General features: G+C 37.8%; 1 long non-coding RNA gene across 3 annotated transcripts; it reads left to right on the forward strand.

Moving 5' to 3' along the window:
- Window positions 1–797: 797 nt before the first annotated feature.
- Window positions 798–88,267, forward strand: LOC112583962. Of its 3 annotated transcripts, XR_006550113.2 has the most exons (7): window positions 798–1,178; window positions 2,383–2,474; window positions 60,616–60,818; window positions 61,105–61,155; window positions 64,920–65,085; window positions 73,028–73,247; window positions 86,648–88,267. It is a non-coding gene; the product is annotated as an uncharacterized LOC112583962 (long non-coding RNA). The 3 variants fall into 3 exon arrangements; XR_006550112.2 differs by lacking the exon at window positions 60,616–60,818 and having other exon boundaries at window positions 805–1,178; XR_006550111.2 differs by lacking the exons at window positions 798–1,178; window positions 60,616–60,818 and having other exon boundaries at window positions 2,329–2,474.
- The last annotated feature ends 55,912 nt before the right edge of the window (window positions 88,268–144,179 follow it).

Below are 144,179 nucleotides of genomic sequence, written 5' to 3' on the forward strand. Positions count from 1 at the left end.
GTCGCTCAGTCGTGTCCGACTCTTAGCGACCCCATGGACTGCAGCCCACCAGGCTCCTCTGTCCATGGGATTTTCTAGGCAAGAGTACTGGAGTGGGGTGCCATTGCCTTCTCTGTTTAACTTCATAAGCAATAAAAATATGACATTTGATGTTGAATTTTAAGAGGAGTCATATGTAATGCCTAATTTCCAGTTTTTAGGAATTCTTTCCTCTAGATTATAAGTACCTTCATTTTTTTTTATAATTTCTCCGTATCTATTACCCCAAAGAAATTTGCAAGCTTTTTGCTATGGTAAACAAAGAATCCTGAAATCATTCCTCATCCAGTGACCTGGCTATCCTATACAGAACTAAGCAAATCCAGGTATCTGGAATTTGAATATCCCCATACATGTGTGCTAGGTTGCTTTAGTCACCTGACTCTTTGTGACCTCACAGACTGTAGCCCGCCAGGCTCTTGTGTCCGTGGGATTCTCCAGGCAGGAATACTGGAGTGGGTTGCCATGCCCTTCTCCAGGGGATCTTCCCAACCCAGGGATCAAAGCCGCATCTCTTCAGTCTCCTGTATTGGTAGGCAGGTTCTTTACCACTAGCACCACCTGGGAAAGCCAAAGGTGAAGTGAATTAAAAGAATGAGATTCAATGTAGTTCTTAGTCATCAAACCTCTTTCATCAAGCAAAAGAGAGGCCATGCTTTTTTAAATGGGAGTGAACTATTTATTCCTTTTCATTTGACCCACACATCAAACATATACTTACAGAATAAAAATATAACAAAGGAGAATAAAGACAAAAATAACTCATAAAATACCTTCCCCTCACTGCCCTACCAAATATAGTAGCTATGAGCCACTTGTAGCTGCTTAAAGTTAAATGTGCATTAGCTAAGATTAAATGAACTTAAAATCTCAGTTTTTCTGTCATAATAGCACATTTTAAAAATGCTCAGTTGTCACATGTGGCTACCTTACTGGACAATGCAGTGAGAATATCATCATTGCAGAAAGTTGTATGGATGGTGCTGCTCTACTATATAAAGCCTTTTTTTGGTTTCAGGTCTAGATGGAATTAACCCCCCAACACAAGGCTGCACTGGACCTTGGACAAATCTCTTACCATTTATTGAACCTAACTGTGCACATATCTGTCTTCCTCACTAGATTCCAAGCTTCTGAAGGTAAGAAAATGTCTGATTTGTTATAATAAGCCACAGAATCATTCCTTGAAAGATGTTTAATAAATATTTGTTGATATAGAGAGATGCTTTCAGGAAGATTAGAGTGCTAAATTTCTTTTAAGAGGGAATAAATAAAGACAAAATGAATGAGTTTTTTGCCTCTTCACCACCTTCTTAATCTTCTAATTTTACCAATCCAGAGTATTGACTGATTGAATGAAACACATCTACAGTGGGAAAATAAACTCTTTCAGTTCAGTTCAGTTCATTCGCTCAGTCGTGTCCGACTCTTTGCGACCCCATGAATCACAGCATGCCAGGCCTCCCTGTCCATCACCAACTCCTGGAGTTCACTCAGACTCACGTCCATCGAGTCAGTGATGCCATCCAGCCATCTCATCCTCTGTCGTCCCCTTCTCCTCCTGCCCCCAATCCCTCCCAGCATCAGAGTCTTTTCCAATGAGTCAACTCTTCACATGAGGTGGCCAAAGTACTGGAGTTTCAGCTTTAGCATCATTCCTTCCAAAGAAATCCCAGGGCTGATCTCCTTCAGAATGGACTGGTTGGATCTCCTTGAAGTCCAAGGGACTCTCAAGAGTCTTCTCCAACACCACAGTTCAAAAGCATCAATTCTTCAGCACTCAGCCTTCTTCACAGTCCAACTCTCACATCCATACATGACCACAGGAAAAACCATAGCCTTGACTAGACAGACCTTTGTTGGCAAAGTAATGTCTCTGCTTTTTAATATGCTATCTAGGTTGGTTATAACTATAAACTCTTTAGAAATACATAATTAGACTCTTAAGAACATTCCTTTATTCCCGCTTAATCCCTCATTCTGATTCAGAGCAGGAAAAGGACATTTCCTCTGTCTTCATATGTCTAATTTCTATATTATGATAGAAGCACCAATCTTTGTGTCCCATGCAAAATAAGAGTAGAACAGGCATTAGGTGAATGATTACATACCAATTATTCTTTATGATCTATATAATCCAATACCATCTGGCTTGCTGGAAAAATTTCAACCACAGTAGTGAAAGTTGAGTGCCAGAGTCAAATAAACTCTTACACATCCCGCAGTGCAGTCAGGCCATTTCCAGGCCTCTCCACAGAACCTCTGAAACGCCAAGTGATTTGAAAAAGAAGGTAGGCCTGGCCTTGACTCACTGACGCACTAGCAGATCATTTTCACCTGCAGGTTTAAATTCTGTCCTCACGATGACCTACAACGCTAAAAAGGCAGGAGGACCAACTTCAGCTCAAGGAGAGCAAAGAAACTGATAAAATGAGGTGAGTTAAATACAAACACCTATGGAATTCCTTATGATAACTGTCTACTACTCTTAATTAAAACAATTCTGAAATTTTTTCAAAGAAATACTTTAATGGCAAAACAGAAATTATTCTCCAGAGAATCTGAGGGCATAACCCAAGCTGCCTGGCCTATCTCATATTTTCTCTTTTAAAAATCATGCAAACTTTCCCTTGGCTTCATATTATATATGTGCTGTTTGATTTTCAAAGTAATGATTTACATTACTTACCACAGGGGAAAATTACTTACCTGTCTCAGTTAATATAACAAGAACACTGTATACAGTCTTTTCAATTTTAGGAAATTGTGCTGAATTAAAGGGAGCTGACACTCCATATCAGATTTAACATGCAGACAATTTATCTGTTCTGTTTTGGCATCATTATGTATTTTGAGAACTCAGACACATGCAAATATGTGGATATAAACAGCAGCATTTAAAACACTACTTTGTAAGCTATATCAGGAAAATTACCTAAAGAAAGGAGCTCAAGATGCTGCTACAGAGATGTGGTATATTAAAATATTTTTATGTTACCAATATTGGTGGTTGGATTAACTGCTTTTGAGGTCAAATTACTAGTGTCATGTGATAAGATGAAGGGATCTCTGATCCAGTGTTGTCTATTTTTTACTTTTTTTTTGTAACAATATTTGAACCACAAGGGAATAAAAATATTTAAGTATACACCAAAACATGGCTTGTCTACAAAATAGCACAAATTAGGTTTATGTCTTCTCTAACTGAAAGAAGTAAATGAAAGAGTGCCTATGATTTTGAGGGGAAAACAATCTGAACCAAGGATAAAAGTTATTGATAATGGTGCTCTTTATATCTCCACAAATGCTATAAATTTAACCCTTGCTAATTAATTGAATTCCATTAATAGTGCCTAAGAACAGATCTCTCCTTCCAGTGCAAGTTTCATTTTCAGTTTGTAGAACAGTGTCTGGCATACGATAGGTCTCAATAAATGTTTTATATGTATGAATAGAAGTTCTAATACGTAAAGTAAAAGTAAAGTGAAGTCACTCAGTGGTGTCTGACTTTGCGACCCCATGGACTGTAGCTTACCAGGCTCCTCCATCCATGGCATTTTCCAGGCAAGAGTACTGGAGTGGGTTGCCATTTCCTTCTCCAGAGGATCTTCCCAACCCAGGGATCAAACCTGGGTGCCCCGCATTGTAGGCAGACGCTTTACCATCTGAGCCACCAGGGAAGTCCAATAATAATATATAGATAAAATATTTACTGCTTTTAGTCTCAAATAATATCTGCTAAACAAGCCAACTTTGGGAACAGTGTTATACTGACTCTACCCTGGTTTTTACCTTCAGTTGATGCATTTTGTTTGTCCTTGACAGATAAGAACAATTCAACCCTGTTTTCAAGACGTTGATTTGTATTTTACCCTAGACAAGAACATTTACACTGATCTAGAACAAGCTTTCTGTATCGTTACCCATTTCACCTGTTCCCAATATAATTGCCCTATTAACTGTACTTTAAAAGAAAGAGCAGATGTTTTCAATGTGTGGTGGGAATGATTTGAGTACCATTCTCATCATTGGGTCTGCCAAGGATAGAGGCCATCAATGCTTACATTCCACATCTAATTTTTTCTAAAGTGATAATATGTCCTCCTAAAACCCATGTGCTGAGTGACAGTCTGTTTATCTATCTTTGTCAATCATCAAGCTCTTTGGAAAGTATAAATATAAGATTTAGAACAAATAAATGGTAATCTTGAGCTTTTTTTTTTTTTTTTGAAAAATGAAGGATCTTTCTCCCCACCCTTAACTGCTTCTTTTTTAGTTAGGGCACAGTCTGGGGATTTACCAATACCCCACATTTCATTCCATACGGCATATCTGAAAATGACTTTTAAGGAAATTTTTTTTAAAAGTCCAGCCCCAGAGGGATGGTATGGGGAGGGAGGAGGGAGGAGGGTTCAGGATGGGGAACACATGTATACCTGTGGCGGATTCATTTTGATATTTGGCAAAACCAATACAATATTGTAAAGTTTAAAAATAAAATAAAATTTAAAAAAAATGAAATAAAAGTCCAGCCCCCACAAATAGCTTACATTTCTAGGGAACTCTTTCTAGAAGATCTCAGTTTAGTGTATAATAGTAAAAATATAAAACTTTAAAAATTAAAATAAGAATTGACACTAAAAATCATACAAGCTCACTGAAAAAGTTTCTCTTATGGAAAACTCTTAAGCAGAAAGTACTTGAGTACTTGCACATTTAACTTAGCTTTTACATTGAAACAGGTTATTGAACTAATTTCTGGAAACTTTTTTTTTTGCATATAAATGGAATTAAAAAGACACACACACTAGCTCATAAGTAGACAAACTCATTAAAACAAGAAGAAAAAAAGAACTGTGCTGGCTGCCATGGGGACTAGGAATAATTATAATTCCGAATTATATTCCTTATCTGGCCAGCACTAACTGAGCTAGCTAGTGATCATGTGTTTGCTAAGGTACTCTGCTGCATTTGTATCAAAATAAGTGACATGAAATATCTGATAACAAATAAGCAAAATTTCCAGTTACTGCCCATAATTTATTTTTTTCTACTTTTGAGAAAACCACAAGCCTTCCTGAGAACATTGTATATCATAATTTTGTTAAAATTAGATACATGTTCATAGATTTTCCAAATTTTTTTTACCAGTGTTGGAGGAAAATGACCCTCAGGAAATTATAACCATATAACCTGGTGATTTAACTTGCTCCATTGCTCACCAAGTAGGGTAGTTAACCTCAGCTTGAGACATAAAATTAATGTAGGAGATTTTCCTCCTAGACCTGAAAGAACGTAAGAGAAAATACAGTATTTTCCACTGGTAAATTATGTGATTTGTATCTTAATCTTCCTTTCATCTGTTCTTCTTAAACCCAGGAGTTATGTCTTAATGACTTTTTCAGAGTATTTTTTAGTGAAGTACAAATTAAGATCTTAATTAAAGCTATTTTAACCCTCTAGCTCAAAGATAATTAAAACAAAATATATCTAAAATCAAACTTATTCTGCACTCTTAAAGAGTGCAAAGAGTTGACTCATTTAAAAAGATCCTGATGCTGGGAAAAATTGAAAGCAAAAGGAGAAGGGGGTAGCAGAAGATGAGATGGTTAGATAGCATCACCGACTCAATGGACATGAATTTTAGCTAATTCCAGGAGATAGTGAAGGATAGGGGACCCTGGTGTGCTCTAATCCATGGGGTCAAAAGAGTCGGACATGACTTAGCACCTGAACAACAGCAATATCTAAAATTGAACTTTTCCTGTTAAAGAGTAGATGAGGATATTTCTCTTGTTATATAGACTACTTGGTTGAAAACAGCATTTGGTAAATACCTAGACTGAAATTTCAAAACTACAGTTTCCTTCTATTTCATACTGATAGAGTCCTTTGATTTAAATATTCAGTAATTGACCTCTAATACTAAAATGGACTGGAATGGGTGAATTTAACTCAGATGACCGTTATATCTACTACTGTGGCCAAGAATCCCTTAGAAGAAATGGAGTAGACATTATAGTCAACAAAAGAGTCTGAAATCAATACTTGGATGCAATCTCAAAAATGACAGAATGATCTCTGTTAATTTCCAAGGCAAACCATTCAATGTCACAGTAATCCAATTCTATGTCCCGACCAGTAACACTGAAGAAGCTGAAGTTGAACAGTTCTATGAAGACCTACAAGACCTTCTAGAACTAACACCCAAAAAAGATGTCCTTTTCATCACAGGGGACTGGAATGCAAAAGTAGGAAGTCAAGAAATACCAGGAGTAACAGGCAAATTTGGCCTTGGAATACAAAATGAAGTAGGGCAAAAGCTAATAGAGTTCTGCCAAGAGAACGCACTGGTCATAGCAAACACCCTCTTCCAACAACACAAGAGAAGACTCTACACATGGACATCACCAGATGGTCAATGCTGAAATCAGATTGATTGTGTTCTTTGCAGCCAAAGATGGAGAAGCTTTATACAGTCAGCAAAAACAAGACCAGGAGCTGACTTGTGGTTCAGATCTGGAACTCCTGATTGCCAAATTCAGACTGAAATTGAAGCAAGTGGGGAAAAACCACTAGACCACTCAGGTATGACCTAAATCAAATCCCTTATGATTATACAGTGGAAGTGAGAAATAGATTTAAGGGATTAGATCTGATAGACAAAGTGCCTGAAGAACTATGGATGGAGGCTCATGACATTGTACAGGAGGCAGGGATGAAGACCATCCCCAAGAAAAAGAAATGCAAAAAGGCAAAATGGTTGTCTGGGGAGGCCTTACAAATAACTATGAAAAGAAGATAAGTGAAAGGCAAAGGGGAAAAGGAAAGATATACCCATTTGAATGAAGTGTTCCAAAGAATAGCAAGGAGAGATAAGAAAACCATCCTCAGTGATCAATGCAAAGAAGTAGAGGAAAACAATAGAATGGGAAAGACTGGCGATCTCTTCAAGACAATTAGAGATACCAAGGGAATATTTCATGCAAAGATGGGCACAATAAAGGACAGAAATGGTGTGGACCTAACAGAAGCAGAAGATATTAAGAAGAGGTGGCAAGAATACACAGAGTTCAGTTCAGTTCAGTCGCTCAGTTGTATCTGACTCTCTGCGACTCCATGAATCGCAGCATGCCAGGCCTCCCTGTCCATCACCAACTCCCAGAGTTCACTCAAACTCATGTCCTTTGGGTCGGTGATGCCATGCAGCCATCTCATACTCTGTTGTCCCTTTCTCCTCCTGCCCCCAATCTCTCCCAGCATCAGAGTCTTTTCCAATGAGTCAACTCTTCGCATGAGGTGGCCAAAGTATTGGAGTTTCAGCTTTAGCATCAGTCCTTCCAATGAACACCCAGGACTGATCTTCTTTAGAATGGACTGGTTGGACCTCCTTGCAGTCCAAGAAGAACTGTACAAAAAATATCTTCATGACCCAGATAATCAGGATGGTGTGATCACTCACCTAGAGCCAGACATCCTGGAATGTGAAGTCAAGTGCGCCTTAGGAAGCATCACTACGAACAAAGCTAGTGGAGATGACGGAATTCCAGTTGAGCTATTTCAAACCCTAAAAGATGGTGCTGTGAAAGGGCTACACTCAATATGCCAGCAAATTTGGAAAACTCAGCAGTGGCCACAGGACTGGAAAAGGTCAGTTTTCATTCCAATCCCAAAGAAAGGCAATGCCAAAGAAAGCTCATACTACCACAGAATTGTACTCATCTCACAGGCTGCTGCTGCTGCTGCTGCTAAATCACTTCAGTTGTTTCCTACTCTGTGCAACCCCATAGAAAGCAGCCCACCAAGCTCCCCTGTCCATGGGATTCTCCAGGCAAGAACATTGGAGTGGGTTGCTATTGCCTTCTCCGATCTCCCAGGCTAGTAATTCTTAAAATTCTCCAAGCCAGGCTTCAACAGTACATGAACCATGAACTTCCAGAAGTTCAACCTGAATTTAGAAAAGGCAGAGGAACCAGAGATCAAACTGCCAACATCCATTTTTTCATGGAGAAAACAAGAGAGTTCCAGAAATACATCTATTTCTGCTTTATTGACTATGCCAAAGCCTTTGTGTGGATCACAACAAACTGTGGAAAATTCTTCAAGAATTGGGAATACCAGACCACCTGAACTGCCTCTTAAGAATTCTTTAAGCAGGTCAGGAAACAATAGTTAGAACTGGACATGGATGGATGTAAGAATTGGACTGTAAAGAAAGCTGAGCACTGAAGTATTGATGCTTTTAAACTCTGATGTTGGAGAAGACTCTTGAGAGTCCCTTGGACTGCAAGGAGATCCAACCAGTCCATCCTAAAGGAAACCAGTCCTGATTATTCATTGGAAGGACTGATGCAGAAGCTGAAACTCCAATATTTTGGCCACCTGATGCAAAGAACTGACTCATTGAAAAAGACCTTGATGCTGGGAAAGATTGAAGGTGGGAGAGGAAGAGAACAACAGAGGATGGGATGATTGGATGTCATGACCCACTCAATGGACATGAGTCTGAGTAAGCTCCAGGAGATGGTGAAGGGCAGGGAGGCCTGGCAAGCTGCAATCCATGGGGTTGCAAAGAGTCAGACATGACTGATTGACTGAACTGGATTGAACTGAATATTTACCAGCAGTAACTCAAGGAGTGTACTAGATAGAAAAGCAAGCCAAATATAATGTCTTTTCTAAGCCCTCCTGGAATTTACAAGTCTATTAAGTCCTAGAAAAAGCCTTGTTTCCTAGTATGTAGTTTATGGATTCAAGTTGGTTTTTGTATGTCAAGACTTACGTAACATGAATGTCAAAGTAATTGACATTGAGCACACATTTCCTCAGATTTAATATTGCTCACACCTTCATTTTTTCACATTTCTGTTTCATGTGCTCAGTTAATCAGTCGTGTCTACCTCTCTGTTACCCCTGGACTGTAGCCTGCCAGGCTCCTCTATCTATGGGGATGCTTCAGACAAGAATACTAGAGTGGGTTGCCATGCCCTCCTCCAGGGGATCTTTCCAACCCTGGGATTGAACCCAGTTCTCCCGCATTGCAGGTAGATTCTTTACCATCTGATTCACCAGGGAAGCCCTTCTGTTTCATGTTCCTGCTCAAATAGCACCTTCTTAGAATTTGTCTTGTTACATATTAGCCACCCCTGCATTATATCTTTTTAGGTAATCATTAGTACTTGTTTAGTTTTATAGGGCTGCTAATAACAAAGCACCTACAAAATAGGTGGCTTACCACACAGAAATGTGTTGTCTCTTACTTTCAGAGACTAGCAGTGTGAACTGAAGGTATCTTCAGCCTGGTTTCTTTCTGAGAGCTCTGAGGGAAACTGTTCTAATGTCTCTCTCCGTCTGCTTATAGCTGGCAATCCTCATCATTCTTTGTCTTATAGATGTATCACTCCAGTGTCTGCCACAATCTTCATGTAGTGTTTCTCTGTGTGTCACTGTGTCCACGTTATACTCTTCTTATGAGGACACCAGTCATAATGGATTAGGGTCCATCCTTATGGGTTTTATCTTAGCTTGATATCTGCTAAGGCTCCATTTCCATACAAGGTCACATTCACAAGTACCAGGGGTTAGGGTTTCAGCACGTCTTTTCGGGGCACGACATTCAACAATAAGTTTCCAATTCTTCCCATTTCTGTTATTTGGAACATTGTACTTCCTGGACACCCTAGTTCAGTTCCTGGGTCGGGAAGATCCCCTGGAGAAGGGATAGGCTACCCACTCCAGTATTCTTGGGCTTCCCTTGTGGCTCAGCTGGTAAAGAATCTGCCTGCAATGTGGGAGACCTGGGTTTGATCCCTGGGTTGGGAAGATCCCTGGGTTGGAAAGGCTACCCACTCCAGTATTCTGGCCTGGAGAATTCCATGGACTATATAGTCCATGGGGTTGCAAAGAGTCAGACACAATGGAGCGACTTTCACTTTCACTCCCTAGAAACTTGTTTTGGTGGTATATGACCTCTGGCCAATATATTATGAAATTAATACATTTACATCTAGGACAGAAGATTTAATTGGTTTTATAAGACATTTCTGAGAACTCTTTCTGCTTAAACATTTTCTACACCAGTGTTTGAAGTGAACATTTTATACACTGATATTTGAGGTGGTGGCCATGAAGTCATTCTGAATTCTAACTGTAAAGAGCAGAGTTCTCCTGATTACATATGAGAGACTGGCAGAATGAGTAAGAAATAATTCTTTGGGTTGTGAACTACTATGATTTTACAGGTACTTTACTACTATTGTTATTCTGATTGATACGCTTGCTTGATTTTTCTCCTTAGGTTCAATATAGAGGTTTATATTAAGCACTTCTTTTATTATCTTCATTGTCTGATTCCCCCACCAGAATATAATCTCAATGTGACAGAGAATTTGTCTCTTATTCTCTATTTTATCCTAATGTTTAAAGAGAGATCACAGTAATAGGTAATCAACTAAAATTTGTTATATGAATGAATGTGTAGATAAATAATGAGTAGGTATATAGCACTGAATTATATTCTTCCTTTTTCTTGTTTTAAACATTGTACTCTTGGGGTTTTATTTCAACTTTTAGCTATATTATATTAAGAACTGATTTTTAGTTTTATAAAAGTCACAGAGTCTCATTCTGCATAAAGCATGAATTTAAATGACCATCAGTCTTAGAACTGAGTCCCACTTTTTACTGCTGAAAAATTATATAACTTTGGGAAAGGTCTGATTTACTATAAACCGTGTTCCTCGTTAGTAGATGAGACTTACTGAATGCCAATTATTTAAAAATTGAATAAAATAATCTATTTCATAAACTTTAGTTTTTTCTTCCTACACTTCATTGTGCTTCTCTTTCCTTTCAAAATGCCTAGAATAATGAACATCATATAAAACAATTAAAAATATATTTGCTTCTTGGTTGCAATTATCAGTAATAAAAAATAATGTTTCAAAATGTTTAATTTCCTTCGAGTTAGAAGTTAAATTAAACCCATTATTATAATTTCAAAAATTTTAATTCTCCTTTATACAGTTTCTTCATTAGAAACTATCAGTAAAAATGAGTTATTTTAGAAATTACATTCTAATTGACAAGTTTGTCTCACAGACACATGTCACACAGATACACATCACTCACACACTCCTTTTATCCCTTGTACTTAAGATTTCAGGAATGGTTTTCTAAGTAGTTTGTGGCATTTTCAGTTACTTTATAAAGAAACAGCACACCAAGGGCAAATGAGTGATTTCCTGAACAATATTTTTTTTTCCTTCTCTTTGCATGTTAATAAATATTTTACCATAAAAAGATACGAGGGAGTAAAAAAAATTAGATTTTTAAATTTTTCAATAAGATCAAAATCTGTGTGTGTTTAAAGCATGGAGAGAAAGATGACCAGGAGTTCAATTCTGAGTCTTCAACCAGCAACCTACTACTAATTCAGATTCCAAAGTGAAATATGTAACAGGAAGATTCCAGAATAACTGTTGTACACCTGAAACTAATGTACTATTTTAACTCAACTACGTGCATGCTCAGTTGCTTCAGTTATGTTTAACTCTTTACGACCCTATAGGCTATAGACAACCAGGCTCCTCTGTCCATGAGATTCTCCAGGTAAGAATACTGGAGTTTTTTTCTATATAAAACTAGCACAAATGCTGTTTCTAACATTTTACTTATTACTGTAGTCTCGAAACCTTTATGTGGACCCTAGATCATAGTGAGTTAGGCAGATTTTATATGGTACCAAGGGTTTGTTTGTTTGTTTGTTTTTTCAATTGAAATGCAGTTGGTGGCTCAGTGGGTAAAGAATTCACTTGCAGTGCAGGAGATGTGGGTTTGATCCCTGCAACAGGAAGATGCCTAGAGGAAAGCATGGCAACCCATTCCCAGTATTCTTGCATGGAGGATCTCATGGACTGAGGAGACTGGTGGGCTATAGTCTATAGGGTCACAAAGAGTCAGACATAACTGAAGCTGAGTAAAAATAGTATGTTTGTTAGTTGAGTAAAAATAGTATGTTAGTTTCTGGTGTAAAACAGTTATTCTGTTGTTATTGACTGCATATTATACAAAATTACTATAAAATATTCTATATTCCCTGTGCTATATATTATATTCCTTTGAATTATTTATTTTATAACTGGTAGTTTGTACCTCTTAATCTTTATTTTATACCTCCCCAACTCTCCTGTCTGGCAACCACTAGTTTGTTCTTTGTATCTGTGACTCTGCTTGTTTTTTACTTTTAACCCCTTTTTTCTAACACTTAGACTAGAAGTTTAGTAAATTGCCTTCTTGAAAAATTCTCCCTAGACTTGAGTTCTTAGGTATTAGATGGTGAGAAATAACACACACAAATATACACACACAATAATTCCAGGAAAATACTGCCAAAAGAAAGAGACCCAGTCACTCTAAAATCTAAAGTAAAACTAGTCTAAATATATATTTTCAAAATGAACAGTGTATTAATTTTCCATTGCTATCATATCTTATTACCACAACCTTACTGGTATATAACAACACAAATTTATTATTTTACAGTTCTGTAGGTCAGAAGTCAACATAGGCTCTGCTCTGACTTTCTCAAGGCTGAAACCAACAAGTCATATTGCCTCTGGGCTATTACCAGGAGACTCTGGGAAGAGTCTGCTTCTAAGCACATTCAGTTACTGGCAGATTCAGTTCTTTGTAGTAACAAGGCTGTGGCCCCTGTCTCCTTGCTGGTTTTTAGCCAGAAGCATCTCTCCTCTGTTTAAAATCAGCTGCTTTTCTCATTTCATATTGCATCCTCCATCTTCATGCTAGCAATCACACACTTGATCCTATTCATGATTGTAGTCCCTCTGACTTGTCCTAACACCACATCTCTTTTGACTCTATCCTGAAAGTGTTCTCTCCTTTTCCATATTGTTTCAAATGCTGAACAATCATAGAATGGTCAATGTTGAGTTCTTCAGCAACTTCTTATAGTTGTAAGAGACCAGCTTCGACAAGCGGAGAAGGCAATGGCACCCCACTCCAGTACTCTTGCCTGGAAAATCCCATGGACAGAGGAGCCTGGTAGGCTGCAGTCCATGGGCTCGTGAAGAGTCGGACGCGACTGAGCGACTTTACTTTCACTTTTCACTTTCATGCATTGGAGAAGGAAATGGCAACCCACTCCAGTGTTCTTGCCTGGAGAATCCCAGGGATGAGGGAGCCTGGTGGGCTTCCGTCTATGGGTTCGCACAGAGTCAGACACGACTGAAGCGACTTAGCAGCAGCAGCAGCAGCAGCAGCAGCTTCGATAAGAGCTCTCAACTGGTGGTTGTCAACTTCTAATGACCAGCCACTGTGCTCTTCATCTTCAAGATTCTCATCTCCTTTGCAAAATTTCTTGAATCACTGCACTGTATGTTCATTCGCAGTTCCTGGGCCAAATGCATTGTTAATGTTGTGAGTTGTCTCTGCTGCTTTATGACTGATTTTGAACTCTAATAAGAAAATTGCTTGAATTTACTTTTTGTCTAACATTATTTCCTCAGTCTAATATACATATAAAATAAATAGCAAGTAATAAATAATTAGCAAATAAAAGCAAGAAAAGCACATTAAAATGATGTATAACATAACCACATTTAAGAATGCATTCCAGTGTCAAATAGCAAAATTCAACAATGGAAAACTGCAATTACTTTTCCACCAATGTAATAAAACTTGAGGGTGCTTCCTAAAACCAGTGCTCTGGGACAACCTAGAGGGATAGGATGGGGAGGGAGATGGGAGGTGGGTTCAGGATGGGGTGATACATGTATACCTATAGCCAATTCATGTTGATGTATGGCAAAAAAAAAAAATCACAATATTGTAAAGTAATTATTCTCCAATTAAAATAATAATTTTAAAAAAAATATTAAAAAATAAAACTATATTTTCACATAAAAATTTGAGGATGCTTATTCAAATGCTAATATTTTCTCTTTCAATCCTCACTATAACAATTACTACAATCTCCATCCTATGAGTAAAAAATCTGAGCCCTAAAATCATAAATTTGTTATCATTAATTATGAATATTTAAAAATATATCCAGAACATAGGAATTAGTCTTCATTTAACCACTATTCATATTCCATATTTGTAAACTGATAGTCTTACTTGCATCAATGTCACTTTGTTTCTTTAACAAGTTATTTATTTATTTTTGGCTATGCTGTGGCTTCATTGCTGTGTGTGAGCTTCCTCTAGTTGCAGCAAGCAGGGCTACTCTAGTTCTGGTGTGCAGCCTTCTAATCGCAGTGGCTTCTCTTGTTAGGGAGCATAGGCTCTAGGCCTGGGGGCTTCAGTAGTTGTGTTATGTGAGCTCAGTCCAGCTCACTGGCTTTAAAGTGTGTGCTTAGTAGTTGTGGAACCCAGGGCTTAGTTGCCCCATGGCATGTGGAATCTTCTCAGACCAAAGATCAAACCTGTGTCCCCTGCATTGGCAGGTGGATTCTTGACCACTGGACGATCAGGAAGTCCCCTTTGTTTCTTAAATGACTGTTAAAATGGTAACTCAGACAGTAAAGAATCTGCCTGCAATTCAGAAGACTCAGGTTCAATCCCTGGGTTGAGAAGATCTCCTGGAGAAGAGAATGGCAACTCACACCAGTATTCTTGCCTGAAGAATCCCATGGACAGAGGAGCCACACAGGCTACAGTTTATGGGGTTGCAAAGAGTCAGGCATGACTGAACAACTAATAGTTTCAATTTCACAAAATTAGAACAAATTTCTAAAAAAGATGAACATTTTCTTATAGACCTAATATGTTTTTGTCACAACTAGAAAATTTAAAATAATTCACTGATATCTTTATACACCCAGACCTTAGTAAAATTTTCATGATTACATTTTTATAGTTGGTTTGTTTGAATCAGAATATATCATTCCTCTGCTACAGTGTTTGTTCCACTCTAATACAGAGACCTTGAAATTGATAAAACAGTTAACCAGAAAAAAGCTTAACGGTGTGCTTATTCAGAAAAAAAAAAAATTAGGTGATTTTACATTCCAACTCTTATGTATAACACTTGGCTTGGGAACTAATGTGATTCTACCCTGCCAATGACCTTGTGATGCCATCCAGCCATCTCATCCTCTGTTGTCCTCTTCTCCTCCTGCCCCCAATCCCTCCCAGCATCAGAGTCCTTTCCAGAGAGTAAACTCTTCGCATGAGGTAGCCAAAGTACTGGAGTTTCAGCTTTAACATCATTCCTTCCAAAGAAATCCCGGGGCTGATCTCCTTCAGAATGGACTGATTGGATCTCCTTGCAGTCCAAGGGACTCTGTGGCAGATTCATTTTGATATTTGGCAAAACTAATACAATTATGTAAAATTTTAAAAAAAAAAAAAAAAGAGTCTTCTCCAACACCACAGTTCACAAGCATCAATTCTTCGGCGCTCAGCCTTCTTCACAGTCCAACTCTCACAACCATACATGACCACAGGAACAACCATAGCCTTGACTAGACAAACCTTTGTTGGCAAAGTAATGTCTCTGCTTTTGAATATGCTATCTAGGTTGGTCATAACTTTCCTTCCAAGGAGTAAGTGTCTTTTAATTTCATGGCTGCAGTCACCATCTGTAGTGATTTTGGAGCCCAGAAAAATAAAGTCTGACACTGTTTCCACTGTTTCCCCATCTATTTCCCATGAAGTGGTGGGACCAGATGCCATGATCTTCGTTTTCTGAATGTTGAGCTTTAAGCCAACTTTTTCACTCTCCTCTTTCACTTTCATCAAGAGGCTTTTGAGTTCCTCTTCACTTTCTGCCATCAGGGTGGTATCATCTGCATATCTGAGGTTATTGATATTTCTCCTGGCAATCTTGATTCCAGTTTGTGTTTCTTCCAGTCCAGCATTTCTCATGATGTACTCTGCATATAAGTTAAATAAACAGGGTGACAATATACAGCCTTGACGAACTCCTTTTCCTATTTGGAACCAGTCTGTTGTTCCATGTCCATTTCTAACTGTTGCTTCCCGACCTGCATACAAATTTCTCAAGAGGCAGGTCAGGTGGTCTGGTATTCCCATCTCTTGAAGAATTTTCCACAGTTTATTGTGATGCACACAGTCAAAGGCTTTGGCATAGTCAATAAAGCAGAAATAGATGTTTTTCTGGAACTCTCTTGCTTTTTCGATGATCCAGCGGATGTTGGCAATTTGATCTCTGGTTCCTCTACCTTTTCTAAAACCAGCTTGAACAACAGGAAGTTCACGGTTCACATATTGCTGAAGCCTGGCTTGGAGAATTTTGAGCATTACTTTACTAGTGTGTGAGATGAGTGCAAGTGTGGGGTAGTTTGAGCATTCTTTGGCATTGCCTTTCTTTGGGATTGGAATGAAAACTGACCTTTTCCAGTCCTGTGGCCACTGCTGAGTTTTCCAAATTTGCTGGCATATTGAGTGCAGCACTTTCACAGCATCATCTTTCAGGATTTGGAATAGTTCAACTGGAATTCCATCACCTCCACTAGCTTTGTTCATAGTAATGCTTTCTATTTCACCAAAAAGTTTCTAGAATTAAAATTTTATTTATTTATTTTACTTTACAATATTGTATTGGTTTTGCCATACATTGACATGAATCTGCCATGGGTATACATGTGTTCCCCATCCTGAACCCTCCTCCCACCTCCCTCCCCATCCTGTCCCTCTGGGTCATCCCAGTGCACCAGCCCCAAGCACCCTGTATCATGCATCGATCCTGGACTGGTGATTTGTTTCACATGTGATAATTTACATGTTTCAATGCCATTCTCCCATATCATCCTGCCCTCGCCCTCTCCCACAGAATCCAAAAGACTGTTCTATACATCTATGTCTATTTTGCTCTCTTGCATACAGGGTTATCATTACCATCTTTCTAAATTCTGTATAAATGTGTTAGTATACTGTATTGCGGAGAAGGCAGTGGCAACCTACTCCACTACTCTTGCCTGGAAAATCCCATAGCAGAAGAGCCTGGAAGGCTGCAGTCCACGGGGTCACTTAGGGTAGGACACAACTGAGCGACTTCACTTTCACTTTTCACTCTCATGCATTGGAGAAAGAAATGGCAACCTACTCCAGTGTTCTTGTCTGGAGAATCCCAGGGATGGGGGAGCCTGGTGGGCTGCTCTCTCTGGGGTCGCACAGAGTTGGACATGACTGAAGTGACTTAGCAGCAGTAGCAGCAGCATACTGTATTGGTGTTTTTCTTTCTGGCTTACTTCATTCTGTATAATAGGCTCCAGTTCCATCCACCTCATTAGAACGGATTCAAATGTGTTCTTTTTAATGGCTGAGTAATACTCCATTGTGTATATGTACCACAGCTTTCTTATCCATTCCTCTGCTGATGGACATCTAGGTTGCTTCCATGTCCTGGCTATTATAAACAGTGCTGCGATGAACATTGGGGTACACGTGTCTCTTTCCCTTCTGGTTTCCTCAGTGTGTATCCCCAGCAGTGGGTTTGCTGGGTCATATGGCAGTTCTATTTCTAATTTTTTAAGGAATCTCCACACTGTTCTCCATAGTGGCTGTACTAGTTTGCATTCCCACCAACACTGTTAGAGGGTTCCCTTTTCTCCACACCCTCTCCAGCATTTATTGCTTGTAGACTTTTGGATCGCAGCCATTCTGACTGGCATGAAATGGTACCTCATTGTGGTTTTGATTTACATTTCTCTGATAATGAGTGATGTTGAACATCTTTTCATGTGTTTGTTAGCCATCTGTATGTCTTCTTTGGAGAAATTCTATTTAGTTCTTTGGCCCACTTTTTGACTGGGTCATTTTTTTTCCTGGAATTGAGCTGCAGGAGTTGCTTGTATATTTTTGAGATTAATTCTTTGTCAATTGCTTCATTTGCTATTATTTTCTCCCATTCTGAAGGCTATCTTTTCACCTTGCTTATAGTTTCCTCTGTTGTGCAGAAGCTTTTAATTTTAATTATGTCTCATTTGTTTATTCTTGCTTTTATTTCCAACGTTCTCGGAGGTGGGTCATAGAGTATCCTGCTGTGGTTTATGTTGGAGAGTGTTTTGCCTATGTTTTCCTCTAGGAGTTTTATAGTTTCTGGTCTTATGTTTAGATCTTTAATCCATTTTGAGTTATAAAATTTTAAAACATTGTTACAAATTATTATTCTATTTGCATTTAAAAGACTCTTACATAAAGAGACTTAAATCTTAAGTTCTGAGAAATGTTATTATTTTGCTCATTTTATTATCCACTTCTTCTACCCTGTATTGTCACTTTTACTTTGTTCTCTCTTACTGGTTCTCCTATTATGCTATTACATGGCTATTAGAAATCCTAGAACTATTCTCTTGTACCTTAACTTTTTCTCCTTGGTGACTTTATAACTGGTTGGAAAGACTACTTTGACTCAATGTTCCAGTCCACTAACCCATTTTTTAGCATTTCCATTCTACTAGTCACTCTATCTATTAAGATGAAGTGTCTTTCAGTAAATATGGTTTTAACGTCAAAAAGAAACCTAGTTACTTATTTTTTCCCAGCAATCTGTTCCTTTCTTACTTGTTAATTTCTTCTTTGATGATATTAATTATACTTATTTCAAAGATTGCCTTCTGTTTACCTTAGGGGTTAGTTCTGTTTATTGTTTTGGTTTTCCTGAAATATTTGGTGATTCTTGATCATCTGTTCACATTTCTAAATAAAAGTAGAGGTCCATCAGCCTAGCTGGTTAGAATATATTTTCTCAAGTTGAATGATAATTCTTGTGCTATTGACAATCAGTACAGTTTTTATTAAAGGTTCCAGACTTTGGTGTTCTTCCAGAATGCTAGAAACTCCACCTTAGCATATTTTCCATGAGTTATGCAAATGACTTATTTTCAGGCGTGTTTAGTTCTCAAACCTGGTAGTGTTGTATGTAGTTCCATCAGGGGCATATTTTTGGTCTGTGGATGTTTCTGACAATCAGCTTCATCTGCTATTTGATTTCAGGGATGGATGCTTCAAAATTGCTATCTATTGATTGAAGAAGATATTCTTTCTAGATTTATTGTGAATGTATACACACACACACACACATACATACTTCTTAGGAATGGCAGATAAATATGACAAAATATTCACCCAATTCCATAGAGATGAAGGTTATATATATGAAATTAAACAACAAGTGTTCAGATCTCATCTGGACTCATTCCTTTAAATATTCATCGTTTCACTTAGAAAAAAAAAATGGTGACTTGAAAATGATCCTTGTTTTCTGTGTGAAATTCTATGGCTTTGTTTTGAGCAGAAACTTAAGAAACTTTCCTGATTTCTTTGATTTCTATTTTCCTAAAAGGACAGTTATGATAGAAAAGATTTTTAGTCACAGACTGTGGAAATGATAAGATGTTGTTATTCCTCTCTGAATACAGTATCAAATGATAGCTTTAGATATAGTTTCATATTTTAAAACTGTTTCAAATCATTTATGTAAAATGTGTTCTACCTTTAGATCTGACAGTATGTAGTACATCATCATTTTAAGAGCTAAACTTAAAGTATAATTACAGGGGCTTTATAGGACGTTTCTCTCTTCATCCTCTTCTCTCCAGGATTGCCTTAGTAACAGAGTTTGTGCACGTTTCAGCTGTAATCAGAAGTGTCTGAACAAACAACCAATGAAATGTTTCCAATTTACCCATCAGAGAACTTTGAGAACCAAGAACTTAAAAACTTCCAAAGTCTCAGGAATTTTTAATTCTTAAAATTAATATTTCCCCTAGCATACTGAAAGATGTACATCTGCTAGACTGCATATTTTAATGAGCTAATGTCTACCATATGCCAAGTGCAATCTGCACTCGCCCTGCTCTGCTAATTGTAATATTAACGCCTTAAGCAGACATTACCTTCAGCAGTCACAATCATAAACATGCAGTTTGCTATTCAGCTCCCATTTGTTGCTTTGTCACTAAGAATGGAAAGTGACTTCCCTCTCCCCTCAGTTCTGGCAGCTGGTAAATCTTATTTAAATGGCCAGAACATTTTTACTGTCCTACAGTTGCTGGGTTTCTCAACCAATAGTATTCATATGAATACCTGCCACAATATCTGCCACTTCTTAATACTTCCCACATCCATTCTTTGACCTCTGCCTCCACCATTGCTTCTTTATTTCAGGCATCAGCTGTCTGACCCATCAGCTGTCATCTGGATCACTGCCACCGCCTCCTAATTCCTCACTTCCATTCTCTCCTCCTTCCATTTATCCCCCACCTACCCGTTTCTATCAGAGTGATTTTTATAATACAGCAACCTTAGTGTTACTCCTTGATCCAACTCGTCCAGTGTTCTCATGAGAAGTTTATAACCCTTGTCATAGAAGCATTTTGTTCCCCAGCTTCATCTGTCCTCATTTCCTACTTGCTCTCTTCAGATTTTAAATATGCAAATCCATAAGTAGTTTCCCTCTCAAAATATCCTCTCTCATCTCCAAATCCTTCTGTATGCTGCTAATTCTGCCAAGAATTCTCTCCTCAAATTCCCACTTTGACCAGGAAATCCCATAATCATAAGTTGATGCCTTTTCTGTGTGAATCCAAAGTACCCTGCATTCACCATGCTTTGTTGTAATTGTTTGCCTATATTTGCTTCTTCTATAAATAAAGGTAAACTGTTTATGTCAGGATTAAGCATTATTCACCATTATTTCTCAGTCCTTAGTATAGTTTTGACCTGTGGAAGGTCTCCAATAAGTGTGTCAATAGGATACTATTTATGGTTAAGCAGATTTCTAGAGTTGTAACATCCTTGAAAACCATCTAAATAGCTCCTAAAGACTTCTTACCCAAATGCATCTCTTTACATTTTATGAATAGATTCAGTCACAAAAATATTCCTTATGATCTTATAAGATTCTACATTTTGGTTTCATTTAAATAACTACATTTTATGGAAATAATGTTTAACAAATGAATGAACATCACGTGCTAATATAAAAAATGAACATTTGAAGAACTATTGGAATCATAGTATTGAGCTTATACTATCTTCCAGGGAATGTGCTCAGTACTAGAACTATAGACATAAATAAAAGATGGCCTTCAATCATTAATGAGTCCAGACCAGCATGGAGATCTTTACTTACACAATAGTCCTGGTAAGTAAAGCAGTGATACTGATTACGATAGTGACAATTATGGTAGCTAATATTTAATTATGGACCAAAATCACTATGGACCAAAATCTCCTCTAAGTGTATTAATTTAATATATTGACTCTATTCACGACACCCCTACAAGTTAAGTTCTATTACTTTTCCCATTTCAATGACTGTTGCCACATTGGAGTGGTTTGAGGAAAGTGTGAAATGAAAAGGTGTCTATTCAATTCTTTGAGTCAAGTTTGCTGTGAAGAGTTGCAGAGAAACACAGTGTTAGACAGATGAAGATGTGGGAATAAGGTAAGAGGTAGTGGAATAGAAGAGCTAGGAACCTGGAACATGTTTCTTTGGAAATAGGATGAATAAAATTGACTTTTAGAGACAGTGTTATTATTTCAGATGAATGATAATTGTGAAGTAATTAGATAGTGACTGATGTACACAGAGATACAAATATTTGCAGCAAACTGTGGTAATACTCTTGTATGTGGTTGATTGCTATATAATGAGAGCAAAGTGGGATCTTCAACTTTTCTTGTGGCATGTAGGATCTTTAGTTGCGGTATGCAGGATCTTCAGCTTCAGCATGCAAACTCTTAGTTGTGACATGTGGGATCTAGTTCCCTGACTAGAGGTCAAACACAAGTCTCCTGCATTGAAGTGCAAAGTGGACTTAGCCATTTGACCACCAGAGAGGTCCCTGGACAAAATTCTATCTAAATATAGGCCTGTGTAAATTATAAAATGATGACATTTGTCTTTGAAAGTGAATTATTAATATGGGTTTATCAATTCATAGCACACACTTATATGCATGCATGGTGCATGCATGCTTAGTCGATAAGTCATGTTCATCTCTGCAATCGCATGGACTGTAGCCCACCAGGTTCCTCTGTCCACAGGATTTCCCAGGCAAGAATACTGGAGTGGGTTGCCATTTCCTTCTCCAGAGGATCTTCCCAACCCAGAGATGAAACCTGCATCTCCTGCATTGCTGGCTGTTTTTTTAACTCTGAGACACCTAGGAAACCCCATATACATTATTTGATTTCGGTATATTAACATCTCTAAACAGCATCTCATTTTAGAATGAGTTTTCTTACATCTTGCTTTATTAAGCAATTTCTTAATACTGCTAAGTCACTTCAGTCATGTCCGACTCTGTGCGACCCCATAGACGGCAGCCCACCAGGTTCCTCCGTCCCTGGGATTCTCTAGGCAAGAACACTGGAGTGGGTTGCCATTGCCTTCTCCAATGCATGAAAGTGAAAAGTGAAAGTGAAGTCACTCAGTCGTGTCCGACTCTTAGCGACCCCATGGACTGCAGCCTACCAGGCTCCTCCATCCATGGGATTTTCCAGGCAACAGTACAGGAGTGGGGTGCCATTGCCTTAACATATGCACACACTCATAACCATTTGAAAATGGTTTGTCTGATTTCTCCTTAAAATTTCCAGCACATTTTAGAGGTAAGAAACCTAGAGAGTTTCTATAACTTGCTTGAAATGTCAATTAGCCTGAGCTAAATTTGAGTCTCCTTCAATTGTCCACACACTAATATGTACACTAATCTTTTCTCAACCATGAGTTCTATTAAAAATTAAAAATATATGTAGATTCATTTATGTATACATTGTCCTTAACAGTAAGACTTCTAAATAAAGTAAATATGAGGTAGTCTGAGTTACTGACAAAATGAGTCACTATTGCTCTGCAGACAGACTTATGAAATGGAGTGTACCTCTGAGTCACTTTCGTTTTCACCTTTGTTTTTCTGCCTATGGTGTGCTAGTCATCAGTCACATTCACTCTCCCTCATGAAAATATATTGTTGTTGCCCTTAAACTCTCTCCTCATAGCCTGGAAGCCCCAGGAGACATTTAAAAGACAAAGATCAATCTGGCTTTTAGAATGTTAGAAGATTGCATTAACCCCTGATGCACATTGGTATCACAGCAGGATATAACAGACCTTTAAATCTTGAGGCTTAGAAGTTGGCTTTTTTCAATAACATATGACCCAAGTCACCCTATCCATTCCTGTAAGAGCCTCTCTCACATAATAATCAATTTCAACCCACTGATCATTCAGGTGAATCCACAGATATGCAATCTATAAGTTAAACTATAGAAAAGAATCCACCTGTGTCATGCTTCCATAGCCACACAATTGCACATCTTCCTGCAGCTATATCCTCTTCATGGAACTAGGTCATACAGCACCAAACTCCAGATAAGTTTGGTGGGGCAAATTTTTTTTTTTAATTTCAGCCAAACAAAATCAAGTTCCCCTGGCACAAATTTATATTACTCAAATCATACCTGGTTACATATATCCTCTTGAAAAATAATATTGTTTACACAGAAATTATAAAATGTTAATACACAGTTCTGCAACTGAAAACCTTCCAGCAGCCTGGCTGCCAAAAAAAAAAAAAAAGACTCAATTATAAAATAGATTTGAAAGACTCAGGAGTATCCTTTGTTCTTAGAATACAGTTTAAAGCAATAAGGCTAGCCATAATCCATTTCAAATGTTTCCTTAAGGCCCCATCAATACCATAACACAAAAAATGAATAAGTAAAAAAAATACTACATAGAGAATTAAAGTAGTTTTTTGTTGAAAAGTTTTCCATGAAAGAGAAAGCTAAAAAGCAATGAACTCCCTATTCCACAGAAACATTTTTATCTTTTATTAATAGTCACATGGTCCTTAGGTAGCCCACACAATATTGAGCATGAAGTAAATGAACAATCGAGCTGCTGTTGTCAAAAAGAAAGAAAATATCATAATACAACATATGTTCAGATTCTAAGAAATAACTCTCAGTAATATAGAATGCATGTTATAGAAAAGGAGAGCTACAGTATCACTCAACCATTTCCAGTACTTGAAGTGCAAGCAGACAGAATATGCCAAAGCAATTTACAGGAAAATGAGTTCTTCTCTAGAAAGTAATTTAAGTATCATATGACACCTTAATATTTTGCTTTAGCAATGTCCAAAAACACTTTTGGCTGCTGCTGTGATGAACAAGAAACTTAGAAAAGAAACGTTGAGATAAGCACAAAAACTATTCAATTTGCAGCATTCATATGATGTATTGCCACTAATTTCTAGAGAGGAGGAGCTACCGACAGATAGTAAAATCTTTCATATGTCTTTTATGCATCTATTTCATGGGTTAATAATGTTGAAAGTAATATAGTTTTTAAGCTTTTAAAATTCATCCTCTAGATATCCTTTTGTGGTCTTTACAATGATCCCAAACAAAGAAGCCTTCAGCGAATTTCTCAATTCTCTGGACTATACATGATATTAGTGCCTGAAAAAAGCACAAGCATAGAAAAGAAGTAACATCCTCCAAGTGCTGACTTATTATAAAATTACACATGCCAATGCTAGAAATTTAGAAAAATATATGTAAATATAATTAAGAAAGTAAAAGTAATCCATATTCTTTCAATCTGTGGATGCTGTATAAGTCTCATCATTTTGGTTGTTAATATATGCTTTTTATTAATATATAATATTAGCAAAATACATTTATGATGTACTATTGAAGCCTAGCTTGGAGAATTTTAAGCATTACTTTGCTAGTGTGTGAGATGAGTGCAATTGTATGGTAGTTTGAACATTCTTTGGCATTTTCTTTCTTTGGGGTAGGAATGAAAACTGACCTTTTCCAGTCCTGTGGCCATTGCTGAGTATTCCAAATTTGCTGGCATATTGAGTGCAGCACTTTCACAGCATCTTTTAGAATAGCTGGAATTCTATCACCTCCACTAGCTTTGTTAGTAGTGATGCTTTCTAAGGCTCACTTGACTTTGCATTCCCGGATGTCTGGCTCTAGGCAAGTATCTGAATGGTGAACTTTCAGATTTCAAGCTGGATTTAGAAAAGGCAGAGGAAGCAGACGTCAAATTCTTAACATCCGTTGGATCGTCGAAAAAGTAAGAGAATACCAGAAAAACATTTACTTTTGCTTTATTAATTATGCCAAAGCCTTTGACTGTGTAGATAATAAAAACAAAATGTGGAGAATCCTCCAAGAGATGGGAATACCAGACCACCTTACCTGCCTGCTGAGAAATCTGTATGCAGGTCAAGAAGCAACAGTTAGAACCAGACATGGAACAACAGACTGGTTCCAAATTAGGAAAGGAATATGTCAAGTCTGTATATTGTCACCCTGCTTATTTAACTTATATGCAGAGTATATCATGAGAAATGTCAGGCTGGATAAAGCACAAGCTGGAATCAAGATTGCCTGGAGAAATGTCAATAACTTCAGATAACGCAGATGACACTACCTTATGGCAAAAAGCAAAGAACTAAAGAGCCTCTTGATGAAAGTGAAAGAGGAGAGTGAAAAAGTTGGCTTACAACTCAACATTCAAAAAATGAAGATCACGTCATCCAATCCCATCACTTCATGGCAAATAGATAGGGAAACAATGGAAACAGTGAGAGACTGTATTTTTTTGCACTCCAAAATCACTGTAGATGGTAACTGCAGCCATGAAATTAAAAGACACATGCTCCTTGGAAGAAAAGCTATGATTAACCTAGACAGCATACTAAAAAGCAGAGACATTACTTTTTGGTAATGTCTAGTCAAAGGTACCAGAGATGGCAATGGCACCCCACTCCAGTACTCTTGCCTGGAAAATCCCATGGATGGAGGAGTCTGGTAGGCTGAGGTCCATGGGGTCGCTAAGAGTCGGACACGACTGAGCGACTTCACTTTCACTTTTCATTTTCACTTTTCATTTTCACTTTCACTTTTCACTTTCATGCATTGGAGAAGGAAATGGCAACCCACTCCAGTGTTCTTGCCTGGAGAATCTCAGGGGCAGGGAAGCCTGGTGGGCTGCCGTCTATGGGGTCACACAGAGTTGGACACGACTGAAGTGACTTAGCAGCAGCAACAGTCAAAGTTCTGTTTAGTCAAAACTATGGTTTTTCCAGTAGTCAGGTATGGATGTGAGAGTTGGACTATAAAGAAAGCTGAGTGCCAAAGAATTGATGTTTTTGAACTGTGATGCTGGAGAAGACTCTTAGAGTCCCTTGGACTGCAAGGAGATCCAAACAGTCAGTACTAAAGGAAATCAGTCCTGAATATTCATTGAAAGGACTGATGCTGAAGCTGAAGCTCCAATACTTTGGCCACCTGATTGGAAGAACTTATTCATTGGGAAAACCCTGAGGCTGGGAAAGATTGAAGGCAGGAGGAGAAGGGGACCACAGAGGATGAGATGGTTGGATGGTATCACCAACTGGATGGACTTGAGTTTGAGCAAGCTCCAGGAGTTGGTGATGGACAGGGAAGCCTGGCATGCTGCTGTCTATGGAGTCACAAAGAGTTGGACACAACTGAGCTGAACTGAACTGACTGATACTTATGACTCCACCATTGTTGTTGTTCAGTTGCTAACTTGTGAGTGGCCTAGTGATTTTCCCTACTTTCTTCAACTGAATTCTGAATTTTGCAATAAGGAGCTCATGATCAGAGCCACAGTAAGTTCCAGGTCTTCTTTTTGCTGACTGTATAAATCTTCTGCTTCTTTGGCTGCAAAGAACATAATCAATTTGGTTTTGGTATTGACCATCTGATGGTGTCCATATGTAGAGTCGTCTCTCATATTGTTCGAAGAAGGTGTTTGCTATGACCAGTGTGATCTTTTGGCAAAACTCTCTTAGCGTTTGTCCTGCTGTATTTTGTAGTCCAAGGCCAACTTGCCTTCTACTCCAGCTATCTCTTGACTTCCTACTCTTGAATTCCAGTCCCTTATGATGAAAAGGATATCTTATCTTTTTTGCTGTGTGGATGTGAGAGTTGGACTGTGAAGAAGGCTGAGCGCCGAAGAATTGATGCTTTTGAACTGTGGTGTTGGAGAAGACTCTTGAGAGTCCCTTGGACTACAAGGAGGTCCAACCAGTCCATTCTGAAGGAGATCAGCCCTGGAATTTCTTTGGAAGGAATGATGCTAAAGCTCAAACTCCAGTACTTTGGCCACCTCATGCGAAGAGTTGACTCATTGGAAAAGGCTCTGATGCTGGGAGGGATTGGGGGCAGGAGGAGAAGGGGACGACAGAGGATGAGATGGCTGGATGGCATCACTGACTCGATGGATGTGAATCTGAGTGAACTCTGGGAGTTGGTGATGGACAGGGAGGCCTGGCGTGCTGCTATTCATGCAGTCACAAAGAGTTGGACACGACTGAGTGACTGAACTGACTAGAAGGTCTTGGAAGTCTTCATAGAACCATTTAACTTCACTTCAACTTTTTTGGCATTAGCATTTGGGGCATAGATTTGGATTACTCTGGTATTTAATGGTTTGCCTTTGAAACGAACCAAGACCATTCTATAATTTTTGAGATTGCACCCAAGTACTGCATTTTGGACTCTTTTGTTGGCTATGAGGGCTACTCCATTTCTTCTAAGGGATTCATTCCCACAGTAGTAGATATAATGATCATCTGAATTAAATTCACCCATTCCCATCCATTTTAGTTCACTGATTCCTAAAACGTCGGTGTTTACTCTTGCCATCTCCTGCTTGACCATATCCAGTTTACCTTGATTCATCCACCTAACTTTCCAGTATCCTATGCAATAGTGTTATTTACAGCATTAGACTTTACTTTCACCACCAGACACATCCACACTGGGCATCCTAAAATGTCAATGTTCACTCTTGCCATCTCTTGTTTGACCACGTCCAGCTTACCTTGATTCATGGACCTAACGTTCTAGTTTCCCATGCAATATTATTCTTTACAACACTGAACTTTACTTTCACCACCAGACACATCAACAACTGAGCATTGTTTCTACCATTCCCTTCATTAAATGCAAATATTACATATTGATGCTATTTATTTTTCAATGGTAAGCACTCATATGTATCCTCCAATTTAAAAAAAAAAATAACGTGTTAATAAATGCCTGTTTCCAGACATGTGAGCAAATAAATCAGAGATGAAGGCATAGAAATTGCCAAGAGAAAAAAAAAAAAAAGAAATTGCCAAGAGGAAGGAGACCTGTTACCCTTAAAGTATATTCTTATATTTATGACCAGATTGTTTGCAATAAAGAAAATAATGCTTTTAGAAAGCTAACTGGGATTAATAAAGCTATGTTATAGAGATTTAGACAATACTATAAGTGATGATATAAAAATATCAAGAAATAATTTTGTCTTTTGCTAAAAATTGTCAAGAGATAGAAAATATTTGCATAAAATAATATACTCAGAATTCCAGTTAATATACATATAATCTGCACCTAGAAAAATAAAAGTATAGAGTTCATTAAAACTTCAGAAGCCATCAATATTCCAGAATTTCTAGGAGGGAAGTGGTGACATGAAATTGCAAATGCTATTATCTATAAAAAATATGGAAGTAATACAGGAGAAAACATCAATGTATCTTGCTGCTACATGAAAGGATACTGAATATTTATGACAATAACTAACATAACAATATGTGCTATTTTCCTCAATAGGTCTTCAAAACTAATGAGATTGGTCTATTATAAAACTCCTTATTGATTGTCTGTTTATTTGAAAGGTGTGTTCAGGGGGGAGATGAATAGCTTTAAAGCAGTAAAACTCAAGCTAATTATTTTTGGAGTTAAGGCTTCAGTAATAGACTTTAAGAAAACCCCTATAATTCCCTAGAATCCTAAACATCTTTTCTTTTGTGAGGAAAGGAAATTAACTTCTGCTCCTTGAGTTATTTAAAAAAAAATGAATATCTTTTCCTAGTTGAGTATATAATTAAAATGTTTAACATTAAATTGAATATGAATTAAGAGAAAATTATGTCTAAAGTTTTGCTAAATCTGTACAAATCTCTTATTCATTTATTGTCATTCTATGCTTATCTTATGTTGGAGATCTTGTTTCCTTCAAGCAATATTTTATATGTTCAATTTGTAGACCACAAGATGGTCAAAGCATTTTTGAGCTAACAAAGAAGGGTATATGCTTAACCATATGGCAGATTTAATTCTCAATTAATCCTCAGTTCACATTTAAAAGATTAATTCTTGCCTTAACAAAATTAAACAATTTATGAATAAGTTAAAAAATGCACTCTTGATTAAACATACTAGAAACTATGGAATGAAGCCACGTTTAATGTTTAATCTTTTTCCTCAGCGACAATAGGTTAAAACATTGAAACATCCGCATAAAGCACATGAGGCTGTGCTTAAAGTCAGTTCAAATCCCTTGCCTACTAGACACTTGCTCTCAGGAATCATCAGAGAAATACTTCAAAGCACAGCTTGCCTCACTGAATGATGATATGGCGTAAAAGGAAGTTATGAGAATAAATATGAAGCTGACTCCAAAAACACTTGAGTTGAGCAATCCCTTTTTCCAGGCTTCAAACCCCCCTGATGAAGCAATGGAAATCAATCATTTCCTCAGCATGAAGCTTGACCTTCCGAAAAGGGTTGAATGATTTGCTGCAGCTTTATAAAGAGGTGCAAAGAGATCTTCATTAACAGTCTGCTCAGCCTATAAGTCATGTTTTTACCTAAAGTGATCTTGAAAGAACCTTCAAAGGAAAAGTGATCAGAATTTGATTAAAACAGTGTCTGATTAGCCATCCTTGACTCAGTCTTCCCCCCAAATTCCAAACATATATACCAATAAAGACACAGGGAGGGATAAAAGCTCATCAAAACACTGAGAAATAATACTGATAAGTTTTTCATTAGGTTCTTTAAGGAAATTCACTAACTGCATGAACTATAGAGTTGAATAAAGAAGCACAACTCTTAGAAAATTCATGATTTAATGCCTATCAGAGAGCAAAACTGTCCCCGCTGGGCCTCCCACTCTATGAATGCTGATTCAAAGACTCAGGACAGCCTTTTCTCTATATTACACCCCAAATTATCAACTGACTGCTACTGCTACTGCTGCTAAGTCACTTCAGTCGTGTCCAACTCTTAGCGGCCCCATAAATGGCAGCCCACCAGGCTCCCCTGTCCCTGGGATTCTCCAGGCAAGAACACTGGAGTGGGTTGCCATTTCCTTCCCCAATGCATGAAAGTGAAAAGTGAAAGTGAAAGTGAAAAGTGAAAGTGAAGTCGCTCAGTCGTGTCTGACTCTTAGCGACCCCATGGACCTCAGCCTACCAGACTCCTCCATCCATGGGATTTTTCAGGCAAGAGTACTGGAGTGGGGTGCCATTGCCTTCTCCGAATTATCATCTTAAGTGTCTGTCAAAACATACATTTCTGAGCACAATACAAGAAGTTTTAATAAAGGTGTATAAACTTTATACATGCATGAAAAAAGTGAAGAAAAATTTTAGTTGCTCAGTCATGTCCAACTATTTGAAACCCAATGGACTGTAGCACTCCAGGATGCTCTGTCTATGGAATTCTCCAGGCAAGAACACTGGAGTGAGTAGCCATTCCCTTCTCTAGGGAATCTTCCTGACCCAGGGATAAAACCCAGGTCCCCCACATTGCAGGCAGATTCTTTACTGTCTGAGCTACCAGGGAACTCTTATATATGTATTTTTCTTATATATTTTAATAAACATCCTAAGTGACTTTTTGACTAAAGTTTGAAAACCACTATTCTGTGTCATGGGAATAGGAATATGACAGGAGCAATATATATTTTTTTTTTATTTTCCCTGTCACTACCAGCTAGCCCTCAGATTCTGTTTATATACAGATTTCATGAAAACATTATCTATTAATTTGGATGTGGAAATTCTGTAAAGAATATTCTTATTTATCAAGACTTCTAGATAAAACCCCATCAATCTATCATTAAAGTTCCAAGAAACAATTAACTTTGCATTAGGTTACAGAGAATAAATAAAAATTTTAAAAATCATTAGAAAATATATGCCTTAACAGAAGATGTAAGTATGTCAGAGATCCTATTTTAGCTCAGAAGTTCAGTTCAGTTGCTCAGTCGTATCTGACTCTTTGAGACCCCATGGACTGCAGCATGTCAGTCTTCCCTGTCCATCACCAACTCCTGGAGCTTGTTCAAACTTATGTCCATTGAGTTGGTGATGCCATCCAACTATCTCATCCTCTGTCATCTCCTTTTCCTCCTGCCCTCAATCTTTCCCAGCATCAGGGTCTTTCCCAATGAGTCAGTTCTTTGCATCAGGTGGCCAAAGTATTGGAGCTTCATCATCAGTTCTTCCAATGAATATTCAGGACTGATCTCCTTTAGGATTGACTGGTTTGATCTCCTTGCAGTCCAAGGGACTCTCAAGAGTCTTCTTCAATACCACAGTTCAAAAGCATCAACTCATTGGTGTTCAACTTTCTTTATAGTCTGACTCTCACATCCATATATGACTACTGGAAAAGCCATAGCTTTGACTACATGGACCTCTGTCAGCAAAGTAATGTCTCTTCTTTTTAAGGTGTTGTCTAGGTTGGTCATAGCTTTTCTTCCAAGGAGCAAACATTTTTTAAAATCATGGCTGCAGTCACCATCTGCAGTGATTTTGGAGCCCAAGAAAATGAAGTCTCTCACTGTTTCCTTTGTTTCCCCATCTATTTGCCATGAAGTGATAGGACCAGATGCTATGATCTTAGTTTTTTGAATGCTGAGTTTTAAGCCAGCTTTTTCACTCTCCTTTTTCACTTTCATCAAGAGGCTCTTCAGTTCCTCTTTGCTTTCTGCCATAAAGGTGGTGTCATCTGCGTATTTGAGGTTATTGATATTTCTCCCAGCAATCTTGATTCCAGTTTATGTTTCATTAAGCCCAGTATTTTGCATGATGTACTCTGCATATAAATTAAATAAGCAGGGTGACAATATACAGCCATGACATGCTCTTTTCCCAATTTGGAATTAGTCCATTGTTCTATGTCCAATTCTAACTGTTGCTTCTTGATCTGCATACAGATTTCTCAGGATGCAGGTTAGGTGGTCTGGTAGTCTTATCTCTTGAAGAATTTTCCACAATTTGTTGTGATCCACACAGTCAAAGGCTTTAGTGTAGCCAACAATGCAGAAGTAGATGTTTTTCTGGAACTCTCTTGCTTTTTCGATGATCAAACAGATGTTGGCAATTTGATCTGTTGTCCCTCTGCCTTTTCTAAGTCCAGCTTGAACATCTGGAAGTTCATGGTTCAAGTACTGTTGAAGCCTGGCTTGGAGAATTTTGAGCATTACTTTTCTAGCATATGAGATGAGTAAATTTGTGCTGTAGTTTGAACATTCTTTAACATTTCCTTTTGCAAGGTAGAAAATGAGGTTAGTATTGATTCTAATCAGATTAGCAAAATTAGATGTCAGTCATCCTTTAACATTTTAAAAAGATTATTTCCCCATTTTAGTCATGGATAATAATAAAGTTTCTGTATGATCAAACAGGCTTTTAAAACTATGATCTCCTATAGTCATACAATGTAAGGACTCATCAAAAGTGCCAAGATCCTGGGATATTCATTGCTAGACCATATATGAATGTTAAAGAAAATAACACCTTCAACTTCAGGTGCTGTTTTCTTTTCATTGAAAGCATACATCAGGAAAGTTCATCAAATGCAGAATACCCTGTGTGAGTAAGTGTTAGCTAATCTGAGGATCGTGTTTGTATAACTCACCTACAACTTATGCATGCAGTCCTGGTTAAATCATGCCAAACCAGCTCATAAAAATAGAGCATCTGCAGGGACTGTGAATAAAAATGCTTACTAACCCAGTTCTCAGGGATAAATCAGCCTGATAAGTGTGATGAGCTTTTGGGGAGGAAAGTTCAGTAGTTAGTAATGTGGAGTAATCAGAATGCCATTGTTCAGGGTAGCTAGAGGGAACACTAGTTTGTGAACACAAAATGTTGTCAGGCTGATTCAGGCTGTCCTATTCTTTTTAAAAAATTATTATTTTTGGCTAAACTGGATCTTCATTGCTGTGTGTGAGCTTTCTCTAGTTCTGGCAAATGGGGGCTACTCTTTATTGTGGGGTGCAGGCTTCTCATTGCAGTGGCTTCTGACTGTTGCGGAGCACAGGCTCTAGGTGCCCAGGCTTCAGTAGTTGTGGCACATGAGCTTAGTTGCCTCACACATGTGGAATCTTCCTGGAGCTGGGATCAAATCCTTATCCCCTGCATCAGCAGGTGAATTCTTTACCACTAGGACACCAGGAAAATCTATGTTGTTATTCTTGACAACAGCAACAGCTCCCCTGCTTCCTCCTTTCCTTGGTTGGCAGTGAACCCAAGAGGACCCAGAGATGATCTAGAAGGTATAAATAGATGAATAAACATAAAGGCCAAAAAAACAAACACCAGACAAAACTCTGTATTTGATAGCATCATCAAAGAAATAAATCAGTTTAATTTTACTTATTAAGATGGATGTATTTTCAACAAGCATCTTCAATAGTATCTTTGAGTCAATCCAGCAAAGCATTTGGGAATCAGAAGTGGAAATTTTAAAACTGGTTCACTGAGTAAGAAGATTTGTATTCATGAAAGACATATAATTTAGATGAATTATATGTTTTGTCAGACTGGTTCAAGGCATTGTCTGAATTTAAAACAGGCTCAAAATTGGTGCCTCTTAAATGTGAGTTGAGTTCTCTTTACTGTAGAAAGACCTCATAAATCTATGTATATACGAGATTAGTAACTGGGAGTGCATAATAAGTACCAGAATGAATAAAAAGGAAATATAATCCATGGGGAGTAAGAAATACTTGTGAAGTATTAGGACAACGAAATGTGTTTAAAACACACAACCTTTTCACACCCCTTTAACTATAGGTGCAACCTGCAGTGCATCAAGAAAATAGGGTTAAGTGGAGGCTTGTGTTTAAAAGTAAGGCTCATCACTGCAAATGCTCTGAATGCTCTTAAATACATTTTGATGCATTTTGAGCTCCAGCATCTGTGTAAAATATAGTACTGTAGATTTAAATGAAAGGAATGTGTGCATATGATAAATATTTGCTTAAAGGCTAATTACTCTTTGATTTTTAATCTTTTCTTTAATGAGATCAGAAAAATTTTCCTGGAGGTATTGCAATTGGTAGTTCTGTTGAAAAATCTGTAAGATGTCAACATGTTTGATTTTAGAACATGGAAGCAACACAAGTAAAGCCATGGATAAAGTAGAGCTTAGAAAAGCAATTCTGAAAAGGGAGGAATGTGAGGTAAGGCTAAAAATATGTATTAAGACTTTTCTGTAGAGTAGCTTTATTCAGTTAGGCAAAATTAGCAAAGTTTGGGGCCACTAGAGACCTCCAATAACCTTGACAGATCACAGCTCACAGACACTAGCTGCCCTCAGAAGGCAGTCACCCAGACATTGGGCACTCAGGAAAGTCTACCAGTTTAGTCACCTGAACAGATTCAGTGGAAGAATGCTGTAAAATAGAGGCAGAGGTGAGAGGAGTCAAGACAAGAGGAAAAACATCAGCACCAGAGTGAAAAGCGATATGGTACAGACTGGAAGAGTGAACTGAGAAAAGTTCCTTGGGAAATAAGCCAGGAAGAAATGGTCAAACTCAAACCATGGCACCCACCCCTCTCTGGCTTGTACATCTTTTTTCGTTAAGATTTCTTTTCTTTTTTTTTTTTAATGTTCTGATTCTTCATTGCAGTGCACTGGGCTTCTCGTTGCAGAGCACAGGCTCTAGGGCATGTGGGCTCAGTAGTTGTGGCACATGGGCTGAGTTGTTCCGCAGCATTGGAAGCTTCCTAGACCAGAATCGAACTAGTGTCCTTTGCATTGCGAGGTAGATGTTTAACTACTGGACCACCAAAGAAACCCCTGGCTTATACATCTTAAAGTAGCTCTGCTTAAAGATCCTTGGCAAGATTCTATGAAATAACCACATTTTTATGCTTTTTCTTTCTATTAGTAAAAAGATTTAGTGACCCTCTATATAATTTTTGTCAGATCCATAAGCACTCTGGATTAGAGTTACTATGAACTAATGGCGGTTATAATACAATAATATCTATAATATTGAAATAATTTGATTTCTGAATAGAAGTTTTGGCTTGAATTGTTTAATAAAAATTTATTCCAATTCAATCCTTGATTTTAAGTCAAATACATCTAATCAGTTTGAGCCTGGGGATAACAATCTGGGTAGGATTCTTAAATTTTTTTATCTCAAAAATACTTTCTTGACCTTCAGTTCAGTTCAATTCACTCACTCGGTCATGTCCGACTCCTTGCGATCCCATGAACCCCAGCACACCAGGCCTCCCTATCCATCACTGACTCCTGGAGTCTACCCAAACCCATGTCTATTGAGTCGGTGATGCCATCTAACCATCTCATCCTCTGCTGTTCCCTTCTCCTCCTGCCCTCAATCTTTCCCAGCATCAGGATCGTTTCAAATGAGTCAGCTCTTTGCATCAGGTGGCCAAAATATTGGAGTTTCAGCTTCAACATCAGTCCTTCCAATGAAAACCCAGGACTGATCTCCTTTAGGATGGACTGGTTTGATCTCCTTGCAGTCCAAGGGACTCTCAAGAGTCTTCTCCAACACCAGAGTTTAAAAACATTAATTCCTCTGCACTCAGCTTTCTTTATAGTTCAACTCTCATATCCATACATGGCTACTGGAAAAACCATAGCCTTGACTAGATGGACCTTTGTTGGCAAAGTAATGTCTCTGCCTTTTAATATACTGTTTAGGTTGGTCATAACTTTCCTTCCAAGGAGTAAGCATCTTTTAATTTCATGGCTGCAATCACCATCTGCAGTGATTTTGGAGCCCAGAAAAATAAAGTCAGCCACTGTTTCCACTGTTTCCCCTTCTATTTGCCATGAAGTGATAGGACTGGATGCCATGATCTTAGTTTTCTGAATGTTGAGCTTTAAGCCAACTTTTTCACTTTGCTCTTTCACTTTCATCAAGAGGCTCTTTAGTTCATCTTCACTTTCTGCCATAAGGGTGGTGTCATCTGCATATCTGAGGTTACTGATATTTCTCCCGGCAATCTTGATTCCAGCTCGTGCTTCCTCCAGACTGAGTACATAACAGGTTCTAAGGGCTTTCCAGATGGAGCTAGTGGTAAAGAACTTACCTGTCAGTGTAGGAGATGTAACAGATGCTGGTTTGATCCCTGGGTTGGGAAGATTCCCTGGAAGAGGTCATGGCAACCCACTTCAGTATTCTTGCCTGGAGAATCCCATGGACAGAGGGGGAGGAGGGCTACAGTCCATAGGGTCGCAAAGAGTCAGACAGGACTAAAGAGACTTAGCGCGCACACATATGTAACTGTTTCTACCCATCTTCAGGCTTGTTCTCCTCTAATCCAGTCTTGAGGCTACAGCAAGATTATTTTTTCTAAAGCTTCGACATGATTATCCATCACATTTTTAAAATTTGTAATGGTTTTAAAGGCTCAATATACCACAGTATACTCTTACCCATGAATTTCTCAGGCCATACCTCTCACCACTACCCTTTCACACTCTTATCTTCCAGCCACATATATCATTTTTCACTTATTAGAGCAGGCCATGCTCTCTCACATCTTTAGGCCCTTCAAAATTTTAAGCCCTTCAATCCTTGCTGTTCTGCCTAACTCCATCTTATTACGTAGGATTCATTTAGACAGCATCTTGCAGCTTTATAATAGTTTGTACTTTCCTAATATATTATAAAGCTCATCATTCTTTGATGTAATTGCCTCTTTGTATTTCCACTAGATTCTTAATTCCAAAAGGGCAGGATCTATTTCATTCACTAGGGAGTTTCTATATCCTAAACCAATTCTTGATAGGTAGAAGACTAAATAAATGTTTCTTAATTAAATGAACAAATGAATGGAAACACAGAAAAGTCCTTAAGGTATCCAGTGACTATCTTGTGTTCAGCATTAATCAAAACAATTATCAGTTCCATGAATGCAATGAAACTTCAGAATACAATGACGTTAAGGAATAAAAAGCCTAGAAGATATTTAGAACACACATATATACACAAAACACATACCACAGAGTAAAATACTTCAAATTACAACAAATGCCTGAATTGCATTTGTTTGCCTCAAGTAAATTTAAAGACCTTTCAAACCTGACTATAACTATTGTATGAGATTCTAAATGTTAAGTGATTAAAAGGTGGCTGAAGTAACTGAATGTGAAGTGGAACAAACACTATCAAAAGTCCTCATTGAGAATTTCCTTTGAAGCCTTTCTCTTTGCTTTAGTTTTCTTCAGGTTTAACAAGCCACACAGTATTGCAAGCTGTTTCTCAGAAAGTAAAAGCAATCGCTCAAAATTCAAAATCCATTAAAGAAGACTAAAATAGTACATGCTTTCACCATATATCAAAAACACTATTGCTACTACTACCGCCACCATTGCCACCAACACCATGGGTCCTATGCTAATTATTCGTCTTTGTTCTACAAGTTCTCATCCACAAAGTTTCTAACATAGAACATACCAATATACTAGCTTATTCCATCAGAAATCTTGGATAGATGAGTAGTGAGAAAGCTGATCACCAATTAAAGAGTTTACACAAATTATTCCTGGTACAATATAAAGAATATTTGACTCTGACAGCCCATGCACATTCACCTAGATTCTCCATGAGACTGCTGCTATACTCATTTGGATGTTACACTTACAAATTCATACCTTGCTCACTCACTGTCAAAAATGCCCATTCATTTCACACATATTTCAGTAGGCATTCCCAGTTAAAACAAATCTACAGTTCTGGAATCTTAATTTCCTTCTAAAATATCCATTAGGAATCTTTACAACATTTGCCTTTTTTTAATCATCTGGTCCCACACCATGAGGATGACTGCAGGTCTGTACTGCACGTGTTAAATAATGCCAGACATTATACATGTCATTTGGTTAAAACATTGTGTACTCCAGGGAACAATCTCAATCTTGATCTTGTGTTTCTCAAAGCTAGCGTGTCATCTATAGTTCTTTAGTCTCTCAGAGTTCCATGGGTATTTATACAGGAACCTGCTGTTTATGTTAATTTGAGGTCCTTGCTTCTGCTGGCTTCAGTTATCTTCCATAACTCACACTTATTAGCAATCACATTCAGTTGTCTCCTTGGTATTTGATTTGTAGTTAAACATTTTTCATACATTATGGTTACAATAAAAGATACTGACCTTTAGAAGCAGGTGAATTTGACCTGGGATTGAAGAAGTTATTTATTCCTAGATTAAGCAGGCATAATTTTTAAAAACATGACAATAGAACTTTACAGAATAGTTTGAAGCTTTGGGGAATGAAGGTAAGAGGGTTTTAAATCTCTGTATTTAAATAAAGGTCTTATGGTTTCTGCACCCTGATTAAATTATGTCAGATGCTTATAAAACATACTTGCATGCTTAGCATTATCAATTGACTTTCTATCTGGCACACTATGAAATGTGTCATACCAAAAACTGATGTAATTCTAATTGACATTAATCCAAGTCAACTGTGGATTAGCAGTTTTACCTCAGTGACTGCATCATGAATGGGAATGCCTAATTGCTCTAAATTTTATTTTAAAATACATTGCACCTAAAATAACCCAGCTAAAAATAGCAGCACGGTCTTTGGAATGAGTCCTTATTGATCATTTACAAATGCAAGATAGAAAACAATGTAGAAATAGATAAAGACAACTGGATTCGGATTCAGAATTCAGAAATTTACTAGATTTGCTATGAATTTGCATTGTCTTAAACCAGACAATTTGTATTTCAAGCCCTCAGTTTCTGCATCTTTAAAAGAAGTGTTGGATTGAATTATTCTTAAGTCCTTTATAGCCCTAAAATGCCTTGACTTTTAATCATTACCAAGATTATATTTTAAAATTCAACAAGATCACAATATATTCTGTTTCTTGAACATGTTTTATTTCTGCTGGAAGCTGTGCATTTGCTCAGATATTTGTCATTTTGATCATATTTTTATGCAAATTTGTATGTGTTTATAGCAATTATTTTAATACAAATAGATACTCTGGGGCTAAGATTCAAATGGTTTATCAATTTTTTATTTGACTGTTGGAATTTAGTATCTCTAAAGTTATTGCTAATCAAATAGCATCCAGTTGACAAATTTATAACACCTAACCCAATAAATATCTGCCAAGGAACTTTTATTCAGTAGCAGGTTTGGAGGTTTCATTATTGTTTTTCTTATGTTTTGACAATTTTTGTTGGTGTGGCAATAGAAGTGAGCTTATTTCAGGGTGACATTGACATGAATCTGTTTAAATAAATTAGCATTCCAATATCACATTGACATTTTGTTGGAATAACAAGTTCATATGTCAGTGTGAACTGACCCAAATAATTTCACTACAGTCCCTGAAAAATGCAAGGTATATTGTTAGGTATGTTTGCCACTAAGATGGAGGAGTCCTGTGTTGACATCTGTTGCCCTACTTCTGATCTTCTATTTGTGCATGTGCTGAATATTAATAGCATAGAAAGCACAGAGCAAATACTTAGGTAAAGAGGAGGAATGCAAGTTGTATTTACTATTTATGAAGATATGATTATTGGTACTTTCTTGAAAAGCTATTTTCAGTGGAGTTTTTGAAGGATAAATATAAATTATTTTACCTAGTTTACAAGGCCATTCCTGTTCTGACCCTCACCTGTCTCTTCCACCTGGTGTTCTGCTATTTCTTCATTTCTCATTTTATCTCAGGCACACTGATCTGTTTTATAGTTTTCTGAATATGTCCTGCTTTCATGCCACTGAAACTACTTGCTCTCCCCTCTGCTGACTGTGGCTCTCCCTTTATTGTTCATCTGGCAAAATCTTCCTATTCCTATCTCAGCTCCAATATGACTTCACTCATCTACTCTTTTATTTAAGAAGTATTTACCAAGTACCTTCCCTGATAGCTCAGTTGGTGAAGAATCCACCTGCAATGCAGGAGAAGACAATGGCACCCCACTCCAGTACTCTTGCCTGGAAAATCCCATGGACAGAGGAGCCTGGTGGGCTGTGGTCCATGGGGTCGCTAAGAGTCGAACACGACTGGGTGACTTCACTTTCACTTTTCACTTTCATGCATTGGAGAAGGAAAAGGCAAGTCACTCCAGTGTTTTTGCCTGGAGAACCCCAAGGACAGGGGAGCCTGGTGGGCTTCCAGCTATGGGATCACACAGAGTCGGACAGGACTGAAGCAACTTAGCAGCAGCAGCAGCCGCCTGCAATGCAGGAGACCCCAGTTCAATTCCTGGGTCTGGAAGATCTGCTGGAGAAGGCATGGGCTACCCACTCCAGTATTCTTGGGCTTCCATTGTGGCTCATCTGGTAAAGAATCCACCTGCAATTCAGGAGACCTGGGTTTGGAAGATCCCCTGGGAGAAGGGAAAGTCTACCCACTCCAGTATTCTGGCCTGGAGAATTCCATGGGGTCACAAAGAGCCAGACACGACTGGGCGACTTTCACCTTCACCATCACCTAGATGTGCAAGAGTCTGGTGTAGATGCTGGGAATGGTCTTAAAAGCTTATGATTAAGTGAAATAAGCCAGCAATTACAAATAGTGTAAGAGTTCAACACAGGGGACATATCGGGTGATATGAGGAGGCACAGGTAACCCTCTACAGATTAGTAGAGTCAGGGAAGGAGTGAGGGATGCTGTCCTGGGCCATCAGGATCAAGACAGACATCTGCTGGGTGTGTTGGCAACCAACAGCTCACAGCTGAGACCACATTAGGTGATTGCCTTTGGCCAAAGGGAGCTTTCTTGCCCAAATGTATACCTCCTTTCCTTGGGCAATTCAGTATAGCGTAGAAGAGTTCGAAGACCTGTCCTCTTTACGTCAAGCCCCAGCCATTACAACTTTCTGTAGAATTATCTGAGGCCTCTGACACAGTGGCATCATTGTGCAATTTGTACCCAATCCTGCTTTCCTCACACTTTCTGGATTTTGATCCTGAGAGCTCTTCCTAGTAAGCCTCCACAAGCAAATTTCCATATCAGAGTGTATTTACCTGGGAACCTGACCTGAGACAGAGGGAATGGTTATGGAAGAAAATTAGTATCTGGGATAATGGTGAAAGGATGAGGTGTGGAAGAAATGGGGGGAAATCTGTATAAAGAGAATCACCTATGCAAATGTCCAGGTGACATGTTTTATTTTGTTCGCTTCTTTGGCCATGAAGCTTTAATTATTATAGTGTAAGGCAGGGGTCCCCAAACTCTGGGCCATGGACTGGTACCTCCTGTCAGATCAGTAGCAGCATTAGATTAAAATAAAGTGCATAATAAGTGTATTGTGCTTGAATCATCCCTAACCCCCTCCCCCACAAGTTCATGGAAAAATTGTCTTTCATGAAATTGGTCCCTGGTGCCGAAAAGGTTGGGGGCCACTGGTGTAAGGTGAATAGAAAAGAGGGATGAGTCTAAGTATGATAGGAAAATCTGAATCATGAAAGACAACCACGTAATTCAGTTGTACCATAGACTGACTCTCTCTGAAGCTTGAGTATAATATTATGCAGGAGTTTGTACATCTTTACATTTCTCCTGTAGAATCTAGATACACCCCCACCAAAGAAAAAATCCCACAGGTAATCAAAGAATGCAGATTTTGTTAAGTGTATTATAGGTTCAAGAAGGACTTTTTATCTCATATTGCATAACACATAGCATCATAAATCCTTCACTGATATATTCCCCATCTCTGACAGTTTCAAAAACACATCCATAGGTTCATTGGCATTCCTCCTGTCCATAAGTGAAGCTAATCCCCCTCCTTTTGAATGTGGAAGTAGTGACTCCCTTAATAACAGAAAATGTCAGAAGTTATGCTATTTGACTTCTAAGGCTAGGGTGAATAATTCCTGAGTGGCAATCTGGCTAGTGATTGAAAGGATGACTTCTGCTCCGCTTTCTCTCTTGGATCATTTGCTCTAAGTGATCCATGTTTTGAGTATACTCAGTGATCCCCATGGAGAGGCCCAGCTAGAGAGGATTCACTGTGCTGGTTCCAACCTGACTGTCCCATGAACCACCTTGGAAGCAGACACTGTAGTCTCACTCTAGACTTTAGATGATTCCAAGTGCCCTGCCTTCCCCACCTCCTGCTACTGCCAGCCCTCAAGTTTTCCAGCTGCAGCTCCAGACATAGTGGAGTAGAAATAAGCTCTCTCTACAGTGTGCCTGTCTGAATTCCTGATTCACAGAAACCATAAAATAATAAATAATTGTTGTTTTTAAAGTGTTAAGTTTTAGGCTGATTTGCTTCACAGAACTAATGCACCCTCCCAAATCCCTCTAGTCATTCAAACAATTAACAAAAAGTTCCCTTTATTCTTCTTGGTTGGATCTACTAAGCGCTCCTTGCTCTAGCTCCTGTAAAGATGCATTTTTATTCTCATCATACATCTTGGCAGAAAAATCTTTCAGTTTACCATATTCAATTGCCAAGCTTCACACAGCTGGTAAGTGACTTTGTTATAATTAAAACCACAGCTAAACTCTTAGTTATTATGCTATGCTGCTTCCCCCATCCTGGAAAATGAAGTGCAACTGGAGAACTTTAAGTGGAGGAGTGAGCATTTGTATTCAACATTGTACTGAATAGGCTAGTCAATGACATCAGACAAAAATAAATGAGGTATAAAAAAAAAATTAAAGAAAGAGAAAAAGAGATCTTGTACAGAGATGTAAAGCATGTCTACATAGACAGTAGTTCAGGCCCCAGCTTTAAAACTAACAATAACAATTTTCTTTATATTTCTTTTCTTCACTGATTGATGTCACTAAGACTTCCAAAATTGTTGAATAAAAGTGGCAAGAGTGGACGTCACCATCTAGTTCTTGATCTTAGAGGAAATGCTATCAGGTCTTCATCATTAGCTATGGGTTTGTCATATATAACTTTTATTATGATGAGGTACATTCCCTTTACAGGCTTCCCAGGTGGTGCTAGTGGTAAAGAACCTGCCTGCCAATGCAGGAGACATGAGAGACATTGGTTTGATCCCTGGGTTAGAAAGACCCCCTGGAGGAGGGCATGGCAATCTCCTCCAGTATTCTTGCCTGGAGAAACCCGTGGACAGTGGAACCTGGTGGGCTACAGTCCATAGGTTCGCGAAGAGCTGGACGTGACTGAGCACACATGCACTCATGTTCCCTTTATGCCTACTTTCTTTTTTTTAAATATAAATTTATTTATTTTAATTGTAGGTTAATTACTTTACAATATTGTATTGGTTTTGCCATACATCAACATGAATCCGCCACAGGTATACATGTGCTCCCCATCCTGAACCCCTCTCCTTCCTCCCTCCCCATACCATCCCTCTGGGTCGTCCCAGTCCACCAGGCCCAAGCATTCAGTATCATGCATTGAACCTGGACTGGTGATTCATATCAAAAGAGTTTTTATTACAAATGAGTGCTGAATTTTGTCAAAAGCTTTTTCTGCATCTATCGAGATAATCATATGGTTTTTATTTTTCAATTTTTTAATGTCATGTATCACATTGATTAATTTGCAATATTGAAAAATCCTTATACCCCTGGGATAAATCTCACTTGATCATGGTATATGAACCATTTAATGTGTTGTTTGATTCAGTTTGTTAGTATTTGGTTGAGGATGTTTGCATCTATTGGGCTTCCCTCATAGCTCAGTTGGTAAATCATATGCCTGCAATGCAGGAGACCTGTGTTTCATTCCTGGATCAGGAAGATCCCCTGGAGAAGGAAATGGCAACCCACTCCAGTATTCTTGTCTGGAGAATCCCATGGACAGAGGAGCCTAGCGGGCTACACCCCATGGGGTTGCAAGAGTTGGACACGACATAGCGACTAAACCACATTTGCCTCTGTTCATCAGTGATCTTGACCTGAAATTTTCTTTTTTTGTAATATCTTTGTCTGTTTTTGGTATCAGGATGATAGTGGTGTCATAGAACGTACATGGAAATGTTCTTTCCTCTGCAACTTTTTGGAAGAATTCAGGATAGGTATTAACTCTTCTGTAAATGTTTGATAAAATTTACCTGTGAAGCCATCTGGTCCTGCACTTTTGTCTGTTGGAAGTTTTCAATTTCAGTACTTGTGATCAATCTGTTCATATTTTCTCCTTCTTGCTGATTCAGTCTTGGAAGACTGCACCTTTCTAAGATTTTGTCCATTTCTTCTAGATTTTCTACTTTATTGGTATATAATTCCTTGTAGTAATCTCTTATGATCCTTTCTGCAGTGTCAATTGTTCAGTTCAGTTTAGTCACTCAGTCGTGTCCAACTCTCTGCGACCCCATGAATCAAAGCATGCCAGGCCTCCCTGTCCATCACCAACTCCCAGAGTTCACTCAAACTCATGTCCATCGAGTCGGTGATGCCATCCAGCCATCTCATCCTCTGTCGTCCCCTTCTCCTCCTGCCCCTAATCCCTCCCAGCATCAGGGTCTTTTCCAATGAGTCAACTCTTTGCTTGAGGTGACCAAATTACTGGCGTTTCAGCTTCAGCGTCAGTCCTTCCAATGAACACCCAGGACTGATCTCCTTTAGAATGGACTGGTTGGATCTCCTTGCAGTCCAAGGGACTCTCAAGAGTCTTCTCCAACACCACAGTTCAAAAGCATCAATTCTTCGGCGCTCAGCTTTCTTCACAGTCCAACTCTCACATCCATATATGACCACCGGAAAACCATTGCCTTGACTAGACAGACCTTTGTTGGCAAAGTAATGTCTCTGCTTTTGAATATGCTATCTAGGTTGATCATAACTTTCCTTCCAAGGAGTAAGCGTCTTTTAATTTCATGGCTTTGATCACCATCTGCAGTGATTTTGGAGCCCAAAAATATAAAGTATGACACTGATTTCCACCGTTTCCCCATCTATTTCCCATGAAGTGATGGGACCAGATGCCATGATCTTCGTTTTCTGAATGTTGAGCTTTAAGCCAACTTTTTCACTTTCCTCTTTCACTTTCATCAAGAGGCTTTTTAGTTCCTCTTCACTTTCTGGTGTCATCTGCATATCTGAGGTTATTGATATTTCTCCCAGCAATCTTGATTCCAACTTGTGCTTCTTCCAGCCCAGTGTTTGTCATGATGTACTCTGCATATGAGTTAAATAAGCAGGGTGACAATATACAGCCTTGACGTACTCTTTTTCCTATTTGGAACCAGTCTGTTGTTCCATGTTCAGTTCTAACTGTTGCTTCCTGACCTGCATACAGGTTTCTCAAGAGGCAGGTCAGGTGGTCTGGTATTCCCATCTCTTTCAGGATTTTCCACAGTTTATTGTGATACACAGTCAAAGGCTTTAGCATAGTCAATAAAGCAGAAATAGATGTTTTTCTGGAACTCTTTCTTTTTCCATGATTCAGCAGATGTTGACAATCTGATATCTGGCTCCTCTGCCTTTTCTAAAACCAGCTTGAACATCTGGAAGTTCACGGTTCACATACTGCTGAAGACTGGCTTGGAGAATTTTGAGCATTACTTTGCTGAGTAATTACATTGAGATGAGTGCTATTGTGCAGTAGTTTGAGCATTTTTTGGCATGGCCTTTCTTTGGGATTGAAATGAAAACTGATCTTTTCCAGTCCTGTGGTCACTGCTGACTTTTCCAAATTTGCTGGCATATTGAGTACAATACTTTCACAGCATCATCTTTCAGGATTTGAAATAGCTCAACTGGAATTCCATCCCCCAAGCAGCAGTGGTTGCATGGGCACAGGAGGGCCGAGAGGAGCTCTTCCATGTTCAAGGTCAGGAGAGGCGGTGGTAAGGAGATACCCCTCATTCAAGGTAACGAGCAGCAGCTGCACTTTGCTAGAGCAGCTGTGAAGAGATACCCCATGTCCAAGATAAGAGAAACCCAAGTAAGAAGGTAGGTGTTGCAAGAGGCATCAGAGGGCAGACACACTGAAACCATAATCACAGAAAACTAGTCAATCTAATCACATGGACCACAGCTTTGTCTAACTCAATGAAACTAAGCCACACTGTGTGGGGCCACCCAAGATGAGCAGGTTATGGTGGAGAGGTCTGACAGAATGTGGTCCACTGGAGAAGGGAATGGCAATACCACTTCAGTATTCTTGCCTTGAGAACCCCATGAACAGTATGAAAAGGCAAAATGATAGGATACTGAAAGAGGAACTCCCCAGGTCGGTAGGTGCCCAATATGCTACTGGAGATCAGTGGAGAAAAAACTGCAGAAAGAATGAAGGGATGGAGCCAAAGCAAAAACAATACCCAGTTGTGGATGTGACTGGTGATAGAAGCAAGGTCTGATGCTGTAAAGAGCAATATTGCATAGGAACCTGGAATGTTAGGTCCATGAATCAAGGCAAATTGGAAGTGGTCAAACAGGAGATGGCAAGAGTGAACATGTACATTCTAGGAATCAGCGAACTAAAATAGACTGGAATGGGTGAATTTAACTCAGATGACCATTATATCTACTACTGCGGGCAGGAATCCCTTAGAAGAAATGGAGTAGCCATCATGGTCAACAAAAGAGTCTGAAATGCAGTACTTGGATGCAATCTCATAAAGGACAGAATGATCTCTGTTCGTTTTCAAGGAAAACCATTCAATATCACAGTAATCCAAGTCTATGCCCCGACCAGTAATGCTGAAGAAGCTGAAGTTGAATGATTCTATGAAGACCTACAAGACCTTTTAGACCTAACACCTAAAAAGGATGTCCTTTTCATTATAGGGGACTGGAATGCAAAAGTAGGAAGTCAAGAAACACTTGGGATAACAGGCAAATTTGGCCTTGGAATATGGAATGAAGCAGGGCAAAGGCTAATAGAGTTTTGCCAAGAGAACGCACTGGTCATAGCAAACACCCTCCTCCAACAACACAGGAGAAGACTCTACACATGGACATCACCAGATGGTCAACACCGAATTCAGATTGATTATATTCTTTGCAGCCAAAGATGGAGAAGCTCTATACAGTCAGCAAAAACAAGACCGGGAGCTGACTGTGGCTCAGATCATGAATACCTTATTGCCAAATTCAGACTTAAATTGAAGATAGTAGGGAAAACCACTAGACCATTCAGGTATGACCTAAATCAAATCCCTTATGATTATACACTGGAAGTGAGAAACAGATTTAAGGGACTAGATCTGATAGATGGAGTGCCTGATGAACTATGGATGGAGGTTTGTGACATTGTACAGTGCCGGGGTCCAGCCCCGGCTGATCCAGGGTATTCGAAGCGGGGACGGCGTCGGCGACTTATTTAATTATTTATTCATCAAAGATATAAAGAGTAATAGAATAAGGATAGCTCAGTGAGGAAATTCAGTGGAGAAAAGCGGCTGAAATAAGGATAGCTCAGTAGGAAAATTCAGTAGAGAAAAGAAGCTGAGTGGCTTGGTTTACGCGGAAAATCAATATAACCCGTGACACCAGGTTAGCTCTGACCACGGAGGCCGCAGGCGCCCTCTCGAATAGCGGAAGGTGCCCCACCTTAGACACCTTCTGGAGTGGGTCTTAGAAGCCCAGGCAAATAAATGGTCGCAGAGGACATCCACGCTCCAGATGGACACTCAGCTGGAATTTGGGAGAGAGAGTGACATGGGGAGACCAAGTTTCAGTGAACAAGGCCCGCACTTTATTTTCCAAAGTAGTTTTTATACCTTAAGGTATGCATAGAGGATAATGGGGGAAGGGGTGGAGTCATGCAAGGACAGCAGTTCCTGGTTCTAATCTAAGCCAGGCTTTCAAACTTATCATATGCAAAAGTTCAGGTGATTGACATCATCTTCTGGCCCGGAGGCCTGTTAACATTTTAAGAAACTTATTTTTCTCTAAAGGTGATTATTCCAAAGTCAGGCACCAGCCTTCCAAAAAGCATTGGACAAAGCTGCATTTTACATTTCTATACACCCATTATATCAATCAATACACTGCCAAAGACACAGTAGGTAAGGAGTATGGAGACTTAGCAGCAAACATTGGCCCAACAAGTGAAAAACCCTTCACCAATACATTTTCTAATCAATCTTTTAACTACTCAAAGGAATCTGTGTTTAGGCAGTTTAGAACATCTCCTGCCTCTCACAGTTGGGAGGCTCTGAACAATCACATGTGGCCGGAAAAACCTATTCAGGCAGGCTAGAGGATTTCCAAAGGAGTTTGTAGGTTAAACACTGTCACACCCAGGAATTATTAACTGGAGCTGTAAGCTAACTCTTTTTCCAGAGAGAGGTAGTGGGAGACAGCCCCCCGTAAAGTCAGAGGTGTAGGTGAAAGCACAAAGCAGAAAGTAGGCAGACTCTGGTTTTGGGGGTAGATGCTCGAGAATTTCCAGGGGGACTCCTGAGGCTCGATCCCGCCTTTGCGTATGCCGAGCCTCCTTCCTCATGACCTTTGTCATGGGCGGAGTGCCTCACGCTGGCTCCAGGCAGTGATAGAATTCCAGTTGAGCTATTACAGATCCTCACTCAATATGCAATATGCCGGCTCCCAGCAGTACAGGAGACAGGGATCAAGACCATGCCCATGGAAAAGTGTAAATTGTAACTTTTGCTTTTCCATTTCTAGTTTTATTGATTTGAGCAATTTTATCTTTTCAAATAACCAGTTTTTAATTTAATTAATATCTTATATTGTTTCCTTCAGCTCTATTTAATTTGTTTGTCCTTTGGTCTTTATGAAATCTTTCCTTCTAGTCACTTTGAGTTTTGGTTCTTGTTCTTTCTCCAGTTGCTTTAGGTGTTAGGTTGTTTATTTGATTTTTCTTATTTCCTAAGGTAAGAATGTACCGCTATAAACCTCCCTCTTAGAACTGCTTTTGCTGCATTCCATAGGTTTTGGATCATCGTGTTTTCATTAACATTTGTCTCTAGGTATTTTTTGATTTCCTCTTTGATTTCTTCAGTGACCCATTGGTTGTGTAGCTGCATATTGTTTAGCCTCCACATGTTTGTGTTTTTTACAGTTTTATTTTTTCTTTTGTTTGATTTCTAATCTCATCACCTTGCAGTTGAAACACCTGCTTGATATGATTTAAGTTTTCTTATAGAGTCTTGCTTTATGGTCCAGCATGTTGTCTGTCCTGGAGAATGTTCCATGTGCACTTGAAAAGAAGTGTATTTGACTGCTTTTGGTTGGAATGCTCTATAAATATCACTGGGTCCATCAGATCCAATATGTCTTTTAAGGCCTGTGTTTCCTTCTTGATTTTCTGTCTGGATGTTCTGTCCATTGATATAAATGAGGTGTTTAAATTCCCCCATTATTATTATGTTACCATCAATTTCCCCTTTTACGGCTGTTAGCATTTGGCTTTTATATTGAGGTGCTTCTGTATTGGGTGCATATATATTTATAATAGTTATATATACTTCCTGGATTGATACCTTGATTAGTATGTAGTGCCCTTATTTGTCCCTTGTAATTACTGTAAATCTGTAGCTATTCCATAAGGTAGTTGTCATATATTTTCATAATTTGGTTCTGTCTGATTTGCAAGCTGCAGAATCTTCCTGGTCCTGGATTTTGCAGTGTTATTGACATCTAGTTCTTAAAAACTTCAACAATATGTTAATACTTATATCTAAGTCATATCATATATGGAATTTTTTGTGCATTTTCAATTGTGATATACCAGATTTCTAAAAATCAGTCTAAACTCTAACATTATATTTAGTAAATTTCCCATGATTGCAACTCATCTTCACTAGCTAAATGTGTGTAAAACAGTAAGTGTGACATGATAAATCATCCTATTAAATTATCTTTAAGGAGATAACTATCTCTAATTATCTTTAAAATAGTGAAAACCATCTGTGGTTTGATTCCATTTGGCAATTGAGGACAAGGGTTTTGATATTTAAGTGGAATAATGGGTAAATATTAAAAAAAATAAATAGTATCCCAAATAAAACGGCAAAGTATAAAATTGTTTTATATCTCAGTAGAGCTGAGCTCCTTCCAAGCATTATCCTCAAACTACCTCTGGACATCTTGGTTACTCCATGTGGAAGTGAAAATTAATTTCACCATTAAAGTTGTTTTATCTGCTTTCTTCACTATTTCTTACCATCATCCATGATATTTGCTGAAATTTGAGTCTCCAGTTAAATATCATTGAATTTTTAATTTTGCCCTGATGCATGATTATTGTCCCTGTTTTACAGATCAGGAAACTAAGCCTCAAAATGTTAAATTGTTAAATTGCTTGAGATCACAGTGCTTACAAATGAGTAACATGATCTAAAAAGAGTAGTATCAAATATTTGGATTCTAGCTTTGACTCTTCCATCATGGCACTTTGGACAAGTCATTATTTCTCTCTTGGATTTTTTCGACTATCTGTGAAACAAGGTTCTGGACTCCTAAAAATATTTTTGTGGTTTCTTCAAGCCCTAAAATATTATGAAGTTCTGTAAAGAATAATATGAATAGTGGAAATTTCAGTCACCTGAAAATGGAGTTAATAATGACAGGAAGGGAGAGAGGAAAAATTTGGAATTTATAAAAGCTCTTTATTTTCATGCCCTATATTTTCACAGGTTGTCTCAGCTTTATACATTTTACCCAAGGCTACTTATTAAAAGTGTTACCAAGCAGATGTTTTAACATAATTATATAAAACTATTCATAATTTTTAGAATGTGCAAGCTCTGGAACATTTCTCTGTCTGATCATTAGTTATAATTTTGGTCAAGAAATGTGGTTTCTATGACTAGTTATGTATAATGCTAGGCCTGTGTGAAAAATAAAGTAAAAAGATAGATAAGGATCTGTAGACTTGTATGTTGAGTTTGATCAACCTGTGTCTTTCAATCTGTTTGTGTAATAAATGAGGATTTCTTCAAGTAAGAAAATTCACAGGGCTGAATATCTCAAAAATAAAGCAGGATAATTAACAGAACACTCAGAGAGTAGGGAACACACTCCCTAAATACTGTAGCACCCTTCCAACACAGGAAAATGCACATAATGTACCCCCCTTTTTTCAGAGAACAAAAGAGAATATACTGAAAAGGATAATTGCAGAATAACAAAATACCACATTGAATTAGATATCTGAGTTTTTACTCTACTTTCAGATCATTTCAGTTTCAATTCCATAGATTGCTCTCATGCAGCTTGATATATTTCAAATTTCTTGGAATTATTGGGCTATCTCCTAGTTTTCATTACCTATAAACAATTTCTTGTTTCTGCTTCCAAGAGCACTAAAACTACAACATAGAAACCAATGGACATGGTATCTATATGGTGATGTTTAAGTTGCATGATATTTTCATACCTCATCTTTCTCCTATATAAAGTAAAGAAAGCAGTAACTTCTGCATAGGTAGGGTCATCTTGAAAATAAAATGAATCATACTGACATCTTAGATAAATATCATTCAACCCCTGTTTGGGAAACCAACATCAATATATGGACGAGATATAATGAAAACTTCTCAAAGCATTGGAGATATAAAAGATAGCTTAAAAAAGACATTTTCCCAATAGTTAAACTTCTTTCCATTCCTTGGATAAATTGACATTGCTATGTAAACAATTTTTTTGCAATTTTGGATATAATTTTCTATTGGCTTACTTTTCATTTCCCCAATTACTATTATAATTGAAAACTATCTGTGGTTTAATATTGATTTTTTTTCAGGATTTTTTTTTTACCAGATTTATATTATTATTGTTATTGTTCAGTCACTGAATTGTGACCTCCATGGACTGCAGCACACCAGGACTCCTTGTTCCTCACTATTTCCCAGACTTTGCCCAAGTTCATGTCCATTGAATTAGTGATGTTATCCAGCCATTTCATCCTCTACCACCCTCTTCTCCTTTTGCCTTCAATCCTTCCCAGAATCAGGGTCTTTTCCAATGATTTGGCTGTTCACATTAGGTATCCAAGTACTGAAGCTTCAGCTTCAGCATCAGTCCTTACAGTGAATATATTCAAGGTTGATTTCCTTTAGGATTGACTGGTTTTATCTCCTTGCTGTCCAAGGGACTCTCAAGAGTCTTCTTCAACACCACAGTTTAATAGCATCAATTCTTCATCGCTCAGCCTTCTCTATGGTCCAACTCTTACATATGTATATGACTACTGGAAAGACTATAGCTTTGACTATATGATCTTTGTCAGCAAAATGACATCTTTACTTTTTAATATGCTGTCTAGGTTTGTCATAGCATTCCTTCCAAGAAGCAAGCATCTTCTAATTTCTTGGCTGCAGTCACCATCTGCAGTAATTTTGGAACTCAAGAAGAGAAAATCTTCCCTGCTTTCAATTTTTCCCCATCAATTCACCAGAAGTGATGGGAGTAGATGCCATGATCCTGGTTTTTTTAATGTGGAGTTTTAAGCCAGCTTTTGCATAGACTAGCCAGATTGACACATAAAATTTAGCCAAAATACTTACACCTTACTTTTTAGAGTTAAATTGATACAGCTCTTCTTGAGGATCATATCTGTTAGCTTAGCCTTGGCTATGCTGACAATAAATGTTATGGAATTTGAGAGGCTGACAAAACACATGTCTATTCCTCATATATCCTACCCATCTTTCTTGTATTGTCTACAGCTCTGCTCCACACTGTCTTCTTTTTAGGACCTAGGCTGGTGAAGCTACTTCTAGCTAAAACACTGCCAGTCTCATGCAGGAGGAAAAGAGAGATGATAAACCCTATGCTGGCTCTTAAAGTTTTTACCTGTGTTACTTGTATCTGTATTGCATTAGACACAGCAAGTGACCTGGCCAAGCCTCATACTTAGCAGGTGTGGTGTGGATATTCAATCTCCAGCCAGGCAGAGCATGGCAAGTCACGTGGTCGAGTCTGACATCAAGGAGAGAGTGACATATAATCCTCATTTAGGACAGGAAAGCAAATAATTATGATGTTTATGATAAGCGTACTTTTCTAATATTATAAAACATGTTTCAAATGTTTAAATAGTTTAAACAGTCTATAAACTTTCTATAAAATTATCCTCAGTGAATATTCATTATGAAAACAAGGACTTATAGAAAGTGATGTTAACTTCAGTGTATTTATAGTAGGATAAGATTTTTTTAATATTCTTTTTCAAGGTATGAAAGTGGTTAGTAGTTTTAAATTGGTTCTCCTACTTAATTGTTTATATATTCTGATTAATTCTATAATTAGTAAGTTTAATAAATATGGTTTTATGAAATATAAACTATTCAAGATAAATATGTCAAATAATTATGGTGTTAAATTGTTTCCAGCTCCCCTCCCACCCAATCCTTAGTAATTAGAAAATAGAATGAGCATAAAGATGGTGAAATATGCATTACTACTGAAAGCTAGGGAAACTTTCCTCTCAAATTTTAGAAAATATGTTATGTCTAATTTGGACATTTTAGGAAATAACATTGTGGGCAGCTTGATACCCACCTTCCAAGTAAAGAATGTGTTCTCTTTGGAGAAAAATAAAAGGGTGAGCCTGTACTCCAAGGATATTTCCACAGTTTTGGAGGTATGAGAATTGTAGATAATATAGGACATGAGAAATTTAAAGAATATTTTACTTGAAGACTCTCTTGTTGCTGTAAAATATAGAATTTGAGGGTATCTGAGCTGATGTAGAAACTCGATCCATGTCCTCATACACAAAGCATGTAATGATGGTTATGTGACAAAGAAATATCTACTAATAGCATAAAGAAAGAAGATAGGAATAATTTTAGGAGTTAATGACTGTTCTAGTAAGACTAAAGTCTACAAAGCTACATTAAGAAAAATGGCAGAGATATGAAAGTAGAGAGTCTACTTCCTGAGGTATCAAAAGACAAAATTGAAAAAAAAAAAAAGATGTAAACTTTATGACAGGCAATATATGCATTATTGGTCTCCTATATTTCCTACTAAAGAAGGTTTATAAACACACACACACACACACACACACACACACCCCATAAGAAACATCCGGAGATAACAATTGCCTTCATCATGGCCCTAAAGAAGTCTTTTCTAGTGGCTCAGATGGTGAAGAGTCTGCCTGCAATGTTTGAACCCTAGGTTCAAACCTAGGTTTGATCCCTGGGTTGGGAAGATCCCCTGGAGAAGGGGATGGCAATCCACTCCAGTATTCTTGCCTGAAAAATCCCATGGATGGAGGAGCCTGGCAGGCGCCAATCCATGGGATCACAATGAGTCGGACACAACTGAGCAACTATCACACTCACACTAAGCAAGGCTGGGATCTGAATCTCTGACTTGGGGCAGAGTTCAGTCTTAAACCTAATGGTGCAGTTATGTGTAGACCCAGTTTCTGGTCTCCTCAACATAAATCTGTTTCCACTCTTACAGAGTGGGCAGCTCATTTCTGATATCTGTTTAGGGAATAGAAAGACATATCTTGGGCCCCATTCAGTGCAGTCTTGCTCTCTACTTCAAGACTGGTACCCACCTCCATCCTCAGTTTACATGCGGTTCTTCGTTTTAAGGAACAGACCCACATGAGTTTAAAGACCTCAAGTCCAAAGGCCTACATTTTGTGTTCACAGTCCCCCCTGTGTTATGTACTTTCAATCCCTGTTTACTATCTTGGTTTCTCTCTCTCAGAGACATGATGATTTTCCTTTCTTGACTGCAAAAATGCCTATGTATATGTCTGTATTAAAATACGGAATCATCAAGTTTGATGCAATAGGGGAGCATTTTAAAATATCCAGTGCTTTTTATATACATACAGATGACTTTATAGAGAAAGTGTTCTTTTTCTCTCCCGTTTTACTTTCTCTTATTAGAGTGAGTCTTGGGTGGCCCTATAAGGCATGGTTCATAGTTTCACTGAGTTAGACAAGCCTGTGGTCCATGTGATTAGATTGGTTAGTTTTCTGTGATTCTGGTTTTCAGTCTGTCTGCCCTCTGATGGAGAAGGATAAAAGGTTTATGGAAACTTCCTGATGGGAGAGACTGTCTGAGGGGGAAACTGGATCATGTTCTGTTGGGCAAGGCTGTGCTCAGTAAATCTTTAATCCAATTTTCTTTTGATGGGTGGAGCTGTGTTCCCTCCCTGCTATTTACCTGGGGCCAAACTATGCTGGTAAAGAAGACACTTTACCATCTGAGCCACCAGGGAAGTCAAACTATGGTGGAGGCAATGAAGATACTGGGAACCTCCTTCAAAAGATCCCATGCATGTACTGCTACACTCAGGGCCCCCAACCCTGCAGCAGGCCACCACTGACCCCACAGGCCTCCACTGGAGACTCCTGGACACTCACAGGCAAGTCTGGGTCAGCCTTTTGTGGGTTCACAGCTCCTTTCTCCTGGGTCCTGGTGCATACAAAGTTCTGTTTGTGCCCTCCAAGAGTCTATTTCCCAGTTCTATGTAAGTTCTGGCAGCCCTATGGTGGGGTTAATGGTGACCTCCTCCAAGAGGGCTTATTCCATACCTAAGTCTGCTGCACCCAGAGCCTCTGTCCCTGTGGCAAAGCGTCAGATACCACTGAGCAACTGAACTGATTAGAGTGAGTCAAAGGTGGCCTCTGTGTATTGGACCTTGGATTGTTTATTTCTTTACTGGAGACGAGCCCTGTTACCTCAAATGCTTGCTAGTGCCAAACAAACTTTTCCCCATCCAATTGTTTAAAAATAAAAAAATACTCAAACAAGCAAACTTTTTCTTTGGAGTTTTCTGATCCAAAGATTCTTTCCCATTCTGTAGTGACATCATCTCAGTTCAGTTCAGTTCAGTCCCTAGTCGTGTTTGACTCTTTGTTACCACATGGACTGCAGCTCTCCAGGCTTCCCTGACTATCACCAACTCCCGGAACTTTCTCAAACTCATGTCCATCGAGTTAGTGATGCCATCCAACCATCTTATCCTCTGTCATCCCCTTCTCATCCTGCCTTCAATCTTGCCCAGCATCAGGATCTTTTCCAGTGAGTCAGTTCTTTGCATCTGGTGGCCAAAGTATTGGACATCATCTAGATAAGTATAATCCTCTCTGATATCTCTCTCCCTGGGAATTTCCATTGTGCTTCTCCTTTTATTGGTTGGAACCCAATGCTGTAGCCTCTGGACAGATTCCTGCTTGTGGGACTTCCTCTCTTATGAAGCCCTATTCAAGCATCTCCCCAAAGTGCTTACTGTATGTTTCTATCTCTTGTGGTCACATCTTTTCCCTTGATCATCCCAAAATTCTTTTAATCCCTCCAGTCATACATGAGGTTCCAATTTCATGTTTTTAGTTTCAGATCCAAGCTTCTGTTTCCATCATTAATTCCAAGATTTTTAAGTTAAATCCATTTGTAAGGCCATTTCTCTCCCCTGCACCACCACCCCCCACCATAGTCATTTTGTACATTTTAAGCATGTTCATATGGTTTCATCCAAAACCAAAATAAAATGAAATTAGATACCTATTGAAAATAGGTTATGAAGAACAGGCTTGAGGAAAGCAATCTAGTTTTATTAATAGCCAAATATGATTCAAAGAGAAATCTCTCATGGTAGCTACTTGCAAATCAAATCAATTGAGCAAAGTTTATTCTGGTGAAATAACTCCAAACAGAGACACATAATTAAATTGTTCCTTTCCTTTATCCATGCAAAATACAAATTATAAGAATTTACCTGTATGGTAATTATATATATATATATATATATATAAAGAGACTCCAAACAGCACCAGATTTCTTTTTCTCTAACAGCAGTTTAATTTTGAGGAATATAGAACATGTGTATTACGTCCTTATAACAAAAAGAAAATCTCAAAGAACTACCTTGAAATATTTTTGATTGCAAGATATCACATCCAGCATAAAATGTTCTGATAATACTATATTTCATATTATAGTTTTTACAAGTACTTGTTGCCAAGGAACAAAATTATCTTATGAAAATTTTATTAAACTGAGATTTCTACATATTAAGGAAGTGATTAGAATTATTTCACAGGGTTATTATGGAGCTCAAATTTTATACATTGCTGTCTTTTTTATCCTTAGTGTCTTTTTAAAACAAACACAAAATAAAAATTGAGCATTTAATATCATATGAAACATTAAATAGCATACAATCTGATAATAGAACTTCTGATTACACAGAAATAATTTGCATAAACTATAAACTTATCTTTTGAAAAGTGTATCCTAGATTTTATATTGTAATTCAGTTTTAAAGTTTGTATTAGGGGATGTTAATTCAAATGCTTTTAGCAGGCAAGCAGGTAATATAAATGCATAAGACATTAGAGATAAATAACAATTGAATGAGGTAGCTACCATGGTCAAGAATAGAATGCATGTCTGACCTAAAGGCATTAGAATTATTTTATTATTTAATAGTTTCCTAATCCTCAAATCATCTGATATTATCACTACATAAGTTTGCCCCCAAGATTTTCAAAATGATTTCACATGAATTATTTCAATTGAATCTTACAATCTTATCATATGCAGTTTACCTTTATTATCTGATAATAGATAAGAAATTTATTAACTTTACATGAACTCCCTCTGAAATTATATACATAGGCCAAGTTGCAGACAATATAGATATGGTTCTGAGAGATACTCTTCAGCACTAGCCTGGCAACATGAACTACACCAAGAGCTCTCATGTGGTCAACTCTACTACTGTTGGCCTACTAGCACTTTCTTCAGGTTGGGAGGGGACATGAAAGAAAAATCAAAATAGAGGCAGAATTGCTAAGAGAGCTGTCTAAAATGGATACAGGAGACCAAGTGTAACTTATGCACATTATAAACTTGGTGAAATCTGACTTTTTAACCACTCAGTATCCTAACAAAAACATCTAGAATATCTAACAGAAACTCAAGATATTTATCAGACCATTACCTTAAAATAACTTGTGACAGCTTATCTACTTATGGGACCCTACCTTAAAACAACACATGATTCCTTATTGACAAATATTCCTAAAGAGTCAAGCACAATTATCTCTGAGCATCCTTAACAAAACCTTGCTGTTTTTTGTCTTTATAAGCCCCTGACTCTCTTTCCTGGAACACTCTTTCAGTTTTTCCCATGTCTCTGTTTTCCAAATTGCAGTTCTTAAGATCTTTTGCTCTTTTCAACCTCGATACTAATTAATGTTCAACAGAAAGCAAACCTAAACAGGGAAAAAATAAAAGGTAGAATAAATGGATATTTGCTCTTAAAATTTCTGTTATCAAAGCATACAGTGAAGAAACACTCCTCTGATGTGTGTAAATGCCTTTGACTGTGTAGAGATAGGTAGAGACATTAATATAGTTATGTTGTAATTGGAGCTGGGATTCAGAGGTCCAGAGTGGGATGATACAACTCTTCTAACCTAAGCTCCATGGAATTCTTTAGAATCCTGTTCATGTCAGCGTCTTGCTATGAATATAGAGGTCACAACAAAACTAATCTTATGCTGACACTCAAAGAACTAAGGGAATGGGGATTCCAGTGAATAGGATCCAGTACCTCCATCATAAGCGATCCAAAGAACCACATGGCTCTGCTCCACCAACCACCTGGTGCTTTTCAAAATATCAGCTACATTAAATGAATGGGTTGCAGTTTTCCTCTTAGTGAGTAATGTGTAGAATGTGTAGTTTTCAGTTAGAAGTTTTAACGGGAAAGGTTTATCAGTCTTATTTCAAGTCAGTGAGCATATTCCAAAGGCACTCACGGTTTCATCTTTTAATTATTAAGGCATATGAGAAGAAAAACAGTGACACAAACTTACTTATTCAAAAGTAACTTATAAAAATAATTTTAATTATTCCTATGACCGCTGAAAATACCCAAATATATGATTCAACAGCAATACCCTAAAAATTCAGTAACAAGAGATTTTCTATCCCACTGTATTTTTCACAGGCAATATGTCGATTTGGCTAACAATCTTTTAAGCCCCCACAGAGTACAAATTAACATAAACATTAAGAGTTGATGCAATTACCACAAACCTCTCTGAGTATACATAGTCTTAAAGAAAAATAAGGATTTCTCCAGAATGTGCTTTTTGCATTCACTATTGCTAATTTATTTCCTTTGTATTTTTATCTGTCATAAATGCATTCAGGGAAAAATCAATAAATACAACAAATTCAAATGTTTGATCAGTGAGTTGTGTGCATATAATGAATCAAGGAGACTTCATTTTCCATTTTAGTTGTATGATTTGATTGTTAATAAAAGATATATTTTTATAGGGAAATGAGTGTGATAATTGAGAAAAAATATATATTTCTATAGAAAAATCACTTTATTAATATAGAATTTTTAATAGGCATACTAAGAAAAATTATTAACCGTATATAAATAAATATGTGTTTTGATAAATAAGCATAAGAAGCATTTAATAAAGATGTTAATTTGATTCTCTTACTATTTTCAGCCAAAGGTAAGAAAAAAATGAAAATCTCTAAATAGTTTAATCATATAAAGACAGTTTCATAAAAACAATATATTCCATGAATGCATTATGCCCTATTAGTGCTAAATTTCACCTAAGTTAGTGAAATACATGTCCCAAAGAAATTCAGCAATAATTTCTCAACTATGTAAATATTTAAGTCTAGAAAATTTCAGTAACAAAATTACTTCTCCAATGATTTTCTTTTTGAGAAAATAAAGATTTAATATTTGCAAAGTAATATTTTCCAAATTGTGTTCCAAAAATCTCAGAGGCCCCAGTCAATATATTATAACTATATGTACAAAAAAGGATGCGTTGTGAGAAGCATATGTGCAAATTCATATAACTGTTGTTGTTCAGTCACTCCCAGAGTTTGCACAAACTCGTGTCCATTGAGTTGGCAATGCCATCCAACTGTCTCATCCTTTGTCACCCTGTTCTCCTCCTGTCCCCAATCTTTCCCAGCATCAGGGTCTTTTCCAATGAGTTAGCTGTTTGCATCAGGTGGCCAAAGTATTGGAGCTTAAGCTTCAACCTCAGCCTCAGTCCTTTCAATGAATGTTTAGGATTGATTTCCTTTAGGATTGATTGGTTTGATCTCCTTGCTGTCCAAAGGACTCTCAAGAGTCTTTTCCAATACCGCAGTTCTAAAGCATTTTTAGTTTTTCATTACTTATATAAGCAATATTGACCATTCCCCATATATTTATACTTGTTCTCTCATATATATTAATGCCTATGTTCTGGTTATTGATTTTTCATAATTGTTAAATTGTTCTTCCTTGTCTTGAATGAACTAGTTCCCAATTAATCTCTTTTAGCCAGGAACAAGCTCACAGATAAATTTACTTACAAAGTCTAGATTTTTTCTGATTGTTTGCTTTTTTATACTTTTGACCAGTTGATCACCCTCTTTCCTAATCTTGGATAGCTTTGAGTTTTTAAAATTGAGAGACTTTCAACATATACAATTGTTCTGGTTTTTATTATTCTTATTTAGAAAATTAAGTAGTAATGTCCAAAGCAAACATATTATACTCAAAAATATACTTTGACAGCTTTTCCACATTTTGTTCATACTAATCTAATTAATGTCACTATTATAATTTTACACAGTTGTTGGACCTGGATTAGAACTCTATGCAAATTTTTCCACCTTATGGAATTCCATTAGTATGAAAAGAATCCCCTGGAAAGAGTTGAAAAAGAATCAGTATGATGAAGTCCCCAAGAAAGTGAAAGGGGATGGAGTATGATGTACAATTTAGAGCATAAAGAGCAGAAAAAGTGAAAGGAACTGTGGATGGATTTGCATACAGGTACTTTTATATGGTGAAAGTAGGACATTTTGTCAGTTTTTGCCTAAGTCTTCTCTTTACTCTCTAAAGTAGAAAACATATTTTGCTACAGATAGTGGTAGAAGAGTTGGTACAATGGATTTGAATTTGTTGTGTCAGTTTAGCTAAGCTAGAAGTAATTTCTTTTTTTTTTTAATTTTATTTTATTTTTAAATTTTACATAATTGTATTAGTTTTGCCAAATATCAAAATGAATCCACCACAGGTATACATTAGAAGTAATTTCTGAAAATTTCTTCCCTTTCAGGTTTTAAGGTTGGCTTCAAGAGATGTTTGCATGGCATTTGGAAAGTGGAAGGTAAGTGGCTACCATTATTCTCTGAAGGTTGGTGTTAGACATGAGACTTTATTGCGGCTTGTATACATTGCAATTCATTTGCTAGATTACCTTAGTGTGGCAGCAGCCAGCCTACATAACTCCTTCAACTCCTACTCATCCTTCAGTTTCTCCAAGTCTGGGAGAAGTATGCATGCAACTCTGTGGTAAAGGTTATAATTTCCTGCAGATCACCATGTCATCATTTTTAGAGATGGTGAGAGACAGATATGGGTTCCATTTTTTTTTTTTTTGCTCAGGATTTGCAGTTTATCCTTGTTATTTCCTACTTCCTCTTCCTGTGCCACTTTGCTTCCAGTTACTGGCCTAAAGAAGTACAGTATCTCTGGGCCCTTACCAACTCAGAAGCAAAAAACTTCTATAGAATTTTACGCTAGGTTCAACAATTGCATAGATATATAACCACTCTAAAGTGTGAAGTGACAGTCACTCAGTTGTTCTGACTCTTTGTGATCCTGTGGACTGTAGCCCACCAGGCATCTCTGTCCATAGAATTCTCCATGCAAGAATACTGGAGTGGGTTGCCATTCCCTTCTCCAGGGTATCTTCCTAACCCAGGGATCAAACCTGGGTCTCCTGCATTACAGACAGATTATTTACCATCTGAGCTACAGGGGAAGCCTATATAACAAATCCCTTATTCTATACTACTCATTACTCACTATATTACTCTTGAATCAAATTGTGTCCATATAGTTGGTATGCTTTGATATTTCAAGGATGTTTTAGTTTTAACTCAGCAAAAAGTGAGAGAAAAGTAGTTCAAAATAGTTTGAAGAAGAAAAAAAAAAAGACATGCCTGGATAACTTAACTGTGGATTACCAAGTTCATATGACTTTAATCACATCTGGCTCAAAAGATTTTATCAGATCTTCCTCTCCATTTCTTGTTTCAGTTTCCTCTTTGCATTGACCACATTTTCCATGCTGATTTTCTTGTTAAATGACAATTGGAATCTCTAGGTTTGTATTGTATTAAACTAGCAACTATAGCGAGAAGAAAAGGTACTTCTATTCCAATAGTTCCAGTCAGATTATTAGGTTTGTCTGTTCATTGCCAGCTTGAGTCATGAGTTCTTCCCTAAATCAGTCACTGACAGTGCTATACAATGTATTGATTGGCTGAGCCTGGGTCATGTGTGCATCTCTGAAATTCTGAAGTGGGTCAGGTCAGACTAAAACCAATGGTATATTTTGATTGTGAAAGGAAAATAGTTTTCTAACGGAAAAATATCAACGCAATGTTCTCAGGAAATGGCAGAACAGATGTTAGTTTGGCAAACTCAACAAAGTTCACTACAAGAAAATAGATTTGACATAGCAGCTTGGAGGAAGGGAGGTAAAACTTAATAGATACACAGAGAAGGATTTATAGACAACGTTAAGGGCCTAGCTATAATTGGAATCTTTATAGTGATTTTGACTCTCAGGACCTTAGTTGGCCACATCCGTACATGACTATTTATAAAACCATAGCTTTGTCTATTTGGAAAGTTAGTGGCAGTTTCTAATATCTAATCAAACAATATCTAATAAATAATCTAGAATATATCTTCAAATGTTTATGATTTTCAATACTGTAATTGTTATGTGAAGTTTTCCTTTCTCTCTTTTTAAAATCTGAGATAATTAGGTAGCATATAGATATATTATGCCCTAGTGTATTGGGGAATATATTTCTGTTATGTTTGTTGGTTTATTTATATGACTTGTAGGGATTTCTTGCATAATAGTTTTCTACTCAAAACTTGATACAAATTTTTACATTGTATTCTGGCTTCTAATATTAAAGAGGATACATCTAAAACCTATATTAATTTTATATTACATTTCACATATGTCTTTTACTGTAGTGTTTATATGATCCCTAGTCTTTAAAATCCAATAATTTTTCCAAAGTAAATATTCCCTTGATGGCTTTTCATTTTGTGTATGGATCACAAATAATTTCGTACGTAGACATTAATTTTCCTTCAGGGATTGTTTTTCCTTCAATTTTAAATAGTTTTTCAGATATATTTCCTTTTTCCTTTAATTATGTTAATTATTTAAATATGCTATATATATATTATACATTTTTTTCTTGATCACTTTTATCTCTGTTCCTTTTCTCTGTATTCTGGAATGTATTCTTTCAACTATGTTCCACATGAATTATTTTGTTTTTACCAGTTTCAATTTTGTATTATACTGCTTCTAATTTAGTTTTAGGGTCCATACTGATAGTCTCTGCTCTCTTAAACTCATTCCTTAGACATGGCTGGAATTTTTTCATCTCAATATATATTATTCTCAGCATATTTTTATTTTTTATTTTCAGTTCAGTTCAGTCATGCAGTTGTGTCCAACTCTTTGCGACCCCATGAATTGCAGCATGCCAGGCCTCCCTGTCCATCACCAATTCACAGAGCTCACTCAAACTCATGTCCATCGAGTCGGTGATGCCTGGGTCATGTAGAGACATAGAGACATCCAGCTGTCTCTATCCTCTGTCGTCCCCTTCTCCTCCTGCCCTCAATCCCTCCCAGCATCAGAGTCTTTTCCAATGAGTCAACTCTTCACATGAGGTGACCAAAGTATTGGAGTTTCAGCTTTATCATAAGTCCTTCCAAAGAACACCCAGGACTGATCTCCTTTATAATGGACTGGTTGGATCTCCTTGCAGTCCAAGGGACTCTCAAGAGTCTTCTCCAACACCACAGTTCAAAAGCATCAATTCTTCAGTGCTCAGCTTTCTTCACAATCCAACTTTCACATAAACACATGACCACTGGAAAAACCATAGCCTTGACTAGACAGACCTTTGTTGGCAAAGTAATGTCTCTGCTTTTCAATATGCTATCTAGGTTGGTCATAACTTTTCTTCCAAGGAGTAAGCATCTTTTAATTTCATGGCTGCAATCACCATCTGCAGTGATTTTGGAGCCCCAAAAAATAAAGTTTGACACTGTTTCCACTGTTTCCTCATCTATTTTCCATGAAGTGATGGGACCAGATGCCATGATCTTCATTTTCTGAATGTTGAGCTTTAAGCCAACTTTTTCACTCTCCTCTTCTATCTTCTTCTATCTTCTATCTTCTTCTATCCCAGCGTTTCTCATGATGTACTCTGCATATAAGTTAAATAAGCAGGGTGACAATATACAGTCTTGACGTACTCCTTTTCCTATTTGGAACCATTCTGTTGTTCCATGTCCAGTTCTAACTGTTGCTTCCTGACCTGCATATAGGTTTCTCAAGAGGCAGGTCAGGTGGTCTGGTATTCCCATCTCTTTCAGAATTTTCCACCGTTTATTGTGATCCACACAGTCAAAGTCTTTGGCATAGTCAGTAAAGCAGAAATAGATGTTTTTCTGGAACTCTTTTGCTTTTTTGATGATCCAGCAGATGTTGGCAATTTGATCTCTGGTTCCTCTGCCTTTTCTAAAACCAGCTTGAACATCTGGAAGTTCAGGGTTCATGTATTGTTGAATTCTGGCTTGGAGAATTTTGAGCATTACTTTAATATTTCTTATTTTAAAGAACTTATATTTTAATTTCCTGAAGAATACAAGTTTATGCTGCCTCAGATGTTCTGATAATAGTCTACTTTCTGAAGTAAGTCATCCAACATATGTTTTTAAAGCTAACTTTTGCTTGTTTGTCAAGAAAATATATAGATTATTAATTGTTGGTAAGTCAATAACTTGAATAAACAAGTGAGATGTTTTCTATGCTACCATCAGCTTTTACCCAACAGATTTATCAGAGAAAAAGAAAGACTCCAGGTTGTAATCATTGGGCTCAAAGAACTACCAGAAGGAAGCCAAAATAAAAAGGAATATAATATCATAAAAGCTGGGTTTTGTCACCTGCTAAAATAAGACAACAGAAGAAGAATGTGAGTGTAAGGTAAGAGAAAGAAGTAATCATTAATGGTGAGCATGAAATTTTTGTCTGGTAGGGGCTGGGAAAGGAGGCCTTAGTTCTCTTGCAAGGTTCTTGCTGCCTGTGACAGAGGAGGGGTGATGAGAGAGTGTGTATGTATTAGTCACTCAGTCGTGTCCAACTTATTGTGACACCATGGACTGTAGCCCTCCAGGCTCCTCTGTCCATGGGATTCTCCAGGCAAGAAAACTGGAATGGGTACCCATTTCCTTCTTCAGGCAATCTTCCTGATCCAGGGATCAAACCCGTGTCTCCTGCATTGCAGGCAGATTCTTTATCATCTGAGCCACCAGGGAGAGAGAACATAATAGAACTAGGCTAGAGGCTCATATCCAGTCTATTCTAGATAATATTTTTCCACTTTAAATATAAGGTTGTGAAATAATACACAGGCTAGGTTTATTTCCTTTATTTTGTGTAACTGTGTTTACTGAAATGGTTATCCATGTTTAAGTGAAAGCAAACTTAAACAGTCTTAGTATTTCCCTATTTCCAAAAAAAAAAATAGTGAAGGTGAATTATTTTTATGCCCTTTCTCTATGATTTATCTAAAAGAATTTATTTAAGATACAAATTTTATATTATATGTTCAGTCATACAGCAATCTGAAAAAAAGTTGAGTAGTTTTGGCCAAAAAAATGTATATTTAGTTATATTTGATTTGTTTGGTGCTTTTTGTGATTATTTTGATTTCGTGGGGGTTGGTAAACTTTCCCTGGTGGGTGAGGGTTCTTCAGTTTCTGGGTTGCTTTTTTGCATCAAAATTAAATGAAACATTGTTGAGGAATTAGGTTACAAAAAGACTGAGGTTACTAAGTCTGCATGTATTGTCACTTTTTCCATTTCATCTGCTTTTCCTGGTGCTGCCCTTTACTACAATAGTGGCTCTTCCCATCTTTTCTGTGGTTCAACTTTATATCCCTTCTGCCTCTACAGAATATCTGTCTCATATTAGAATAATCTCACATCACTGTTAAGAACCTGGAGCAGAGGAAGGAATAACCACACATCTTGGGTCACAGTCAAGACACTAGGGTCTTCATTCCTCCAAATGTCTATTTTGTAAAGTAAATCATCCAAAATGTGCTTTTAAAGCTAAATTTTACACACATGTCAGGATAATATGTAGATTATTAACTTGTGTCAGGTCAATAACTTGAGTCAACAAATGAAATGTTTTGTGTTTTTTCATCAACCATTACCCAACAAATTAGTGAGACATTTTAGGGTATTTTAGGGGTTTGCTGAAAGATCTTTCTATAATATCCTGCAACATCACACTGCTTTCTACAAAGGGGAATTGTGCATTATCTCCTAGTGCCTGCCTTTGATTTGGCTAAGTCTAAATTATCTGGAGCTTGTAGTTTCCACCATTCCATAATTTCAGCTCTAGTGAAGGTTTTTATTTTTTCTTGTATTTCTTTTTAGTTGTTTTGATCAATTTCTTCTATGTCATCTATTACACTGTGATCTTTCTCAGAGTTTTCCTGCATGTTTTTTTCATAGTTTAAATATTTATATAGCCTACCAAGATGACTCTGGAAAAACAAGCAGGCCTAGAGGAAAGAGATTGGCAAGAGCTGCCTTAGCAACAGCATCTGCAGTAGCAGCCAGTTGGGGCTTACAATGCTCTCACAGAGAACACATCAATGCAAACTTCAAAAAGTTGAGAATACAGTGGCTCCCTCAGCCTGGGCCTCTGGCAGTTCTCTGAATCACATGTTACTTTAGCACCCTGATATTAATAAATAACTATAAGCCAGAATGTACTATTTGACCTGAAAAAGTGTACTTACCAAATTGTCACATAGAAAAGCTTTAAGTGCAAGAGACATACCTCTGCCCAGGAAAAATCAAGCTTGCAGATGTGTATTCAACCTTGAGTGAAGTCATTTTAAACCTGCAGGGGCAACTCAGAGCAATAAACTGAGTTCCCAATCATTTACCATCCTGCTATAATCACCTTTGCTGTGATCTATAAAATAATAAATCAAGAGAACTGGCTAAGGCAACCACTACTGGGGTAAGACAAGATTAATACAGAGCTTCACAAGTAAGTGGACTCATTCATGGAATGGAGACAACTCTCTTTCCACACCTGAGAACACTAGACATGCAAGAAATAAGAAAGCTACACAAACCTTGGCATAGAGCAACTAGGTGACATTACAAAAACAAAACTTTTTTTTTTCTTAAGTGAGATAAACATATGCAATCTCTGTTCACTTTCTAAGAGAATATAGTTCTTTGTTTTTAACCTGGAAGCTTGACAAAAAAGTGTCAAAGTAAAACTTTTAAACTTAAGCTTAAATAGTTTAAATTCTTATACTAGAGAAAATTTTAGCTTTTGCTAAAAATTAGGTTTTATGCAGCTCTTTATAAAAGTCCTATGCATATATTCAGGCTATTGAACATTTTTCTGTGAAATTAGCTACTGCAATAGGTTTTACCATATAGGGAGATAGATTTCAAATTAATCTTTGTTTTTCTGAATAAATTGTAAAATTAGACTTATTGTTGAAACTTTTTAGTATATTCCATTAAATCTAGGGAGTAATTTTCTTAATTTATTCATCAAAGCTGAGAAATAGCTATTGAGTATCTATACTAACAACTATGTTAAGAGTTTGAGATAGAAAGTTGAATAAGAAATTGTTACAGTAGATGGAGATAATTGCCATAAGCTAATAATTACAAGAAAATGGCATGACTGGCTACACTAGTCTTTTAAGAAAGGCCTTAACAGAGATAACATATGGGCTGAGAATATCACTGATTACTAGAGAAATGCGGATCAAAATCGCAATGAGGTATTACTACACCCATCAGAATAGCCATCATCAAAAATTCTACAAACAGTAAATGTTAGAAAGGGTGTGAGGGAAAGGGGAACCTCTTTTACTGTTGGTGGGAATGCAAACTGCTACAGCCACTATGGAGAACAGTGTGGGGATTCCTTGAAAAACTGGGAGCAGAACTGCCATATGACCCAACAATCCCACTGCTGGGCATACACACCGAGGAAGCCAGAATTGAAAGAGACACGTGTACCCGAGTGTTCATTGTAGCACTATTTACAACTAGAAGCAACTAGCAACTAGAAGCAACTAGAAGCATCTGCTGATGTCCATCAGCAAATGAGTGGATAAGGAGTTTGTGGTATATACACACCATCAGCTATTAAAAGGAACACATTTGGGACAGTTCTAATGAGGTGGATGAACCTACAGCCTATTATACGGACGGAGTGAAATAAGTCAGAAAGAGAAAGACAAATACTGTATATTAATACATATATATAGGGAATTTAGAAAAATGGCACCAATGATCCTACATGCAGGGCAGCAAAGGAGATACAGACATAAAGAACAGAAATTTGGATATAGTAAGAGACGGACATGGAGAAGGCAATGGCACCCCACTCCAGTACTCTTGCCTGGAAAACCCCATGGACGGAGGAGCCTGGTAGGCTGCAGTCCCTGGGGTCACAAAGAGTCAGACATGACTGAGCAACTCCACTTTCACTTTTCACTTTCATGCATTGGAGAAGGAAATGGCAACCCACTCCAGTGTCCTTGCCTGGAGAATCCCAGGGACGGGGGAGCCTGGTGGGCTGCTGTCTATGGGGTTGCACAGAATCGGACACGATTGAAGCGACTTAGCAGCAGCAGCGGCAGGAGGAGAGAATGGGATGACTTGGGAGAATAATATTGAAACATATACATCATATGTAAGACAGATGAATGGTGTGAGTTCAATGCATGAAGCAGGGTACCCAAAGCTGGTGCTCTGGGACAGCCTAAAGGGATAGGGAAAGGAGGGAGGTAGGAAGGTGGTTCATGACTGGGAGGGCACATGTATACCTATGGTTGATTCATGTTGATGTATGGCAAAACCATCACAATATTGCAATTATCCTCCAATTAAAATAATTTAAAAAAAAGAAAGATAATTTGTAGTTCATGGGCAGAAATTCATTTCAGGATTACAGCCAGAAAAAATAGAAGGCACAAAGGAATAAGTATGTAATAGGTTATGATGAGCTCAGGGAACAGTGAATTCTTCAATGGTACTGATGTAGAGTACATGAGAAGAAGTGCAATGAAATTAAAATGAAAAGAGATCTAATGCATAATAATGGGCAACTCTGTGCATCATACTAGGAAGTGTTAATTTCAACTGACAGGAAAATGTTGAAAATTGAATTTTTTTATGCAGAAGACTGACATGAGCAGATCTTCAATTTATAGTAATGTAAAAGGACAATGAAATAGAGGGAGATTAAATATAGGGAGAAAAAATGCATGTAAGTTAAACCTCTAAACACATTAAAAATTTTATCACTGGAGTCATATTTTTAAAAAATTTTCATTTAGTTTTCCAAATTCAGAAAAGATTATCCCATCTTTAAATTTAATTAAATAATTTTCAAAGTGAGTTAGTCATTATATACCCAGAAACAACTCTGAAACAAACATGTCAATAGAGTATTTTAGAATGTTTCACCATTTTAACTTGATAACCCTAATTGTTGTTCCTATTTGTATCAAGAATATTTTTTGACATTGATGAGCAGGTGTTTTCCTGTGTTTGGTTGCCAGGTTGGGTTTGGGGGGGGAGGGGGAGCAGGAGAGGACAGCGGGGAAGGGGACGGTTGGGCTGGTAGGACTCTTTCCTGAAATCAAACTACAGAGAGTTTCCTACTTTTGAGTTGTTTGGTGAAACTTGAAAGCATACAAATGGTTAATTTGTTTTAAAGATAAAGATAATCATTTTATCAGATGCATGCCAAGAAAACAAATCCCTTAGAAATAAGTGCATTTGCCACCCTTACCCGTTCTGTTAATAATTTTCCACTTTCCACTGTCTATTAGATTTTCATGTTTTCCCCAAGTAATTTTTCAAACTGTAAGAAATGATACATAGTGCATAATCATTATAACAATGCTAAAAGAAAAAGGAAAAAAAGGTCTTATACTACCCACCTTTAACTTCACCCCTCTGAAAATTAATGTCAACAGTTGATATCTACCCAGTGTTTGAGATATTTTCCAGTTTTCTCAGAAATGTTAGCTGAAATGTTTAAACTGGAAACAATGGATGGAAACAACCTCTTAAAAGAAAAAAAAAGACAGGAAAAAGAAAACAAAAGAAAAATAAAAAATCCCAGAATGGTTCTGAGCTGATAATATGATCTTCACTTCATACAGACAGATAATGTCAACTGAAAAATCACATGCAACCTAAAAGTTGAGAGTTACATTTTATTTGGCAGAAATTTTTAGATCTTAAACCCAGGATGCAAATTTCAAGTAACCCCGAGAGAATTGCTCAGAAGAGGCAAGGTGATAGTGAGAGTGGGGTGGGATGGGGGACAGGTTACAGAAAAGTTTTTGCATCAAAGGGCAGATAGTCTGAACATCAAAAGTTTGTTTGTAAATTAAAGAAAGCCAGGTATCCCAAGTTAAGGAATTTAGCACGTTCCTATGTATGAGAAGATGCAATAGTCTGGGCTCGCTGAAATCATTCCTCTGATATGCACCTTAGTTGTCCAGGACCAGTTTCCTGTGTTGTTCACATTCTGAGCTTCCTCAGGGTTCACTGTAGTTTGATGGCTGTTAGGTGGCAGGTATTCTTTCCTTCCTGAGTTCCCTCAGGGCTCACCAGCTCACCGTCTGAGGTGCCTGCAATTGCTGATGACTATGACATCTTTAATCTACTGATATGGCAGGAAATATTCCATTTCTCACTAGGAAGGTTCAAAGGAAAGTGTCTTCTGTGCAGTGAGTTACCTTTGATTAAGAGTGCTGCATTGTTTCCACTCACTTTCCCTTGTGAGTGAGGAGAAAGCTGCTTCTCTACCCTTCAAGCCAAGTGGAGAGGGCTCTCAGAGAGACTGGGAGTACCTTTGAGAAGGGGGGTTTGGTCCAGCTCTCCCACTGACTGCCTGATAAACTATAGAAACATTTAGGCCCTCATCATTATACCCTCATCATTAAGCCCTTGGATGAGCAAGATATTTATCTCCTAGAATTTAGAAATTGCAAGCCCTTGAACATTTAGAAATTGCCTCTGTCCTTGCTGGGGAAATCTTTCTGGCAAGCTTGACTGGAACAGCCACGTAATGGCAAGACAAGGGACGAGCGTGAGAGTGGAAGCAGCTTGACTCCACCATTTGAAAGTTTATGTGGGCCAAGTAGTCTCTGAGAAACAGCCTGCCTTGAGCTATTTTTACTGTTGTTAGTGAAAGTGAAATTTGCTCAGTCATGTCCAACTCTTTGCGACCCTGTGGACCCCCTTGGCAGCTTAAATCCACGGAATTCTCCAGGCCAGAATACTGGAGTGGGTAGCTTTTTCATTCTTCAGGGTCTCTTCCCAACCCAGGTTTCAAATCCAGGTCTCTTGCTTTGCAGGCGGATTCTTTACCAGTTGAGCCACAAGGGAAACTCTTACTGTTGTTAAAGTAAATCTAAAAAAGACCAAGCCTGAGAATCCCCCAAGCGGATAAAACCATTTAAGTCACATAAGCAAAATTAAATCTAACTTATTTCATGAACATAAGTGAAACAACTTGGGTTATTTCTTGTGATGCCTCTGATAATCATAAAAGAAACTTAAGTCATTTTCCCAAAATAGTATAATCAGTTTTAACTAATCGCCTGTGGTCTGGAAACCCCAACTGTAATAACCACTCAATGTAAAGGTTAAACAATGTGCTCTTTTTCACTTTATAAGCCATTTTATAACATCGTGCCTCTAAGCTTCATGTAGATTTTGGATTTGAAGACTCCTGGTTTGCAAACAGTTCTTTTGTATGCAATAAACTCTTACTAGAACTATTTTACTGATCTGGTTTTGATCTTGAGTGGACTCGGCCAGCAATGGCTTGAAGTGGGGCTTGGGTTTCCAGCCAAAGATAAAGGCCGGGTCACAGCAGTGAAAGCATTAAATCCCAGCCACTAGAGCAGTGGTCTGTGACAAGGGCCCTGGCCCTTCAACTTTGCAGAAAAGAATTCCCACAAAGATGGAAAGTAGTGAAATCGGTATTTATTAGAAGAAAAAAGAGTACAGTATGTGTGGATAGACACAGGAAGAGACTCAGAGGGAGAGTCCCTGAGACACGCTATCCTGGAATTTTAAATCATTTACATGGGGCATTTCTTCTGGTTTTCCTTTGACCAATTATTTTGATTTGCCTGGTTCATGGTCTATATTTGGTATATCTCAGGACTCTCCCACATGCGCACATGCATCTCTTGGCCAAGGTAATTCTACTAGAAAGACACATAAAGAGGACATCCCTTGGCCTCACTCTTCTTTGACCTACAAGGAGCCTTTCTGTATGTGTGGTCAGGGAGGTCTCCTGACTTCGAGAATGAGAAATATGTGGTCTGGGCGGGGCCCAACCTCCTCCCTTAATTGTTCTGCTATTCTCCTCTTGGAGTTTCAATCCACAGGGAATGAATCTCCAGTCACTTTACTCTAGGGTGGGGGAAGCCCATCTACCTCCTGACACAGGTTTAATTACTATTTTTGGATTTTTGACAAAAGTATTTGGTAGGGCCCACATGGAGTCTCATTGTTAAGATGGCTCATTATGTTGACCTCACAAACAAGGAATAAAATCACAGTGATCCTTGAGACTGACCAAATTGCCCAAATGACATTCTGTTTTCTCATTGGCACCTACCTTCTCAAAGCTGTGAGATCACCATATTCCAAACCTCTGGCTACATGACCATAGGACTTGACTACAGGCTAAAAATTAACCATTCCTTCAGAGAATTTTTCATTGGTGGGGTATAAGAAAGAGCACATCAGAAAGGGAGGACACTGGTTCTCCTTAAGGGCCAGCACACTCTCTTTTCCCTCTAATAAATTTCCCTTTTCTTGCCTGATTGCCCAGCTCGCTCTCTTTTTCTCTGCCTCGCCTTACATTCTGGTGTTGGAACCTGGGAGGGAAGATCCACTGCAACTGTGTGGGCTCCTCTCACAAGCCCACCTCTGGTGGTCCCCTCCCTTGGACCTTGCCAAGAAACTGAGATGAGCTCCGGGACGGGACTCTCCACTTGCCTTGTTGGACTGACATCCACACACCTGCCCACATTTCATCCACCGGTTTCAAGGTGAGTGAAATACCATTCTCTTGGAGCCTCTCTCTCGTGCGCGCCTGTTTCCAAGTCCTAGCACTAGGCGGGAGGATTCCTACAGACTTTGGGCCCTCAGCCTTGTGCACAGTCTGACTTTGAAATAGGGAATGCCCATTTCAAAGCAGACTATTATTACTCTCTGAGAAAGTCCTGAGAACAGGGATGACTTTTCTCTTGGACCTTTCTCCTCACTTTCTCTTGCCCTTGTCTAACCTCCCTATTTGGCCGCAATGGGAAATTCTCAATCCCAGCCCTCAAAATCTACTCCTCTAGGATGCCTTCTCTCCAACCTAAAAGCCTTGGGCTTCCAAGAGGAGATAAGACCAAAAAGACTTATTTACTATTCTAACACTGTCTGGCCTCAATACAGACTTGATAATAGTTTCCAGTGGCCAGAAAACAGAACTCTATGGGACCTCAATAACTTCTACCACCACAAAGCAAGTGGTTAGAAATCCCTTATGTTCAGGCTTTCTTTGCTCTTCACTGTCAACCCTCCCTCTGTGAATCCTGCTTTACTTCTCAAATACTCTTAGCCCACTCTGGGCCACATCCTCCTAATACAATGTCTCCTGATCTGTGTTCAGGCTTATCTTCTTTCTTTGACCCCTCTGACTACAGCCCACCCCCTATAGTTCCCAATCCCATTGCTGCTGCTCCAGATCTAGTTCCACAACCTCCACCTTATGCCCCCTCCTCCCTCCATCCTTCTCAAGCGCAGGCCACCACCACCGCTGCTCCCAAACCCCCTCCACTGCCTGTGCTGGAGGCAAAATCTGATATCTCAGCCCTACCTTCTACCCTGAGAGTCCCTAGGCTTTACCCCAACCTCCCTAGATCCCCTCTGTATACCTGGTCCAAACAACTTTAAAACAGGAAACTTCACAGCAGGACCCCGCTCCTTTCCCTGCTTCACTCCTCCCTTTATGGGAAGTAGCTGGGGCAGAAAGCATTGTTCGGTTCATGTCCCATTCTCCCTCACCAATCTATCTCAGACTGAGAAACGTCTTGGCTCCTTCTCCTTAAACCCTGATAATTATCTAAAAGAATTCAAGTATCTTACCCAGTCTTAGTCTTTACAGCATCAGACCTTGCTTCTATCACCAGTCCCATCCACAACTGTGTGTTGTTTTTGCTTTAACTCCAGCCCTTCATTCTTTCTGGAGTTATTTCTCCACTGATCTCCAGTAGCATATTGGGTGCCTACCAACCTGGGGAGTTCATCTTTCAGGGTCCTATTTTTCTGCCTTTTCATACAGTTCATGGACTTCTCAAGGCAAGAATACTGAAGTGGTTTGTCATTCCCTTCTCCAGTGGACCACATTCTATCAAACCTTTCCTCCATGTCCCGTCCATCTTGGGTGGCCCCACATGGCATGGCTTAGTTTCATTGAGTTAGACAAGGCTGTGGTCTGTGTGATCAGATTGGCTAGTTGTCTGTGATTGTGGTTTCAGTCTGTCTGCCTCTGATGCCCTCTCTCAGCACCTACCGTCTTACTTGGGTTTCTAAGCTTGGATGTGGGGTATCTCTTCACGGCTGCTCCTGCAAAGCACAGCTACTGCTCCTTACCTTGGATGTGGGGTAGCTCCTCTCAACCACCACCCCTGACCTTGGATGTGGGTATGGACCTAACAGAAACAGAAGATATTAAGAAGAGGTGGCAAGAATACACAGAAAAACTGTACAAAAAAATCTTCATGACCCAGATAATCATGATGGTGTGACCACTCACACTCACCTAGAGCCATACATCCTGGAATGTGAAGTCAAGGGGGCCTTAGGAAGCATCACTATGAACAAAGCTAGTGGAGATGATGGAGTTCCAGTTGAGCTATTTCAAATCCTGAAAGATGATGCTGTGAAAGTGATGCACTCAGTATGCCAGCAAATTTGGAAAACTCAGCAGTGGCCACAGGACTGGAAAAGGTCAGTTTTCATTCCAATCCCAAAGAAAGGCAATGCCAAAGAGTGCTCAAACTACGACACAATCGCACTCATCTCACACGCTAGTAAAGTAATGCTCAAAAGTCTCTAAGCTAGGCTTCAGCAATACGTGAACCATGAACTTCCAGATATTCAAGCTGGTTTTAGAAAAGGCAGAGGAACCAGAGGTCAAATTGCCAACATCCACTGGATCATCGAAAAAGCAAAAAAGTTCCAAAAAAAAAACATCTATTTCTGCTTTATTGACTATACCAAAACCTTTGACTGGGTAAATCACAATAAACTGTGGAAAATTATGAAGGAGCTGGGAATACCAGACCACCTGACCTGCCTCTTGAGAAACCTATATGCAGGTCAGGAAGCAACAGTTAGAACTGGACATGGAACAACAGACTGGTTCCAAATAGGAAAAGGAGTACATCAAGGCTGTATATTGTCACCTTGCTTATTTAACTTGTATGCAGAGTACATCATGAGAAACGCTGGTCTGGATGAAGCACAAGCTGAAATAAAGATTGCCAGGAGAAATATCAATAACTTCAGATATGCAGATGGCACCACCCTTATGGCAGAAAGCAAAGAAGAACTAAAGAGCCTCTTGATGAAAGTGAAAGAGGAGAGTGAAAAAGCTGGCTTAAAGCTCAACATTCAGAAAACTAAGATCATGGCATCTGGTCCCATCACTTCATGGGAAATAGATGGGGAAACAGTGTCAGCCTTTATTTATTTATTTTTGGCCTCAAAATCACTGCAGATGGTGATTGCAGCCATGAAATTAAAAGACATTTACTCCTGGGAAGGAAAGTTATGACCAACCTAGACAGCATATTAAAAAGCAGAGACTACTTTGCCAACAAAAGTCCATCTAGTCAAGGCTATGGTTTTTCCAGTAGTCATGTATGGATGTGAGAGTTGGACTATAAAGAAAGCTGAGCACCAAAGAATTGATGCTTTTGAACTGTGGTGTTGGAGAAGTCTCTTGAGAGTCCCTTGGACTGCAAAGAGATCCAACCAGTCCATCCTAAAAGACATCAGTCTTGTGTGTACATTGGAAGGACTGTTGTTGAAACTGAAACTCCAATAGTTTGGCCACCTGATGAGAAGAGCTGACTCATTTGAAAAGACCCTGATGCTGGGAAAGATTGAAGGTGGGAGGAGAAGGGGACGACAGAGAATGAGATGGCTGGATGGAATCACCAACTCAAAGGACATGAGTTTGGGTAAACTCTGGCAGTTGGTGATGGACAGGGAGGCTGGCATGCTGCGGTTCATGGAATCACAAAGAGTTGGAGAGTTGGATATGACTGAGTGACTAAACTGAACTGAACCCAGTCTTATGACTTAACCTGGCGTGATATTTACAGCATACTTTCCTCCACTCTTCTCTCAGAAGACAAGGAATGAGTATGGCAAGCCTCTCAGGTGCATGCTGATGAGATACCCAGGACAGAGGACATTAAGCCCTTAGGGACAATGGCTGTCCCCCGAGATGATCCCAAGTGGGATTATCAGGCAGGGAGACCTGAAAGAGCAGCCCGTAATCATATGGTTGCTTGCCTCATTGTGGGCCTCAAAAGGCAGGGCATAAAGCTGTCAACTTTGATAAGCTCCAGGAAATAAATCAAAGGCTATACAAAAACCCGGCACAATTTCTAGCCAGGTTAACAGAAGCCCTACAAAAATATACAAAATTAGATCCCACTTCAACAGAGGGCACCGTTGTCCCTAATACCCATTTTATCTCTCAGTCAACCCCAGATATCCAAAAGAAACTAAAAAAGGCAGAAGAAGGCCCTCAAACCCCTCAAAGAGATATTTTAAATTTAGCCTTTAAGATTTTCAATAGCTGAGAAAAACAGGCAAAGCTAGAGAAGGCCCAACGCGATCAGGCCAAATACCATCTTTTACCCACTGCCCTACATGGCTCCAAGCCTCCATCAACCAACAAAGAAAGGAAGCCACCTGGGCCCTGCCTCAAATGTGGCAAAGAAGGCCCACTCATGCCTAAAGCCAAGGCCCCCTCCAGGTCCATGTCCCAGCTGTGGCATAAAGGGACATTGGAAAGTCAACTGCCCAAAGCCCCCTCTAGGGATCCAGACATCCCCTCCTGGTCCTGAGCAGGAGTCCTGACCCAGCTCTGCCAAGCCTCCTTGGACTTGCTGCTGAAGGTTGAAGGTGCCCAGGGCCCCAGACCTCCACTCTTATCACCTCTACGGAGCCCAGGGTAACTCTTACAGTGGCAGGTGAACTGATCTCCTTTCTTGGTGACATGGGGGCCACTTATTCTGCTATGCCTGCCTGCTCCAGAAAAATCAAGGTCTTTCAGGTCTCTGTTATGGGGTTTGATGGTTTAGTATCTACACCACAAATAGCCAAGCCTTTACCTTACACACTTGAAGATACCTCATTTTCCCATTGTTTTCTCTTGCTTCCAAAATGCCCATTCCTATTCTTGGGAGAGACCTTCTCTCAAAATTCAAAGCCTCTATTACTACCCTAAGCCCACCCTCTGATCTAGCCTGGCTAATGCTTCTCAATACTACCTCCTCTACCCCCACCCCATTGCCCTCCTCATTCATAAACCCCATAGTTTGGGATACAGATAACCCATCTGTTTCCTCTCACCATGCTCTAATTCATATCTGTCTCAAAGACCTCTCTAAATTTCCCAATCAACCACCGTACTCCATCTCTCAAAAATATCAACAAGGGTTAAAGGCTATCATCACTAAACTCCTATGTCAGGGCCTCTCGTGCCCAACTCACTCTCCCTATAACACGCCTATCCTACCTGTCAAAAAGCCAAATGGCTCCTATCACCTGGTCCAGGACCTGAGACTTATCAACGCAGCTGTTATCCCCATACACCCAGTAGTTCCAAATCCCTATACTCTTCTCTCTCTCATTCCCTCTTCCACTACCCACTTTACTGTTCTAGACCTCAAAGATGTCTTCTTTACTATCCCTTTACACCCAGACTTTCAAGACCTCTTTGCTTTTACTTGGACTGATCAAGACAATCATCTCTCTCAACAGCTGTTATGGACAGTTCTCCCACAAGGCTTTCATGATAGCCCTCATTTTCTGGCCAAGCTTTAGCATCAGACCTAACCTCTCTTAACCTTACTCCAAGTACTGTTCTCCAATATGTGGATAATCTCCTCCTTTGTAGTACTTTGCTTACACACTCTCAACAACACACTATAAAACTCAGTTTTCTAGCTGATCGAGGCTATCGAGTATCTCCCACCAAAGTTCAGCTCTCTCTTCCTAGAGTCACCTATCTCGGAGTCTTTTAACACCAACAAAAAAGATATATTACTACCGATAGCAAGTCCCTTATATCCACCCTATCACTCCCTATATCAAAAACAGAGATCCTGTCCTTCTTGGGGTTAGCTGGACATCTACGCCTCTGGTTTCCTAATTTTGCCCTCTTGGCACAACTCCTATATCAAGCCACCCAAGGAGATTTTTCAGAACCCCTAGAGCTAAAATTAAGTATCCATTCATCCTTTAACACCCTTAAGCAAGCCATTCTCTCAGCCCCAGCTCTAATACTTCCTGACCTTTCTCACCCCTTTATACTCTACACTACTGAGAGACACAAAATTGCCCCAGGAGTTTTGGGACAAAATCAGGGCCCCTTCTTCACCCCTGTTGCTTATCTATCAAAGCAATTAGATACCACAATTCAGGGATGGCCAGCCTGCCTACATGCTCTGGGAGCAGCTGCACTTCCCCGTCAGGAAAGTAAATAATTTACTTTGGGAGCACCCATTGGCATTCGTTCACATGACTTTAAGGACTTACTTTCTCACAAATCCATGACCCTTCTATTTCCTTCCCACATCCAACTAATTCATGTCACCCTTCTCGAATCTCCTGAGTTCTCCTTTGATTGCTGTCCTACTCTTAACCCAGCCACCCTTATTCGTAATTCTTCTGAGCCCCCCCCATCCATACTTGCAAAGAGGCATTAGAAGACCTGATGCCCCATTTCTCCAACATTTCCTCAACCCCTTTAAATAACCCTGACTTTACATGGTAAATTGATGGCAGCTCCTCTATGACATCAAAAGGCAAAAAGTACCTGGATATGCAGTTGTCTCTGAAACTGAAATTATTGAATCCTAACCTCTCCCCTCGGGAACCTCTTCCCAAAAGGCAGAATTTATTGCACTAACTAGAGCCCTTACCCTCACAGCTAACAAGAGAGCAAATATGTACACTGATTCTAAATATTCTTTCCACATCATAAAGTGACCTGTTGCCATCTGGAAGGAACGAGGTCTCCTATCTACAAAGGCTTGCTCATAACTAATGCCTCACTTATACTCCAACTTTTAAAAGCAGTTAACATGCCAACTGAGGTAGGCATCACACACTGCCAAGGTCACCAAATGGCTTCAGACCGCATGTCACAGGGGCAATGATGTCACAGGGGCATAGACAGAGAAGCAAAACAAGCCTCACTCCAATCACCAGCTCAATAACTTATAGTAATCCCCAACATTAAGCCCCTTTACCTCCCTGAAGAAGAAATGCAATTATTACAAGAGGGGCCACAACCACAAAGAGGCCAGTTACAAAAACAGGATGGCTATGTCCTTCAACAATCTTAGGCCACACAGATTCTAACAGATGTTCATCAGGCCCTACACGTAGGCACTAAACCTCTTTATCACCTCTTAAGACCTCTTATCACCTATCCTAACCTTCTTTCAATGATCCAACAGATGTTTGCAATTTGATCTCTGGTTCCTCTGCCTTTTCTAAATAAAGCTTGAACTGGAAGTTCACGGTTCACGTACTGTTGAAGCCTGGCTTGGAGAATTTTGAGTATTACTTTGCTAGTGTGTGACATGAGTGCAATTGTGTGGGAAACTGAGAATTCTTTGGCATTGCCTTTCTTTGGGATTGGAATAAAAACTGACATTTTCCAGACCTGTGGCCACTGTTGAGTTTTGCAGATTTGCTGGCATATTGAGGGCAGCACTGTAACAGCATCATCTTTTAGGATGTGAAATGGCTAGCTGGAATTCCATTATGTCCACTAGCTTTGTTCACAGTGATGCTTTCTAAGGCCCACTTGACTTTGTATTCCAGGATGTCTGGCTCTAGGTGAGTGATCACACCATAGTGGTTATCTGGGTCATGAAGATCTTTCTTCTGTGTCTTCTTGCCACCTTTTCTTAATACCTAATGCTTCTGTTGGGTCCATACCATTTCTGTTCTTTATTATGCCCATTTTTGCATGAAATGTTCCCTTGGTATCTCTAATTTTCTTGACGAGATCTCTAGTCTTTCCCATTCTATTGTTTTCCTTTCATTGCATTGATCACTGAGGAAGGCTTTCTTATCTCTCCTTGCTATTCTTTGGAACTCTTCATTCAAATGGATATATCTTTCCTTTTCTCCTTTGCCTTTTGCATCTTTTCTTTTCTCAGCTATATGTAAGGCTTCCTGAAACAACCATTTTGCCTTTTTGCATTTCTTTTTCTTGGGGATGGTCTTGATCCCTGCCACCTGTAAAATGTCACGAAGCTCCATCCATAGTTCTTCAGGTACTCTATCAAAACTAATCCCTTGAATCTATTTGTCACTTCCAATGTATAATCTTAAGGATTGAATTTAGGTCATACCTGAATGACCTAAATGTTTAGCGGTTTTCCCTCCTTTCTTCAATTTAAGTCTGAATTTGGCAATAAGGAGTTCATGATCTGAGCCACAGTCAGCTTCTGGTCTTGTTTTTACTGACTGTATAGAGCTTCTCCATCTTTGGCTGCAAAGATATAATCAATCTGATTTCAGTATTGACCATCTGGTGATGTCCTTGTGTGGAGTCTTCTCTAGTGTTGTTGGAAGAGGGTGTTTGGTATGACCAGTGCATTCTCTTGGCAAAACTCCTTTAGCCTTTGACCGGCTTTGTTTTGTACTCCAAGACCCAATTTGTCTGTTACTCCAGGTATCTCTTGACTTCCCATTTTGCATTCCAGTCTCCTATAAGGAAAAGGACATCTTTTTTGGGTGTTAGTTCTCCTAAGACCTCCTGTGAAATCTATGCAGGTCAAAAAACAACAGTTAGAACTGTACATAAAACCACAGTTCAGTTCAGTTCAGTTGCTCAGTTGTGTCCGACTCTTTGTGACCCCATGAACTACAACACGCCAGCCCTCCCTGTCCATCACCAACTCCCGGAGTCCACCCAAACCCATGTCCATCGAGTCAGTGATGCTATCCAACCATCTCAACTTCTGTCATCCCCTTCTTCTCCTGCCTTCAATCTTTCCCAGCATCAGGGTCCTTTCAAATGAGCCAGCTCTTCGCATCAGGTGGCCAAAGTTTTGGAGTTTCAGCTTCAACATCAGTCCTTCCAATGAACACCCAGGACTGAACTCCTTTAGGGTGGACTGGTTGAATCTCCTTGTAGTCCAAGGGACTCTCAAGAGTCTTCTCCAATACCATAGTTGATGAAACAACAGACAAGATCCAAATTGGAAAAGGAGGATGTCAAGGCTGTATATAGTCACCCTGCTTATATAACTTATGTGCAGAATACACCATGTGAAATGCCTGGCTGGATGAACCACAACCTGGAATCAAGATTGCCGGGAGAAATGTCAGTAACCTCAGATATGCAGCTGACCACCCTTATGGCAGAAAGCAAAGAAGAACTAAAGAGCCTCCTGATGAAAGCAAAAGAGAAGAATGAAAAAGTTGGCTTAAAACTCAACATTCAGAAAACAATGATCATGGCATCTGATCCCATCACTTGATGGCAAATAGATGGGGAAACAATGGAAACAGTGAGAGACTTTATTTTGGGGGGCTCCAAAATCACTGCAGATAGTGGCTGCAGCCATGAAATTAAAAGACGCTTGCTCCTTGGAAGAAAAGCTGTGACCAACCTGACAGCATATTAAAAAGCAGAGACTACTTTTTCAACAAAAGTTTATCTAGTCAAAGTTTTGATTTTTCCAGTAGTCATGTATGGATGTGAGAGTTGGACTATAAAGAAAGCTAAGTGCTAAAGTATTGATGCTGTTAAACTGTAGTGTTGGAGAAGACTCTTGAGAGTCCCTTGGATTGCAAGGAGATCCAACAAGCCCATCCTATAGGAAATTGGTCCTGCATATTCATTGGAAGGACAGATGCTGAAGCTGAAGTTCCAATACTTTGGCCACCTGATGTGAAGAACTGACTCATTGGAAAAGATCCTGATGCTGGGAAAGATTGAAGGCAGGAAGAGAAGGGGGCAGCAGTGGGCGAGATGGTTGGATGGCAGGAGAAGAGTTTGAGTAAGCTCCGGGAGTTGGTGATGGGCAGGTAAGCCTGGTGTGCTGCAATCCATGTGGTCCCCACAAAAGTCGAAGATGACTGAGGGCTACTCCACAGGCCCCGTCTTTCCTCAGTCCTTTTGAGCTCATGTGTGGAAGCCCTCCTCTCTTAGGTCAGTTCCCTATTGCAAGTCCCTTGCTGGGAGATTATCTTCCCACCCTTAACCTTATTAGACACCTCACAAGAGAACATGCAGTTTGCTCTTTTGCAAAACCTTATCAAACGAAATCAGATGACTTAACACTCATACTCGGGGACTGAGTCCTCCTTAAAATCTCACATCATATGAATCTCCAGCCTCAATGGACTAGTCCATTTGAGGTCATTCTAACCATACCAACAGCTGCTAAACTAGCAGGTCATTCCTCTTGGTTTCATATGTCTAGATTAAAGTGGGCCCCAGGAGATTCTCCATCTCTGCCAAGAACCATTCCCCACTCAGACACTCTTTGCTACACCAGCACTGTTCTGTGACCCACCAGGCTTTAATTGGATTGGGTTCCAGAGAAAACAAAACATCCAGAAACAAATATTGATAAGTATAACAAAAACAAATGTATTGGTTACTAATTGGATTGGGATTTCCCCCTCTTACCTTATTCACAATAGAACTTTACACTGTATCTCCCCCTAAGTGGACTATCATTCAAAAACTTTCCCTCTGTTTTACCTATTTCTCCATAGTTCTTGTTTTTTCTGGGCCTGGCCCTCCTCTTATTTGGAGAAGGAAATGGCAACTCACTCCAGTATGGACAGAGGAGCCTGGTGGGCTGCCATCTATGGGGTCGCACAGAGTCAGACATGACTGACATGACTTAGCAGCAGCAGCATCTCCTCCTACTGTGATCATCCTAGATAAATTCATTATTTTCTTTCCTTCACATAATAACACAGTTCAGTTCAGTTCAGTTGCTCAGTCGTGGGTGACTCTTTGTAACCCAATGGACTGAAGCACTCCAGGCCTGAAATATTCCAATGAATATTCAGGATTGATTTCCTTTAGGATGGACTGGTTGGAATTTCCTTGCAGTCCAAGGGACTCTCAAGAGTCTTATCCAAAACCGCAGTTCAAAAGCATCAATTCTTCAGTGCTCAGCTTTCTTTATGTTAGCTTTCCAACTCTCACATCCATACATGCCTACTGGAAAAACCATAGCTTTGACTAGATGGACTTTTGTTAGCAAAGTAATGTATCTGCTTTTTAATATGCTGTCTAGGTTGGTCATAGCTTTTCTTCCAAGGAGGGAGTGTCTTTTAATTTCATGGCTGCAATCACCATCTGCAGTGATTTGGAGCCCCAAAAATTAGTCTCTCACTGTTTCCACTGTTTCTCCATCTATTTGCCATGAAGTGATGGGACTAGATGCCATGATCTTAGTTTTCTGAATGTTGAGCTTTAAGCCAACTTTTTCACTCTCCTCTTTCACTTTCATCGAGAGGCTCTTTAGTTCTTCTTCATTTTCTGCCATAAAGGTGGTATCACCTGTGTATCTGAGGTTATTGATATTTCTCCTGACATTCTTGATTCCAGCTTGTGCTTCATCCAGCCCAGCATTTCTCATGATGTACTCTACATATAAGTTAAATAAGCAGGATGACAATTTACAGCCTTGTACTCCTTTCCCAATATGGAACTAGTCTGTTTTTCCATGTCCAGTTCTAACTGTTGCTTTCTGACCTGCATACAGATTTCTCAAGAGGCAGGTCAGGTGGTCTGGTATTTCCATCTCTTTCAGAATTTTCCACAGTTTATTGTGATCCACACAGTTAAAGGTTTTGGCACAGTCAAAGCAGAAGTAGATGTTTTTCTGGAACTCTTTTGCTTTTTCATTGATCCTACGGATATAATACAAGCCCTTCCCTTTCCTGGAAACATCACTGTTACTGATCTCCCTTTACATCCTGGGCCATAAACCTACTCCTTGACTTTATAACAGATCTTTGTCTCCAGGGAGATTTCATAGAGTTCACACCAACCCAACTTGATTTCTACACCTGGATTCTTACTTTTATCTTTTTCTCCCCTTAGACATGAGATATCACATCATGTTTTTATTCTTAATCGGTCTTCTTTTACAGTCCTAAAGTAATATTAATACCCTGCCTATGACTCACCATGTCCCAAACCTTGTCTACCTATTCAGAACTCTAAATCTGACCCATCCTTTACTCAGTACCTCAAACCTGACCCTGGCCCATGATTGTTGGATTTGTTTATCCACCTCCTCACCCGGAAAATTGGCACTGCTCATTTCCACAGATAAACGGACTCACATAAACACTTCTCTTTATTATATATATAGTGGAGAATCTCTCTTTGTATCACACATATGTTATTTATATTCAATTCATCAAATTCACAATTCTGACAAGATACTGACCTCCCTCCTTACAGATCTCACTTCTACTCATAAAGGACCAGCTATAGGAGGACCCACCACCTCTGACGTTTGTCTACAACAACAGGCTCCTTTCTGTTTTTCCAGAAAAAACCCTATAAACAATTCTTACCCCCAGCTAGGAACTATACCACCACACCACTATAATCACACTTCACATCTCTCCTTCCCTTCAGGCCCATCCATCTACCACGTCTCAGGAACTGCAGGACATTCTCTTACTTTCTCAAGGAGACTCCCTTGTGCATATGGTGAAAATACTCCTCTTGTAGGGGCTACACTGATGAGTACACTGTTTGTTAGTTTCAGAGACCACTAACAAGTTCCCAGAAAGACTCCTATTTGTATCGATTTCAGCTGTTGTCTTCTTACTCCTGGAATATTATTCTTATGTGGAAGCACTACCTATATATGGTTTCTCACTAACTGGACAGGAACATGCACCCTGGTGTATCTGGCCCCAGATATTTCTATTGCTCCTAACAGTCAGACCCTTCCTATCCCACTAACTCATAACTGATTCAGACAGGCAATTCAATTCATTCTTCTCTTAATCAGTTTAAGAATAGTGGCTGGGATTGGGACAGGGACTGCAGGACTCACAACCTCTTTGAATTACTATCAAAGCCTTTCTAAAGAGCTCACTGACAGCCTAGAAGAAAAAACTAACAGCCTTATCACTATCTCAAACCAACTAGATTCCCTGACAGCCTTGGTCTTCCAAAACAGAAGAGGATTAGACCTCCTCACAGCAGAAAAAGGAGGCTTATGCCTATTTTTGGAGGAAGCCTGCTGCTTCTAAGCCAATAAATCAAGCTTTGCAAAGAAAGCAGCAAGAAATCTGACAAACAGGGTCTTGAGAATATGTCAACACCTCAGTAATTCATGAGAAAACTGGTTAAGCAATTGGAATTAGATGCCCTAGGTCCTACCTTCTAGGCCCTCTCCTTCTGCTTATCCTTATTCTAACTTTTGGCCCATATTTAATGCGTCTTTTTTCAAAATTTCTTCAGACCTCTTACAAGCCTTCACCAACTGAACTATCCATGAGCTACTTCTTTTTTTTTTTCTCTATTTTTTTTTAAATTTTATTTTATTTTTAAACTTTACAATATTGTATTAGTTTTGCCAAACATCGAAATGAATCCGCCACAGGTACTAACTCACTCAGATTATCAAAAACTTCAACCCCACACAAATCCCCTTGACCCACATTCTAGCCTTTTCTTATCTCACCCCAAAGACATCCCTGTTCCTCAGGAAGTAGTTACAGAAGATTCACCTCCGGCCCTTATCCTAAATCAAAAAGACTGGAATGATGGGGCCCACATGGGGTCTCATTGTTAAGATGGTTCATTATGTTGACCTCGCAAACAAAGAATAAAATCACAGTGATCCTTGAGACTGACCAAATTGCCCAAATGACATTCTATTTTCTCACTGGCACCTACCTTCTCAAAGCTGCAAGACCACCGATTCCAGACTTCCAGACCACAGGACTCAACTACAGACTAAAAATTAACCATTCCTTCAGAGAATTTTTCATTGGTGGGGTATAAGAAAGAGCACATCAGAAAGGGAGGACGCTGGTTCTCCTTAAGGGCCAGTCACCTTCTCTCTTCCCTCCAATAAATTTCCCTTGTCTTGCCTGACTGCCTGGCTTGCTCTTTTTCTCTGCACTTGCCTTACAGTGTTCACCTAAGAAGGAGCCTTACTGTTTGGGCTCATTAGAAGTATGACTTCATGGCTAAACCATCAAGAGTTGAAGCTGATACAGATGTTCTAGAGAGGCAACAAAAGATCAGCCAGTGATTGCTTCACTTGTGTCAGAAAACTGCTGTGCTATAGCAATTGCAGAACTTCCAAAGAAACCACACATCTGTGCTCAATGCAAACCCATGGATGAATCTTGGTAATATCAATATAATATATGTCAAAAACCAAGACCCAGAAGACTACATTCATATGAGTTCCTGTTATGAAATTAAAAATCAAGCAAAACTAAACATTGATTAGCCATATATATATAAGTGTGTGTGCACACGCATGTGCGTGAGAGAGAGCTCTTAAAAAAAATGGCAAATATAAAATTTAATATAGTTATCCCCTCTAGGAGAGAGGCCAGGAGACAAAAAAGGAAGTAAGCTCTATTATACAAATAGGTAAAAGTAATTTTATATTATGTATTTTTTGGCTGGGGTGGTGTGATTGAAAAAGATCAAATGAAGAAAAAATCCTTTGCACAGGCAAATTAGGTCAGTATATAATAAACCAAGGATTGTGATTAATTTATTTTTGTTTACCAGAAATTCATAGTTAAAAAGAGGGAAAATAATCTTACTGTAGTATCTAAGTCCTCTATTGTTGTGTTTTAAAAATTATTAACAGCTTCCAATATATTCCAGGTGTATTTTTGCAGATAGTGGTTAATAACCTTTTATATATATGTGTGTGTGTGTGTGTGTGTGTGAAATATAACTTGAGACTGTGCATTGAGATGCTCAAGTTATGTGCTGCCTACTCATTCAGACTTTGCCCTCAACTTCTGCTGCTCTAAACTCAGGATTGCAGCTGAAATACACTATTTTCACTTATTTGCCTCATCAGTTTTCTATCTGGTGACTCATACAAGTCACCAAATCTTCCTTCAAACTAGTTTCTTGCTTGGTCTAAGTTTTCCAGTTTCCTCATAAACCCTTCTCTGGTTTTCAAGCTGACATAAATATCCTCTTATTCCTTTGATCATTTATCCACATTTTGGGAAGTGGGCAAGTGGAAACCATAGGCTAAACTCATCATATTTGTCACAGAAGTCATTTCAATGTGTTTATTAATTTTAAAGTTTTCTTTTTTCAGAAATGTATAACTTTACTGATCTAAGAACTAATCAATTATTATTGAATAGAAGTAAGAAATGTTCTGTTCTCTTCCTTCTTTGAGTAAATCTATGCAAAAAGTTTTTCTGGAACTAAAGATATTAACTGTTCCTCTGATGTTACTGCTATTGTCTATTCCATGGCCCTATAGTTATATAGTTAGCTGGCTTCCTCTAGATTCTTCTCCAAGTATTTGCATTGCTTTAGAGTGGGCAGGGACAGTCAGTCAGTCCTCTTGTTTACCCTCAATTTGAGCCATGGTAGTAATACATGAGAAAACCTTCAAATTACATTCACCTAGGGCCTTCTGCTAGCTGTTCCCTCTGGCAGGTATGCACTTCCCCCAGTTACCTATTTGTCTAACTCCCTCTCCTCTTTTGAATCTTTGCTCCATTTTACCTTCTCAACGAAATCTACTCTGGCCTCCTTATTTAACACCACAAATTGCCTTTTCATTTCCAAGGTTCACAACATCCCTGACCCTACTTGAGTTTTCCTTTCTCCAAAGGACTTAATTGGTTTCTAATATACTATATTATTTACTTATATTTATGTTTGCCATTAGTTTCTGAATCCTCAAACTAAAGTATAAACTCCATAAAGGTGTAGGGATCTTTGGGTCTTTTATTCACTAATATATCACATGCACTTAGAAATAAACCAGGTGTCTAGTTAGCACCTAATGAATCAAACTAGAATAAATACATGAAGTTTGTAACATGTTCATGGCACCTTTCCCAGTTTCTAGTGATGCTTGTTATCCTTGTAATATTTTGTAGTGAATACTCATTTCAATAGGACCCTGGAGTGGGAGGGTTAGATCTTTTCCACAGATTTTTCATTTCTATGTAACCAAAATGAGTTTACATCAGCATCTTACCAAAATGCCTCATAATTTTATCCTTTCTGAGCTGAACCTAAATGATCTACACTGATGAGTGTTTTTCTTTCCCACTGGAAACATTCAGGTTAAGCAAATTTATTGTCAAGATAGGATGCCATCTTGTTATCCTAGAAACAGAGCAAGAGATGTAAGTTCAAGGACTTTAATTGTCCGTGACATCAAGTAACATTATCCTGGTGTATCTCAAAAAAAGACATAGAAATAAATATTTGTGCTAGTTCATTAGGGAAACCTCTTCTTGGCAGAATATTGAAACTATACTGTGATTTTTCTGCTTATTGGACTCTACATATACAAATTTCTTACAGACCCTCACCTTGTTATCATAGAGCCTTGCTTTGCTTAAATGGTTCAGTAATCATACACTCTAGAGTGTATAGACAGGACATACTTGGTTACATTTTTAGTATTTTCTAAAGTTTTTGATAATGTTGTTAGAGGCAACCTCATGGACTGTGTCATCTCTGCAGTAGGACGATCTCCCATATTTCATTTTCAGAGGGTAATCTTACTTTTCATTTGGGAAATGAATAACACTGTTGCATTCATATTCTTATGACCTTTATCTACCTTAAATGACTGGTTTGAGGGTTGTATCACCTAAGCATTAAGAAATACTCTAAAAATTGATTACCTAAATAAAATATTGCATTTTAATTTGGGGTTATTGACACATTACCTAACTTGTATGAGAGGAATTTTCTACCCACCATATAAGTTGGCAAATGTTTGAAGAGCCTTGTCTCACTTGGTCATACCAATTCCATATCATCTATTTGACTACTTTTGGTTAAAAAAATTAAATTACAATGTGTATCATTTTGAGTAAATATTAAATATAAGAAATATTTAATATCAAACAAGATTTTTATCTTTTAATCATCCATGTATCTGATATTAATGTAGGATTTTTCTGAGCAGATGAATGAAACATTAATAGCTCTTAAACTTTTCTTTTTTAACCCAAGTGCTGTCCAAATTATTTTTAATTTCTAGTTACTAACAGCAAGTTCAAATAAGTATCTCTATATTTTAATATTTTTTTCACAACCTGCTTCATTGTGATTATTATAGAATTCAGGTCTCAGCTCACCTAAACAATGATTTAGAGTACAAATATGAGGGTTAGGCATGAGATACAAGAATAACCACAGTTTTATGTAAAATTTATGAATGAACTTTTATGGATAACAGAGATTTAAAGTTAAAAAAAAAAAACCTGCATTAACAAAATGGAGCAATTTGTTCTTATTTAGGAAACTGAAATCCCCAAGGCTTTCTTATGTAAGGAAATTGAAAGTTTCCCAGCCAGTTAAAAACTAACTTGAAAAATCAAGAATCACTTATAAAATTGAGTGGTAAGATCCTTATCTAAACCAGGAGAAATTATGTAAGTACAATACTTCTCCAAAACTGGAAGTATGTAAAAATGATCAAAGACATTTAGCAAATTATTTTTGTAATATATACTGTGGACCTCAATAACATAACCTGAGTTATAAAAAATGCCATGAGCAATATCATCTCTATCTCAGTGAATAAGCTGACATCAAAGATATCTCTAAGATTTTGATGCCCTACTGAGAATACTTACCTTAACTGCTACACTGTGCTGCTGCTTTAGGTCAGACAGCTTGAACTTGCTTTCAGATATTTAAAAATGTGAAGTCATTAATAAAAATGTAATAAGTTACTCTCATCGTGTTCCTGATCCAACTTCATAAAATATTATGCACAAATAATAAATGCTTCCTGCTAGTAAAGTGAACTTGTGCATACAACTTTTCCTATTGTCATAATGTGTTACATCTGGCTTCACATGTGGGATTATGTGCCTGTGGGCACATAATCTATATGCAAGGTGGCAGAAGAGTCGGACCCAAGTTCTGAGAATACATAACTCCATTATATTTAGCCTGAGTGGAGTGATAGGAAGTAAAATATACCCAAGAAAAAGCCAATTTAACTACCTTTTGTTGCCTTTCAGATAAATCAAACACCTAAATTGCTACATCTGAATATCTTATGAGTACCTTCTAAAAAGTGTAAATAATATCCTTTTTTGAACAGGACAAACCTGAGACATGCAGTTGCCTTTATCAAGCCTTAAACACATAGGAACAAATCATATGTGATTTTGTGTGACTGGCTGGTAAGGAGCAGAAATGGTTTATTTAAAAACTAAAATTTTCTAGATATATGAATCTTTTTAGTCACATACTGAATAAGTTTTCTCAGTCTCTTTGGCCTGATTTGCTTCTATGTAATCCTAGCCTTACATTTAAAGTTGAAAAAAATAAATTTCTCTGGTGATACAGAGTTCAGTTAGGTCAAGGAATTAGACATAAGAAATATCTGACCCTAGTAGAACATAAGGCTAAAAGTCTGGAGAAGTGATTTAATCTCACTTCTACTATAATTAGTTTTGAAAAACAGGTTGCTTAAATGAACTTCACCAATCCTCACATATGTTAAAATAAGATAAAGTGTGAAAGGACTTTGAAACCCTAAATACAAGATTAGTTTTTAATTCCTCACACTCTTAGTATTTCAATACTAGTATGCTCTTCTATTTTTTTTTTTCTATAGCCTACAAAGGTCATTAAGGAATTTTATAAAATATAATGAATTGTTTAGAAAGATGAAGCACACCAAAAAGTAAAATTAAAATATGTATTTCTGAAAACTATAATAGGTTCTCTTAAAAGAAAAGATGCTTATAAAATGAAGTTTTTAAAAAATGAATCTCCTTTTTTTCACCCAGGCTTGACCTATTGTTTATGAGTTGTTTCAGGTCTTCTGAGTTAATGTGAGAAGAGATAAGATAATAAGGAATCTAGTGAGAAAGAGTGGGCAGAAACAAAGTGGGGGCAGAGACGCTCTGAAGAGATTTATACTTTCTAAGACGTTGGGGGGTGAAATTAAAGCTATGGAAAACAAGCCCATTTGCCAATGCCCCTCAAGTCATACTGCCTATAGATACAATAATGAGAACTTCTATGCCCATTTCTTGTGACAGAGCATAATATTTGGTAGTGCACAGTGGACAGTGGTGCTAGTGGTAAAGAACTCACCTGCCAATGCAGGAAACATAAGAGACATGGGTTCAGTCCATGGGTTTGGAAGATCCCCTGGAGGAGGGCATGGCAACCCACTCCAGTATTCTTGCCTGGAGCACCCCATAGACAGAGGAGCCTGGTGGGCTACTGCTCATGGGATCACAAAGGGTCAAACACAACTGAAGCAATTTAGCATGCCCCCATGGATAACTGTAAATCCTTAGATATCTGCATTATCCAGACAAACTCAGGTACCAAAGTAGCAGAATTTTATTACCAACTTAAACACTGTATGCTCAGCTTCAGTAACCCTTGTGGGATAATTGATTTTTACCAGCACTCTTGGGTTCTATTATGCTGCTATAGACAGCCCACACTTACATTTTCCTTTTTTCACCATCATTTTTTTAAAAAAGCATTCATATCATCTACTTCTATCATCCCAATGTCAATTCAGCAAACTTTAAATATTCTGACAGAACATTTCTTTTATGCTTATGGTAGAAACAGTGAATTATTTTGTAGTGATTGAAAGGGGTTCCTGTTTTCCCATGGAGCCATCATAACTGAGGCTACATTTGGTATAGCAATATAGCTATAGAGGAAACATCATTGTATAAAAGTGCATAGAGGTAGAGTTAGAAAGATTTGTATCTGTATCTCAGGTCTCTCTCTTAGAAGTCTCCACTTAGTATTCTGCTACTATAGCCTCATTATTAAAGTGGAGATATTAATATTATTCAAAATGAGTTTTAAGACTCTGAGAATCTAAAAATGAGGGCAGATAAAAAAAATTTTAAAAAGAAAGGAAACTATTTTTAAATACTACTTATTAAATTATCAGTAGTTTATTTTGAAAATAATTTTTATTGATTCATTGATACTGTACAACATTGTATGTCAAATGTATTATTCTTAAATTTTAAGACTAACCCAAATACACCCAACTAGAATACATATGTATTATTTCAAATTAAGTGAGGAGTGTGTTTTCTATATCTCACCACTGAGATAGAGACAGACCTTGAATTTAGATCTTCCAAAACCAATATGAATTTCTTCACTTAGAATGCTGAACTTCCCCAGTGGTGTTGAATAGAAACAAAGCCAATGTTGAGGCTAAAGACACGCCAGTCTCCAGGTCCAGAAACAGGCCAGAGAGGTCAGAAACTCTAAACCTGTGGAATTATAAGGATAAAAGATGTCGCTTTTCTGATTGAAACTACAAACTGTCAGATTATTACAGGCTTAGGGAAGAGGGAAATTTCTCAAAAATGGGCTTGTGCAAAACTGGGAAAAAAACAGGACAGGTCTTACCTCTGTAACTGAGCCTACCTACAATAGCGCGTTGACTCCTGAACTGAAAGCCAATAATTCCAATCCTAGTGTTTGTCTAGTGGCTTCACAAGGCAATGTCAAAAACCCCAAAATCAATAGAGTAGTTTCACTTCCTCTTGACAATGTAGATAATTAGAAATAGTATTGTCCCCATCTTAACAACATTAAAAAGTAGTCAGATAAACTACAGAATCCTATAGCTATCCTTGAACTCATCAGACAGCTGGGGTCTCAAGACATCCAAGTGGCCTGAAATCTAGAAGAAACCAGTTCATCCAAAAGACAGAAAGCACTGGCTTCCCTGTAGCAAACCATACAAGCTATATGTCAAGTACCATTTAAGCAGATAAGAATATTTTAGCTAAAATGTTTAACAAATTGCTCAAGGTCAAATGCTGGGCAAGTACAATGAGAAACTGAAGTCAGTGTCACCTTGAAGGTATCCACAGGAAAAATATAAAAACAAATCTAGTTCAACTTCTGATTAGGTTGACTTATACCATATGCAAAAGACCTACAGAAAAACATTGATAGTTTAAATGTAAAATAGTGAAAAAATTATATCTCAAGCAAACATTAATCAAGAAGAACCTAAAATATCAAGATAGATATCAATATCAAAGACTTTAGTATCAAAGTAGACTTCAGAACAAGGAAAATTACCAGGAAAAAAGAAAAATAAGTACATAAAGGTAAGAAGTCATTAAAAAGGAAGACATTAATATCGTAAATGTGAATTCACTTAACAACACATCTTCAAAATGCATAAAACAAAATAAAACTGAAAGAAGTAAACAAATTCCACAGTTATGTTTGGAGATATTGACAACTCCTCTCAGTAACTGATAGAACAAGCTGAGGGTAAATCTATGAGAATATAGGTCTGAAAAACAATCAACTAATTTGACCTTATTGACATTTACAGAAATCTCCACTGAACAAAAGCCAAATGTGCATCCTTCTCAAGTGTACACATGAAATATCTGCCAAGTTTGAACATAACTAGATCAGAAAACAACCCTTAACAAGTCTTTAAAATTAAACCATGCAAAGTATGTTTTCTGACAATAGTATTAAGTTAAAAACTAATACAAGAAAAATATCTATAAAATTGTCATTTATTTAGAATTTAAATAGCATACTTAAAAATTCCAGTGGTTGTGTACGGATGTAAGAGTTGGACTATAAAGAAAGCTGAGCACTGAATAATTGATGCTTTTGAACTGTGATGTTGGAGAAGACTCTTGAGGGTCCCTTGGACTCCAAGGAGATCTAACCAGTCCATCCTAAAGGAGATCAGTCCTGGGTGTTCACTGGAAGGACTGATGCTGAAGCTGAAACTCCAATACTTTGGCCACCTGATGTGAAGAGTTGACTCATTTGAAAAGACCCTGATGCTGGGAAAGATTGAGGGCAGGAGGAGAAGGGGACAACAGAGGATGAGATGGTTGGATGGCATTGCCAACTCGATGGACATAGGTTTGGGTGGACTCCGGGAGTTGGTGATGGACACAAGCCTGGTGTGCTGTAGTTCATGGGGTAGCAGAGTCAGACACGACTGAGCGACTGAACTGAACTGAAAAGGATTGTCATAAAGAAATTAGAATTTTAATGAAATAAAAATGAAAAACTATGTTATCAAAATTTATAGAACTTAAAGTGGCATTTAATGGAAAAATTATGGTATTAAATGCTTATTTTTTTAATTGTAGTATAGTTGGTTTGCAATATTGTGTTTTATGTGTACAACAAAGTAATTCAGTTATATATACATATATTCTTTTTTAGATTCTTTTCCCACATAGGTTATTACAAAACATTGAGTATAGTTTCCAGTGCTATACAGTAGGCCTTTGTTATTTATTTTATACATAGTAATATGTATGTTTAATACACTACTAATTTATCCCAACTCCTAACTTATCCCTCTCTCATACCTTTCCCCTTTGGTAACCATAAGTTTGTTTTCTATTACTGTGAGTCTTTTCTGTTTTATAAATAAGTTCATTGGTATAATTTTTTTAGATTCCACACACAAGTGATATCATATGGTATTTGTCTTTCTCTGACTTGTTTCACTTAGTATCTCTAGTTCCATCTATGTTGCTGTAAATGGCATTATTTCCTACTTTTTAGTAGCTGAGTAATATTACATTGTGTGTGTATGTATATGTGTGTATATATATGTGTGTATGTGTGTATACTTATATACCACATCTTCTCTATCTATTCATCTGTCAATAGACATTTAGGTTCCTTCCATGTCTTGGCTACTATAAATAGTGCTGCTATGAATATTGAGGTGCAATTATAATTTTATAAGAATTTATGCCCAGAAATGAGATTGTGGGATCATATGGTAGCCCTATTTCTAGTTTTATAAAGAACCTGCCTACTTTTTCTAAAGTATCTGCATCAATCTAGATTCCTACCAACAGTGTGACAGGTTTCCCTTTTCTTTACATTCTCTCCAGCATTTATTATTTGCAGACTTTTTAATGATGGCCATTCTGACCAGTGTGATGTGATACCTCACTGTAGTTTAGATTGAATTTTTTTAATAATTAGCAATTATTGAGCATCTAGTGAAAGAGTGAAAAAGTTGGCTTAAAGCTCAACATTCAGAAAACGAAGATCATGGTATCTGGTCCCATCACTTCATGGGAAATAGATGGGGAAACAGTGGGAACAGTGTCAGACTTTATTTTGGGGGGGGGGCTCCAAAATCACTGCAGATGGTGACTGCAGCCATGAAATTAAAAGACGCTTACTCCTTGGAAGAAAAGTTATGACCAACCTAGATAGCATATTGAAAAGCAGAGACATTATTTTGCCAACAAAGGTCCGTCTAGTCAAGGCTATGGTTTTTCCTGTGGTCATGTATGGATGTGATAGTTGGACTATGAAGAAAGCTGAGCTCCCAAGAATTGATGCTTTTGAACTGTGGTGTTGGAGAAGACTCTTGAGAGCCCCTTGGACTGCAAGGAGATCCAACCAGTTCATTCTGAAGGAGATCAGCCCTGGGATTGCTTTGGAAGGAATGATGCTGAAGCTGAAACTCCAGTACTTTGGCCACCTCATGCGAAGAGTTGACTCACTGGAAAAGACTCTGATGCTGGGAGGGATTGGGGGCAGGAGGAGAAGGGGACGACAGAGGATGAGATGGCTGGATGGCATCATTAACTCGATGGATGTGAGTCTCAGTGAACTCCGGGAGTTGGTGATGGACAAGGAGGCCTGGCGTGCTGCTATTCATGCGGTCGCAAAGAGTCGGACAGGAATGAGTGACTGAACTGAACTGAACTGAGCATCTTTTCATGTGCCTGTTAGCCATCTGTAGGTCTTCTACGGAGAAATATCTATTTAGATCTATTTCCCACTTTTTGACTGTTTTTTTGTTTGTTTGTTTGTTTGTTTGATATTGAGCTGCATGAGCTGTTTGTAAATTTTGGAGATTAATCCCTTGTTGTTTGCATTGTGTGCAAATATTTCCTCCCATTCTATAGAAATAATTAGGTCCCTTTTGTTTTTGTTTTTTTGTTGTTTTTGTTATTTTGTTTTGTTTTTCTTTTCATTACTCTAGGAGGTGGATCCAAAAGCATATTGATGTGATTATGTCAAAGAATGGCCTTCCTATGTTTTCCTCTAAGAGCTTTATAGTATCTGGTCTTACATTTATGGCTTTAATCCATTTTGAGTTTGTTTTTGTGTATTGTGTTAGAGAATGTTCTAAATTTATTTTATTTTATTTTACACGTAGCTGTGTAGTATTCCCAGGACCACTTATTGAAGAAGCTATCTTTACTTCATTGTCTACTCTTGCCTCCTTTGTCATAGATTAATTGACCATAGATGTGTGAATTTATTTCTGAGCTTTCTATCCTACTCCTGGAATTTGAAGTTAAGTGGGCCTTAGGAATCATCACTACAAACAAAGCTAGTGGAGGTGATGGAATTCCAGTTGAGCTATTTCAAAATCTGTGATGATGCTGTGAAAGTGCTGCAATCAATATGCCAGCAAATTTGGAAAAGTCAGCAGTGGCAACAGGACTGGAAAAGGTCAGTTTTCATCCAATCCCAAAGAAAAGCAATGCCAAAGAACGCTCAAACTACTGCACAATTCCATTCATCTCACATGCCAGTAAAGTGATGCTCAAAATTCTCCAAGCCAGGGTTCAGCAATACGTGAACTGTGAACTTCCAGATGTTCAAGCTGGTTTTAGAAAAGGCAGAGGCATCAGAGGTCAAATTGCCAACATCCACTGGATCATCAAAAAAAGCATCTATTTTTGCTTTATTGACTATGCCAAGGCCTTTGTGTAGATCACAATAAACTGTGGAAAATTCTGAAAGAGATGGGAATACCAGACCATCTGACCTGCTTCTTGAGAAACCTGTATACAGGTCAGGAAGCAACAGTTAGAACTGGACATAGAACCACAGACTGGTTCCAAATAGCAAAAGGATTACGTCAAGGCTGTATATTGTCACCCTACTTATTTAACTTCTTTGCAGAATACATGAGAAATGCTGGGCTGGAAGAAGCACAATCTGGAATCAAGATTGCCAGGAGAAAAATCAATAACCTCAGATATGCAGATGAAACCACCCTTATGACAGAAAGTGAAGAAGAACTAAAGAGCCTCTTGGTGAAAGTGAAAGAGGAGAGTGTAAACATTTGGCTTAAAGCTCAGCATTCAGAAAACTAAGATCAGGGCATCTGGTTCCATCACATCATGGCAAACAGATGGGGAAACAGTGGAAACAGTGGCTGACTTTATTTTGGGGGGCTCCAAAATCACTGCAGATGGTGATTGCAGCCATTAAATTAAAAGATGCTTACTCCTTGGGAGGAAAGTTAAGAGCAACCTAGACAGCATATTAAAAAGCAGAGACATTACTTTGCCAACAAAGGTCCATCTAGTCAAGGCTATGTTTTTTCCAGTAGTCATGTATGGATGTGAGAGTTGGATTGTAAAGAAAGCTGAGTGCAGGGGAATTGAAGTTTTTGAACTGTGGTGTTGGAGAAGACTCTTGAGAGTCCCTTGGACTGCAAGGAGGTCCAACCAGTCCATCCTAAAGGAGATCAGTCCTGGGTGTTCATTGAAAGGACTGATGTTGAAGCTGAAACTCCAATACCTTGGCCACCTAATGCAAAGAGCTGACTCATTTGAAAAGACCCCAATTATGGGAAAGATTGAAGGTAGGAAGACAAGGGGATGACAGAGGATGAGATGGTTGGATGGCATCACCGACTCAATGGACATGGGTTTGGGTGGACTCGGGGAGTTGGTGATGGACACAGAGGCCTGGCGTGCTGTGGTTCATGGGATCGCAAAGAGTCAGACACAACTGAGTGACTGAACTGAACTGAACTGATCCTGCTCCACTGATCCATATTTCTGTTTTTGTGCCAGTACCCCACTGTTTTGATGACTGTAACTTATAGTATAGTGTGAAGTCAGGGAGCCTGATTCCTCCAGCTCCATTTTTCTTTCTCATGATTGCTTTGGCTCTTTTAGGTCTTTTGTGTTTCCTTACAAATTACTTTTTTTGTTCTAGTTGTGTGAAAAATGCCATTGGTAATTTGATAGGAACTGAATTGAATGTGTGGATTACCTTGGGCAGTATAGCCATTTTGACAATATTGATGGTTCCAATCCAAGAAAATGATATATTTTCATCTCTTTGTGTCATCTCTGGTTTCTTTCATCAGCATTTTATAGTTTCTAGAGTGTAGATCTTTTGTCTTCTAGACAGGTTTATTCCTTAATACTGCATTCTTGGTGATGCAATGTTAAAATGTGATTTTTAAAAAATTTTCCTTTCTAATCTTTTGTTGTTAGTGTATAGAAATGTAACAGATTTCTGTGTATTAATTTTCTTTCCTGAAACTTTACCAAAATCACTGATGAGCTCTAGTAGTTTTCTGGTGGAAACTTTAGGACTATCCTATGTATAATAGGATTCTCTATATATAAAAAGTCCACATATGACAAACCCACAGCTAACATCATACTCAATGGTGAAAAGCTAAAAGTATTTCCTCTATGATCAGGAATAAGACAAGGTTGTCCATTCTTGCCACTTTTATTCAACATAGTTTTAGAAGTCCTAGCCATAGCAATCAGAGAAGAAAAAGAAATAAAAGGGATCCAAATTAGAAAAGAAGTAAAACTGCCACTGTTTGCAGATGAAATGGTACTATACATAAATGCTTTAACAGTAAAGAAGACATGTCTAAAATCAGTGAGCTTCCACATTTAGAAGCTCATTTCAAAATCCACATTAGGCTTTGAATCTCAGAACGCAAATCCTATTAGAGCACCTATTATACCCACTGGATAGAGAAAGGACAACAAAATCCCTCTCATATACTCAATAAATGAGTAACAACATGTTAAAGTAAATGAGTAAAACTAATGCTAAGAAAAAAAGGAAAATTAATTTACTTCTGATGAGATGCAAATGATAGGCCAATCTAAGTGACTATAAACATAAATCCTACTTTTTTTAGGAGTGCAGATGTATATGAAATATACAATTAAAATTTAAAAAGAAAGGCAAATTGCAGGATTCTTTTCTCTTTTTATTGTTGAATACTATTCCGTTGTGTGTATACACCACATCATAGAGGGTATAATGCAAAGTGAAATAAGCCAGACTGAGAAAGATATGTATTGCATGATCTCACTTAAATGTGGAATCTAAAGCAGTCAAATTTGTAGAAGCACAGAACAGAATGTGGGGAAGGGGAAATGGAGAGTTGATGGTCAAAAGATACAAAGTTTCAGTTATTCAAGATTAAGTTCCAAAGAACTTAAATTAAGGTACTCACAGTAGTATACAGTATAGTCCTTGTAGCTTATATTACTGTATTGTATACTTAAATTTTTTAAAAGGGTAAACCTCATATTATATATAATAATGATAATAATAATAATAAAATAATAATAGTAACAACAACAATAGGGGCAGAAAGAAACTTTAGGAATTTATAGATATGTCTGTGGCCTTGATGGAGGTGATGGCCTCAACTGTGTATACTTATTCCCACACTTACCAAGTTGTAAACATTTTATACATCAATTATACTTCAATGAAATGATTTACATTTTTTAAATTATAGACTAGACAGAACAAGAGTGGTTAGGGAATTTAAAGGTAGAAGTCCATTAGAAACAAGATAAAAACTGAGAATGTATAAAAGAAAACAATTCATGGAGACTAGCTTGAGAAGTTCCCAGATACATTTAACAAGAAACCCTATTTGTTTTGAAAACAGGAAATGGCAGAGAAGTAAAAATATTCTGAAGGGTAATGACTAAACATTTTTAAAAACCCAAATGGAAACATAATGAAAATTCCCTAAGTAGAAAATATAACAAATAACTCCATATCTGCTCAATATAGAGTAAAACTAAAGAATATAAAGAGAATGGGTTAGTAGCTAGTTGAAAGAAAAACAGATTATCAAAAAAAGGAATGACAGTGAGACAAATAGCAGATGTCCCACACTATAAGAAAAGAAGAAGAAAATGAAAGAATATTTTCAGTGTCTTGAGGAAGTATGTTAACTCAGACATGGCACAGCTTAATCACTGTTTAATAACTGGGCAAAATAAACACATTTTCAGACATACCAAATTAAAAATATTTCAGTACTTTAAAAAAAAAAGTATCAGGATAGAAGGTGTGTGATGCACTAAAAGCAAACAAACAAACAATAACAAAAATAGAAGCAAAGAGCTTGCATTAGTCACTGATACTAAACAAATATATAAGTAAATAAACACATTTATTTTTGTTGTTTTTAGCAGGCAACACTAAAACTTTAGACAATAAAAATAAGCATGAGGGAGTTCAGTTAGTAGTTTTTAATGGTAGTTTTTTTCTTTATTATGAAGAAGGGAAAGATATGTTGGGAATCTGTAAACTTTTGTCCAAAAAATTCAGTGAAATATGTTGAAAATTTAAAGCAAGAAGAGAAACTCAAGCTATTATTCTAAATTATGAAAAGGAAAAAGTTACTAAAGAAAAATTTTAAAGCTTTAGAAGGAGCCAATGGTTTTCAGAAAAAGATGACAAAGGCAAAGAAAAAGCAAGTATAAATAAGACAGAAAGATAATTTACAGAATATGAGAAAATATTTATAAATTTTATGTAATAAAAGACATATCCTTTAATATTAAAAAAAGCCCTTAAAACCAATAATAAAAAGATATCCAACTTAGAAAGAGCCAAAGATGTGAATTATTTACTGAAGAAAATACACAAATGACCAATAATCACATGATAAGATGCTCAACATTAGAGGAAAAAGCATAGATTATACTGAAATTATTTTTATGCATGTACTGGTTCACAAAGAAAATTCAAGAGCATATGTAGGCTAGCAAATGTAAATAATAAAAGTTAAGGGACATTGTTCTTATGTTTCAGTATTCTGTTTGTTCACGTGGTGTTCTACTTTCTGAAGACTTTGTTTAGCTCAATTTATATTCCACCCATTTACTGAAATATTAAATTTTGTATATATTTTTCATAGTTTTTAAGAGTTGTTTCTTATATTATTATGTTACATTTTTCTTAGAATTCAGATCTTGTTTATGGTTGCAACATCATTTGAGAATATCACTGATTATTTTCTTTGGTTTCATTGATCTCACTCTGAGCAACTATTATAACAATTAGCATTATTGTTTGTATCCTTTTCATGTTGAAACTATGCCTCAAATTCTTTGTGAACCTTTTCTGGCTCTTTTTATTTGCAAATAAACCAATAAATATATATAAGGTGAGTCAGTTTGTGGGCTTGTCAGTTTGTGGGCTTTAGCATAAACAAATAAGTCAGCATTTTTACCATGAGACCCCCTCAGTTCAGCAAGTGAAGATCTTTCTCTCGTGATCTTCCTTCAGGCACACACCCTCCAATTTCCTGTCGATATGGGTGTTCAGGGTGTGCAAGAAAGCAACACTGCTGTGCTGTCATCCAGAGAGCAGAGTGAGACCGAAAGCCACACAATTCAGAATAAAAAGAGTCATTCAATCCTGCTGCTTTCATCTCCTCCCTTTGGCCCTGCTCTCTGCTACACATTAGTTTCCTCAGATATAGCTCCTTCCATTCAAGTTTTCCTCAGGAGAAAAGTAGGAAACAACATAGCAATGCCATTAAGAGAATGGAGACAGACGGCTTGGGTTTGAATCCATTGCACCATTACTTACCGTCTGGTTGAAACTGAGCAGTGTAACCTTTCTGGGTCTCAATTTCCTTATCTGTAAAGGAATAATGTTAGTACTCTTAGGTAATTATAAAAATGAAATTTTGTTTTTTGTTCAGTTCAGTTCACTTAGTCGTGTCTGACTTTGCAACCCCAAGAACCACAGCACTCCAGGCCTCCCTGTCCATCACCAACTCCTGGAGTTTACCCAAACTCATGCCCATTGAGTCAGTGATGCCATCCAGCCATCTCATCCCCTGTCATCCCCTTTTCCTCCTGCCTTCAATCTTTCCCAGCATCAGGGTCTTTTCAAATGAGTCAGCTCTTTGCATCAGGTGGCCAAAGTATTGGAGTTTCAGCTTCAACATCAGCTTCCAATGAACACTTATTTTTTGTAGAGCACAAAGAATAGTGCCTATCACACAGTGGGTGGTATATAAGTACCATAGTAAGTGCTGTATAAGTAACTATTAATACTCTAGACAAACTTTCAACCATCCCCCACTTTTCTGGCTCATATACCAGACCTGTCTCTCAAAGGCAGGGAGTGCTGCCATGACAGAGCTTATAGAGATGCATATTTTCATTGGTTTTCTCAGGGCTCTTTATTTATTCACCTGGTCCACACTTGAAATAAATTTATTGGTTAAGACCCATGGTGCACAAATTGTTAACCATTTTTAATGTGATTCTTAGGAAAACTCCTCTTCAGACTCTTAAGTTGTAGAGCGTTTTCTGGTGTGTGGGAGGGTTTCTAGACTCAGTTACCAGTTCTCCACCTAATTTTGTCACCCAGAACTTTGTGGAAGTATTTTTGTCTGTAATTGTTCTCTCCCCCATTCTCATTGGGGATCAGTACAATTTTTGTTCATATGTTTTCGAGTTAGTAGTAATGTTTCAATTTAATCAGATCAGATCAGATCAGATCAGTTGCTCAGTCGTGTCCGACTCTTTGCAACCCCATGAATCGCAGCATGCCAGGCCTCCCTGTCCATCACCAACTCCCGGAGTTCACTGAGACTCACGTCCATCGAGTCAGTGATGCCATCCAGCCATCTCATCCTCTGTCGTCCCCTTCTCCTCCTGCCCCCAATCTCTCCCAGCCTCAGAGTCTTTTCCAATGAGTCAACTCTTCGCATGAGGTGGCCAAAGTACTGGAGTTTCAGCTTTAGCATCATTCCTTCCAAAGAAATCCCAGGGCTGATCTCCTTCAGAATGGACTGGTTGGATCTCCTTGCAGTCCAAGGGACTCTCAAGAGTCTTCTCCAACACCACAGTTCAAAAGCATCAATTCTTTGGCGCTCAGCCTTCTTCACAGTCCAACTCTCACAATCCATACATGACCACAGGAAAAACCATAGCCTTGACTAGATGAACCTTTGTTGGCAAAGTAATGGCTCTGCTTTTGAATATGCTATCTGGGTTGGTCATAACTTTCCTTCCAAGGAGTAAGCGTCTTTCAATTTCATGGCTGCAGTCACCATCTGCAGTGATTTTGGAGCCCAGAAAAATAAAGTCTGACACTGTTTCCACTGTTTCCCCATCTATTTCCCATGAAATGATGGGACCGGATGCCATGATCTTCGTTTTCCGAATGTTGAGCTTTAAGGCAACTTTTTCACTCTCTACTTTCACTTTCATCAAGAGGCTTTTGAGTTCCTCTTCACTTTCTGCCATAAGGGTGGTGTCATCTGCATATCTGAGGTTATTGATATTTCTCCCGGCAATCTTGATTCCAGCCTGTGTTTCTTCCAGTCCAGTGTTTCTCATGATGTACTTTGCATATAAGTTAAATAAACAGGGTGACAATACGCAGCCTTAATAGTAGTGATTAAATCAGAAATGTAATTAAGTTAGAAATCAGTATGCTTTTTCCTTGCTCTACAAAAGCTCTTCAACATCTAGTAGAAGCAATAAGATCTGTTTGTTCAGACATATGTGGTATGTGTGCAGTCACATGTATGTATTTATAAGTTTTATGTCAACTGCTAAGTCTTAGGAGTTCCATCAGTGAGGCACATCGGGGATGAGTAGACAGTAGTGATGGGTTCACTGGGCTCCGAATCTCTTCCCCTCTCCTCAGATAGAAGTGCTCCTTTTAAAATTGGTTTTATATATCACTTTCCACTTAAGAGTATATTTGAAGAAAAAGTTATTTGAGGAAATCACCAGTTTTAACCTTTTTGGTTAAAAAATAATAATATAAAAGAACACAAATAATATAAAAATACTATTTTAACTAAAGAGAGTAAAGGAACATTTCCTGAGGACAGAGAAAAAATATATATAAAGTTCATCCTTGTGAGAAATACACTGAGGGCCCACAAGAATGCACACTACTTACTTTGTGTAACTGGATACTCGGATGAAAACCAATTCAAACATACCACTCCATGATGGTTGATATTTCAGGGCAAATAAACAAAACATGGAGTGACCAATCCAGAAAAGAGCCAGAATCTAAGGGAGGAGAAGGTTAGGTTTTTCCTGTCTTCAAAATAGACAAGAAGACCAGAAGGCCATTTGTATATTGTCACCCTGCTTATTATATGCAGAGTACATGCAGAGTACATTCCAGCCCAGAGAAACGCTGGGCTGGAAGAAGCACAAGCTGGAATCAAGATTGCTGGGAGAAATATCAATAACCTCAGATATGCAGGCACACCACCCTTATGGCAGAAAGTGAAGAGGAACTGAGGAGCCTCTTGATGAAGGTGAAGGAGGAGAGTGAAAAAGTTGGTTTAAAGCTCAACATTCAAAAAACTAAGATCATGGTATCTGGTCCCATCACTTCATGGGAAATGGATGGATAAACAGTGGAAACAGTGTCAGACTTTATTTTGGGGGGCTCCAAAATCACTGCAGATGGTGATTGCAGCCATGAAATTAAAAGACGCTTACTCCTTGGAAGGAAAGTTATGACCAACCTAGATAGCATATTGAAAAGCAGAGACATTACTTTGATTGGGGGCAGGAGGAGAAGGGGACAACAGAGGATGAGATGGCTGGATGGCATCACCGACTCGATGGACATGGGTTTGGGTAGACTCTGGGAGTTGGTGATGGACAGAGAGGCCTGGCGTGCTGATTCATGGGGTCGCAAAGAGTCAGACACGGACTGAGTGACTGAACTGAACCGAGTCTATCTTCTTAGTCAAACTTTTTATTAAAAACCTCTGGCAGCCAGTTTGGGGAATGTTACATGGCACAGTGGATGGTGGTACACATAAAGAAAAAAGAAAGATAGATTTAGGCACTAAAATTTGTTTTGGGAAAGAAAAGGAGAATACTCATGCTGGTCTTGGCATGCTCTGAGAAATGCACAGAGCTCAGGACACTCAGAACTGTGCAAATATCTAACATTATCTCAGACTTTTCAAGGATTAGGAACTGTTTCTTCTACTCTGTCAGCAAAAATGAAACAGCTGCTTAGCACACATGATCAGTAGATATTATTAAAAGACTTAAAATACAAGTTTTTATTCCGCTCTCTCCCTGAAAATATTGAGTCAGCATTGAATAGCAATGTGAACAGGTCAGCAGGTATGCCTTAGATTTTAATGGATTCATTTGTGAGAGAAAACTGCACAGTGTCTGAAATTAGTTTAGCATATAACTATCCTTTCCCTCTGAATTCCCCAGAAGAAAAGGAAGAGTAATCAATACCTTGGACCTGCTGGACCTAATTAGATCCAAATTTTAAAAGACCTTACTCATGTTTTATCATGTGATTGCTTCTATTACACTTTATTAAGGGCAAAGGAAAGACATATCACAGGTGCAATGTGATGTCACTGACTGTTGCTAATATATTTGCTACCTGTTTTTTGTAGTTAAAAAAGAAAACATGGAAATTTACATGGCAGGGGAAAGTAAGATTATCAATGAAGGTTTTATTTTAGGGAAATGTTTTTCAAATTAGATTTCACAACTCAGAAGTAGATCATGACATCAATTTAGTGGCTTGCAACTAGAGTCTTTCTTTTAATAAAATAGAATTAAATTGAGTCAAGTCAAGAAGGATCTAGAATAGAAATACCTTTCAAATGTATGGATTTAGTATTATTTCTTCAAACGTGTTTCAGTTGTTAGCATTGGTGAATGTGTATATTGCATCAGAATGTAAAATGTGCCTTGAATCATAGTGAAAGTTGTGTGACCAACACTCTTGAGGTATGATTGCCCCTGAAAAAAGTAGAGCTGAGGTTGTTGTTCAGTTACTAAGTCGTGTCTAACCCTTTACGACCCCCTGGACTGCAGCCTGCCAGTCTTCTCTGTCCATGGGATTTCCCAGGCAAGAATACTGGAGTGGGTTGCACTTTCTTCTCCAGAGGATCTCCCCGACCCAGGGATTGAACCAATGTTTCTTCCACTGGTAGGTATTGGCATGGGGGTTCTTTACTGCTGAGTCACCAGGGAAGCCAGAGCTGAGGTGGATTAGCAAAAATTATAAACCAATTCATGTCTAGACCTCTGAAGGACTGATGCTGAAGCTGAAACTCCAGTACTTTGGCCACCTGATGCAAAGAACTGACTCATTTGAAAAGACCCTGATGGTGGGAAAGATTGAAGGCAGGAGGAGAAAGGGATGACAGAGGATAAGATGGTTGGATGGCATCACCGACTCAATGGACATGAGTTTGAGTAAGCGCCGGGAACTGGTGATGGACAGGGAGGCCTGGCATGCTGCAGTCTGTGTGGTCACAAAGAGTTGGATGTGACTGAACAACTGAACTGACTGACTGTTGTCTAGACCTCTGAAACAACAACATGATCATAATGAGAAAAAACAGCAAAGATTTCTTTCCTAAAACGAGTAGAAAATTTTACACTATAATGTAATACCCACAAAAACAAGGTTAATTACTTCCGATAGCTTTTTCCGAAGAGAAAAAAAAAAAACACATCCATGATTTTCCAAAAGCTTCCTGGGAAATTGCAAAGATATTTTTATATGGAATAGATACTTTATTTTTTAAATTGTATTTCTTTCTAAATTTAGAGTTTTATTTTGGGAATGCAAAATCAAAACATCTTTGCAGATTCGTTCAGTTTTAGAATTGTGAGTGAGAAACTATTTGGTTACCTATTTCATCAAATTGACAGTAAAACCCTTAAAATAAACATAACATGTTAATACTATTGAAAAGTATCTTAGAATTTGATGCTTTGTATCTTAGTGCTTTAACACTATTGTAAAATATCTTTACGCTATTGTAAAGAACTTAGAACCTTACTTCCTTGTGTGTGTATGTGTTTTCCTTTTTTGACAATTAAAGACATATTAACAATGAAATGAAAATTTTTCTATAGGAAACAGTATTTTTTTATCTAGGTAGATGACACAGATGACAACTATCCATATGATAGATTAGGCTGCAATCAGTATACCAAGAAAGCCAGTTTATCAAAAATTAGTCAAATGTTGCTAAAATCTTAATATATTCCATGACTTACTTGCATACTGAGGTCTTCTGAACTAAGGCAAATGCAATTCACTTCCAAATTGCTCTCCATTGTTTTCTTTTGTACTCTGGAACAGATTGATATTTCACTTTAGTGATTCTCACTGGCTCTGCTAGATCAGAACTATTATAACATTATTATTTGCCTTTTTCACTCTTATTTTCAGGACTGGATAGTGAAAGCTCCCAGAGACTACATAATAAATGGTCTTTCAGAAGACTGAACTCAGAAGCGGATATAAAGACTCAGCTGTCTTCTATCAAGTAAGACATTTAAGATATTTGCAAAAATACCACTCTGATCATATATAACTTTTGCTTTGGAAAAAAGTTGTTTCTTCAGAAAAACTGAAAGTTTACTTTGTTTACATGAAATGAGTTCAACCTTGGTTACTTTCAAATGAATTGATAAATATTTATTTTAAACTTTTAAAGTTTAATTTTGACAGTATAATTTTGATAGTTGTAATTTACACTGTGGGCTTCCCCAGTGGTTCAGCGGTAAAGAATCCTCCTGCAATGCAGGAGACATGGATTCAATCCCTGGGTCGGGAAGATTCTCTGGAGAAGGAAATGGCAACCCACTCCAGTATTCCTCTCTGGGAAATCCCATGGACAGAGGAGCCTGGTGGTTCTAGCAGGCTACAGTCCATGGGGTCACTAGAGTTGAACACAGTTGAGTAACTGGACAACAACAATAACAATTTACACAATAACTCATGCGAAAGAAAGCTTTGAGAGGTACTCAGTAATATTTAACAGTCTAAAGGAGGCCAAAACAGACCAAAACCTTTAGAAATTGCTGCTTTAGGGGAAAAGTACTCTTTTCCTTTGAAAAAAAAAAGAAGAAGGAAAAGGCATGCACAGTTGAATTTCTCTGTTATGAATGCTCCTGTCTCAGCTGTCCGTATCAGTATAACTTCTACCCAGAGTCACTGAAGTCTATTTCACAGAGAAAATTAGAGGTTGGTAATTGAGAATTATTTATCAAATACAAGCATTTTAATAATTATGTAGCTCACGAAAACCACACATTCTATACCCACACACATTCTTTTTACACTTCCTTAAAGTGGCAAAAAATGAATGTATTCAAGTAATTTGACCCAAGAAATAGCCTTCCTATAGCATATAAAAATAAGAATCAACAGTATATTACCTTAAAACTACTCTTAGTAATAAGTGTTTGGTATTCTATCTTGCTTAGATAATATCTGAATATCCAATCTTATTTGTTGTTTTTAGGGAGTTGATTTTAAAGAAAGATTTGCCCTGGAAAATCCAATAAACAAATTAAGGGAAATGTGAATTAACAAATAAGAAACTAATAACGATAACAACAGATTAGAACTTTTTGTTTTTCTGATGCTATTATGTGACACTCTTTCCTCCAAACATTAAAAAACTATATAAATTTAACAATATAATAGGAAATGTGAATTACCATAGTTTTCCTAACAGAGAGAAAACCTGAAAAGATCAGTGAATAAGGAAAAAATTAAGAACTAGCAAAATTTTCCCTTATATTTTGGAAGCCAGGTATAGAGGGAGTTGAAATGAGCTAGCCAAAATTCTTATGCTCCTATGTTCTGCTTTTATAAAAAATCAGAATTTTTGATAATTTAAAATGTCAGAGAACTAGTTTGCCTCTGGCAACAAATAGTTACTGGATACTATCAGAATAAGCTCCTGGTGAAAATTAATGGAGAGAACACAGGATACAGCTTTGTGTCTAACTCGGGGCTCTTGACTGAATAACAAAGCATTACCAGTGAGGTTCACTACAGTGTTAACTTCAGTCTTGCAGTATATTTTACTTGCCTGGACCTTTTTTCATCATACAAAGTAAAAAGATCTTTACCTTGGCTAATATTAAAATCTGTCTTATATTAATAATACCGTCTCCTTATGTCCATGCATGCTCAGTTGTGTCCAACTTTTGCTATTTCATGGACTGCAGCCCATCAAACTCTGTCCATGTGAGTGTTGTTTTTTTGGTTTATATGATAGAAGTACATTAACTCCTTAAAGTAGGAATGAAAGCCCGATTGGTCTTATGTATCCATTACCATGGGGAGGGAGGAGGGGGAGGGTTCAGGATGGGGAACACATGTATACCTGTGGTGGATTCATTTTGATATTTGGCAAAACTAATACAGTTATGTAAACTTTAAAAATAAAATAAAATTTAAAAAATAATAATAAAAAATAAAAAACAAGCTTCTTTCTTTTTTATTATGGTTTGCTCCTTCCAGATTGAACTTTCTGCTTCCTTATTTTATAAAAAAAAAAAAACAAAAACTAATATCATATATAGGGCTTCCCAGGTGGCTCAGTGGTAAAGGATCCACCTGGCAGTGTAGGAAACACAGGTTCGATCCCTGGGTCAGAAAGAGCCCCTGCAGAGGGAAATGGTAACCCATTCCAGTATTCTTACCTGGAAAATCCCATTGACAGAGGAGCCTGGAAGACTGGAAGGCTCCATGGGCTCACAAGAGTTGGACATGACTTAACGACTAAATGGGCTTCCCTGAATAGCTTAGTTGGTAAAGAATCCACCTGCAATGCAGGAGACCCCAGTTCGATTTCTGGGTCGGGAAGATCCCCTGGATAAGGGATAGGAAACAACAACAACAATATCATATATTATCAACCTTTGATAGTATTTCTGTCTCTGCTGTGAATTTATGAATGCTGCTAATTAATTCTCAACCTGAATTTGGCAAGGTCAGTAAATAGCATGACAGATTATAAACATCTGGATTGAAAGTCCAAAACCTTTGAAATAAAGTGTTTAGTTTTCACTTGATGCAAATCTTAACAAATAAAAACCCTAGGCTATTTACACAAGTGACATGTCTCAGAACAAATTGATGGCATGTGTATGATAAACTGTTTGTATGCATAAAAGTTCCTGATATTTACTGGAATTAGGTACAGCAGATGTCACATTAACATTTGGCAAGAAAAAGCCCATATGAATGATTGGAGGAAGTAAATAGTCTACAGGGTTTTAATAGAATGTGTATACATATCAGAGACTTCAGAAACCTATTAAATATTGAACTATATAAACTGACATTGTACTCAGTGGGTGTGTTTGGAATGAATGGGCCAAAGTATAAATCAGTGATTCATAGAGGTGGGGCTTTTCTTCTCTTTTGTAAATCCTAGAAATATGTTCTTCACCAAAAAGACATCAAGCAATATTTGTTAGTGATTTTTAGGAAATGTTAGAAAAATAATAAGAGAAATACCCAAACAACAATCTTCATTAAATATCTGATAATAAAAGACACCTTAATAAATATAAGCACTTCAGTCTCACTCTCATTAGACAATTTAAATTTTACTGAGAATATTTATTTGAATATATGCAAATTCATTTGGCTAAGGTAAGTTCGTGTCAACATTTGGATCACACAAAGGTTAGATTAGATGCAGAATGACAATTTAGTAGTTGAAAAAAATGTGGAATATGAACTAGAGAAAATAGAGGCTTATATCAAATCCCAGCACTATCTAGTTGAGCATGCTTGAACAAACCCTTACTGTTTGATATCCATTTAGTTATAAAATTGCTACCTTACAGATTTTAACTTATTTTTAAAGAGTCAAATTGCTTATGTGATAATTACCTGTAACAATTAGAGTAAAATTTGTATCAATAATGATTGTAGATATATGGAACTGGGAGAGAAAATAGGGATAAACTGACTATAGAATATTGCACTGAAATTTTGGATTTTGTCCTGTCTTGAAAAATGGATATGAGTCATTGGTAAAGTACAAAATAAACATGGTATAGGCTACCTTCTTCAACTCCTTGAGATAGCAACCATATATGTAAACAATACTTTCCTCATTAACTGCAGCTCATTTGCCAGAGTTGAAATCTGAGAGAAGAAAATCAAACCACTTGCCTCAATACAGACCCTTCTGGTGAGCTGGCAGAAAAGTTAAGCTGAGCCAATATGAGTTTGAGCAAACTCTGAGAGATAGTGAAGGACAGGGAAGCCTGGCGTGCTGTGGTTCATGGGATTGCAAAGAGCTGGACATGACTGAGTGACTGAACAACAACCATGCTTAGGGAATGTGAGCTAAAAGTCCAGAAGTTACTGTTAGGAGTAGGAAATTGGACCAAGCAGCAAAAATATTATGTAAATTCTATACTCCCAGCTTTGTTAGATAATGAGCAAGGTACATAATCAAAGGAAATGAGAAAGAGAAAGCAAAGAAATATTTCATACAGAAGAAGACAAACAAGTAACCTATAGGAGAGAAAGAAATCTCATACATTGCAGGTGGGAATATAACATAATAAACCTGTTTTGAAAAACTGGCAGTTTCTGCTCATCCTGAATATTTGCCTCCCCTGTGAGCCAGAAGTTTCACTGTTGATATATTCACAGAAGAAAAGAGTACATCTGACCATCAAAACATGTACAAAAGGTTCATAGCGTCTTTATTCAAAGTAGTTAAAACTAGATGCCCATCAAGAAGAAAATGGTATATGAATTATGGTATATTGATACAACAAAATGCTGCACAGAAATAAAAAGTGAACTAATAGTATGCACAAAAGTGTAGGTAAAATCATAGATATTATGTTCAAACAATTTGGACACATAAAAGTATACATTCCTTATGATTCTATTTATATTTACCTCAAAAACAAAGTTAACCAATGATTATAACAGTCAGAATTGTAGTCATCTCATAGGGGATATGGTCTAGGGACAGACAAAAAAGTGTCTAATGGAGTGCTAAAGGTATTCTAGATATTCTCTGGATGGTGATTTATAGGGGTGTACATATGTCAAAAATTGTAATTATTAACATTCAAGGTTAGAGTACTTTATGTATCAGTTGAAAAGGGAGAATTCTGCTTTCTATAATGGCAATTAGACAACGTAATCCAATCCTCTCTTTGATAATAACTGGAAAAACTGGAAAAATATAAAATAACACCTCCTTGAATGTATGGATGAGCTAACAAGCCCATGAAGAATTCAGGGGCCAAGATTCAAGAGCTAAAGGAAACTAAGAGATGTGATCTCAACAACTGGGATTTCTTTTTCCCTAGTTGTATCTACCCATTCAGATATAAGCTAATATCAGTTAATAGCTTATTATTCACAAATAATAATAACCTCAAAATAGCTAAGATTTTGAAGACAGCTGAAAGTGTGAGATACTGAACTGAGTTTTGTCAGAATAAGCAGACAAAAACTGGAGTTCAGGATTCAGGTGTCAACAGACACAGAACTAAGGACTTGGAGACCCAAAACAGAGTGAGAGAGTGAGAATCAAGATTTATAAATGTAATTACCAGTCAGTTTCCCCAATTGAATAACTACAGAAAGCAGCAATTTTGAAGAACCCTTTGATATAAAACAGAAAATTTTCAAAGTAGTCAGAATGACCATGGAAGGCAGAACATATTTGAGCATCTTCAAGCACACAGCAGATCCAAGAACCAGTGAGGGTAAACACAAATCTGAGCTCTGTGTATGTTAAAAATGAACAATGTTTCCATCAGCACTCATTAAGAAATTCACAAGGATTTAAAGAGAACACCAGCTTTTCTATGTATACATTCTTCCAGATGTGGTGGGTGGAAAAGTATTTCGAAGCGATCTGGTAGCTTTTTTAGGAGATACAGGGTTCTCCTCTAACATAAGCAACTGATATGACATAGCCAGGCTTCAGACTAAATTCTTAATTGTTACAGTAGTATCTGGCTCAAGGCTAGGCTGCCTTTTTCCTCTACTCACTTTGGAAGTAACATATTCTATGTTATATTCAACTAAGAGTTAAAAGGTGAAAGCAATAATGGAAAAAAAAAATTGGTCATCTAGAACTAAGCATGGGAGGAAGGCATTGCAATAGAACGCAGATAAATCACAACCACGCTCTTTTCTAGCATAAATGTACTCAAAATGTTAACTAATTTTTAGAATTGTTAAGGCTATGTTGATTTTAAAATAGAGCTACTTAAAAGCACAAATAACAACCATGAAATAAAGCAAGGTAAATTTATTTCTTTATCTCATCATGCACTGCAGCCTTAAAGTACCTAATGAGAATCCCTTGAGAGGATTTATTTTAAGGGTAAACTAGGGAGAGTGAAGCCTAAATATCACAAGAAAAAAGAGACATTAAAAATTCTAAGAGCTAACTTTTCTGATAAGTTATAGAAGATATAGTCTGTTTTATTATATTGAGACTTACAAGTTAAAAATCTCAACTCCTATGTCTCATTTTCACCTTTTCTGTGTTTCCATGAGAAATATCTGGCATATAGTCTCATTAATATAGTAATGGATTGATGTGGAAGAATGGAATTTTGCATCATCCATTACTGTTAATGGCAACATTGAGGGAGGGCATTTTCTACATCCAATGGTGTCAGCTTATTTACTTTTTGGAAGACATGATTTCTAGTGTTTATGTAGGAAGCAAGATTCTTTGAAAAAATTATGTTATCAAATGAATGTTAAAATTTGTTCCACAGTCAACCATTAGATTTCTCCCAATGCCCCAGGTCAGAATTAATCACTGTGTGCCCTACAGCATTTTGGTCATACTTCTCTCAGGGAAATTTTTGGTCTAACTTTATTATAGCTTCTCATGAACATAATAACTATCTCACTCACTGGATTATAACCTACATAAAAGTAGGAATGAATCTTTTCTACCACCTGGCAATAAATACCTGAAATAAATACTTTTGAATGAATGAAAAATAAGTTTAATAAGAATTGTGTCATATTTTACAAGTCTCTATGGGGGAAAATGCAATAGTGTATAGAATCTGTCTTACCATCCTAACATATGCATCAATGTAGAGCATGAAGGAATTCAGTACACATTGGAATTAGGAGAAGATATTGACCCTCAGAGACATGTAAAAATGTTAATGTAAAACTGGAATATTAAATATCAGACCATGAATCTTGTTTTCCCTAAGTGAATATGAATGAAACCATGCAGGGAATATAACAGAAACATTAAACATAATGCTGTTGAGGAAAAAGAGCATATGAAATAAAGTCATGGGTAATTGCTTTAGACTGGGAGCTATGTAGTTTTTTTCAAACTGAAAATCTGTAAATGAGTACCCAAGGGAGAAAACTTTGGAGTCATGGGATAGATAACTGCTAGAGGGCCTAGAACCCATGAATAAATCAATCACCAGGATTTGAACCAATGTGATCATAATTCAGCACTGAAAGAATAAATCTGACTTTCCCTGAGAAATGGGACTAAGAGAATGAAAGGGAGCAAAATAAGATAATGCATATGGATGAGCCTGTAGCCTCCATTGCCTCTTAGGATGTCTCTAAATCACAAGGACCATCAAAACAAAACAAAACAAAATAAAATTCTATTGTTTCCTCAACACAGTACAGTATGGTGATTAGGGACCAAGAAATCAGGTGGGGAATCCCAAAGCATGAGTTGAGTGTTCTAGCCTTCTTTTACAGGTGCATATAGATAGAAATATTTATCTATATAAATATCATAGAAATATTTCTATCTATAGAATGAAATTTCTATACTTATATAGATAGAAATATTTATCTATATAAATATTATAGAAATATTTCTATAGAAATATTTGCTGCACTCAATATGCCAGCAAATTTGGAAAACTCAGCAGTGGCCACAGGACTGGAAAAGGTCAGTTTTCATTCCAATCCCAAAGAAAGGCAATGCCAAAGAATGCTCAAACTACCACACAATTGCACTTATCTCACATGCTAGTAACATAATGCTCAAAATTCTCCAAGCCAGGCTTCAGCAATACGTGAACCGCGAACTTCCAGATGTTCAAGCTGGTTTTAGAAAAGGCAGAGGAACCAGAGATCAAATTGCCAACATCCGCTGGACATTGAAAAAGAAAAAGAGTTCCAGAAAAACATCTATTTCTGCTTTATTGACTATGCCAAAGCCTTTGACTGTGTGGATCACAATAAACTGTGGAAAATTCTGAAAGAGATGGGAATACCAGATCACCTGACCTGCCTCTTGAGAAATTTGTATGCAGGTCAGGAAGCAACAGTTAGAACTGGACATGGAACAACAGACTGGTTCAGATAGGAAAAGGAGTTCGTCAAGGCTGTATGTTGTCACCCTGCTTATTTAACTTATATGCAGAGTACATCATGAGAAGCACTGGGCTGGAAGAAGCACAAGCTGGAATCAAGATTGCCGGGAGAAATATCAATAACCTCAGATATGCAGATGGCACCACCCTTACGGCAGAAAGTGAAGAGGAACTCAAAAGCTTCTTGAGGAAGGTGAAAGAGGAGAGTTAAAAAGTTGGCTTAAAGCTCAACATTCAGAAAACGAAGATCATGGCATCCGGTCATATTACTTCATGGGAAATAGATGGTGAAACAGTGGAAACAGTGTCAGACTTTATTTTTTTTTGGTCTCCAAAATCACTGCAGATGGTAACTGCAGCCATGAAATTAAAAGATGCTTACTCCTTGGAAGAAAAGTTATGACCAACCTAGATAGCATATTGAAAAGCAGAAACATTACTTTGCCAACAAAGGTCCATCTAGTCAAGGCTATGGTTTTTCCTGTGGTCATGTAAGGATGTGAGAGTTGGACTGTGAAGAAAGCTGAGCGCCAAAGAATTGATGCTTTTGAACTGTGGTGTTGGAGAAGACTCTTGAGAGTCCCTTGGACTGCAAGGAGATCCAACCAGTCCATTCTGAAGGAGATCAGCCCTGGGATTTCTTTGGAAGGAATGATGCTGAAGCTGAAACTCCAGTGTTTGGCCACCTCATGCAAAGAGTTGACTCATTGGAAAAGACTCTGATGGTGGGAGGGATTGGTGGTAGGAGGAGAAGGGGATGACAGAGGATGAGGTGGTTGGATGGCATCACTGACTCGATGGACGTGAGTCTGAGTGAACTCCGGGTGTTGGTGATGGACAGGGAGGCCTGGTGTGCTGCGATTCATGGGGTTGCAAAGAGTTGGACAAGACTGAGTGACTGAACTGAACTGATAGATAGAAAATCAAGGTCAGTTTGCTATGATGATCACATGGAATCCTTGTCTGTTGCATAAATGGGTATGGTGTGGCCTGCAAATCTGTGTTGACATTACCCACTACTTTTTAGAAGAGCAAATGATAAATAATATCCTCATTAACCAGCCCAATTAAGAAATGATCTTTCAAGTTTGGAGGTAGAACTTTTATCAGTGCATAAGATTTGAAAACTTTTTCACACAATTAATTCTTGCAATGCTTTCATTTCTAGAAAGCATTTGCACTTGACCAATGAGATCTCTCTGAGAATATAGAAGTAAAGTTAATAATATGAACATAAGAACTTCCCTAGTGGTCCAGTGGCTAAGATGCCATACTCCCAATGCAGGGGGCCAGGGTTCAATCCCTGATCAGAGAACAAGATCCCACATGGCACAACTGAGACCCTGCACAGCCAAAAACAAACAAGCAAAAAACAAAACAAAACGAAATTATATGAATACATAAACTCAACACAGTCATTCAAAGCACAACTATGCAAAGTATACCTCAAAAGAGAATTGCCCTAAATTGAGCTAACGCTGATAGCAAAATTAGATTGTGATGGAAGGTGGGTAGAAGTGAGCATTGAAAATATAAGTAAGGAACAGTTATCAAGGAAAACATTTTTTTCCGTCCATTCTGTTTCTAAAGTCCTTTGCTAATATCCAGAGCAACTTCTAAATCATTACAGTTATGAGATGGGCATATTGGATATCAAGTCAGATGTCATTAAATCAAACATCTCAAATGGGAAAGCCTGATTTCACTTGACAAACATGTCTTCTTTGATCCACACAGTTTTAAAAATTGAAAATAGGATTTTTCACCTAAGTCTAAATTTTGGGCTTCTCTCGAAAAAATCAGACTGGAAATATTGGGACAGCATTTTGCATGATATAACACTTTTGGGGGGGTTTTTGGCCACACTATGGACTTGTGGGATCTTAGTTCCCCAACCAGGGATTGAACCCAGGCCCTTGGCAGTGAAAGTACAGGTCCTAACCACCGGGCCATTAAGGAAGTCTCCATTTTCTTTGACATAATAATTTGACATAACTATTCCTATGAAATAATTCTTAAGAGTTATTTGCAGAGTAGCTGACTCTTTAAATGCGGGATCCAGTTTCCAGTTTGCAAGTTCCAGCATTTATGCACAAAGTAAACTCCATTCATTTACATTATCTGCTTGGCCCATTAGACAATGAACTTCAAATTCCTTGAACCAATCTGAACTCCTAGAGACTTGTGCAGTTTCTATGAAAAAGGACAAACTACCAGCAATTTATTTCCATTTAGAATTTGATTTTAATTCAGGTGTATAATGGAGAGTTACTATGTTGACAGTGTAAAATCATTGATGACAATAATCCTAAGTGTAATAGTTACTCTTCTAATAATAAATTCTCATTTTGCATAGCTGTGGATTGAGTTTTATGGCAATTAGATTCTGCTATCAATCACTCTACTAACAGGGGCACAGCTAGTTCAAATAAACCATTTCACCATTAAGTACAAATGTATCCCTTGCTGCTTCTTTGACCCCATTTCTTAAGAGAGTGAGGGAGTGGCATTATACCCATTCTGACATTCTGTGATCAGTAGCATCCCAATAATGTTATTTTTTCAAACTTCTCAGAATTAACAAAATGTTCCAAATCTCTATGTCCTCCCCAAATTAAACATCTGCATATAAATAAATAAATAAAATAAATCTACATGCCAGAAAAATAGAGCCGTACACTTGTGGAGGTTTCCCCGGTAAAACTCCCAGGAGGGGTTGAACTCCCAGGAGGTGGGAGTTCAATTCTTGGGTTAGGAAGGTCCCCTAGAGTAGGAAATGGCAACCCACTCCAGTATTCTTGCCTGGAAAATTCCATGGACAAAGGATCCTGGCAGGTTTCAGTCCATAGTGTTTCCTGTGGAGTTGGACATGTCTGAGCACACAGGCACACAAACACTTGTAGAATGTTAAGGAAGGTGATCCAAGGTAATGTAGAAGAGCAATTAATTGGACAGGAGGAGAGAATTGTGTAATCCTTGAGAATCTTCACTATAAGGATGAGTCCTCAGAGAACTAAGGCATTGCTCAAATGCTAAGATCTAGATTCTGTATCAATTATACTGAATGGTTCCAAATAATCAAATTAAAACATAACACTGTATCCCAGATATCATGGTTTTGCTTCAGAACCAGAACTGCAAGAATGCAACAGAACAAAAATATATGAATATTTTAAAAAGTAATGTGTTCATCACAACTTGAATACATAAAAACCCATTCAATTTATACCTGAAATATTTATGCTAAGATATTTACTAAATATAATTGTTTTAGGAAAATATTTTCACTTAGATTCCATAAATGGTTAGCTGGTTTATTTTTTTTTTAAGTTTCTATGCTTAGTGTTGCTGCATTGCATTTATTTATGATCAATCTCAAATGGCTTCCCTGGTAGCTCAGATGGTAAAGAATCTGTCTGCAATGTATGAGACCCGAGTTCTATCCCTGGGTTGGGAAGAACCCCTGGAGAAGGGAATGGCTACCCACTCCAGTATTCTTGCCTGGAAAATTCCATGGACAGAGAGGCCTGGCAGGCTACAGTCCATGGATTCACAAAGAGCCAGAGACAACTGAACGACTAACACTTTCACTTTCATGATCACCCTTAACGCACACTACACCATTGATATGTACCATTATTTGAAAAATTCATCCTTACCTTTTAAACTGAGTAAGCCACACAGCCTATTGCACACAGCAGTCTTCCATGGAATTTTGTCTTGTTCAAGGGAGCAGCTGCTTTCTATACCACATTACCCTTCTTGCTTGTCAAACATGATTCCACAAGGTGGAAGGCATCTGGCTCAGAAGTCACGAATCTACAGTTCGACAAAATCCAAATAACTGAAGTGAGAGCACCTAAAGCCAGGCTGTTACCAAAACATACAATAGTGCTAAAACAGTCTGGTCAGATTCTCTTTGGAATGTGAAACAGAAGCAGAAGCAGAGAATTATTAACTGAAAAAAAATGTTGAAAAAACTAATACAATTATGTAAAGTTTAAAAATAAAATTAAAAAATATATATATACATCTCATACTTTCAAATAAAAAACAAAAAAAAGGATGCAGAGATGCAATGAGACAGCAAGGACCAGGAGGGCCTATGTACAAAGAGTAATTTTAACTAATTTTGTACTTGTTTCTTCATTTATAGAAAAATGAATGTGATAACAATATACATACTTTATGGATCACTTTTTGGTAATTGATGAGATGATACTTGTAGAGCTGGAAGCAAAGAGTCTGGCACATTTTAACTGCTCATAAAAGTTAAGTGCTGCTCATATCATATTACAGTATAAAAATCATTTAACTCTCTGTACCACTAGGCTCTGAGCTTTTAGAGAGCAGGTACTGTCTTATTCATCTTTGTATCCTCAGTTACTAGTACAGCACCTGACACAGTGCTTGGCATGTTGCAGGCACTTCAGCAAATGTTAATTAGGTAAGTGAAGTAAACATTTTCTCCCCCTTTTCCCATTTTCCTCTTTTCCCTTTAGACCTACCCATACATCTCATCATATTTGAGGAACCTGGGAAAACCGGTATATTTAAAAAAAAACTGAAGTTCAGTTCAGCTTTTAGATCATATAAGAATCAACCTTTGACTGATTTTCTATACTACAATTGCATATACTTCAAGTAGCCCCAACCAGATCTTACAATTAATACTCAGAGCCTGGGGGAGAGATGCAGAGTGTAGACAAGGCCTGGTCTTAATGAAATGAGAAAGAATAATCACTACCTATCAGCTAGATTCCCAATAAAGAAAAAGCAGAACACAAAATTTCAGAATTTTAGGACTAGAAATATCTTTAGAGTTCATTTGGTTCATGATTTTGACTTTATAGATGAAGAAACTAAGACCTGAATAAGAGAAATAATTTACAAGACATCACAGAACTTGAGACTGAAATATGTGACCCCTGATGGCTATAATGATCCTTCCTCTGTCCCACACTGCAGAGCAGTACATTATGCATGTTCTTAGTGTATACTAATATGGTATATTTAGACTATTATAATAGTAGGACAAAGTGTAAATTCATGGCCTTAGATTTTACTTTGTTAGAGGTAAGCATCTGCCTAGTATATCCTTTGGGAGAAAATTATCCAGGCATTAATGATGCTGTCTTTTATCATTGTCTGTAAATGTACTAAAATATTTATTAATGAATATCACAGATGTCAACCAGAATGGAAAACTAATAGCTTATATTGCTTCAATTTATTTGATTTACACATATTGTCAGAAACAACCTTTATGGAGGAACATATAATAATTAAGCATTGTCAGAATGGCTAAATGTCACTATAAAATAAACTAGCAGTGCAAGTCTTGGGAAAATTTTGATGTCACTAGTCCTGGGAAGGGAAGCTTTTGAAGCACCATATTTGCAAAATGTTCAGTGTGGCAGGTTAATAGAATCAACAGATTTCACATATGGAGATAAGGCTAATGGACTAAGCAAAAATACAAGCTAGTTTTTGGAAATAATTAACTAAATTTTAGGAGCAATATGGATAAGAACGGATACTTTAGTGAAGGGTCCAAACCATAGTTAAATGATAGTTTTTGTTTCTATCCCCCTTTGTGTTCCTTTTCCTTTTTTTCTTTGTTTTTCACAAGAACCCCAAGAATTATCTAACCATCTGTGACACTTTATGCATTCTCTTTCCTTTCTCCATCTCACAACCAACTCTATTAGAGGATCATTAATTTTATAAAATAAAAATATTTTTTGTAACATTTTTAAAATCATTTTATCACTTATGTCATGTTTTAGCCCACTTGAAAGCTTTACTCAAAGAGAGTCAGTAGTTAATCTTCTCTAGTTCTAGGGCTACTCATGAATTTTCAGAGATATTGCTTCTTAGATGGAACATGCCAGAGATAAAAATCCTTGAAATTTCCTGTACATAATGATGTGATGCTGCTATGGTTCACATTATAATTAATCATTTATTTTTAAATTCATGAGGATACAATGTTTTATTCTCTCCTTATTATATAACTCTGTAAAAGTAAATTAACAGGTGAGTGAAAAGGGATTCTGCTTCTAACCATGATGGAGTCACCAGCAGTTATCACTCCTTCCACAAACAACTATAAAATTGGACAAAGTATATGAGGCAATGGCTTCTAAACACCTGACAACAAATACGGCGGAATAGTAATCCTTGAGGAGGGAAACATATGAAGTAAACCCCAAGTGTACCCTCTGTTTCTGTATGAGGTAATTTTTCAAACTATGACTCTGGGAGTTAAGCCCAACAAAAATCCTGCATATCGCTGAAGTTACAGAATCTAAAATAGTTGAAAGTTTCAGGGCATGAAGTCATAGATGAGGGACCTGCAGGAGTTTGCAAGTTGCAAGAAAGACAAGTCTGAATGGGTTATTTCTAAACATTCATGGCCATTGGCTGGGTGGCCTACATACAGAGTTCATCTCCAAGATGCCTATCAGAGAACTCCATGTAGGTTCATAGTTGTAGGTCTGTGAAAAAAATGGAGACACCTGAGGTTGTGGGTTCTGAGAGATATTGAGGATACAGTCTAGTAATAGTGAAATAATCTCACAGAAAACATCAGGCTTCAGTGGAGACTGAAGAAAGGACATACTCTAAAAATAAGTACCATATGTTAAATGACCATAAGACTGAGGATAAAACTGAAAAAAAAAAAAAACAAAACTGTCATGATAAAGAATAAAACCAAACCTGCCAGATCAAGAGCAATTTATTAGTCTGCCTGAAAAATCCAACACCTATTTAAATAAGTAAACATAACCTAAACTCACAGTATATTATTTATAATATCCAGTGTACAATAAAAAATTAATAGACAAACAAGCAAAATGAGGTAACAATTAGGGAAAACACTAGTCAACAATAACTGATCCTATTATGATTCCAGAAGTTATCATTCTCAGAAAATAACTTTACACCAGCATTTATAAATATGTTCACATATTTTAAAGAAAAAAGAAAGATAAAACGTGGATAGGGTACATCACATTAGAAATGGAAACACTACAAGAAAAAATGGAATAGTATTGAATATAAAATAATGTTTTTCTGCTGAGATCATGACTTTAAAAAAGCATATTTATGGCTCTATCTTCTAAACTTATACTGATATCCTAGCCATTATATTAAGAAAAGTAAAAATAATTATAACAATTATGAATAAAGAAGTAAAATTATCTTTTTAGCAGATGTCATGGTCATTTACATAGAAAATCTGAGGAATAGAAACTAAAATCTTACTAGAAGATGTCACTTCAAAAAAATCAGAAGATACTATGTTGTTTTTAAGTCACTAAATCCTGTCTGACTCTTTGCAACCACATAGACTACAGTATACCAAGATTTTCTGTCTTCCACTATCTCCCAGAGTTTGCTCAAATTCATGTCCATTGAGTCAGTGATGCCATCCAACAATCTCATCCTCTGCCACCGTTTTCTCCTCCTGCCCTCAATCTTTCCCAGCATCAGGGTCTTTTCCAATGAGTTAGCTCTTTGCATCAGGTGGCCAAAGTATTGGAACTTCAGCTTCAGCATCAGTCCTTCCAATGAATATTCAGGACTGATTTCCTTTAGGATTGACTGATTTGATCTCCTTACTGTCCAAGGGACTCTCAAGAGTCTTCCCCAACACCACAGTTCAAAATCATCAATTTTTCAGTGCTCAGCCTTCTTTATGGTCCAACTCTCATCTGTACATAACTACTGGAAAAACCATAGTTTGACTATATGGACCTTTATCAGCAAAGTGATGTCTCTGCTTTTTAGTACTCTGTCTAGGTTTGTCATAGCTCTCCTTCCAAAGAGCAAGTGTCTTTTAATTTCGTGGCTGCAGTTACAGTCTGCAGTGATCTAGAAACCTAACTAAATAAAATCTGGCACTGCTTCCACTTTTTCCTCTTCTTTTGGCTGTGAAGTGATGGGCCCAGATGCCATGATCTTAGTTTTTTGAATGCTGAGTTTCAAGCCAGCTTTTTTTGCTCTCCTCTTTCACCCTAATCAAGAGGCTGCTTAGTTCCTCTTACCATTCTGTCATTAGAGTGGAATTATCTGCATATTGGAGATTGTTGATATTTCTCCTGACAATCTTGACTCCAGCTTGGGATTCAACCTACCCAGCATATCACATGATGTATTCTGCATAGAAGTTAAATAAGCAGGTGATAATATACAGCTTTGTTATACTCCTTTCCCAATTTTGAACCAGTCCATTGTTCGATATCCAGTTCTAGCTGTTGCTTCTTGACCCGCATACAAGTTTCTTAGGAGACAGATAAGTTGGTCTGGTATTCCCATCTCTTTAAGAATTTTCCACAGTTTGTTGTGATTCACACAGTCAAAGGCTTTAGCTTAGTCAATGAAGCAGAAGTCGATGTTTTTCTGTAATTGCCTTGCTTTCTCTATGATCCAATGAATGTTGGCAATTTGATCTCTGGATCCTCTCCCTTTTCTAAACCCAGTTTGTACATCTAGAATTTCTCTCTTCATATACTGCTAAAGCCTAGTTTGAAGGATTTTTAGCATAATCTTACTATCATGTGAAATGAGTGCAATTATGCAATAGTTTGAACATTCTTTGGAATTACCCTTTTTTGGGATTGGAATTAAAACTGACCTTTTTCAGTTCTGTGGCCACTGCTGAGTTTTCCACGTTTGCTGGCATATTGAGTGCAGTACTTTTAACAGCATCACCTTTTAGGATTTTGAATAGCTCAGCTAGAATTCTATCACCTCCCACTAGCTTTGTTTGTAGTATTGCTTCCTAAGACCCACTTGGATATCACACTCCAGAATATCCAGCTCTAGGTGAGTGATCACACCACTGTTGTTACATGGGTCATTAAGACAGTTTTGTATAGTTCTTCTTTGTATTCTTATAAAGAGTAGATGTATTTCTACATTTTTAACAATTAGTAATTGAAATTTAAATAGTTGATATCCTTTATAGCAACATCTAAGAGCATGAAATATATGATAATAATAACAAAACATGCACAATTCCTATTCACTGAAACTACAGAAATTCTGAGAGAGATTTAAAAAGACTTAAAGCAATGTGGAGATGCACCATGCTTAGAGAATTAAAAGGCAATATTGTTAAAATGCAAATTCTTCAAAAATGAAATACCCACCCAAACAAAATTTCAGTATATTTTTTGAAGAAATTTATAAATTAATTCTTTTTTTTAATTTAATTTTATTTATTTTTTTTAATTTTTATTTTATTTTTAAACTTTACATAATTGTATTAGTTTTGCCAAATATCAAAATGAATCCGCCATAGGTATACATGTGTTCCCCACCCTGAACCCTCCTCCCTCCTCCCTCCCCATGGAAGTTCAAAATGAATGCAACTTCTACCCTTACTATAAGGCTGCAGATGTCTATATAGTGTGGTATTGGCATTAGTATAGACAAATGTATCAATGGATAAAAATAACAAAGTAGACTCTACATGTAGGCTCAACTGGCTTCTATTACTCATATTTTAAACAATTATTGAAATGTAATTGCTTTACCATGTTCTATTAGTTTCTGTGCAACATTGCTAATCAGCCATATGTATACATATATCCCCTCCCTCTTGATCCTCCCACTCGCCCATTCCACCCCTCTAGGTCATCACAGAACATTGAGCTGAGTTCCCTGTGCTATACAGCAGCTTCCTACTAGCTTTTTAATAATTTTGATATTTTTGATGTTTTCAAAAAATAATAAAAATAACCATTTAAGCAGAATTTAACAAAATTAACTTTTAGAATAAAGAAAATTTAACCTTCGAATAGGGGTATTCTTATAAAATTTTCAATTTTCCTCCTCAACATTAGTTTTCAAAAGTCAACTCTTTTTAAAATCTCTAAAAGCAATAAAGAATCTTAAGCATCTAAGTACCCATTTCAAAGCTCACTTAATGGAGTTTATATAGAGATTATACACAGTGTGATATGGAAAAATTAAGCAGCATCAAGTGTGGCACTATATATAAAATTGGGTAAGTCACATATCAACTAGAGATTTAGATCAAGTCAAAACACTGTGCTTGCTGATAAATTCCATCATAAGAAGTAAAAAATAACTCACTTTGGGTCAATTCTGGTGTAAAACTCCAAAGCAAGCTAAACTTTTCTAATATGGTATACCAATACCTGGAACATAACTCCAGGAATGAGTCTCCACTAAGATAGCATCTAAAATCTAATTCTACTCTCCAGAAAAAAATAAAGTATCCCAGTGTGATGAGGAGTCCTATCGGATATTCATCACTACCCAATGCTTAATACAACGGTCTGAAGAGAGCATGTTTTCCCTACACTGGCATACTGTTTATACCTACTACCAGGTAAAGCTGGTAGGCTTATTGCTTGGTGCTGCAAGTAGATTCTGGTCCAGTGCTAAAGCAGAGTTCTTTTCATGTAATATAGGAAACAAGGTTACACTGTCTACTCCATATATAACTTTTGCTTGTGTATTGGAATGAGGGCATCCCTGTCTGCTAATTGTGCTTATTCCTTCATTTAAATTTTAAAGGAAATTCTAGCTCAACATGACTTCCTGGAGATGGTATATTTAGAATCAGAAACAGGCCCTCTCCAAGGGAAAACTGAAGGTAACTGGAGTCCTCTGACCAAGTACTTTGCCAATTTAGGGGCACTAAATGCAGCTGAGTTGTGGGCTAATTAAATTTTAGCATGTTATAGCTTATGAGAAAGTGCATAAAGCCCTGCACAGTGAAGCAATTAGATGAAGCAGCCAAGAACAAAACCCAGATCATAAGATATGGACTATATTCATCCAGTGTGGCTGAGTCATTTCCTGAAGGCTATCTTCATTCTACTCTGGAGCCCATACAGTGAAATTTTATTTTCATTATGTAGTCTTTAGGTATATAATTTCCATTTCTTTTTTTAATAAATTCTATTTATTTGATGAAGCTTTCTACTTTCAAATGTGTTGCAAGAGAATTTTAAACTGATTTTTGAACCATTTTTATGATGGCTGCTTCAAAATTCCAAATACGAAATAGTTCAAACATGAAATAGTTTCAACATCTGATTCATTGTGATATTGGTGTCTGTTGATGGTCTTCTCTCATTCAAGTTGTGCTTTGTTTTCTGGAAATTTTGGATATTATGCTATGAGATTTTGTATACATGAGAAATAAAAATACATATAAAAATAAATTTTACACAGAAGCTTATAGCAACTTCATTTATACTAGTCCAAAAATGAAAATCACAAAATGTTTCCCATCATGATAAGGAATATCAAACATGGTATATTCATGTAGTGGAAAAATGATTAGCAATAAATAAAAATACAAGTGAGTTACAGTCACAACCTGTAACATGGATGCATCACAAAAACACTACTTTGAGTGAAAAATGGTACAAAAGAGTACCTACGGTATGTGTCATTTATATAAAGTTCAAGAACAAGATAAGCTGTTACATATGGTAGTAGGAATCAGAAGCATGGCTGACTATATGGATGAGAGTTGACTAAATATGGGCACAGAGGATCTTTCTGAAGTGATGAAAATATTATAAATTCTTATGGGGAGTCAAACTACTTGAATATACATTTGTCAAAACTCATTAACTTGTATGCTTACGTTCTACTCATTTCATTGCAGGTAAACTTTCCCTCAATGAAAAAAGCTTCAAAAATATATAAAAATAATAAACAACTGATATATTAGGGAAACTATTTCATTGAAAATCTTATGCAAAGGAATTACTTTGTAGTCTTTGGAAGCATTATGTCAATTCCTCCTTTTCTTAGCATAGTTTGTTCCCCCAACCCGCCCCCCCCCCACCATAGCATCAATATCAGAAAACTAATAACAAGTGATCAAAGAAAAACATGATGCTGTCTGTCTCCTACTACTGACCCCTGTTTGCACCCATCTCTGTATTTTCCCATATATTCTTTAAGAAATACATACTATTATATTGCTGAGGAGATCATAGACATTGCATTATATAGGCAACAGCAATGCAAGCTCATTTTGATGATTAAGTTAAAAATTCAGTGTAATGAATAAATTGCTACTGCTGCTGCTGCTAGGTCGCTTCAGTCGTGTCCGACTCTGTGCGACCCCATAGACGGCAGCCCACCAGGCTCCCCCGTCCCTGGGATTCTCCAGGCAAGAACACGAGTGGGTTGCCATTTCCTTCTCCAGTGCATCAAAGTGAAAAGTGAAAGTGAAGTCGCTCAGTCGTGTCCGACTCTAGCGACCCCATAGACTGCAGCCTATCAGGCTCCTCCGACCATGGGATTTTCCAGGCAAAAGTACTGCAGTGGGGTGCCATTGCCTTCTCTGAATGCATAAATTAGGTAGATACAAATAGGCAAGTAAAGGCAACAGAGTCCCTAGGCCAAACTGCAGTCTTTGTAAAATGTTTAAGTTAGTACTGCACAGAGAATATTTACATGTATAAAGGAAGAATATATCACAAAAAGACAGAAAAATATATGGTTCACCTTACTTCTACTAAATGGCTGTTTTGTTGTTTTGTTTTTTTCTGCCTGGGTGAACAATACCAGTCGGAAATATAACAAGGAGCATACCAGTCGTTGCTGTGTCTGTCAGGCCACCTCAAAAATCCTTTAGCTATTCTAGAATGATTGTCACTCTATTCTGTGTCCCAGTCTTCATCATCTAAGGTGGAGGTCAAAAGGCAGATTTCAGACCTTCCACTTATTACCACAGTAGGTTATATTCCTAGCTATTAACCTCAAACATTAGTATTTATTGTTAATCTTATCCAATTTCAAGAAATAAATTGCCTTTCTACAGAGGGAAAATAGAACACTTATAATGAAAACATCTTGGGCAACTTTCCACAATGCAATTGCAATAGTTATGTATAGTGATAAATCCTATATAAAGCCAGTCACTATAATAAATGCAGATATTGGAGATATTATTGCTGTCATAATCACAGAATTAAGAGGTAAAAGGTATATTGAGTTATCTGAAGAAAATCATCCATGTGTAATTAACAGCAACTGTTCAAACCCGTATGCTGCTAAAACCTTTAAGCCATAGCTTACTGGTCTTTAGACAAACATACTTTTTGTTTTGATGATCATTTTTTCAGTAAGGCTGAAAATTTACACCATTTTCAAAATCAGGTACACAAATGACCAGAATTGGTAAAGCTTATATTGCAGATCAAACTAAGAAATACTTCATTAAACTTAAAATAGACCAGGGAAGAATAGAGATAAGGAAGCAGAACTAGACTTTCATCCTCATGCTGACTGCATAAAGACCTATGTGGAAAAGATGTAACCTGATTGTCTCAGTGAGCGCATTTTGTGTAAATTCTGTGGGTATCCCAGGCTTACTCAACATGTTACCTGTCCTTATGCAAAGAATGTTTTGTGGGCCCTGGAATTATACCAGATTTGTTATAATCTGGTAATGTGCCATTTAACATGGAAAGCTTCAGTAGAAATGAGCAGTTATTTGAAGACTGATTGGGTGACTTTAATAACAGCAAATCTCTTTGATCTGAAGCTAGTACACTTTCCAGCGGTAATTCTGTTTCCTCTGGATGGAGAGCTCAGTCCTAGATCCTAAGAAATAAATATTGAAATAATGATAGGATTGTTTACTGTTGGAGTTTTGGTGCCTTCAATGCTGTCACTCTACTACATAATCATCAGAGAGGGCCACGCAAGCTTGAATGGTGGGAACGCAGATTGGTTTTAAGGAAGAAAAGTGATCATTCTGCATAGTTGGTTAGAAGAAGGAAAAATAATTTTTTTTTCTTTATCATATCCCAATCCTTTCACAAAAGCATTATTTTTAAATATGCTTGCTATTTTTGGTATAACATTGCTAATGTCAAAGCTTTAAACTTTATATATATCTGTGTATATATATATATATATATATATATATATATAAATGTTCCCTTCTCCAGGGGGTCTTCCCAACCCAGGGATTGAACCCGAGTGTTCTGCATTGCAGGAAGATTCTTTACCATCTGAGTCACTAGAGAAGCCAATAAATATATATAGAGATAGATAAACACTTAGATAATCAAAAAAACAGACAAGAAAAGAAAAATTGAACAAGTCAATAAGTGCAGTTTGTATTTGGAAGGTCTTTCCTGAACATCACATATAAGAGTGATATCCCTAATTTTATTAGTAGTAGTGTTTCAGCTAAAGAATGTGTTCGTGGCCATCCCTAGTAAGTACGCTGACACTGACATGGCCAATGTTAGTGTGTCTATGTTGGACCTGTACTCTAGTAAGACCTACTAAATGAGTAAGGTCAGTGTAATGATGTCTTCTAGACACTGCATCATATAATCTTAATTTCATAGATAACTTCCATTATCTGTTTTTCTCAAGTAGTTTATTATCTGCCATTTACAGTAGAGAAGACACTTGAATTTTCACTATGATTTCTCATAGTCATACTCAAAAGATTTCTCTCACATAAACACTCATTAAATATTTGTGAAGAGAAAGCATTGACAATGTTCAGTCAGTTCTGGAGAAGAATGGTGTGTGGATGAATAAGGAGAAATCCAGATAGAATATCTGTTTCTATGCTCCCTAACCTTTAACCACTCATAATTGCCTAACTGTAGCTCATTTATATTATTATAGGTAACATAACTTGCCCCTCTTCCTCACTAATTACAAATTACAAAATCTTTGGATGTCTTTAAAGATTTCCCAGTCCAGGGGGACTGCATTGGTGGAGGACATCACTGTCTGTTAAACCTGGATTTAATGAGAAATCTAGTGAAATGGTGTTATTTTAGAGTAAGTTCTTCTTCCCAAACTCTCTCCATAATCTGTCATGTAAAAGTCTGATTTTTCTGGAAAAGCAGAACAGAGAATAACTACTTAAACCATAGTAAATTCTATAGGTTAATGCCATCCTGTGGGATAACTGAGGACAACTAGCTGATCTTCCCTAACAAAAACCTTTGTTTATAATAATAATGTTTGCTCAGTTTAGTTCAGTTCAGTCGCTTAGTCATGTCTGACTCTTTGTGACCCCATGAACTGCAGCACGCCAGGCTTCCCTGTCCATCACCAACTCCCAGAGCTTGTTCAAACTCATGTCCATCAGTTGGTGGTGCCATCCATCTATCTCACCCTCTGTCGTCCCCTGTTCCTCCTGCCTTCAATCTTTCCTAGCATCAGGGCTTTTTCCAATGAGTCAGTTCTTTGCATCAGATGGCCAAAGTACTGGAGCTTCAGCATCAGTCCTTCCAATGAATATTCAGAACTGATATCCTTTAGGATTGACTGGTTAGATCTCCTTGCAGTCCAAGGTACTCTCAAGAGTTTTCTCTAATACCACAGTTCAAAAGCATAAGTTCTTCAGCACTCAGCTATCTTTATGGTCCAACTCTCACATCCATATGTGACTACTGGAAAAACCATAGCTTTGACTAGATGGACCTCTGTCAGCAAAGTAATGTCTCTGCTTTTTAATATGCTGTTTAGGTTGGTCGTAACTTTGCTTCCAAGGAGCAAGTGTCTTTTATTTTTTATTTTTTTTATTTTTTTAACTTCTTCTTCTTTTTTTTTTTAATTTTATTTTATTTTTAAACTTTACATAACTGTATTAGTTTTGCCAAATATCAAAATGAATCCGCCACAGGTATACATGTGTCTTTTAATTTCATGGCTGTAGTCAACATCTGCAGTGATTTTAGAGCCCAAGAAAATAAACTCTGTGACTGTTTCCATTGTTTCCCCATCTATTTGCCATGAAGTGATGGGACTGGTTGTCATGTTATTTTTTTGAATGTTGAGCTTTAAGCCAAATTTTTCACTCTCCTCTTTCACTTTCATCAAGAGGCTCTTTAGTTCTTCATTTTCTGCCATAAGGATGGTGTCATCTGCATATCTGAGGTTATTGATATTTCTCCTGGCAATCTTGATTCCAGCTTGTGCTTCAGCCAGCCTGGCATTTCACATGATGTACTTGGCATATAAGTTAAATAAGCAGGGTGACAATATACAGCCTTGATGTACTCCTTTCCCAATTTGGAACTATTCCATTGTTCCATGTCCAGTTCTAGCTGTTGCTTCTTGACCTGCATACAGATTTCTCAGCAGGCAGGTAAGGTGGTCTGGTATTCCCATCTCTTTAAGAATTTTTGGCAGTTTGTTGTGATCCACACAGTCAAAGGCTTTAGCATAGTCGATGATGCAGAAGCAGTTGTTTTTCTGGAATTCTCTTGCTTTTTCGATGATCCAGAGGATGTTGACAATTTGATCTGTGGTCCCTCTGCCTTTTCTAAATCCAGCTTGAACCTCTGGAAGTTCTAGCTTCAAGTACTTTTGAAGCCTGGCTTGGAGAATTTTGAGCATTACTTTGCTAGCATGGGAGATGAATGCAATTGTGTGGTAGTTTGAACATTCTTTGGCATTGCCTTTCTTTGAGATTGGAATGAAATAATGGTTGTAGCACTGTATTAAAACTTCAGAAAACCAATTGTACACACATATATTGTTTATGAATTATATCATATATTGCATACACATACCTATATACATATAAAATGTTTACATTTATATTTTAAGTGATATTTGATTGCAGCTTTTAATAGTTTCATAATGGCTTTTGAGGAAAGTAAAAATTTTACCAAATTAAACATACATACCAATACTGAAAAACACCAATTTTCAAGAATGGAGTCTTATAATCAAAGTAGTTTCTTATTGTTGCATCATAGAACATGATGGGAATATAGGTTGAATGGCCATCTCAAACAGAAACTTATAGGATCTGAAATTATTAAACTCTTGAAACATAGTAAATCTTCATGACCAAATAGAAACAGCATACCACCAAGTATCCACCAACAGATGAATGGACAAAATATATGATGAAATATTACTCAGCCATACTTTTGCCATTTGCAGCAATGTGGATAGACCTAGAGTGGATGGACTTTTTGCTTACCAAAATAAGTCAGACAGAGACATCTGCTGTATGCATCACTTCTCTGTGGAATCTAAAAAATGAAAACAAATGTGTATAGCAAAACTGAAACAGATGTACAGATATAGAAAACAAACTAGTGGTGAACAGTAGAGAAAGGGTAGAGGAGAAGGAGAAAATAGAAAAGTGGGGGTATGGGATTAAGAGATATAAACTATGAGTAAAATAGATAAGCAACAATATTACATTGTTTAGCACAGGAAAATATAGGCATTAGTTTCTATTAACTTTTAAAGGAGTATAATCCATAAAAATACTGAATCACTATTATATATACCTGCAACTAATATTTTAACTCAACTATACTTCAGTAAGGGGGCTTCACTGATAATTCAGTTGGTAAAGAATCTGCTTGCAATGCGGGAGACCTGGGTTTGACCCCTGGGTTGGGAAGATCCCCTGGAGAAGGAAAAGGCTACCCACTCCAGTATTCTAGCCTGGTCACAAAGAGTTGGACACCACTGAGCAACTTTCACTTTCATTTTTCATACATCAATAAAAAATAGAATAATAAAAAAAGCATACCCATTAGCAGTCACTTCTCATTCCTCCCTTCCCCCAACATCTGAAAATCACTAATCTACTTCTGTCCCTATAGCTTTTTTTTTTTTTTTTTAATCTATTCTTTAGTTTATATATATCTGAGTTCTTTCCACTTTTTGGCTATTGTGAATAATGCTCCTGTGAATATTTGTGCACAAATTTTTCTATGGACATATATTTTTTGTTTTTATTGGGCATATACTGAGGAGTAGAATTGTTGTGTCATGGTAAGTCTAAATCTCAGCTTAAATTTTTGAGAAACTGCTGAACTTTTCTCCAAAGTGTTCAAAACACTTTACAATGCTGCCAGCAGTATGTGTGTATGTGTGCTAAGTCCCCTCAGTTGTGACTAGCAATATGAGGGCTCCAGTTTTGCCACATCAAATCAACACTTGTTATTGTTTCTTTCTGAATATTTAAAATTTGTAGCCATCCTTGTGAGTATGAAGTGACATCTCATTGTCATTTTGATTTATATTTGTCCCAGTGAATGTCTAGCATTTTTTCATATGCTTATTGGCTATTTTATATATTATTTAGAGAAATAATATATTTGATCATGTTATCTGTTATCGTTCAGTTGTAAGTGTTCTTTGTATGTTTTTGATGAAAGTCCTTAATCAGATCTATAACTGTCAAATATTTTCTTCCAGTCGATGTGTTGTCTTTTTACTTTCTTGAGTGTGATTTAAAACACAGAATTTTTAATCTGATGACAGATGGGTAAATGAAGATGCAGCTAGAATATGGTCCACTTGTGAGCAAGCATGAATAATGAAAGTAGTTGATACAAAATCTGGCTGAGAAAGGCCTACTCTCACACTTGTTCCTTTAATCATCTCAATGTGGCATATTGTATATCTGTGCCACTAGCTTGAAGCAATGTTTAATCCATTCACCATCTTTTGTCACCTCTATAACATCGCCTAGTAATTGAGAATGTCATGTTTGACACTTTTTATATAGCTAGCTTCTGGAAATAATATGTTATGAATAAAGAAATGTATATATTCTCAGAAATTTCAAGACAACACCTTCATTGACTGATGCTGGGATCCAAGTACAAGGATTTACTTAGTTCTTCTTAAAAAAATCACAAAAGTTAACTATTTACTTCTAGGAGGGCATAATAGGACATAGGCCAACTCCTAATTCTATATAATGTAAAAATTAAAGTATTAACATTCCTCTTAGTAAATGCTTCCAAAGTTCAACACCATGTCTGGTAGAAAGTGGACTTTCATCAGTAATTGTTCTATGATTGTATATGCATTCATTAGTCTATAAGTAGTCGTGGGAACCTTGGATAATATGGTTTTGAGCCTCCCCCTGAAATTTTCATTAGGACTATATTGGGCATGCTTTAAAATTTTTACATTTATAGCTTTACAAAAATCTAATGAAAACCTAAGGGTCCAGCAAGAGAGAACTTTCAAAGTATAATATATACCACAGTGAAAAACAGCATAAATTAATTTCTAACAACTCCATGTTTGTTTACTTTAAAACATACTTATGAAAGTTTGTGAAACCAATAATAAAAATACAAAAATGCTAGAAAAACCATGAGAAAAAAATTAAGTAACCTTAGAATGATAAGCCTTTTTTGAAATACGACATAAAACTTGGAAACCTTAAATTCTATTACATAAAAATTCAATAATTTATGCAAAAAATAGAATAACTCCATAGAAAAGCCCAACACAAGCATTTCAAAAACAAAAATTACAAATTGGGGAAAATATTTTCAAATTTTGTTAGAAATGGGTAATTTTTCAGCTATGTAAATAACTTCTTCATATCAGCAAGATACAAACAACTAACAAAAAAAAAAGGCAAAATAAGTGTTAAGTTCAAGGAAGAGAATATACAAATGCATCTTTTCAGGGAGGAAAACAGTGTTCTCCTTAATCTTCTAGGTTCTTGGCTATGTTGACCTGAAACAAATAGACTGCCAGATATTTCTCCAGCAAGGATGGGTTTATTTGGGATCAGCAGAGAATTGCAATTTGGGGTCTGCAACCACGGCAAGCTACACGCAAGTTGCCACATGTTAAGGGAAAGAGAACACTTTTATATAAGGGAAAAGAAAGATGAGAGAGTTATAGCAAAGAGCCTATGGCTTTCATTGTCTTTGCCAGGAAAGAAGGGTCTTTCTTCCTCCTGCTGGGCTCCACTATGGTCACGGAGTGTGAGAGCTCCCTCTTCTGGTCTCATAACTCTATTAGAGATTCCTGTTTATTAATTTTTTACATTTCCTCCTTTTGATCAAGATCTTTTCCTGAAAATATCACTGATCAAGGGTCAAGTTTTCTAGTTTCAGTGACTTTTTGTCTCTCAGTGTCAGGAAGGGCATTTCCTGGGTGTAATGTCTTATATCACAGACAAAGTGCACAGATTGGAGAACTATTGAGGTCATTTGCAAGTAGCAAGGAGGGATGGGAGGAAGAACTCTTGGGCACTTTTGATCTAAATTCATATGTTATTAATATCAAAGACATTTAAGGTCATCTGGAACGTATGTCATCACCAAAGTTTTGGCAAAAAACTTCCAACAGGCCTGGTCTGGATACCTTGGGGATGTTATCAGATGTGGCCTGCTTCAATTCTAGAAAATCTTTACTTTCAGGTCACTGGTGTGCAAGGTGTGGTACTCTCTTTAAATATGTCATGTAATTCATGTAATTCAAGAGTTTATTTCTTGGAGTTTGGCAGCACAAGGTTTGGTTGCTGCTGCTTCTGCTAAGTCACTTCAGTCGTGTCCGACTCTGTGTGACCCCATAGATAGCAGCCCACCAGGCTCCCCCATCCCAAGGTTTCTCCAGGCAAGAGCACTAGCAGTACTTAATAGGGGCCTTTTCAGTGAGGTTTAAGAGAGTTCTTCTTGAGGTACCTTTTCCAATAAACAAAATCTTTAGGTTGCAATCTGTGATACTTAAAATCTTTATCACCTGTGAAAAGATGACCCTACCAAAAGATGTTTATTTGTAGAAACAATTAGGCCTTTGGAATATTGGAGTATCTCTTCCTTTTTCAGTTATGGGTCAAAAGATGCAGAAGTCTAGTGCATTGGGCATTCTGTGACTGTCTCAAAGGGTGAACCTGAGATTTAGAAAGATGGACTTTTGGCTTTGGGCCAAAATATTTGAACAAATGCGTTTGGTCAAAATATTTGGAGGGTGTCTACAAGTTTGCTGGTTGATTTTTTTTTTAAATTGGAGTATAGTTGATGTACAATGTTGTGTTAGTTTTTGCTGTATAATATTGTGAATCAACCATATCAAGAAAAAAAGTATGTATGAGTCAAAGCAAAAACAACACCCAGTTGTGGATGGGACTGGTGATAAAAGCAAGGTCCGATGCTGTAAAAAGCAATATTGCATAGGAACCTGGAATGTCAGATCCATGAATCAAGGCAAATTGCAAGTGGTCAAACAGGAGATGGCAAGAGTGAAAATCAACATTCTAGGAATCAGTGAACTAAGATGGACTGGAATGGGTGAATTTAATTCAGATGACCATTGTATCTACTACTGTGGGCAGGAGTCCCTTAGAAGAAATGGAGTAGCCATCATAGTCAACAAAAGAGTCCAAAATGCAGTACTTGGATGCAATCTCAAAAACGACAGAATGATCTCTGTTCATTTCCAAGGCAAACCATTCAATATCACGATAATCCAAATCTATGCCCTGACCAGTAATGCTGAAGAAGCTGAAATTGAACAGTTCAATGAAGACCTACAAGACCTTCTAGAACTAACATGCCAAAAAGGTGTCCTTTTCATTATAGGCGACTGGAATGCAAAAGTAGGAAGTCAAGAAACACCTGGAGTAACAGGCAGATTTGGCCTTAGAGTACAGAATGAAGCAGGCCAAACGCTAATAGAGTTCTGCCAAGATAATGCACTGGTCATAACAAGCACCCACTTCCAACAACACAAGAGAAGACTCTACACATGAACATCACCAGATGGCCAACATCAAAATCAGATTGATTATATTCTTTGCAGCCAAAGATGGAGAAGCTCTATACAGTCAGCAAAAACAAGACTGGGAGCTGACTGTGGCTCAGATCATGAACTCCTTATTGCCAAATTGAGGCTTAATTGAAGAAAGTAGGGAAAACCACTAGACCATTCAGGTATGACCTAAATCAAATCCCTTATGATTATACAGTGGAAGTGAGAAATAGATTTAAGGGACTAGATCTGATAGACAGAGTCCCTGATGAACTATGGACAGAAGTTTGTAACATTGTACAGGAGACAGGAGTCCATCTTTCTAAATCTTAGCTGTGAAAAGAAGAGAAGCAAAAAGCAAAGGAGAAAAGGAAAGATATACCCACAAGAATATAGAGTTCCAAAGAATAGCAAGGAGAAATAAGAAAGCCTTCCTCAGTGATCAGTGTGAAGAAATAGAGGAAAACAATAGAATGGGAAAGACTAGAAATCTCTTCAAGAAAATTAGAGATACCAAGGGAACATTTCATGCAAAGATGGGCTCAATAAAGGACAGAAATGGTATGGACCTAACAAAAGCAGAAGATATTAAGAAGAGGTGGCAAGAATACACAGAAAAACTACAAAAACATCTTCACGACCCAGATAATCACAATGGTGTGATCACTCACACTCACCTAGAGCCATACATCCTGGAATGTGAAGTCAAGTGGGCCTTATGAAGCATCACTACAAACAAAGCTAGTGGAGGTGATGGAATTCCAGTTGAGCTATTTCAAATCCTGAAAGATGATGCTGTGAAAGTGCTGCACTCAATATGCCAGCAAATTTGGAAAACTCAGCAGTGGCCACAGGACTGGAAAAGGTCAGTTTTCATTCCAATCCCAAAGAAAGGCAATGCCAAAGAATGCTCAAACTACCGCACAATTGCACCCATCTCACATGCTAGTAAAATAATGCTCAAAATTCTCCAAGCCAGGCTTCAGCAATATGTGAACCATAAACTTCCAGATGTTTTAGAAAAGGCAGAGGAATCAGAGGTCAAATCTAACATCTCCTGGATCATCAAAAAAGCAAGAAATTTCCAGAAAAACATCTATTTCTGCTTTATTGACTATGCCAAAGCCTTTGACTGTGTGGATCACAATAAACGGTGGAAAATTCTGAAAGAGATGGGAATACCAGACCACTTGACCTGCCTCTTGAGAAACCTGTATGCAGATCAAGAAGCAAGAGTTAGAACTGGACGTGGAACAACAGAGTGGTTCCAAATAGGAAAAGGAGTACGTCAAGGCTGTATATTGTCACCCTGCTTATTTAACTTATATGCAGAATACATCATAAGAAATGCTGGGCTGGATGAAGTACAAGCTGGAATCAAGATTGCCAGTAGCAATATTAATAACTTCAGATATACAGATGATACCACCCTTATGGTAGAAAGTGAAGAAGAACTAAAGAGCCTCTGGATGAAAGTGGAAGTCGAGAGTGAAAAAGTTGGCTTAAAGCTCAACATTCAGAAAACGAAGATCATGGCATCTGGTCCCATCACTTCATGGCAAATAGATGGGGAAACAGTGGGAACGTGGCTGACTTTATTTTTCTGGGCTCCAAAATCACTGCAGATGGTGACTGCAGCCATGAAATTAAAAGACATTTATTTCTTGGAGGGAAAGTTATGATCAATCTACACAGCATATTAAAAAGCTGAGACATTACTTTGCCAACAAAGGTCCATCTAGTCAAGGCTATGGTTTTTCCAGTAGTCATGTATGGATGTGAGAGGTGGACTATAAAGAAAACTGAGCACCAAACAACTGATGCTTTTAAACTGTGGTGTTGGGAAGACTCTTGAGAGTCCTTTGGACTGCCAGGAGATCCAACAAGTCCATCCTAAAGGAGATCAGTCCTGGGTGTTCATTGGAAGGACTGATGCTAAAGCTGAAACTCCAATACTTTGGCCATTTGATGTGAAAAGCTGACTCATTTGAAAAGACCCTGATGCTAGGAAATATTGAGAGCAGGAGGAGAAAGGGACGACAGAGGATAAGATGGTTGGATGGCATTACCGACCCAGTGAACATGAGTTTGCGTAAACTCTGGGAGTTGGTTTTGAACAGGGAGGCCTTGTGTGCTGCTGTTCATGGGGTTGCAAAGATTCAGACACGACTGAGAGACTGAACTGAAGTTGAGTCTTAATACTACTTAATACTGTATGAGTCTTAATACTAAAATTAGTGCATTTGATTAAACTAGTGGGTTAAGTATGGTAAGCACAGTGAAAGTATTGAGAATCGGTCAAATAACACAGACTTCTTGAAGCACCTGGTCAGTAAAATTATTTCCTCAATTACTATAACAATCAATGAAGATCAAGTGGAGGTTCTCCAGGTAGGATCAGTCTTTTCCTAAGAAAACTTTAGCTGCAGAAGAGGCAATACCTGTCTTTCAGGGAAGTCATCAGCACAGTGTGAAAACATGAACACTCTGTCTAAAACATATTTATATCTAATAGAGGAGAAGGTTGTGTGAAATCCATTTTCTAGACCGCAAGTGGTCCATTAGGCAGTTTAAGCCTAGGAGCAGTATGATCAGACTTCCCTGACTTGTACTCAGGATAAGTGAGGTGGGCACTCTTTGTGGTATTATTAATGTTTTTCACCAATATTAAGGAATGAATGCAATCATTTTGTAGACCAGTGGTTTAAGGCATGTGCTTTAGAGTCTCTGATAATGACCGGGTCATCATTTGGTCCAAACCAGAACTTTCTCTTTTCGTTAAACCAACAACTATTGAATTTCCAATGATTTTTTTTCTCCTTTTCTGAGATCAGTTGTTGGGCTTCCTTAGCCAGTTTTTCTATATTATCATTTGATGAAGCATCCCTTTGAACCATGACAGAGGTTTAATGGCTGTTGGTTCCTTTAAGAGTGGCATTTCATGCAGAACTATCAACAAGGTGATTTCTTTTAGCTTTCAAAAGGTCAAATTCAGAATGCCCTGAAATCTTAATAATAGCTAGAGTGTCAGGTAAAAGTATTTATTCCTGAACATATGGGCCAGTTTATTTCCACCGGAAGTAAGGATGCCACATTACTTCCAAAATATTTCAAAATCATGAGCTATGCCAAAATTTAATATCAGTAAAAATACTTGAAGTTTTGACCTTGGCTAAAGTACAAATCTTTGTCAAAGTGTATAATTCAGCCTGTAAGGCTGTGAAGCCATAGGTTAAGATGTTGCCTCAACAATGTCAATAGAACGTGTAATCACACGTCCAAGCAATATTTGGCATTGCCTTCCTTTAATTAAGAACCATCAGTGAATAATGAGATATCAGCCTTACCCAGTGGAGGTTCCTATAGATCACCCTGTGGTCAGGAGGTCATTGTCAGTGTTAAACACTCATGAGGTACTGTTTGTAATAGAGGGGAGAAGGATATCTGGGTTAAAGTTATTACAACTTAAGAGTTATGTGAACTTCATAGGGGGTAAGGCAACTGGCTGAGAAATATTGAATGTGATGAGAAATCAAGTGAACCTCTAATGCATGAGGTAAAAAGTGGTTAACAGGGATCCCAGAACAATTTTCTCAGTGACCCTTCACCAAAAGGGCACTGGCCTTAACGGCTCTAAGACAAGCAGCGTATTTCATGCCTCAGGGTCAAGTTGCTGGCCTTAATACCCTATGGTAGGTATCAGGGAAGTTCCTGTGTTTTGGAGTTAGTACCCCAAGAACATTTCCTTCCTTTTCATATACAAAAAGTAGAATAGGGACTCTGATAATTGGGATGCCCGAGGGTTTCCTTGATGGTTCAACAGGCAAAGAATCTGTCAGTCAATGTAGGAGATGTGGGTTCAATCCCTGGGTCAGGAAGCTCCCTTGGAGAAGGAAATGGCAACCCAGCCCAGTATTCTTGCCTGACAAATCCTATGGACAGAGGAGCCCAGCAGGCTATAGCCTTTGTGGTCACAGAGGTGGACACTACTGAGCAACTGACGCAAGGGCAGGTGGATTCACCAGAATAAGACTTTGAAGGCTATGTTATCTGGTTCTCCCTATAAAATTGGGTTGGGGTTGTTATTGTTGAGTAAAATGTATAGAGGTCTGGCCATAAGAGAGAAATTTGGAATCCAGTTTTGACAATAAACAATTAGCCTGAGAAAACTTTGCAGTTGTTTCTTAGCTTTGGGTTTTGGGAAACTTAGGACATCATGAAGTCTACCTGGATCTAGGTCTTAGGTAGTTAGAATAGGAAAAAGGAGTCCATAATGACGATGGCTAAAAGACAAAGAAGGGAAAAGCCCGCAAAAATAGAACACAGAAAGGTCCAAGGACCAGAGTGAGGCCCTCAGGTTAAAAAAAAAACAGCCCTCCTGGCTAGCCCAATTACATAGGACAGGCTCAAGGGGAGGAGGAAAAACATATAAAAAGAGGAGCCAAAATTGGGTGCTTCTCTTCCTTTCTCATCTTTTGGGTCAGCCTGCCCTTGTACCTTGAGGATGTATTTTCCTTTGCTTGCCAGTAAAATTGAGCTATAACACTGGCCCGCAGTCACTTCAAATTTTTGCTGTGGCAAGACAGAACTGAGGAAATTACACTCTCCCAACATAGGCATAGCCCTGGTTCTGATATCAGGTGCCCTAAATATCTAATCTGGGTTAGTGAAAATTGCAATTTTTCTTTGGTGATCTTATGTCCCTTTAAGGCTGCTGTTGTCCTGAGGAGGTTTGATTAAGAATAAGACAAAAAGCAAATTATCCACATTTGCTACAATGTAGAAACCCTAGGGAACTTTTTATCTTCTAGATCAACCTTCAGGATTTGTGAAAAATAAGGCCTTTCTGTATAACCCTGAGACATTACTGTCCAGGTAAAAGTTTCCTAAGGGAAGGCAAAAGGGTATTGGCTAGCTTCATTAACTATAGTACCAAATAATGTACTGAGTAAATCAATTACAGTAAATAATTTACTTCCAGTGGGAATGGATGTTAGTAATGTGTGATGGTTAGGAACAAAAGATGTCCAGGGATAACAGTGTTGTTTATTGTCATGGACAAACCTCCACCATCAGTCATTAGGTTTTCTTATTGCTAAAATGGAAGTGATACAGGCGCTGGTACAAGAAATAATGAGGCCTTGAGCTTTGCACTCTTCTATTGTGGATTTTCTTCTCTGAAGGGCTTCTTTGCTTATACCATACTGATGAATTCTAAGAAGAGATTTTGAGAGGTCTCTTAGAATTTTGATGGGAGTTACTCTGTGAATTTCATCAATATCAGTGGGAGATTTTGTCTGTAAAGAAGGTGGTAGATGATTCCATAAGGACAAATCATCAATATTTCCAGAATCTGCTCTAGTACTCTCAGAGATGGAACAAATAAAAGGTGTCAAAAGGTCATTTAATTTACTTGGTATATTACTTTGATATTGTCAATTTCTAGAATTTTATCCCCCCTTTGGGAGAAATTTCAGCATGATACTTCTCTGAGAGGACTCAGCCTAATAAATGGATGGGAGAGAGGAACTGAGGAGAAAAACATGTGTGTCTTTCAAAGGGCCTGACTTAAAGGGAGTAGATTCAGAGACAGAAACTTTTGAGGTACATTAGGCATCCCTACTGTTTGAACTGTTTTAGGAGAAGCCAATGGCACCCCACTCCAGTACTCTTGCCTGGAAAATCCCATGGACGGAGGAGCCTGGTGGGCTACAGTCCATGGGGTCACTAAGAGTCAGACCTGACTGAGCGACTTCACTTTCCCTTTTCACTTTCATGCACTGGAGAAGGAAATGGCAACCCACTCCAGTGTTCTTGCCTGGAGAATCCCAGGGACAGGGGAGCCTTGTGGGCTGCCGTCTATGGAGTCGCACTGAGTCGGACACGACTGAAGCGACTTAGCAGCAGCAGAGCAGTACTGCAAGGCAGGGGCTATTTTATAGCAGTGACATTGAGCATGAAGAATGTGACTCTAGTGTCACTAGGACTAGAAAAGTTTCATCCTTAATATTGATAAGTGTTTCTCTAAGCCATTAAGAGGGAGGATTGAAAAGATTCCCTGTAGGTCCTAGGAGCCCTGTCATTGAGAATTAGAAGGACTTTGGAAAGACTGACTAGAGGGCAGAAGTTGCCTAAAGTGCTGAAATTTGTAGTAATCTGTTTCCCAATGTTCTGGCTCTCTGCAGTAATAACAGAAGCTAGAAGGATTTTGGTTTCATTTAGAAGACTTTATTTGCAGGAGGTGAAGATAATGCTGAAGTGACTCATCTGCTGTGTGAGAGAGCTGGTTTACCAGACTGACTAAATCTGGAGCAGACATAGCTTCCCATTCCATGCTGGTTCTTTTTACCAGAAGATAAATGTCTCAGTTCAGCTGCTCAGGTGGAATCGACATCTTAAGGAACATCGGTATTTTCTTTAAAAATAATCAGAAGTTGATTTTTATAATCATGATCTGGTTAGTCAGATGTTTGCATGCAAGTCTGAAATTTCTTCCAAGCAACTGACTTTGGAAAGTCCCTAGGAATTATTCAGTGAAATTGGCTGTATTGCCTGAGACTGATCATACAGTAAAGTAGCGGGCTGGTCTCCTGCTTGTAATTCTAGAGACCATTAAGGACTTTCCCAATTAGTCGTTTTCACTCAGTTCTGAGTCTACCCTTAGGTACCAGCATATGAACTAGCTGATACCCATAAGAGAAACTGGGTTGAAAAATTTGAATGAC

This window comes from Bubalus bubalis, chromosome 3 (assembly GCF_019923935.1).
Source record: "Bubalus bubalis isolate 160015118507 breed Murrah chromosome 3, NDDB_SH_1, whole genome shotgun sequence".
NCBI lineage: Eukaryota > Metazoa > Chordata > Mammalia > Artiodactyla > Bovidae > Bubalus > Bubalus bubalis.